General features: G+C 41.1%; 3 protein-coding genes across 12 annotated transcripts; 1 reads left to right on the top strand and 2 right to left on the bottom strand.

The window, feature by feature from the left end:
• Positions 1–10,454: 10,454 nt before the first annotated feature.
• On the top strand, positions 10,455–19,907 carry M6PR (mannose-6-phosphate receptor, cation dependent). Of its 3 annotated transcripts, XM_059402569.1 has the most exons (8): positions 10,628–10,705; positions 12,282–12,331; positions 14,136–14,315; positions 15,398–15,564; positions 16,680–16,789; positions 17,074–17,204; positions 17,742–17,868; positions 18,296–19,907. In XM_059402569.1, the coding sequence occupies exons 3-8, from the start codon at positions 14,137–14,139 to the stop codon at positions 18,416–18,418; spliced, it is 837 nt and encodes a 278-aa protein (XP_059258552.1). In that variant the 5' UTR covers positions 10,628–10,705; positions 12,282–12,331; position 14,136; the 3' UTR covers positions 18,419–19,907. The 3 variants fall into 3 exon arrangements, with proteins under 3 accessions (XP_059258551.1, XP_059258552.1, XP_059258553.1); XM_059402568.1 differs by lacking the exon at positions 12,282–12,331 and having other exon boundaries at positions 10,455–10,705; XM_059402570.1 differs by lacking the exons at positions 10,628–10,705; positions 12,282–12,331; positions 15,398–15,564 and having other exon boundaries at positions 14,228–14,315.
• A 69-nt stretch (positions 19,908–19,976) lies between these two features.
• Positions 19,977–42,326, bottom strand: PHC1 (polyhomeotic homolog 1). Of its 8 annotated transcripts, none has more exons than XM_059402559.1 (15): positions 42,237–42,326; positions 39,118–39,275; positions 37,034–37,144; positions 35,954–36,034; positions 35,233–35,382; positions 34,481–34,636; positions 28,037–28,532; positions 25,777–26,561; positions 24,833–24,980; positions 24,376–24,587; positions 23,677–23,788; positions 22,886–23,012; positions 22,518–22,668; positions 21,815–22,046; positions 19,977–20,979 (listed from the first exon to the last, which is right to left on the bottom strand). In XM_059402559.1, exons 2-15 carry the CDS (start codon positions 39,229–39,231, stop codon positions 20,825–20,827), a joined length of 3,030 nt encoding a protein of 1,009 aa, XP_059258542.1. In that variant the 5' UTR covers positions 39,232–39,275; positions 42,237–42,326; the 3' UTR covers positions 19,977–20,824. The 8 variants fall into 8 exon arrangements, with proteins under 8 accessions (XP_059258542.1, XP_059258544.1, XP_059258546.1 ...); XM_059402561.1 differs by having other exon boundaries at positions 22,886–22,994; XM_059402563.1 differs by having other exon boundaries at positions 34,481–34,612.
• A 19,522-nt stretch (positions 42,327–61,848) lies between these two features.
• On the bottom strand, positions 61,849–102,704 carry A2ML1 (alpha-2-macroglobulin like 1). Its single transcript, XM_059404719.1, has 37 exons — positions 102,640–102,704; positions 101,752–101,935; positions 101,263–101,425; positions 100,616–100,668; positions 94,786–94,806; positions 93,855–94,014; positions 93,295–93,379; positions 92,479–92,605; positions 91,596–91,710; positions 90,939–91,048; positions 89,520–89,687; positions 87,263–87,490; positions 84,853–84,913; positions 84,457–84,602; positions 83,802–83,951; positions 83,074–83,232; positions 81,635–81,739; positions 81,549–81,552; positions 81,109–81,208; positions 80,211–80,439; positions 79,954–80,080; positions 78,481–78,602; positions 77,753–77,804; positions 77,293–77,376; positions 75,498–75,674; positions 75,259–75,340; positions 74,751–74,907; positions 72,450–72,524; positions 72,111–72,273; positions 70,274–70,488; positions 66,847–67,062; positions 66,558–66,682; positions 66,332–66,422; positions 65,968–66,036; positions 64,760–64,862; positions 64,287–64,328; positions 61,849–62,379 (listed from the first exon to the last, which is right to left on the bottom strand). The coding sequence occupies exons 1-36, from the start codon at positions 102,702–102,704 to the stop codon at positions 64,288–64,290; spliced, it is 4,332 nt and encodes a 1,443-aa protein (XP_059260702.1). The 3' UTR covers positions 61,849–62,379; position 64,287.
• Between the last annotated feature and the right edge of the window lie 35,211 nt (positions 102,705–137,915).

Raw genomic sequence — 137,915 nt, 5'->3', positions numbered from 1 at the left:
GTTTGGGTCATGATTGCAGGATCCTGGGATCGAGCCCCGCATCAGGCTCTCTGCTCAACAGGGAGCCTGCTTCCTCTTCTCTCTCTCTCTCTGCCTGCCTACTTGTGATCTCTGTCTGTTAAATAAATAAATAAAATCTTAAAAAAATATTAAAGAAAATTAAAAAACCAAACTCATATTAATAAAGAGAATGGAGGTTGCCAGGGGCTGAGGGGTGAAACAAATTAGATGTAGGTCAAAAGGTATAAACTTCCAGTTATAAGATGAATAAGTGGTAATGTACCACATAGTAATTACAGGTAACAATGCTATATTGTATACTTGAAATTTGCTAAGAGTGACTGTTAAATGTTCTTACCACAAAAAAGAAAGAAAGAAAGAGAGAAAATTATGTGAGGTGTTGGATGTAGTAACTTATGCGGTAATCATTTCACAATATATACATGTATCAAATCATCACACTGTATACCTTAAAATTATACAATGTTATACGTCAATTATATCTCAATAAATCTGGGGTGTGTGGTAAATGATACTACCAGCCAGAATTCTATATCCAGCAAACACATCCACCAAAAATAAAGAGGAAGAAAAAAACACTTTTATTTAAAGAAAACATAGCATTGTCATTAGCAGTCTAGCACCATAAGAAATGCTAAAAGCAGCTCTTCATACTAAAAAGAAATGTCACAAGATGAAAATGTAGACTTATAAGACTGAAGAAGAACAGAAATGATAAGTACATAGGAACATATAAAAGAGATTGTGTTTTTCTTAACTTCCTTAAAAGAAAGAAGAAACAAAGGAAATAAAATACACAAGATGAACTGTAAACAAAGAGCAAAATGACAGACCTAGTGCCAACCATATCAATAACTGAATTCATCATAAATGCACTAAATACATCAAATAAATGGCAGAGATTGGAACGCAAGGGAAAAAAGCAAAAAACTAACAATACGCTGTATATAACACATGCACTGTAGACATAATAACACAAAGAGGTTGAAAGAAAGTATAGAAAAAGATACCTGCAAACAGTAAGCAAAAGGAACCTGAAGTGGTATATAGGTTTCTTAATGTTGCTGTTAACAAATACCACACAGTGGCTTAAAACAATGTACCTTTATTCTTTCACAGTTCTGCATGTCAAAAATTTTAAATGAAAATGTTGGAAGGCTGCTTTCCTCTGGAAGCTTTAGAGAATTCACTTTCTTTATTTGTCCTGCATCTTTCAAAGGGGGGGTATTTTTTTATGTATTCCTTGGGGGGGGAGTGGGAGACAACATGAGTGGGGAGAGGGAAAGAGACAATCTCAGGCAGACTCTGTGCTGAACACAGAGCTTCATGTGGGGCTTGATCTCACACCCCTGAGATCATGACCTGAGCCAAAACCAGGAGTCCAACTGAGCCACCCATGCACCCCAATTTTTCCTGCTTCTATAGGCTGCCTGAATTGTTTGGCTTGCAGCCCCTTCCTCTCATTTCAAAGTGTACCACCCCAATGCCTGTTTCCATCATCATATCTCCTTTTTCTAACTTTTACTCTACTGCTTCACTGCAATTATACTAGATCTACCTGGATAATCCAACATAATCTCCAATGCAAGATTCTTAATTTAATTGTATCTATAGAGTTTCTTTTGCCATGTAAGGAAATGTAATCACAGGTTCCAGGTATTAGACATAGACATCTTTGGAGGTGGGAATGGGGGACATTTTTTAGCCTACCACAAGTGGTTCTATTAATATACAACAAAATTGACAAGTAAAAACAGGTACATTTCATAGTTATATGAATCACAGCATCAAGTATACATAACAACTGCAAATTGAGTATGAACCTAAAAATACAATTTCAAAACATTTGAAGCAAAACCTCACTGAATTAAAAAAGAAATAAGCAAATCCATAATTATAGTTGAAAATTTAAACACCCTTTTCTCAATAACTGATAAAACAACTAGACAAAAAAATCAGTAAAAATTTTTAAACAATACTATAACTATCTTGACTTAGTTGAAGTATATCCAACAAAATGATATCAAATAACCACAGAATATGCGTGTCTTTCAAGTGTAAACGGAATATTTACCAAGTAAATTATGTATACTAATACAAATTTTAATGAATTTCAATATGTTACAATCTTAAAGATGTGTTCTACAGCCAGAGTAGAATCAATAACAAGAAAAAATCTAGAAAGTTCCTAAATACTTAAAATTTTAAAACACACTTATAATCATCAGAGAAATAAAAGTCAAAATACAATGAGGTATGACCTCCTACTTGTTAGAATGACTACTTCTAAAAATAGCCAGGGGCACCTGGGTACTTTGGTTCAAGTCATGATCTCAGAATCCTAGGATCAAGGTCAGAGTCCTGGGATCAAGCTCCCCTGCTCAGTGGGGAATCTGCTTGTCCCTCTTTCTCTGCCTCCCCCTCTTTCAAATAAATAAAATCTTTTTTAAAAATAGCGAAAAAAAAAACCCAGAAACAAAAACCAAGAAATAACAAGTGTTTATTAGAGTATTGGAAAGGATGTGAGGAAAAGGCAACCCTGGGCACTACTGATGGGAATGATATTGGTGTAGCCATTATGGAAAACAGCGTGAAGGCCACCTTAAAAAGTAGAACTACCATATGATCCATAATTCCACTTTTGGGTATGCAGTTGAAGAAAACAAAATCACTACCATTTGTATCTTTTATATCAAAATACATCTGCACTCTCACATTCACTGCAGCATTACTCACAATAGCCAACACATGGAAACAAACTAAGTATCAGCTGATAGATGAATGAATGAAGAAAATGTGGTGTATATACAGAACGAATTATTTAGCCATTTAAAAAAAAGAAGAAAATCCTGTCATTTCTGACTATATGGATGGACCTTGAGGGTACGGTTAAGTGAAATAAGTCAGACAGGGAAAAACAAATACTGTATGATCTCATTTATATGTAGGATTTAAAAAACAAACAAACACTGAACTCTTAGAGAGAAGAGATTGGTGGTTGCCAGCTGTAGGGGGTGAGAGGAGGGTAAAGTTAGTTAAAAGGTACAGACTTCCAATTACAAGATGAGTAAGTCATGGGGATGTAACGTATAGCACGGTGACTATAGTTAATGATACTGTATTATATATTTGAAAGCTGCTAAGAGAGCAGATCTCAGAAGTTCTCACTACAAGAAAAGAACTGGCAACTGGGGTGATGGATGATGACTAAACTTACTGTATTAATCATTCTGAAATGTAAGCATATATCATATCATTACATGTACACTCAAAAATTAAGTTCTGCTTGAATAATTAACATGACTTTTTGTATACCTAAAACACACACACATACACATTCTAAATAATCCATAGGTTAAAGAAATAATAAACAAAATTAGAAATTATTTAAAAAACTAAATAATTACAAAAATTTGTAGACCAAAGCTAAAACAGTAACTTAGTGACTAAAAAAGAAGAAATACCTGAAATAAATAATCTGTTTCTGGTTTAAGAAGATAAAAAAGAAAAACAAATTAAAACCAAAGCAAACAGAATAAAGGTCGGGAATTTTAAATTCTAAACGAATAATATTTAAAAAACTAACCACAACCAACAGAAAAATGAACAAAATTTTACTATTATATAATATATACATTTACATGTTACATAATACATTTAATATAAATTAATAAAATTAACAATAAGCAAATAAAAATTGGGTTATTTGGTAAGATTATTAACTGATAAACTTCTAACAAAATTTACCAAGAAACAAAGAAAGACAAACTATGAATATCAAGAATGAAGCAAGTATATTACTACAGATTTTAAAGACACTACAAGAGTAATAAGGGAATATTCTATCTGTATGCCAAAAAATTTAACAATTTAGATAAAATGGAAAAATTCCTTGAAAACCACCAGGTGTTATATAATACTGATGAATCACTGACCTCTACCTCTAAAAGAAATAATACATTATCTGTTAATTAACTGAATTTTTTTTAAGTCTGTAGAGAATATAAACAGATAACAGATTTTATAGGATAATGTTTCATAATGATAATTAATATTAGCAAATGAAAATGTATTTGATTTTTAATTTTTTGTATTTATAAAGAGTTCAAATAAATTAAATATATAGTAATTCCTAAAAAAAAAGAAAGAAAGAAAGAAAAACACAATTTACCAACTAACACAACAAGAAACAGAAATTTCTGAATGGCTCTACTAAAGAAACTGAATTTCTTAATACAAACCTTCCCATTAAAAAAGCTTCATGCTCAGAGGACTTCAATAGCATGTTCTATCAAGCTTCGAAGAATAAATAACACAATTCCTTCAGAAAATAGAAAATGAAAGTATATACTCCAACTTATTTTAGGCAGCATCATGATTCTGATACCAAAACTGACAAAGAATTACAAGAAAAAAAGATTATGGACACCTGGGTGGCTCAGTCGGTTAAGCCTCTGCCTTTGGATCAGGTCACGATCCCAGAGTCCTAGGGTAGAATCCTGCATTGGGCTCCCTGCTCAGCGGAGAGCCTGCTTCTCCCTCTATCTGCAGCTCCCCTGCTTATGCTCTCTCGTGCTCTTCCTCTCTTTCTCCTTGACAAATATATAAATAAAATCTTCAAAAAAAAAAACAAAACTAGACTCATGAACACTCATGAATATAGACTTCAAAATCTTTGAAAAGATATCAGCAAATGAAATTCAGAAAAATACAAGAGACAATTCATCATGACAAAGTGCAGTTTATCCCAGGAGCAAAGCCAGGATGATGTTTAATTTTATCATTTCTATGCAACACTGTAATGAAAATCCTAGACAGGAACATGAGGAAATATTCTTGGGTGATGAAAATCTACTAAATCTTGATTACAAGGTGGCTACAGTTATGATGCATTGTTAAGATTCATTGAATTATACACCTATGAGTTGTGTACTTCATTATTGATAAATTGTACCTCACCAACAACAAAAAAATGAAACTTCAAACAAATATTGAACTCAAATAGGCTTGCTTTACACATTGGTATGGTTTATCAGTTATAAAGCTACTTCCTGTATTTTCTTGTCTGTAAACAAATGTATAAATATATTGTGTAATGGGAGCAGTTTCTCACTCTTAGAAATATATATAGATTTCCTAACTCTGCCTAGAGGCACTAAAGCAGTGACCCAAAAGTAGCAACAAACACACCTTGTAATCAGATCTTGGTTTTTCAACACCACTCTCCACTAAGAGGAACCAGGCTCCTGTGGAGAAATGACTGATTCTAGGATAATTAAAATACAAGATAAACAGGGAATATCTGTATACCCAAAAGTAAAGAATTTGCTCCAAACGTGATGGGGAGATGTCAAAATGACAAAATGAGGCTCCCACTGGCAGTCGACATCAACCCACACCCTCCAGCAATTTATCTGTTATCTCATCAGTGGGCTGCATGTTCCTGTGGCAGGAACTACACCATCTCTTCACAGGCCTGAATCTCTACCTCGTGGTTGGGGAAGTGAGCACTACTTCAAGCTTCTAAGGTACTTCCTTGCTAACTCTTCTTCAGCCCAGAGGTAGTAGCTGCATTTTGTAGTTACTATTTCTTTTTTTTTTTTTTTTTAAGATTTTATCTATTTATTTGACAGAGAGAGAGATATCACAAGTAGGCAGAGAAGTAGGCAGAGAGAGGGGCAAGCAGGCTCCCCACCGAGCAGAGAGCCCGATGCGGGGCTCCATCACAGGACCCTGAGATCATGACCTGAGCCAAAGGCAGAGGCTTAACCCACTGCGCCACACAGGCGCCCCAGTTGTTATTTCTGTGTAACTTCTTTATAACCTAGAGTCCTTGTTGAGCCCCTCTTACTAATTATTCTTTACTAGAAAACAAGTCTATATTAAATGTTTCCTTAAAATCACTGGTCTGGTATCTGTCTTCTAATTGCATCTTGACTGATAAGAGGACACATCACTTCTTAGTCCTATCAAAAAGCACATACCTAGGGGTGCCTAGATAGCTCAGTGGTTTAAGCCTCTGCGTTCAGCTCAGGTCATGGTCTCAGGGTCCTGGGATCCAGCCCCGCAGCCAGCTCTCAACTCAGCAGGAAGCCTGCTTCCCCCTCTCCTCTCCCTCTGCCTGCCTCTCTGCCTACTTGTGATCTCTCTGTCAAATAAATAAATAAAATCTTTTTAAAAACATTAAAAAAAAAAGAAAGAAAAAGAAAACATATACCTAAATATAATCACGAGGAAAACCCAAAATGAGAGATATTTTACAAATTAAGTGACCTGTACTTTTCAAAATTTCAGTGACAAAGAAAAATAGCAACTAACTGCAATGTGTGACTCCTGCTTGGACTCTGTGGTTGGGGAATGGGAAATAATTACAAAGCATATTTACTGGGATGACTGATGAAATCTAAATATGGGCCATGGATTAGGTAATAATATCCTACCAATGTTATATTCCTAATTGTGATGATTACACTGTAATAAGTTAAGAGAATGTCTTTATTCTTGGGAAAAACACACTAATGTCCTTAACAGTAACGGGCAACTTTCAAATTGTTCAAAATAAACCATTGCGTGAGTGTGTATATATTGTGTGGTGTGGTGTGTGTGTGTGTGTTTACAGGAATGGGAGAGACCAATAAAGCAAATGGGGCGACTTGTAAACAACTGGTAAATCAAGGTGAAGTGAATACAAGAGTTCTTTTTTCTATTCTTGCATCTATTCTAAAAATGTTAAATTATATTAAAGTTGAAAATTACCAAAACCAAAAAATGTATTTAGTCCTTGAAATATGTTAAATGTTTTAAAAGGAAAGCATCAATAAAAATTCAAAACTGAAATCCAATTCAAGACAGCAAACTAAATACATGCATAACAGGATTAAGAATCTACCAACAAATTTCGAAATATCCCTGAGTAGATCAGAAATTGTGAGCAGGCTGGATTTGATAGTAAAACCAGAGCAAAACCTGCAATGCAAAACTCATACAGAAGGAAGCTGTTGAGAGGTTTAAAAAGCCATTCCCAACCTCCCAGCTCAGAGTTAACAAAAAAGTAGACGGGGAAAATTATCAAAGCAACGAATTGATGGAAGAATTCAGGATACAGTAGTATCCCCTAGACACAGTTTCACTTTCTATGGTTTCAGTTATTCAAGGTCAACCACATCCTGGGAGCAGATGATCCTCCTCCTGACTTATCTGTCAATGACAACCTAACCTTAAATCACAATTGTATGTCATTCACCTCACTTCCTTTCATCATGTGAGCGTATCATCTCTCACCATCACAATGAGAAGGATGAGTACAGTACAGTTAGATTTTTTTTTAATTTGACAGATTTTAATTTTAAGTAGGAAAGAGAGGCAGGCAGAGAGAAGGGGGTAAGCAGGCTCCCTACAGAGCAGACAGCCCGATGCAGGGCTGGAATCCAGGACCCTGAGATCATGACCTCAGCCAAAGGCAGAGGTTTAACCCAGTGAGCCACCCAAGCACCCCACAGTTAGATATTTTGACAGACACCACATTCACATATTGTTATAATTGTTCTATTTTATTATTGTTGTCATTAATCTCTTACCATGCCTCACTTACACATCAAGCCTTATCATAGGTTATGTATAAGAAAAAAAATACAGTATATATGGGGCTCAGTACTGTTCCTAGTTTCAGGGATCTTGGAATATATCCTCCATGTACAAAGTGGGAAGCACTAGATCTTTCCAGCATCTTCCCCTCCTCTGCTTATACTAAACAGGAGGCATCCTTAACATATGATTTTAGAACAAAAGTCACAGAACTTTCTAAACAAAGTGAGCAATTGTATGTGGGAGGGGGTGTGGGTGTGGGTGTGGGTAGAGTGTGGAGGGTGTTCTTGTTAATGATAAGGCTAGACAGACACAGAGCAAAAAAGCAAAAACCCTGCTAATTTCAGTTTTGTCCCTGACATAGATAGTTTCCATAATCAGCCCTAAAGGCTGAGAAGCAGGGAAGTAACCCAAGTTATTTGTAAGGGATGGAAAGGGAGGTCTCTCCCTCCTTCTCACTCCTACTACATAAGACAAATTATTCATCCTACTCAACTGTGTTGCTGGACCTTTCACCATTTCCAACATACAACCTACCTTCCCTCAAGCCCAACACGACTGTAGGCAATGACCAGAGGCAAGATTTCTGAAGTTAAAATTTGAATTCACCAACAAAAGAACATTAATGCTAGAATGAAAGCTCATTGTAAAAGAGATTTTTGTCTTTTATTTTCTCCCATTCATCACCCAAAATCTGTAACAGTGTAACTAACTGCTCAGTAACTATATGTTGAATGAATTGAAAAAAAAAAAAATTCAGTAGAAATGCCTTAAATACCTAACTCTAATGGAATTGCTTAAGCAGTAATCCATGCACCTAAATATTATGCAACCATTAAAAAGTTTATTTGTGGGGCGCCTGGGTGGCTCAGTGAGTTAAAGCTTCTGCCTTGGGCTCAGGTCATGATCCCAGGGTCCTGGGACCAGTCCTGCATCGGGCTCTCTGCTCAGCAGGGAGCCTGCCTTCCCCCTCTCTCTGCCTGCCTCTCTGCCTACTTGTGTTCTCAGTCAAATCAATAAAGAAAATCTTTAAAATAATAAAAATTTAAAAATTAAAAGTTTATTTGTAAAGTTAGCGATATAGAGAAAAACTTTGATTACATTAAATGTTTTTAAGAAGGAAATGGATAACACATTCCTGAGAGAAATACATAACCTCTTTGTGGGTTTTGGATTTTTATTTTGTCCTTCTCTGTATTTTCTGATTACAAATTACTCTTATTATTAGAAAGAGATTAACTTTTAAATTTTCTTATATTTTTCTTTTTTTTTAAGATTTTTTTAAAGATTTTATTTATTTATTTGACAGAGATCACAAGCAGGCAGAGAGGCAGGCACAGAGAGCGAAGCAGGGAAGGCACAGAGAAGGGAAGCAGGCTCCCCGCTGAGCAGAGAGCCCGACGTGTGCTCGATCCCAGGACGCCCGGATCATGACCTGAGCCGAAGGCAGAGGCTTTAACCCACTGAGCCACCCAGGAGCCCCTAATTTTTTTATATTTTTCTTGAGAACACATTCAAACCCAACCCAGACATGATAACCACCTTGGCTGAACTGAATGTACCAATCAATAAACAAATGCAGAATCCTAAACAGTGAGCATAAAGTATTGCGTGAGAGCCTCGACTCTGAAGACTACATGCACATATAACTAACTTACGCCTCAATTACGGAACCTGAATACTGACAACGTTAACTTAATAGACGTGGCAACCAGAGTTAAGTTCCTTAGCCACCATCAGCTTCAAAATTGAAAGCTTAGGTTTAAGATTAAATCAATCAATTCCCATTTAAGCACTTAGAACAGTGCCGGCACCACAGAACCATGCACGTATTCGCTTCCATTATGACTGGATTCAAAACCTTGTACTAGCTCTGGTGAGAAGGACGCATCAAAATCCAGTCCCTACCCGCGAAGAGAGGGGGACACACACAAAAGCAACGCAGGAGTCAAAGCAGCATGGAATCCGGTTAAAACCAAGTAGAGGCAACAAGCGGGCACTTAAGAGGAAGGAGTTCTTCATTCCGAAAAGCGTTAAAATCCAGAAAGTCACGGGAGCAAAAGCATCTGAACCGAGTTCCAGGAACGCGCAGGACTTGAGCAAGCGACGAGTTCAGACCGACCTGAGGAAAACCGCGGAGGATCTTGGCAAAGGCACGCAGACTAAAAGAGGATAGTTCTTTCCCCAGGACACCAGGAATGCGGACAGGGTGGGCTGAACAGAATCGGTTACGGAGGGCTCAGCACGCAAAATGCCGCGAAACCTCCGGTGAGCAGAACTGTTTGCCGTGTTTTACGCAGAAGGACCGGGATGACCAGGTTAACAACAGACCCCAAGGTACTCAAGTATAGAAAGGAAATAAAGAACAAAGGTGTCGTTAAGAAAGCCGCGACCCAATCGCTGTCCACTCTCCTCTAGATGCCGATCCTGAAGACAACGCGACTCGGCACAGACCGACGGCGAAACAGCGCCTCTCGCCGGCGGCAAACCGGCACGGGAAACACCGACAGGAAGAGACCCGGGGCGAGAACTACAGCTCCCACTGAAGCCTGGCCGACGGCCTCCTTTCCCAATTTCCGCTTCCGCCGCCCGCCCTCGCGTACCCTCTTCTGGGAGCTGGCCGGCGCGTGACCGCGCGTGACTCCGCGAGCGACTCCGCGAGTAGAGAAGCTCAGGGGCGGGACTCTGGGACCCCATTGGTAGAAACGCGAACCACCCCCCCCAGAAGGTGGAACGCAACTTGAAAATCTCGGAAAGTGGTTGGAGTTGATAGGACAAGGGCGGAGCTTCAGGACCCGGATTCTGACCAATCAGGGCCTGGGATCGGCCGGGAGACCGGGAAGGGGAAAGGGGCGAAATGGTTCTGTGGTCACATGCCGCGGGGTCTAGTGGGAGGAGCAGTTGCCCAGAAGACGCCTGGTGCTTCCTGTTTCCGGTTCCCGGAGTGGAGCACGGCGAGGCGCCTTGGGGAACGCTGGCCTTTGACACGAGTTCTGGGTCCGGGGTCTGTGGCTGGCCCCTCGCTGGCCCTGTCTCCCAGCCCCAGACAGGTATTCAGCCAGGGATTCTGCGCCTTGGCTACTCCCTGTGCCCGTGACAGGTGAGTATGAGGGGCGTGGAGGAGGAGGGGAGCTGGAGAGCGCTCACACCCCGGTGCTCGGAACAGGGGCTGGGGATCGCTAAGTCTCCTTTGGCCGCGGTTCTAGCCAGGATTCCAGCTGAGGAGCCCTAGGGCAGAATGGAGGCGGAGGCGGCGTGAGGGCGGGGAGTTAGAGAGTCCCGAAGGGAGTGAGGGAGAAAGGACCTACCAAGTCCGGAGGAGGATTCGACGTGTATTTGGAAGGCAGAGAAAGGAAGGACCCTGGGTATGGAGTCGCTGGAGGTGTTCCTGGATACCTGTAGAGGGAATTTTTGGCCTGCATTGTGGAGGAAGGTAAAGTGGCATCATATGGAGAGGATACGGCTCTAGGCAGTTGGGAAATCAGGAGACTAGAGGGAATAAGAATTTCTAGAACCCTGGGAGAAGTTCGAAGAGGGTGCGTGTATGGTATGGGATAGCTACTAGAGGGCTTATCTCGTGCTTTCTCTTTCTGGGGAGCTTCCGCCCATGGGACCTAGAGCCGCTTGTCTAGGGCTTCTCAGCGTCGGGCTGCTCTTCTGAAAGGGTAGACTGCTGGAGACAGGAGATGAGGGTGGTTACCTCAGGAATGAGCCAGACAGCCGAAAGTAGAAATTCCACTGAAAAATGGAAAATGCTCATGGCTAGTCTTGACGGGTGGGAAAGAGTGGTACAGATGCCCAGTGATTTGAACTGCTTCCCAATTCCTGGCTTAGTCAGTGGTCATTCCATTGAAGAGAATTGTTTTAGCATTACCAAAATAGATCTGTCCTAGAACAAGAAAATTGAAGGGGATTTTCAAAATCTTAAAGTTCGGCCCTTTATTTCCAAAGTATCTAGACAGACTGTTGCACCTTGAGGATCTAAGTGTAGCACATTAAAAGGGAACTACACAGCCCTTGGATTTCATACGCTCGCTAATAAATTTTTGCACCCCTATATTTATCAGAAAATAGCTTTATGCCATGAATCATCCAAGTTGCCCCACCAACTTCATACATGTTTAATACTTGTGTAACCTAGGGCAAATAATTTAGCCTTTGTAAGCATCAGTTTCCTTATCTGTAAAATGGGAGAAATTATACCTTCTTTTCTTGACTGTGGAGATTACAGACAATCTAGATAAAGCACTTAGAGCATTTGCCACTGAATCAAAGAAGTAGCTCAAAACAGACAAACCTTAGGCAGAAAAGAGAGAAGAGTGTAAGTTGAGTCTCAGCCTAACTTCTTGAACAAATAAGCAAATGAAAGAGAGTTCAGCTCCACAAATGGAGACTGCGGGGTGTTTAACCCTTTATCCTATCCCAATTTTGTTCTAATTTGGGAAAAGAAATCATAAACTATTAACAAATAAGGAACTAACTTTTAGGCCATATAACACAGCCTTCTGTATGAGAATCCCCTCTGGAAAACTAGTCCTGGGAAAAAAAAAAAAAAAAGCTTGACAGTCCAGAACGTTGAAATTTTAAATTAGATCCTGAGAGAATATAAGGAAAATGGCATGTTAAATCAATCTAGTAAAAGGAATCTCTTAATTTTTTTTTTTTTTTTTTTTTAGGAACAATGCTGGTCATGTAATGTGTTGAGCAATGAGTTAATTTAGGGAAGGTAGGAGTTTGAGCTTTGAGTTCTTTATTCTACCTCTTATTCAGTGAACTATGTGAGGAATCACTTCCCCCTGCTTTGTCAAAAAGAAAGCAAGGCTTTGGCTGCCTACCCTGAGTCCCAAAAAATTAATGTGAAAGGGGATACACATGTAGTGGTTAAATGTAGACCATGAGCTCTGGAGCCAGACTTTCTGGGTCACTCCATTGGCTATGTCTCAGTTCTTTCATCTGTAAAATAAGGACAATAATTGTATTTACTGCATAGGGTTTTTGTAAGGATTAATTAGTTAATGCATGTTAAATGCTTTTAAGAGTAAAAGGCAAGTACTCTATTATAAAGTTTCCTATTAGTGCTCTAAATCTGTTTTATGGGGGCATTGGACATTACGACTGGTGATAATTATTCTATGGAAACACTTTACTAATACTACTGTAGTGAGTTGGTTTTGGAAATACACAAAGTCGTTGGAACATCTGGGTGGCTCTGTCAGTTAAGTGTCTGCCTTTGGTTCAGGTCGTGTTCCCAGCATCCTGGGATCAGGCCCCATGTCAGGCTCCCTGCTCGAAGTGGAGTCTGCTTCTCCCTCTGCCCCTCCCCATGCTTCTGCTCTCTCTCTTATCTCAAATAAGTAAATAAAATCGTAAGAGAAAAAAAATACACAAAGTCAGGGAGACAATTTCCCAAGCATTTGTTGCCCTAATGGAGTGTGGAAAACAGAAGGTCAAATGTAAGTTTGTTTAGGGGAGTAGAGAAAATTCAGTCAGGGCAGAGACAATTCAGTCAGGGCTCAGAGTTTCCATTTTCCTATCTTCAAATTTACTAATACCCATTAAACTCTGCCTAGTTTTTTATTCTAGAAATGTACTGGAGTTGATTAACTAACCTGAAAAAGAATTAGAGGACTCTAAAGAGTTAATTAGCCAAAGTCCAGGCTTGTAGTCTGGAAGCATGTTACTACAAGTAAGAAAAGTTTGGAAGAATTAAATATTTGTATGATAACAGTGACACTGTTATGAAATTAACAAGTAGCAGTGGCCTGGAGGATCATTAACTAATGGACATCAGAGTGAAGTCTTTTGCAAGGATAAATGAGTATGTCCTGGGTGAATATGGATTAGAGGAAAAGAAAAATGAGTTTAGGAAATGGAACCATGTGTTTCCATTCCTAGAGCAGTACAAGAAACAGGGGAATTGGAAAGTGACTTAGTGATTGCCAAGAATTGTCACCAGTTCAGAGTGTACAAAGACAACTGCTTACTGGAAGTTTAGAAACTCTTGAGATTTATGATATGTAGAGCCTGAGGTGGATTTTGAAAGACGTCTTCAGTCACTTCAACCTAGTGAATTTTCTTCTTCCTATAATTTAAACGATTGTGCTTTCAGAGATGAGCCATTAACTTAGGTAAATGTCAGCTTTTAGGTGCTGTGCCTTTATTTATCTCTTACCATCTTTCTTACGATGAATATGAACAAAGACTGTTGAAGTTTCTGAATATTGACAGAAGTTAGGAGCCAAAGTACTGGAGTCCCTTTCCTTAAAAAGAAAAATAAACCTAAAGATTAAGAATCCTGTTCTGAGTATTAGAGGAGAGGGAAAAAAATAATGGGTGGAAAGCTAAAAGCCCGAAATAGACCCAAAAAAATAAAACCCAACTTTGTGTTAATAAGGAAAATTGACTAATGTAGAATAAGTGGTGGATGGAAGATAAAACAGTAAAAATTGTACATTCATGTGCTTTCTCTCTCTCTTCCCCCACCCCGATCTTCCCCACTTCGTCAACACCCACACTCCCTCTCCCAAAAGGATGTTCCTCTTCTACAGCTGCTGGAGGACTGGACTGCTCCTGCCACTGCTCCTAGCTGTGGCAGTAAGAGAATCCTGGCAGACAGAAGAAAAAACCTGCGACCTGGTAGGAGAAAAAGGGCGAGAGTCTGAGAAAGAGTTGGCTCTTCTGAAGAGGTTGCAACCACTGTATAACAAAAGGTAGCTGAGAACAGCTTTAAAGGACTTGAGAAAATAACTTTGTTAAAGAATCTTTTCTTCTCGGGGGCCTGGCGGGCTCAGTTGGTGGAGCATATGACTCTTGATCTTGGGGTTGTAAGTTCGAGTCCCACATTGGGTATAGAAATACTTTTTAAAACAAAATCTTAAGAATATATTTTTTTTCCTCCACTTACTGACTTTTAGTATTACTACTCTCTGTGGAGGGAAAACGTGTATAATAACCAACTCTGGGAGATGGTTCTAGTCTGAACTTTAGTAATGTTGGTCTTATTTGGCCATGATATCTTACTTTTTTTAAAAGCAGGCTCCATGCCCAGCGTGGAGCCTAGCGCAGGGCTCAAATCCTAAGCTGAGATTGAGAGCTGGATGCTAACCTACTGAGCCACCCAGGCACCCCTGTTTGGTTTTGCTTGTTGGTTTTTTTGTTTTTTTGGTTTTTTTTATGCTGTAGAGCAAATTCTGAGCCCAGTTTTTAGTAGCAGTGTGCAATTCTCTTATGCAGAAGAGAAAATGCACTGTTTTTAAGACTGGATCCAGGAGACCACCTTGTAGGAATTAAAAAGCATTATTTGGTACTTCCATGTAATAGGACTTTAGAAGTATCAGATAAACATTGAGGCCTGTACACATCAGAAGTGTCAGGAATCTTTGGGTATGTAAATCTAAAGATGATCTTCAAGGAACAAGAAGCCATGGGATACTTCCCATGAATATAGATCCTATTCACTGGGAAATAGCAACTGACACTTCAGCATAGTCTAGAATAGGTATTCTAGAATATCTAGCTATCTTGGATGTTGTGTTTTAAACCATCATCGTCAGCAGTTAGGATTGTCTTCTTTCAACAAATGAACTATTCACTATTACATGGGTATTTCATAATCAACAAATATTATTAACTAGTACATTTAGTTGTGACAGATAAGTAAATTAATCACACTTGGCAGGAGGTGGGGGGCGGGGGCGGTAGGGGTAGGCAGCTTAAAGGAAGAGAGGCTGCTTGTCCTAAAGCTGATAGCCAGTAACTTCTCTTCCTTCTTTCTCCTCACTTCTCCTTACAGCTTTGAGAGCACTGTGGGCCAGGGTCCGGACACATACATCTATATATTCAGGGTCTGCCGGGAAGCTGGCAACCGCACCTCTGGGGCAGGCCTGGTGCAGATCAACAAAAGTAATGGGAAGGAAAGAGTGGTAGGGAGACTCAACGAGACTCACGTCTTCAATGGAAGTAAGACTCTCCCTGTTGGTTAATGGATCCCAGGTCAATCCCTCTGACGATCCTGTATGTGTCAGCCTTTTGCATTCTTTTTAGAGTATTATATGGTACATGTGCTTCAGTTCACCTGAGACTAAACCACAAGATACCTAGTTCCACCGCTCCTCTGGATTCATGGGTCAGGACCTTTATGTTTGTTTTAAAGTTAATGAAAAGCTCATGCATAAAGAATCTAGCTGGGATTCTGTAGCTTAATATGTTTTTCATACCAGGCTTGAAAACACCAACAACTATTTCTCATTGAATTAGTCCAGTTTTGCCAGTTACATTTTCAGAGATTAAACTTTTTTTGCAAACCTGTCTACCAAAACTTCCCCAGCTAACTTGGGCTGTGGTGATTAGGTTTCTCAGAAGTCATAAAATCATATTGCTGGAAAGAACTATGTGAACACCTGTGGTCTAATCCCCTCCCTTAAGCAGATAACGTATTTTCCAGTGCAGATATTTGTTCATATCAATAATATAATGAAAAATAACATCAAGAATTTGGGGGTAAGTAGGGGTTGTAAGACTGGATTTTTGACCCAGCTCGTTTACTTGCCTATGACTTTGAAAAATCATTTCATCTTGTGTTTCTTCATATGTGCAAGATTAGAAACAGAATCTTTACCTTATTCACCTCACATGATTGATAAATCAAAGGATATTTTGCAAAAGAAATTTGAGTGCCATAAGTATTAAAGAAGAAATGGCTCCCGATCTTACACCTTGCATTTATCTGTGGCTAATTTTAAATCTTAAGTTTTCCCCTACCACCTAAGAATTTTATGGAACCTCTTCTTTTGATGTGAGCAGGTGTTCAGAAAATATCAATCAGTATGAAAGCATGGGTCCTAATTGTTTTTGCACTATTAGTTGCCTGTCTTTAATATCTTCATTGTCTTAAGGAAACACAAAGCTGTTACAAAGAAGCAGGTTTTAACTTGGTATTTCTGGTTTACAGAGCTCATACTGATACTGGTTATTTTAATCAAAACCAATTTCATTGAACTCCTCCATTCCTTTCTGCCATCATACCTAGGCCTGCCTTCCTGCCCCAAAGCAACATTTCCGTTGTCCCTCCTCAGGTAATTGGATCATGCTGACCTATAAAGGGGGTGACGAATATGACAGTCACTGTGGCATGGAGCAGCGTCGTGCAGTGGTGATGATCTCCTGCAATCGACACACACTAGCGGTGAGGCATCCCGGGGCACATGAGCCTAGAGAGCAGATGAGAGCACTGACCTGAGGTGGAAAGAATTTCCACAGGGAAAATGATACATCGGGACAGACAAGAGAAAACTAGTTCAGTTTTTCCTTGTGTCACAGACACTTGTGTTCAATCATACATGGAAAATAAATTACTGAATCAGGAGAGAAAGCAAATGTTTTTTAGTTTGTGGGTTTATTTCTTTTTCTAAGTAAGCGTCGAAACAGTTAACCACATTGTTGTGTTCTGTTCTGTCCTTTCATCATCAGGACAATTTTAACCTTGTGTTTGAGGAGCGAGGCAAAGTTCAAGATTGTTTCTACCTCTTTGAGATGGATAGCAGCCTGGCCTGTTCCCCAGAGATCTCTCACCTCAGTGTGGGTTCTATCTTACTAGTCACGTGAGTGCTTTTTCCTTTATCAGTCCAAACCTTCCCTTTTTTTCCCCCTTAAACTCAATTACTTGGTGACACTTAGACACAAATTGTCTGTATATGTGTACACACTATACTATAATTGGAGGGGGAGGATACTTTTAAACTCTGATTATGCAAGTTTTTAAAAATTAGATACAATGTTTCACCTCTAATATTTGCATTTGGAAATGCTTTATGTCCCATTACTGGAAAACTGGACAGTTTTTTTATTATCCCATTAGATTATAAGAACTTTCGGGGAAGTGGAACTCTGTACTTAGCTAATAGTACTTATTCTTGGCTACAAGTCAGAGTCACACATGAAGTCTTATTTTTGTCTGAGCCTTTGCTTTTAGATGTCCTCTAACTGGTTTTCTAAAGAAGGCACCCTTCCCATTTTAGGGGCGTTTTTTCCCCCCATTTTTATAGAATACAGACTAGGAAACCACTAATATAAAGAGTACCTTTTCTTATCAGTTTTACTATTCCTTGGTTTTTAACTAGCGATGTCTTTCTTAATAGGTTTGCATCACTGGTTGCTGTCTATATCATCGGAGGGTTCCTATACCAGCGACTGGTGGTGGGAGCCAAGGGAATGGAGCAGTTTCCCCACTTAGCCTTCTGGCAAGATCTTGGCAACCTGGTAGCAGTAAGTAACAGGACTGGTGGCTGAGTCTGTAGCCTGCCGCCAAGGTTGAGTGACCAACCACCCTGGTTTACCTAGACGGGGGGATTTCCAGGGACATAGGACTTCGGGTGCTAAACACAAAGGAGTCCCAGGCCGTAGTACAAAGTAACAAGTAGCATAGCATCTTAGTCTGGCCTTGGGAAAGGCTTAACTGGAAGAGCAACACTGTTGCTTAAGTTGAAGAATCTGATAAAGCTGTTAAGGGACCTGGATGGGGAGAAAGTAAGACCTAATTAGAATTTTTCTCACATTAGCCCTAAATTCAATTTAGGCTGGCCCTTAGAGCTTCTGGATTTTCTCATTATCCTTGAGCCATAGGTGTATTTTGCCTCACCCTCAAAGTTGGTTATTCCAAATGATCATTTCCTTCCTTTGCTTCTCTCTACAGGATGGTTGTGACTTTGTGTGCCGTTCTAAACCCCGCAATGTGCCTGCTGCGTATCGTGGTGTGGGGGATGATCAGCTGGGCGAGGAGTCAGAAGAAAGGGATGATCATTTATTACCAATGTGATTGCACTTTAAATGCCCAGCTGCTTCTTCAGTCCCCCAAACCAAAGCATACTCAGCCAGATTTCTTAGGCAGTCTCCACTCCAGTCTCTCATCCCATCCTTAACATTGATCTTGCTTTCCAGTTTGCTTTTGATTTGCATTCTCTTCTCACTAGTAGAAATGCCTTCCCTTCGCTCCCCATTTTGTTTTTTGTTTTTTTTTTTTCTAGAGAGGTACAGTTATAGGACAGAGATAAAACAATAGGGCCTGTGCAGAAGAGGCTATCACACTATCTCTTGGTATCAGAAGGTACAAGATAGTTACAATGAGCAAAAAAGTGTGGCAGGCTCCCGGAGTCTTTTTTAAACATATTTTCACAAGTTTTGAGACACTGGATTTCTTTAACTAAAAAAAAGGGGGGCAAAGAAACATTATTTATACAAGGTTTGATTGCTTTCATGCTGTTACTCTGTACTCCATGAGAACCTGGATGTAATTTCTTGCTGCTTGGAACTACTCTATGGTGATTACTTGGTTACATTCCAAGTATTTCTATTTGGTCTGAGCCTGAGGATGTTGCAGGCTTGCTTCTTCCACCTCTGGGATTGGGATGGGGAAAATGTTAATTTCCCACTTAGAGGATTATAAAATACCATCACATCAGTTGTTGGCAGTGGAGTGACCTTATAGCTGGAACTGGACCCTGGCTTGTGGCCTTGTGGTCGTGGACCTTGTAAGGCCAAAATACCTTATCCAGAAGTCTAGTCCGTTAGAAAGGGAAAGTGAATTGGACCTCTTGTGCTATAGGGGTTTCAGAAAAGGAAGTCTGTTTACCCATGGTGGGATCTCCTTGATGGCTTTCTTCTCCCACTCACAGTAAAAGCTTTAGGCAAAGCTTTTCTTCTAAGCTGTTTTCCTCTACCAGTATTTCCATATATGTTGCACTTTCTTCACAGGCATGTCGACTTCCCCCTTCCCTCCCCAGCTAATCTTCTGGAAAGGAATGAAAGCAGAGGTGGGATATCTAGTGCTTTGCCATCCTGTGCTCTGGGTGTGGAATGCTGCTGCACCTGTCCCTTCTGGCTCAGGGAAGTATCTTCTTGCCCCCAGCAGTTTCTGTGGGGAGAGGTTTTGAATCCTGTGATGCTTCCACTTTTTTGTTTAGGCCATGTGCCCAGAAAGAAGCCTGGCCCAATCTTTCCATAGTAGTGAACCTGGGCCATTGAAGAGTAACATGGCTCCACTGGTCACAAGAGGGCGCAATAGGCAGGGGCTTTTAATAGCTTTTAGGGAAGAAAAAAATTATTTCATCTTTGGACTTTTAAATACTATTGGAATGATTTTTTTTTCTTCTTTCTAAACAGGGAAAATAATGTTATAAAAGCATCTTTTTTGTTAACTTGTTTGCATCCCTCCCCCACACTGGTGTTTTAAAAATGCAAAAAGAAAAGAGAAAAACTACATTTTTTTGTATAAAAACACTTAAAAGATTAAAAAAACAAACAAACAAGTTGCCCTAGTCTTTTGTATGAAAGAAGAGGGTAGAGACACTGGAATGGAGTAAGAGACAACAAACCAATTTTTATCCTTTTACAGAGAAGGAAAAAAATATTTAATATTTTTGTTGTATAAGGAATAGCGCCTAAGGTAGGTACTTATACTCCTGACCTCAGCCCCACACACTCCCGTTTTAATAAAGCTATAGGACAGAGCAGAGTTGGAGTTGAAAAGAAAGGCAGGGCAGGAGACACAACAGAGAAACTGAAGGGAGCAGGGGGATGCAAAAAGAATGACAACCATGTGTGTGCCACACACCTTTTAGCCCCTGCAGCAAATCAGAATGACGCCCACCAAGTCTCTGCACCAGCGAGGGAGCCTGCCACAGATGCAGGAGAAAACGTTCAGTACTAAGGGAGCGACGACAAAGAAATCTCTGGGCCCCAGCCACAGTTGGGCAATCCAGAGGGAAGAGAGGGGGTACCAGATGTCGCTATTTGTGTCACACAAGCTAGAGAAACCCTCTCTCCCACTGTTGAGGCACACCTATGTCCCACCCACTGCCTTACCATATGGTACTGTCTACTCCTCTTGGAGAGCTGAGACCCTGGCTAGATCCTCCACTCCAGGATAAGGCTGAGCAGTCCTCGTTCTCTAGACTGCTTTTATAAAGATTGGATTAGGTGAGAAAAGTAAGAACTGTAATGATTTTAAAAAATAAGGTAGAATCAGAGGAAAATGTCACAGCTGCCGCCATGTAGCACCAGCAACCAATTCTTGCACTTCTCTTCCCTGTCTCAGTAATCCCCTCTACAGAAGATTCGGGTAATTGGAACAGCTCTTTCTTCCCTGTAAAGTCTGCTGGTACCAGGTTATAACCTGGACAGTGGAGAGTGTCTGCCTTAGGCTCGTTTGTGCAAGAGAGCCACCTTAGGTCTCCTTGAGGACGTTTATCTTGGCGCAGATCTTGAGGGCAGGGCCCAACTTGATGTTCATGGCACTCATAAGATGCTCCTCTTTAAGTAATAAAAGGGCCTGTCCATCAATCTCCTGGGAACGAAACTCCTCTGCAATCTCTTGGCAGCCTAGAAGGAAATGGTGGGAATATATATGAAAAACTATGTGGTCGTACATACAGAGGACAGGAGGGGGAATTGAAGATGAAATAAAGGGGAATCCAGTAGTGGTTAATCCCAATGTACTCATCCTAAATTCAGGAATATAAAAGTCTGGGGTGGCAAGCTTTGGAAGTAAAATGAAATCTGAGAAACTGGCTATTTAAAAAAGCCAAGAGGAAAGAATAACAAAGTTGTTCAATCACAGAAAAAACCATTCAACTAGCTTGAGGGAGAAAAGGGAAGGAGCTAGATCATATGTTTTCTTTTACACTAGCAAAAAAAAAAAAAAATCAAAGTTCAGAGCCTTTATGACCTCTCTGTTTAAGAGCCCAGGGTTCAGACAAATGGCAAAAAGGGTAGGTTGATTTTCTTTTCTGGAGAGAACCATCCTTTGTCAAGAAGAGATTATAAACAATCCTGCCTAGAAGAGTGTGGGATAACAATGGTCCCTACTTTCCTAATCCCATTAGTGGAAACAGTGTTTTATCCATGACAGGTGTCACAAAAATCACATATAAAAATTACACTTTATCTAAAAATTACTGGTAAATAGAAAAGTGAAAATCAAACACTGCAAGATTGCTGACATAGTAGAGGACAATCAACCCAAAAGGAAATTAAACCAGGGTGTGTGCAAGTTACTTTGTGGAAATATGAAGAATAGAACCTCTGCCATACCATACTTAAGTGCCTACTGCTTAAAAAGTCCATTCTGTTCCCTATCACAAAGGCCCATGTGGGATAACCTAAAGAAAAGTAAACCTGTATGTGATCTGGGTTCTCCTGGATAGGCCCTCAATACCTTGTAGAGAAGCGATAAACTCATACACCTCTTCTACACTCCAACGGCTGGGATTGCTGGACAGGAACACAGGGTTGATGCCATGTAATTCTGGCGTTGGTGGTGCCGTATTGGGGTTCCCCAGGTCACGTTCTCCATGCCCAGTTCGCACAGATAAAGGCCCAGGAGATGTTGGAGAGAGTGCTTCATCATAACTGGAATTATCTGAACCCCGGCTAGAGTCCTCTTGACCCTACAGAGAACAACACAAAGCCATGAGGTCATGAACAGTATCAGGACGTTTCTTCACCCCTTCCCAGCCAACGGGGTTTGGGTTAATACTAGGCACAAAGCAAAAACTAGTATTAGAGTGAAGAAACTGTACTTTGTTTGCAAATGCCCGGAGTCACTAGTCCACCCTCAAGTAACTTCAAGTAACTTCCAAGTATAAACTATCACTTTCTTGATTGACCCCTTCTTCCAACAATCAATCTAGATTTTGTCAAATATAATGTGATATAATGATTAATGTGTACATGACCCAGTAATCACTTGAGAAGAGACAAGGAGTCACGATCTCTTGGAATCTGGACGAATGCTATCAATACAGAACTCAGAGTTCTGGTCTCATACTCTTTTATCAGGGCAAAGGAACTGCCTGGCAGGGAATGAGGAAGGAAGAAGGACCATTTTAAAAGTAGCTGGCCACGCAACGGAAGCTCACCCGGTGGCGCTTGCCCTGGATCTTGGCACGAGCGATGTCTGAGGAGCTGCGGCGGGGTCCCCGCCGACGAACGCGAGCATAGTTGGCTTCTTGGAACTCTTTCATTTTTTTCCTCTTCAGCCGGAACTGGTGACTACAGCTCACATTATACCTACAGGTCAGGGCATATACGGAGTGTCAGCGGTGCTGGAGGAGACCACCGGGCTAGCCATGGCTACGTGGGAGTTGGTATTTTAAGAACTGACTTGGGGAAGAACACGAAAGTGAAGACAGGGAATGTCAGCTATGAGGTCATCCTAGGGAAGGGGCCCACTATTCGATGGAGGAACTGGTGCTGAAGGTAAGGAAGGGGCAGGTGCCCACAGTACCTCTTAGCGCAGGTCATTGAGCAGAACCTCTTGGAGCCGCGAAACTGCTCAGCAGGAGCATACTTCCCGCAGTACTCACACTTCAGGAGGTTCGCCTTCTTATCTAGCTCTGGAAAATAACGCATCCCTGGGGAGCTATTGCTGATCCCGCCACAGCTCAGGCCATCATTAGGCCCACAGCTGGCTAATTACTCTCAGGGTTTGCCCCTCAAGACCTATACAACCTAATTCAGAATCCCTAAAACATAGAGTTCAGAATCCAAAACCATAAAGACACATCCTTCAGGAACATCATGGCCTTCCTGACTTAAACCAGCCCAGTTTCCATCTTCAATGACTAACTTGATCCCAATTTATACTCTCAGGTTGCCAACAAAACTGCATTTTAGAATAGGAGAGAGGAACTAATTACTAACTAGAAAGATGTTGGATCCATCTCCCAACACAAGTTTACAAAAGCAGTGGGAGTAATATAAACAAGAGCCCTTAATATAGATGATAAAACCTAAAATGAGAAATGGAAATTTAGAAATATCCTATTTTACATCATCTTTTGAAAAATACATACTTAGAATAAATAATTCGAGAGGTTCGCTTGATAAAATTACCCTAATTCTATAAGGAACTCCTTTTGTGTGATTCTATACATTTTGATATTTAATACAGTTCCTGCATGTGGCTAGACTTCATATAACTCCCACTTTAAATAATTACTGTTTCACACTGAGTGCTCAAACACCTCTATCTCCCTGAGCCTCCTTCCCCAGATGGGTCTCTAAATAAATACTTACCAGCAGATGGGCTATCCCCTCCCAAGGGGCCCCCTGACTGATTCTCATTCAGCCCTGGCAGGCCAGTCTGTAGTGGCTTCTCAGACTCTTTCAGTAACTGAGAACAACCCACCTGTGCCAGAAAAAGTTTACAGTTAAGTTAGCCTCGTTCCTTTCTGCTTCTCTATAACTTTCCCCAGTATTTCTCACTGCCATGTCTTTGCCTGGTTCTCAGAGTTAATGGCCACGTCTGGTTTAGAGAAACATTTCTCAACATGGCAATCAAGAGGCCCTACCTGGCTCTTTTCAGATGAGCCACTGAAAAACATGTTCCTAACTTGATATCCTAGCTTGTCCTTTTCCTTCCAAAGTTGCAGACACCTGCATTCTAGGCCTAGTTCTGCAACTCCTGATATCTAGAAAAGTCCCTTAACTTCTCTACCACAAATTTCTTCATTATGAGACAGGCTAGTTTGTGTAACTAAACATTATAGCTTCTTCCTTCTCTTCTCCTCTTCCCAACATTTGCATTTGTTGGTCTACACATACTATTTCCTTTCCCCCTTCCCTTCCTCCTCCACAATTAACTACACAAACAATAGAATTGAACCATTCTCCAATAATTAAATAGTTCCGAGATTTGATTTTAGTGAACTTTGGAAAGATAATAATCAGACCAAGTCCCCACTTGAAAGTCCCACCTTATGGCCCTGCCCTCACCGGGAAAGGCTCTGCTCCTTCCTGGATAACGAAGCCTTCAATGATGTGGGTGAGAATCTGGGGCTTCACGATGGCCTGTGGGGGTTTTGAGTCACCCATCTGTCTGGACACCATGGCTAGTGTAGGGGGCGGTGCAGCTGGGGCAGGAGCCAAGGCTACTAGTTCACTGCTTGGAGTACTAGCATTCACACCAGTCACTGGTTCAGCTTTCTCTGGAACAGATTAAGGAACAGATAAAAGGATGACGTAACTGATCCATCTATTAGCCAAGCCAGTCTGATCTTCCACAATAATACATGTTCACCTTTGATCATTCACCCTGGAGTCCCTGTTTTTGGATCTACCCATTGGTCCACCAAGTTCAGGGTCATCTTCTATGGAACCAGATTTAGCTCTGAGCTCACTCAGAACACTTCTCTAATCTCTGCACTCAAATCACACTGCAGAAGTCAGTTACCTCCAAGACTGCTCTTCTCCTCCATGGCCTTTGGACTTTCAGCTACTGGAGATGCCTTGGCAGGAAGCATTGAACCCAACGTGGAGATATCATCTCTCTCCTCCTCAGACTCTGCCTTGCGTTTGACAGCCAATGTCTGGGGTTTGCTCTATATAGTGAAAAACAGGAAAGAAACCAAGATGTATGAATGAAGGATATAAGGAACCTCAGTGACCACCATACTATCAGTGAAAACGTTCTTGGTTCCAGATTACCCAATCTGCATACTTCCCATGGTACACTAGAATTCCCGGTCATTCCCAAGAAGTGTATCTTCTACATCAGGACAAAAGAAAATGTCACATTTAGTCCTGACCTACACCTCAGGATTCTAGTTCATTATGGCTCCACCGAGAACCTCTGTTTTTCTAAAGACCAACTTAAGTGAGTAGGGCTATCTTGACCTAATAGTACAGATCCAAAAACCCAGAATGATTTCAGGAGCAAATCAAGCAGTGTGAAGTACAGATTATTATACACAGTAATGTCTCTCCTACAAAAGGAACAAATAAATACCAGTATCTTAACCTTCCATCAATGCCTCTCTTACAAAAGGACAAACCAATATCTTTTAAGTGTTACAGTTTGTAACAAATAGTTGTTACAGATAAAACAATATGATGATTCACAGAGCAGTTGGTACAATACCATATTCACCCGCCATGCTCACTCACCCACACATATTAATTATCTATTTGTTATGGACTTAATGTTTGTGGTTCCCCTCCCCCACCCAATTCCTAAGTCCTAACCCCAGTATGGCTGTATTTGGAGATGGGGCTTCTAAGGAAGTAATGAAGGTAAAATGATAAGTATAAGTATCTCAACCTTCCGAACTCGTTACTCCCCTCCTAAGTTAAGCTCTATGTCCACTGAGCCCCAAGTCCACTCAAGACCTCACTCACCGGCAGGTGCACAGACTGCATGTAGAAGGCAGCAGGTACCTGGGCCACAACAGGTGAGGAGGTCGTAGCCCCACCCTTTACCACATGCGCTGTCCCCTGCACAGGAGCGAGGCTCATCCCAGACGCCAGCGTGGGAGGGCACTCTTGCAGGGCCCCGGCAGCCTGGGATGAAGGTGGCGAGGAGGCCAAATGGGCCTGACTGGGCTGCACTGTATTGGGCATGCCCCGGGAAGTAGGGACAGCAGCGGCCAGCTGTGCCAACCCCAGAGCCTGTGCCTGGGCCGTCCCAGGCTGCCGGGTGCCCACCACTTGCACAGGGATATGGGGTGGTGGTTGCTGGGTAGCTGACATCTTAGCAGCGCCTAACTGAGGAGGCTTAATAGGTGCTACAGGTGGTTTGGACTGGATGGGGATGGGTGGCTTGGGGGTTGGGTCAGGCGGGAGGGACAAGGGTGAAGACTGAAGCATGGGTTGGACCACCAGGGTCTGGGCTTGCTGCTGGGACTGGGAAGGAGGGACCTGCTGAGTAGGTGGGACCTGCGGTGGCTGAGGGGTAGTGAGTGTGGCAGCTGGCGGCGGGGGCGGCGGCGGCTGCTGCTGCTGCTGCTGCTGCTGCTGGGCCAGCTGGAGGTGTGTGGCTGTGTGGAGGAGCTGGGACTGCCGGTGCTGGAACTGCTGCTGGTGGTGGATGGCGATCTGCTGCTGGATCACCACCTGTTTCTGCTGGAGGTGGATCTGCTGCTGTTGCTGAATCAGGGAGTGGGGCTGGATCTGCGTGTAGGTGGCTACAGCGGGGCGCCCCGAGTGGAACAAAAAAGAGCGGAAAATTATCATCGTTACAAATTGAAAGGGAAATCACCTTTCCAAGGTGTACTTGGCTTTGGGATCACACAGCGAAGGGAAATCGAACCTGGCGGACCCAAGAGATCACTTCATTCACACTCTCGCCTCTGAGTCAGACATAACCCAGTCTCTCTCTGTAGCGAAGCACCTCCAAGGAAGAAGTCCCTTGCCCAATCATTTCACAGTCCTCGGTAATTTCTTGAAGCTATCTAACTTTTATTTTCTTTGCTACACTAAATCCTGATAGTTTGACACAGCAAAGGAGAATGGCTGGCCCATCTCCCTTATGATTAGACTGAGTTCTTCAAGGGTTGAGTCCTTGCTCTATTCATTTTTACATCCCTAGAACCCAGCCCCATGCCTGGCACATGATAAAGACTCAATGGTCACTAAGAGAATTAATGTCCACGAAGGTAAAGATTCAAACATCCTCCCACGAATGCCTGGGTTTTTCAGACTCATCAGTTTGGTCACCACCTACAAGAAGGCATAAGAGTCAACGGCTGCAGGCCCAGCCTTTATGCAGTTTCCTCCACTGCAGGTGAAGCCAAGACACACCATCTTCCAGATCACCCAGAGAGCACATGTAACATGAAAGCACTTTGGAAACAGAGTTCTACGGTATGTAAATACTAGGTGGTAGTCGTACAGCTGGTGATTAACTCTTCATTTTTTTTGTAAGCAAATCATCCAAACAGAGCAACAACCGAAGTGCCAGAAACAAGGCAGGTAAAAATAAACATTACCAAGTGAGGTACGCACTTCTAACTATACAGAACCACATTCTAAAAGCAACTATAAACCATCTGAAGTTATTATTATTTATTCCTTTTTTTATCCTTATCCTTGATCAGATGATCACAGTTAACTATACTAAACCGTTTGCTAGTCCTGAATGCTCTAAGGCACTTAGACCCTCTCCACTCTACCCTGGTCCAACTAATCATCATTAAACAGAGTAAGGAGAGAAGTCATCCCTTGCACTAAATCATAAATTCCATGGGGACAAGGAATCTGTTTTTCAAACATGCATCCCCAAATAATACATTATATGTTAATAAAAATAACTAAAAAAGAAAAAAGATGCATCCCTAACACCTCCTACAACACAGTAGGCAATACCCAGTAAGAACTGGGTAAATGAATGGGTGGGATGGATAAACTGACAGACTCAGGGCCTAAGAAGAAGGGGACAAAGCAATTTGTACAGATTGCTGCCTTGTAGAAACAGAGATCTACTTCTGCTACCTGTCCTACTACTCTCTCCCTGGACTAATCTGATAAAGGCGGATGTGATTTTTTTTTCCTTCCACTACTCCAGGACCCAGAGAAGCAGGATAAATGGCAAAGAAAAGTACTCTGAGGATTTCAAACAAGTTCTGAGAGAATAATGACATTGTGAGAGGTGAGATCTTACCTGAGCTAATAAGGGTCTGGCTGGGAGCAGGTGTAGCTGTCCGTGTCAGGTTCATGCCCACATTCTGCTGACCAGCCCCATCTGCTTCTGCCTTCTTAGCTGCTGCACTTTCTGCTTCTGTCTGGCTTCCCTGACTCACAGTCACTGTTTGGGCGGCAGGCAAGGGCTGCACCACTCCTGTGCCCTTCCTGGGACAGCTCCCACCCCCACCCATTCCTGAGGAAGGCAATGGACCCAAGCCCCCGGGTGCCTGGCCACCACCACCTGGCCCCATGGACCCTGGGATGCTACTCCCACTGCCTGTGCCAGCTTGACTGAGGTTGAGGGACTGGCCTGAGGCCCCAGAGGAAGCCTGAGCCACAGCAAGGGCCTGGCTAGAGGCCTGGGAGAGGCTAGAAACAGGGGAGGCTCCAGGAGGAATGGCCTTCTGAGTAGAGCCTTGCATTTGAGGTCCTTGGGCTGAGGCCTGTTGGTTCCTCACTGCCAAATTCTGCACCTGAAAGATAAGAAGAAAAAGCTATATTGAGAAGAGGGGAACAGGAAGCATGAAGGTCAAAGATGTCTGTGACCGATTCAGAAGCAGTGAAGACAGCTACAGATATTCCCAGCCCCCCTCAAAACTTGTCCCCTTACCTTTACAATTACATACACTGAAGTCCTTCCGGTCACCCGGGGAGGGACTCTTGAATCCTATTTGACTTTTAGTCTCCTTCATTCACTATCAAATCTATCAGCAAGTTCGCTCATTTATTCCTTCGAAATGTCTCAAATTTTCCTTTCTTCTGTTTATTCATTCAACATTGACCAAATACCCTACTATGCTTCCAGTAGTACACTGGATACTGGAAATGCAGGGACGAAAGAATGTCCCTGCTCTTAATGAGTACTTTCTACCAGAAAGGACAGACACGAAAATCACCAATAAACCTGTCATACTATGCAGAGATATACACAAAGTGCCATGGGAGCACAAAGGAGGAAGATAGACTCAGACCAGGGAAAACTTCCTAAAAGTCTTTTGTTTCATCTGAGACTCCATGGGTGAGAGGGAAAGTGAAGTTTGAAGACACAGGTAACAACACTTGGAAGACCTTCGAGTGAAGAAAGAGCAGAGCATTTTTGGAAATTATAAATATTTCATTATGTTTGGGGTGAGTTAGAGGGAGTAGCAAGAAATGAAGCTAGGAAGACAGGCTGAGGCTGGGGAGGTAGAAATGTGTGTTCAAATGAGGAACAGAAAGTCTGTCTTCCCCATTGTTGTATTTCCAGCATCTAGCACAGTGCCTGATAGAGTAAGTATTCCGAAATATGAAGAGAAGACTGATGAGCACTTCAAATGACAGGAAGCCACTGAAGACTATTAATCAGAATAAAGATCATCAACACTACAGCTGTAGTGTACAACACTACAACACTACATTCTTTTAAACACTGCTTACAGGAGTGTAAATCAGTACAACTGCTTTGAAAACGGTTTGGCATCCTATCCTAAAGCTAAACATTCACACACCCTCTGATCCAGGAATTCTACAGGAGCAACTCTTGCTCCTGTAGCAACAGGAGGCATGTGTAGGGAAGTCCACAGCAGCACTATTCAGTTAATGGAAGTCTGGAAGCAACCCAAATGGCCATTATCAGAAGAGAAGATGAATGAACCACAGTATATTCACATGATTCAATACTACAGAGAAATCAAAATTAATAAAATACAACGACATGCAACAATACAGATGGATCTTGACAATAAGCTATTAAGAAAGTATTCCCCCCAAATTACATACAGCACAAAGACCTTCTACACTTAAATACAAATATGTGTGTGTATGTGTGTGTGTGTGTGTGTATAAAATATATAGAACATATGGTATCTGGAATTTACTTCTAAATAATCCACAGTGGAGGGAAATGGTCTGGAGAGAAAGGCTGTGTGTTGATAAATATTGCAGCTGGTTAGCAGGTGTGCAGAGATTCATGTATTTTTCTATTTTTGCATAAGTTTGAAATTTTCCATAATAAGAAGTACTTTTGAAAAACCCATGTAAACACAATAAAACTATAGAAAAAGGGACAGAGGGCAGGATGAACCTAGGAATCAGAATGATTGTTACCATAGGTGGGGCAGGCAGTGGGTGGAGCTGGGGAATGCTTATTACATCATTAAAACATAGTAAGTAAATAACATTGGGCCATGATTGGACCACTGCTGGGAGGTATCATGAACCAAGGATTATGACTTATAAAACCCGGCACACCAGAAGTACCATTTAAAATAACGTTAGGGGGCGCCTGGGTGGCTCAGTGGGTTAAGCCGCTGCCTTCGGCTCAGGTCATGATCTCAGGAGTCCCGCATCGGGCTCTCTGCTCAGCGGGGAGCCTGCTTCTCCCTCTCTCTCTCTCTCTCTGCCTGCCTCTCTGCCTGCTTGTCATCTCTCTCTGTCAAATAAATAAATAAAATCTTTAAAAAAAAAATTTAAAAAAATAAAATAACGTTAGGAACAACATGTATTTTCTTATTGAAAAAACTTATTCTGAAGATAATATGGAAGATGCTTAGAGGTAGACAAGGCTGAAGTCAAGAGACCAATTAGAAAACTAGAAGAATAATGCAGGTGAAAAATACAAGGAACCTGAGTTCAGGCGAGGAGTAAAGAGGTGAGAGCTTTTGAGAGAGCTTTACAGGAATTACCAGGATGGGGTGTTGGGGCACTTAATGTGATACGACATTTATATAGTTTGTTTCCAATCAGCTTTCCATAATGACTACTCAAAACTTTCCTAGTTCCCAATATATCTCAGAACCACTTGCTCTTCCCCCTCTTCCTCATCACCCCTGCAGAAATGATAAAACCATTATGTGAGCAGTTCCATCACCAAATCTATAATCCCCTTCATGAATCCCCACCACCGCCTTTTCCCGGCTCTCCCCTCTATCAGCCCTCCTATCAAATCCTTCTCCACACTCAGGGCCTCAGCTCTCCTTCTTCTCAAGGAGCTTGTGCTATCAATTCCTTCCTGTCTCTTCAACCTCCCCTCTAAGGCACCCTCCAATCACACCTGAAGCCCACTTCCCAACCCCAGCTTCATCCCCCTTTCCTTTGATTGCTAAACTGGTAATAATTGTTTACATTCACTGCATCTATTCTCACTATCCAGCCATTCCTCAGGTGATACTAGTTGGCTGCAATCCCCCAATCCCCAAACTCCACTGAAATGGTTCTCTGTCCATATTGGTAACTCTTTCTTGTCCTCTCTACTACATTTGACAGAGGACTCCCTGCCACTTCTAACGTTCTGCTCCCTTGTTTTCATGACACTACACAATCCAGATTTTCCTGTTTCACTTTCTACTCCCCTCTGCCACTTCATCAGCCTCTACTGACCCTGAGCTGTTATATTTTCCAAGAAGTAGTCCTAACCCTCAGGGTTCCATTTCTCATATCAATCTGTACCTTTCCCTAAGCAATGCCAAATGCTCTCTTGACTTCCATTATCCTGTGTCTACTCTTGAATGTTGATTTCCATGCAGACCTTCTCTCTATTCTCAAGCACCAACTATCTAAAACTGCTGACCTCAGTGACTCACAAGCACATCCAAGACAGCGGTGTACAAAAGTTAACCTCACCATAAGTCCACTTCTCCAACATTCTACCTCTCTAGTCACACTACGCTGTCACCTCACTGCTGTCACATCTCGTCCCTGGCACCTCTCTCAACTGAATCAGCTTTCCTTTTTCAAAGATCTTCTAAGTTTTTTCTCAAATCTATTCATTTCTGTCCATGTCCATTGTTACTGCCTAACCCAAACACCATCTTTCCTCTAAATTGTTGTCCCTAGATTCACACTCATTTATTCACACACACTTCCATTTATTCTCTACAGAGGAGCTAACATAGTCTTTTTTTTTTTTTTTTAAGATTTTACTTATTTATTTGACAGAGAAAGAGACAGTGAGAGAGGGAATGCAAGTAGGGGGAGTGGGAGAGAGGGAAACAGGCTCCCGGCCGAGCTGAGAGCCCCATGCCGGGCTCCATCCCAAAGCCCTGGGATCATGACCTGAGCCGAAAGCAGATACTCAACCCACTGAGCCACTACGCCCCCAACATAGTCTCTAAACAAACAAATGAACAAGCCTCAAACCCCACCATGTGATTTCCAAATTTAAAATCCTCCCATAATGTCCCATCACCCTTCGCATAAAGCCCAAAATCCTAAACACTGTCCCCAGTGCCCTGTAAGATGAAGTCTCTCCTACCTCCCCAGCACCATCTCCATCCTGCTTTGCCAAACTCCAAGCATGTAGGTCTTCTTTCAAGTCCTCAAATATATAAAGCTCCTTCCCTCCTCTTTGGATTCAAGGGGTATTTGGACATTAGGTTTCCATTGGCTTCACCACTCTCTTTCCTTGCCTTCACCAGACACTCAGTTTAAATGTCACCTCCTCGGGGCAGTCTTCTCAACTTTCACCCCAAGCCCAAGGCTGAATTAGGTCTCCTCCTGTGTTTTCAAAGCACTCTGTACTTTCTAATGAAGCAATTGTTAAGCCATTCGGGTGATTTTTGTTTAATGTCTGGCGCTTCAGTGATATGTCATCTCTAACTCATTTATCCTCAACACACTCCAAGGTAGGTATTTAACAACAGCTATTTTATACACGAAGAAACCGACAAAAAGATGTTAAGCCGTCTGCCTAGGTCACACAGGAAGTCATGGACTTGGAATCAGATTCTTATTTTCAAACACTACTCTGTCCCTTCATATATTGACACTCAAGTATCTGATGAGTAAAGAGATGGATGAATCAAAGAACTGGATATGAAACCAGTCTCAACCTCATCCTCTGATCCCGACGCTGTTACCATAGTCTAAAACGAATGTCTGGGGCTCCTGGGTGGTTCAGTGAGTTAAAGCCTCTGCCTTCCGCTCAGGTCATGATCCCAGTGTCCTGGGATCGAGCCCCGAGTCGGACTCTGCTCAGCAGGGAGCCTGCTTCCTCCTCTCTCTGCCTGCCTCTCTGCCTACTTGTGATCTCTGTCTGTCAAATAAACAAAATCTTAAAAAAAAAAGAATGTTTTACCCTAGTAACTAAATGAGCCCCAAGAATCTCTTACTAGGTTCCTTAACTTCTCTTTCTTCTCCAGGCACATGTTCCTAGATGATTCTTTCCAGAGTATTGTCCTTATCCTATTAATCTGCTGTTCAATAGCCAGCCATGACCCCTGCTACCTACAAAGTTATTTGGCTTTCAGACTTCTCCCTGACAATGACCTTTTCTTTTTCTTTTTCTTTTTCTTTTTTTTTTATGTATTTGACAGAGAGAGATCACAAGCAGGCAGAGTGGAGGAAGTAGGCTCCCCACTGAGCAGAGAGGCCGATGTGGGGCTGGATCCCAGGACCTCAGGATCATGACCCAAGCCGAAGGCAGAGGCCTCAACCCACTGAGCCACCCAGGCGCCCCTGACAATGACCTTTTCTAACATCAGGTGTGCTGTCTCCACTTTATCCACTCATCCCCAATTCAGTCACATACAAGTCATGGCTTTACACACACTGTTCTCTCTCCAGTTTTCTTCTAACTCCAAATCAAATCGTAACAATCTTTCAAGAATCTGCTCAAGTATCCCAAAAGTCACTGAGCAGGAATGCAGCCAACTCTTCTCTAAACTCATGTGTCACTCTGAGTTAGGACCATTTACTTTGGACTCCTTTGGGCACTAAGGTCTTTGTACTTCTTTGTTCTCTAAGATCTTTGAAGACTTGACTTGTCTTTCTTTTCAAGCTTCCCAAGTTTCTAGTATATATCTGAGCACATCAGTAGAAAGAGCTCAAACTCACTATTTACTTGCTAACTGATAAACTAAGAGAATGAAAAAAGTTATTATGAGATCTCAATTTGTATTCCATCATAAGAAGCCAAAACTTCAGGCATGAAATCCGTGTCCATGTTTGGGGGTAAGGCACAGAAAGCAACGGTGAGGAACACTTTCCTGGGCACAGAGACCACTGAGAGTCAGCAGCCACAGTGACTCATAAAGAGAAGGACACAAACATCCTTCCTGCAACAGCCCGGTGGGCTTCACATCTACCTAACTGCAGAATTCCCTCAGCCATCCCTTACTCTAAGAGAGCACTGCAAAGAAAGAGAATTAAGACCTCCTGAATAAAACTGAGCCATGGAGGTCTAAAAGAATGTAAGGACATCTGCCCTGGATTGAGAATAAGGCTTCCCAGGTCCACAGGGCTGTTTTCAGTCAACTTCACCTCCCTTCGTAACGCACATAACTCAAAAGTTACAAGGAATTCGAGTGCTATGGAAATGAAGAAAAGGGGAGAAAAAATAAGAACCCTGAGAAGTCGTCATGGGATAGCAGGGTAGGCCCTGGTCTGTGGTGGTTCCCTTCATCCTCCCCAGTGCCCATCCGCAGGTCAAGTGGTTGCCACTGACCTGATCTGCATCTGTATGAACTCCCGGAGATGGAGCAGATGGCACCTCCTGCTGGACCGCAGCCACCGCCCCGTTAGGCATCAGGATGAGTTGGGAGGCTAGAGGCACATTCCGGCCCAGGGTCCGGTTTACCTGCAATAGGTTTCCCAGCTGTGGCTGGCAAGGAGAGGAGGAAGAGGAAGAGCAAAGGAAAGAGAACAAGAGAAGAAGAAAGAAGAAATGGAAGGGAAGGACCACAAGACAAAATAAACAGAAGATACGAAACTGCTAAGCCCTGCCCCTTTCCACACCAACCCAGGAGACCCTTATTCTCCATATGCAATGAATCATCCAGAAGGAAACCTAGAATGTATATAAAACTATAGATTGATATCAAAGAGTCAAACATCAAGGAAGTTGAGACAATGAGGATTTTAGAGCAAGTATTTATGTGTAGTAAGTAGATAGGCTAAGAGATAACACTTAGAATTTGGGTACTAGAGCCACAGGTTTAAAGATTAGATTATATGTGACACTACTTCAGTCAAAAATACTAAGGCAAACACCTTCTCACTTAGGATCTCAATTCAATCTGCAGGCTACCTGTGAATACCAAGCATCACTTCTAGAGATAGGTAAGGCCCAGAAAGTCCATCAGCGTATCTTACCATATTTGGGCAACCATATTTAAATCAAACAGCTTTCACTCAAGTCTTTGCCAGGGGCACAACATTTATGCCTCTGGAACAATGGTGGTTGTGTCTGTGGCTTACCCGTAGATACATCTGGGCCTGGGACTGGTTGAGAGGTGGGGAGGTGGTGTTCCCCAGTAGCACAGATTGGGTCAAAGTGGTAGCACTGGGAGAGCTCACACTCTGCGATCGGCTGATGAGCTGGGCACCTGACGTGGTGGCCAGATTGATCTGTGTGGTACAGAAAGGAACCAAAACTAAGGATTTTGGAAAGGTAAAAAGAAATGCACATCACTGACAAATGCAGAGGGACACAGTCAAGAACAGAATATCTCATTTTCTTCTTTTTTTAAGAACAGACGATCTCATTTTCAGAGTCAGGGGCAAATGAATACCTTCCTGACCATAACTGTCATCCTGACTACTGCAAGGTGGTACCAAAGTAAAGAAACTAGTCCCTAACCACTAACCACTAGCCACCACTGCTAACCACTAACCTAACTACTAACATTACTAGCTGAGAGGGAAAAGGAACAAAATGGAACAGACTTCACGCCTCGTTAAAAGGTCCAGAGATGAGTCGCCTTCCTTTTTCATCCTCTCTTCTTCCCCAGGATTTTCTTTCTCCTTTCTTAGACCTCCTCCCTGAGACTCTGATATAGGCTCAGGTCAGTTGTTTCCCTTGTACTAATATTGTCTACGTAAGAGCGATCTTCTTCATTCACAGCTCAATACACAAGGTTGTTCCACCCAGAGACCCAGGGAAGGAAGCCTCTCAGTGGGGAGACCCAGTACTACTCACTGAGGCCTGGGTGGTAGTAGTCTGCTGCTGGGCAGTGCTGGTGTTTGGGGAGCTGGCCTGCCGACTGGCAGCAATCGTGGCCTGTTAGAGGGGAAAGGAAAACAAAAAAGAGCAGAGACAATGGATGAAAAGACTGAATCTTGGAATCACAGGCACAAAATGTAATAGAGAGTTCAGATAAAAAGCCAGAGGCTGTACTATGGAACAAGGAAAAGCATATTCCCTATCTCCAAAACCCTCACATTACCACATATGCCAGCCTAATAACTCCCACACAACCCTTCTGGGGCAATCAGGTACTCTGCCCCCTCCTCCCACTTTCTTTTAGGTGGAAGAACAACCTTTGATCAGATCATAATCATGAGTCACTCATATGTCTAACCCAGGGCTGTCTAAAACAAATACAATGTGAGCCACATAAGTAATTTTCTAGTATGCATTTTTAAAAAGTGAAAAGAGGTGCAACTGGGTGGCTCAGTCAGTTAAGCGTCTGCCTTTGGCTCAGGTCATGATCCCAGGGTCCCAGGATCAAGTACTGCCCTGGGACTCCCTGCTCAGCGTGGAGCCTGCTTCTCTCCCTCTCCCCTCCCCACCAGCTTGTGCTCGCTCTATCTTGCTCTCTTTCTCAATCTCAAATAAATAAAATTTTAAAAAATAAAAAGTAAAAAAGGGAAAAGAAACAGGAGAAATAAACTTTACTCAAGCCAATGTATCTCATTTCAACATACCTCTGGAACAATGGCGGTTGTGTCTGTGGCTTATGTATGTTGAAATGAAACTATAAACTGAGATAGTTTATATTTTCTTACGCTATGTCTTTGAAATCCAAATTGTACTATTCAGCTCAATATGGACTGGCCACATTTTAAGTGCTCAACAGCTACACGTGACTAATGGCTGCCATACTGGACAGTGCAGTTCTGGAACACAGCCATTCTACCTACTAATTCCTACTGCAACCCCCAAAAGAAAAGACTATGATTCTAGCCTGAGTGGCAGGAGCAGTGGAAACAGTATGCCCTAACCCACCTGTAGTGCCCATCCCCTCCCTCTTGGGCCAGCTAGCTGCTGACCTCTCACCTGCTGGACCGCAGCCAGGCTATGCAGCTGGGCATTGCTGAGCTGCTGCTGGAGCATGAACTGGTGGAAATACTGAGCCGCATTGGGCTGACGCTGCAGTGCCTGCAGAGCCTAAAAGGAAAAGAAAGGATCAACCCACTTAGAATGAATCACTCCTAATTCCTATTCTATGCAAATGACTGTGATAAGGTGAAAGGGACAATTGGGAAAAAGAAAAACAAAGGGAGATGGGGAATGTGGCTAAATCAACATCTGATTTGCCCATTTTTATATTAGAACATGTAAGTTCACATAGTCTTCAAAAAGTGGATAAATAGGGGTGCGTGGGTGGCTCAGTGGGTTTAAAGCCTCTGTCTTCGGCTCAGTTCATGACCCCAGGGTTCTGGGATCGAACCCCGCATAGGGTTCTCTGCTAAGCAGGGAGCCTGCTTCCTCCTCTTTCTCTGCCTGCCTCTCTGCCTATTTGTGATCTCTGCCTGTGAAATAAAGTCTTTTAAAAAAAAAAAAAAGTGGAGAAATAATTAATTCTGTTATTCTCTATTCTTGTATACAAAGAAAAGGAATATAAGCAATGTAACTCACATGAACTCTTAATTCCCAAAATGGAATGGAATTCCCAAAATGACATAGCAAGAAAAAGAACTGGACTAGACAAGTTGAAAATAAACTGGACATCAAATAATATAAAGAGAAGGGGCACCAGGCTGGCTCAGTTGGTAGAATATGCAACTCTTGGTCTCGGGGTTGTGAGTTCTAGCCTCAGACTGGGCATAGAACTTACTTAAAAAAATTAAAAACAGGGCTCCTGGGACGCCTGAGTGGCTCAGTGGGTTAAGCCGCTGCCTTCGGCTCAGGTCATGATCTCAGGGTCCTGGGATCGAGCCCACATCGGGCTCTCTGCTCAGCAGGGAGCTTGCTTCCTCCTCTCTCTCTCTCTCTGCCTGCCTCTCTGCCTACTTGTGATCTCTCTCTGTCAAATAAATAAACTCTTTAAAAAACAAAAACAGGGCTCCTGGATGGCTCAGTCAGTTAAGCATTCAACTCTTGATCTCAGCTCAGGTCTGTGATCTCAGGGTCATGAGCTCAAGCCCAAGGTTGGGCTCCAACATGGAGCCTACTTAAAAATAAATGGATCTCCTAACCCTCACGCACAATTCCCACCCTGCCACACCTCTGCCCCGTCCTCACCCCGCACCGCCCCTTCCCTCGCTCCTGCCTTCCCTTTGTTCGGTCCCCAAAGCTGCCCTTCCCGCCCTAGCCCTGCCCAGGTCCTGCCCTCCCCACACTGCCCCCCTCGCTGTTCTCCCCAGTCGTCGCCTGGTCCTCCCCCTCTCACCTGCCCTCCTCCCTCCTTCCCCGCCTACGCAAATAAAATTTTAAGAAAAAAAAAAAAAATGAATGAAAAAAATAAAGATCATATTCTAGGGACACAATTCTAGGGACACAAAAGACCATGTTCTAGGACACAAAGGTGACAGAGCCCCAAGTGGTTGAAAATGATGAAAAATAGAGTAAATAGTGGCTTGTGAAAGATTTTATCAAGTAATATTTTCAAATAACTGGCATTTTCAAACACATAAATGTTTATAAAGATGATGCTGGTAATGCAGTTTGAGTGTCACCTTTGGGTTATTACTGTATTCTTATTCCATAATAACTAGAACTATTCTTATTTTGTGCGTGGTTATTCTAGCAACCAAGATATTTTGAGTAAGATGCCCCATTCCCAAGATTTTTTAAAGCATGGGATTTACTATTTGTCCAGGATGATTTACAAGAGAGACAAAAGGTTAAAAACCTGACAATCCACGAAAAGAAACGGTTAGTTAAACTCTAGCTATATGAACTGAATGGTATAAAAAAAAAAAAAAAAAAAAACCATGATTTGAAGACTGAATCTCATTCTCTGCTTGCTTGAACTATTGTAAACTCCTAAGATTCTCAGAGTTGGAAGGGACGTTAGTCATCACCTAATTCAACTCTTCCAGTTTGCTGGAAAGGAACAACGAGCGGCTATCTTCCAGCACCAGTGCCCACCTGAAGCCAATATTCACAGATCACAGCCCCTCACTCTTGAGCCTCACCTGCACCGCCTGCCGTTCATACAGTGACATCTGAGCTATCTGGGGCCGAGAGCTGCCCCCAGAGCTGGAGCTCCCATTGGTGGAGTTGGAGTTCTGCTCACTCTCAGTCTCCATGATAGTGGTCCAGGGTCCCAAAAGCTGTTGCTCTGACTCAAGACCTAGATGGAAGTAGCGAAGGATTAAAATTCACACCTGATCTCAAACTAATATTTCCTGTTATTTTTCATGTTATCTAATACTCTTCCTCTCTTCCCTCTGTTATCCATGATTCATTGGGCTTCTTTAACTACCAAATCTGCAATACACACTTATAACCACATGCTTCCTATACCATCTTTTGAAGCTATCCAGTGTCTCAAAAGAAACCTTTACAGATCCCTCATGACTGTCTATTAAATATCAAGTGGCTAGAATGTAAGACCATAATACTAAGGCTACCTTACATTCCCATAGCATTTGTAACAGTTTAAAATAGTCCTGCTTAAAAGTTACTGTTTTCTCATTTTTATCTGCACCTGCAACATCAGTACCAACATCACCTTAACAATGGCTACCACTGAGAAGCCACCAGGTGCCTCCTCTCGCTGGCCTAGGCTCTTCATCTCCATTACCTCTCATAGTGCTTTGAGGTAAATATGATTGTCCCCATCTTATAATTGTAGAAATGAGGTTTTCCGAGATTAAAGAAGTTATCCTAGTAGGTATCAAGTCTTTACATTAATACGTGCTGCTTCCTCAAACAAACAAAAAAAGGCTGTGATTAAGGCAGTATCATTTCTTTTGAGTGTTCACTGTCCTCGTTTTATGGAGAAGGGGCTCAAGATACAGATATGTTAAATGCATCATGGAAAGTCATAAAACTAGAGGTAGAGGGACGCCTGACTGGCTCAGTGGGAAGAGCATGCAAGTCATGATCTTGGGATCATGAGTTCAAGTCCCACACTGGGTGTACAGATTACTTAAATACAACTTTAAAACAAAACAAAACAAAAACTAGGAGGTAGGAGAGCTAGTCTGCAGCCAAAATAGCTGCCTGATTCCAGCTCAGGCTACTAATAAAAACACTGTGGGCACATCACTTTCCCTGCCAGCCCCTCAGTTCCCCCATTTGCAGAAAAGCCTTCACAAATGAATATAATATATCATTTTAACAAATGACTATCAGGCATTAACATATTAAATACACAGCAATGAAAGGCTTCAAGAAAGTAAAACTAAACTTTTCACTTTAGTAATCAGAGTTTACTCTCTGCGGTCTACACTAAAATTTGCCAAAAGACATGAAGACATTGCTAGGAACCAAGCAGAGACAGGAGAAAAGAAGCAAGAAGAAATATGCCTCCAAATAACACTAAATGACAATGAGGGGTTTTGTTCATTCTTTTTTTCCCCTCTTTTGTTGGGCGTAGACACTACCTTCTCTACTCCGGAGGCACAGGGCCACTAGAAATATTAGGTCAGCAAAGCACTGGTTTGGTTTAGGAATGTAAACATCAAACCAGAATTTCTGCTAAGGCCTGTCAACAGTTTTACCACAATGGATTTATCGTAATAATTACATCCAAAATAAAGTAAATAAAATCAAACCGCTTGGCCCTGGAAACAGAGTTGGGGAGATTTCTTATTCAGTTCCCAATATCATCTGATCGCATCATTATCCCCCACGTACTCAACCCATCTCTTCAGTTTTATTTAGATATAGCAAACGTCACTGCAAACATGGAATATAACACAGGAGAAATCATATCAGCTTCAACTCTATAGTTATCTTCTCCCACAGTATCAAAGCACTAAACAGATACAGACCCATGAATCCTCATTATCAGCATGTGAAGAAAAAAAGTGGGTAAGGATTAGAGGCAGCATGGCATAGTTGTATAGATCAATGGACTTAGTTTACTGTACTCAAAGACAGTAAGACAGAAGAGATCCCTTCTTTAGCTAGAGGAGACATTAACTCCTACATTCGTAGGTGAAAATGCTAATACTGTAGGACCCCACATCTCCCCCAAAATGGAAGTCTTTTTTTTTTTTTTTTCCAGATTGTGAAATGAAAATAGAGATGGAAAGATGCTGGCTTAAGTAATAAAATCAGGAGAAACTGACATCAAAACCAGGAGTCCTGGACCCGAGGCACACAGATCTATTCACTTGTGATCAACGTTGGGACTGCACAATTAAATACAGAAAATGAAAACAACAAAAGGTTTGGGAGGTACAGTGCATTTAAATGTTCAGAATTACCTCAGGAGAGAAAGTGTGAGAAGCTGATCCACAGAGGTGCCTACAATCGCTAAACTATTGTCACCCTGAAAGGCAGTATTTGAGTGTGTATGGGCTGGGTTGGGTTCATTGGGTCAGTTTGGGTGGTTAAGGAGCACAGACCTCTGGAAGGCAGCTAGAAAAAGATAGTTAAGTGGACCTGCGACTGGGTTCACTGAGCCAAGAGTTGGAGGAAATAAATTTCCCTAAACCTAAAACTCTGTCTTGTAGAAAGTACGGGACACAGAAGGCGGCAAGAGAAGGGAGTGGGGGCTTGTTGGGGAAGACTGTGCCAAAGAAATGGAAGTGATCTGGAGAATAGGGATAGTAAGCGCCCAGGGGTCCTTGTTGTATACAGAACCTTGATGAAAATGAGGTTCCAAAGAGGAATCAAAGACACCGAGGGGAAGGGGACAGATAGAGTGGAGCCAGGAGTGAACTGACCCAAGTGAGCAGGGAAATGTGCTTACTGATAGCCGGGAGACAAGCAGGAGAGAGACAGACAGAAGTCAAGAATTGGAGACCGAGGGACCAAGCGGACCATAAAAAGCAGGGGATTATCAGACAGCATGCTTGGATGGGAGGACCAAAGTCAGAGAAGGAAAAATGAATGAGAAAATGAGCAGTCAGAAGCAACTAGGGTGACGGACAGACGGCATTCAGCGCAGCGAAATGAACAGCAAGAAGACTTGGACAGACAGTGCCGAAGGACGGCAGAGCGAAGCGCAGAGGTAGGCAGGGAAAGAAACTGGGGGAGGTACCTGGGGCGTTACAGACGGAGGTGGCTGAAGAAACATCCCCGAGCAGCCAAGCCCCCAGAGGTCCTGCCCCTCCCCAACCCGCGGCCGCCCGGGTACCTTCGCGCCTGGCTCTGCACCCAAGTGCTCCCGGGGGGCGTCCACCTCATGTGCCGGGGTCCCCAGTCGCCAGGCTGGGCGGGGGGCTCGCTCGGCCTCCGCGGCGGGCTCCCCTCTCCTCCTCCCCTTCCTGGAGGGGCGGGGGCGCCGAGGGCGGGGTGGGAGGTGCCCGGCGCGGCCGCGGCTCCCCGCCCCTCCCGCGGCTCCGGGTCCGGGCCCGGCCGCGGCTCTGCCAGGCCTCCGGGGCTCGCTCCGGGCCTGTCACTTCCTGCCGGGCCGAGAGGGTGGGGGCTGCGGGCCGGGGGCTGCGGGCCGGGCTGGAGGAGGGGGCTGGCGGGGAGGTGCTTCCGGGGCAGCTGGACCCCTCCCCCGTCCCTCCCCTCCCCTCGGCGCCCTCCTCCCCCTCCTCCCTCCCGCGCGTCCCTCGTTTCCTGCCGGCGCCCGTTGCCATGACGACGCCGCTCCCGGGCCTCTGCGCTCCAGGCCCCGGGGTTGGTTTTTTGTTGGTTTTTTTTTTTCCCCCCCCCGTCTCTCGCTCTCTTTCTCCTCTTTTTTTCCCTTCTTTCTCTCCGAGTTCTGCACGCCGGTTGGAGGGACGAAACTGAGAAAGTGCTGGCCTCTAGTGGGGACCTCGCTCTCACCGAGGAGATGCGAGAAGGGAGGGAAGTGACGTGAAAAGGGGGGGAAAAAAGGAGGTATTTTCTGGAGCTTCTGGGAATAAGGGATAGAAAGAAAGGATCAAAGGGACGATCAAGCAGAGAGGGAGAAAGCGAAGCCACAACCCTAAGAGAAACGACAGACTGGGAAAGGGAATTAAGCCGAGGAAAGGAGAGAATGGGGGGGGGGGGGATGACTGAGGAATTGCAGAGAGAATGCTGTTTGTTTAATCCCTCACCTCAACTCCGAGAAGGCGGGAAAGAAGGCTGCTCAGAAGCTGAACCCATTAGGAGTTGACGTTCATTTAAAAGCAGCCCCGCAATAAGACTTGCTTTGAATAACACATTTAGGTCTGTAGTTTCAGGGATTTTATGTACGTGTGTGTTGTTAGATTTAAATGTGTATGTAAAAGAGAACGACAAAAATAAGGGAAGAGGCATAAAGAGAACAGAACAATGGGGCTGTATTTGGGGATGCTAAACACTGGATGAGGCAGTAGCCTTTGTCATTTTATTTACAATAGCAGTTTGTCAGTTTTTAATTCTCCTAGTCTTGTGAATATTCAGGAAATATTCGCAGAGCACCTAGGATGTGCCGCCTCCTGTTTTGGAAGCTTGGATTACTTCCGTGCACAGAACAAAGATAATTGCCCTCCTTTACCTTTACAGAAGGCTGGGGGACTCCTCCTGGACTAGTAACTGAGGCTGGTGCTTTTCTGGTGTCCTCTTAATCCAGTAACTATTTTTTACGTCGTATTTTTTTCTAAACTCTGTTTTCGTCAGTTATTTTCTCTTCATTCTCTCCTTTAAAAGCCAATGCATGCTTTGTTTTTAGAGGAAAAAAGAGGAGTTCTCTCTTTGTTTATAAATTAGATCCATTTAGATTTGCACCCAGAGAGGTGTGTTTGGACTCCTGGCTCTTAGTTTGTGGTAGCCAGATTTGTGTCAAGAAATCCCTGCCAGGCTTCTAAGAACCAGCCAGACGAGTATGTGAGGAAGAAACCGGAGGGCAGCCAAAGGACTGGAAAAGCCAAAGGCATGAGGTATAGGGAGGTAAAAGGGTATGTTGTCATGATGGTTGACAGGCTTTGGCAGAGGATGAATTGAAAAGATTCTGGCAGAGAACTAGTGGTAAAAACTAGGTAAAGCATTAGTCATTTAATTCAAACTAAGGTTTTTGGCATGTCAAAGAAATTTAAAGCTTTCTTGCGGAAATGTACAGTGGATATTGAGCCTAAGCTAAATCTCCGAGCACCAATGAAAAAGTTGTTGTATCCATAGATAATTTTCAGATGATACAAGGCTCACATTACTCATGTACTTCCATGGGTTCCATGGGAGAATTATTGCTGTTAAGTGTCTAAAGAAGGTCCGTAATATATTCCAAGGATAAGGAATCCAGGTACCAGAGAGTATTTTTCCAAAAGCCCGTGGAAGTTGCATACCTTGGCAACTTCCAGCCATTCCAGCCCCATTGGAAGTGAAGCACTACTACCATATAGAGATGCATTCTGGCTCTAAAGATGTTTTGTATTCCCTGGTCACCAGCCCTACCTCTACCAAAAGTTACACATTTCGATGATATTAGGGGAAAAAGATAGTGATGATGTATAATTTTGTTGAATGATCTCAGTCTAGCCTGGGAATACTCATAGACCATGTCTTATGGATTATGAACCAGTAGTTTAATTTTCTGACCTAAAATCTTGTACCCCATATTTCACAGTAATTCTTTTCAACTTCATTTCCCTCTAAGACAGACCAGTCTTTCAGAGTCATGGGGTCTTAGCAGTTTTCCAAACACAATTTCAGGATGAAAAAGAATGGATCAATAATAAAGTGAAGTATTGGGAAAAACTCCATCCATAGGAAAATCATTCTCGTGGACTAAATCAGCTTGGGAACAGGTACTGAAGAATGTGTCTCCCTCGATGTAAACAGAGCAAAACAATTTGTAATCCCTAGAAAATCCTTGACTGACTTTTCCTTTTTTTTTTTTTTTTTTCCTAATTTTGCTAAGCTTTCTCATTTTCATTTAATGATTCTGCTGGAATTAGTCTTTTCTTTTTCAAACTAAATAGTTCTGAATGGAAAGCTAAATAATTTCTTTACTCTGCATAACACTGAAAGTCATTAGCCTAAATAGGTGAAAAGGAAATGCATTCTATCTGTTTAAGTAGAAGCCCTCCCCTTGCAAGCTCAGCTAAATAAGGAAAGATCAGGATTTGAAAGGAGCTCAGTTGTTCGACAACAACTAAAGCAAATAGAACAGTAGGTTGGCCAATATAATTTTGCATATCAACCTAACATTGAATAACCTTTCCTCAAAACTTCTAAGCCCAGCACTGCACAATAAATTGAGGAAGAGTGGGCCCTTACCCCTCGAGGTGTTAGTACCATTGGAAAGTATCTGTTTACAGGTAACCAAGTAAGTAAACAAGTATGATCATGACTTCTATGCAAAGGTGACCTGGACGAAGTAGGGAAAATAGGAAACCATAACCTTCACTCTAACCATCACCAATTGCAGGTGTGAACCACCATACACGTCACAGTCCCATGCCACCACCAGGCTATATGCCACTTTAAGGTCTAGTCCGGAGGAAATAAGATGAAGATTAAAAGGACTTAGAGACTCTCACAAAAGAAGAACTTTAAAATTATCCAAGCCCCTCAACTTTAATGGAGAAAATTGAAAGCTAAAAGATGAATGTAAAAGAGGGACATTTCGTAATCCTTACTAAAGAAAAGATGTCCAGTAAATATTAGTTAACTGAATTAATTCCCTAGATGTTTGCCGTTCTTTGAATAAACTATATAATTTATTATATAGTTTATATATAATGAATAACTGAATAAAATATGCGGAATTAAAAAATAAAAAATGCCTCCTATTCCTCACCACTAATACCCATGATGGAGTTCTCAGGACACACTACCCTGAAATAAAGCACCTTGTTGTAGATTATTTTTAACTGAAGAGAGTTTGAAAAACAATGGCAGAAACCCGAAAGTCATTCTAAACTCCTGCTTCCCTCTTCCTTCTTCTCTAAAACAGGTCATAAAACCCTCCTGTGAGAGGTGCCCTGGGCAGAAAGGAACATCCTTATCTCTGAAGACAAAGGGACACCAAGACGAGTCTCCCGATTTATAACAATTACCTCATACTCTTTAACTTACGATATTCCCCTACTACTGTTCACTCTTTATCAAACCTAGCATAAAACCACCCTGGTCTATATCTTTGGGTCTTCATTTTCTGATGAAGGCTCCCAAGTCACATCAAAATTATAATAAATAAATTTTGTTGAAATAAATTTGTAGGTCTGAGATGGGGTCACTTCTGCCCAGGATGCTAGGCCAGCAAACTGAAATTTAGATAAATGTCATGTCCCTGTAAATACTTCACTAGGCCAAAAACTCAATATATCCAATCAGCCAATCCCCAAACACTAAGCCAAACCTGAGCTCAATAATTACTTCCTTGTTTTTTATTATTTATTCTATAAAAGTTTCCTGCCTTCTGCCCCATTTTGTAGTTCTCCGAATGGAAACTGTCCACTTGTTAAAGTGTTAAATAAAGTTTGTTTGTGTCTACTACATTGTGTTCTTTAATCATTTTTTTTAAAGATTTTATTTATTTCACAGACAGAGATCACAAGTAGGCAGAGAGGCAGGCAGAGAGACAGAGAAGCAGGCTCCCTGTTGAGCAGAGAGCCCCATACGGGAATCGCCTGGGACCATGACCTGAGCCCAAGGCAGAGGCTTTAACCCACTAAGCCACCCAGGGGCCCATGTTATTTAATCATTTTTTTTTAAAGATTTTATTTATTTATTTGACAGAGATCACAAGTAGGCAGAGAGGCAGGCAGAGAAGGAGAGAAGGAAGCAGGCTCCCCGCTGAGCAGAGAGATACTGTCTCCATCCCAGGACTCTGGGATCATGACCTGAGCCGAAGGCAGAGGCTTTAACCCACTGAGCCACCTAGGTGCCCCTTATTTAATCATTTTTAAACAATTTGTATGCTTTTCTCCGGTTAATCTATTTTTGTCAATTTAACTCTCAGGCTTGGCCAGCGACCCTAAGAGGGTTAAAGGAAAACTTTTTCCATCTACTACATTGACCATACTTCCTTTAGAGTAGAAGTTTAAACTTACCATATTGATTGATTCTTCTCAGTATTCCATCCAGCATGTCCATCAAAAAAAATGGATAGGGGCCTCTGGGTGGCTTCAGCTCAGGTCCTGATCCCAAGGTCCAGGGATCAAGCCCCCCATCATCGGAGGTCCCTGCTTGGGGGAAGCCTGCTTCTCCCTCTCCCAGTCCGCCTGTTTGTGTTCCCTCTCACTGTCAAATAAATAAACTCTTAAAAAAAAAAAAAAAAAGAAAGAAATGGATACACCCCCACATCCTAGAGTAGCAAAAAGTTAACAATAACATAGGATTCAACAGTTTAGACTGTTAGCATCCAATTAGGGCAAATAATGTACCTACTTTGGGCCTTGATTTTTTTTCTGTAAAATAGGAATAACACCCTGTAGTTATTGGAAGTAAATATAACACTTATAAACTATTTCATACAATGTCAGACACACAGTATGATCTTTTATTATTAGCCTATTTCATTAACTCAATATTTTTGTCATCACCAAATTATCTAAATCACTATTTTTTTTTAAAGAATTTTTTGTCTATTCATTAAAGAGAGAGACCCAGCAAGAGCAGGGGTAGGTGGGGAGGGTCAGAGGGAGAGGCACCGACCAGGGCTAGGTCCCGTGATCCCTAGGATCATGACCTGAGCCAAAGGCAGATGCTTAACCAACTGAGCCACCCACATACCCTCCTAAATCTCTATTTTTTATTGAGAGGAAGAAAGAAAGAAAAGAAGGAAGGAGGGAAGAAGAAAAGAGAAGAAAAAAGAGTGTTTCCTTCCCCATGTACAAGATTGACCTCCTTTTGGGGGGAGGCGGAGAGGATGCCTGGCTGGCTCAGTCAGAAGAGCTTATACCTCTTGATCTCAGGGTGGTGAGTTGGGAGTCCCAGGTTAGGTGTAGAGATTACTTTTTAAAAAATTACCTCCTTGGGACTTCCCGTGTGTCTTCTGGTCTACTTTTCTAGGTTTGGGTACAAATCTATGTTGAGACCAAGCATTAGATTTATACCACTTGGGGTTATGTACCCTAGGTCAAGAGAGCTAATCTCCTGGGAAGAAGTCCAAAAGGAAAAAATGATTTAAATATACTTAGAGCTTCTGTTCATGACTTCACATACATTCTTGTGTTCAACCCTCTCAATAACCTTTTTCACTAGCTATTATTAATCCTTAATATACAAATGAAGAAATTAAAGTGTAGGAAGGTTGGGGAAATTGCTCAAAGTTCATGAAAATGGTAAGTAATAGAATTTAAATTCAATTCTGCCTGAGTTCATCACATCTTTCATTCTATGAAAATAGAGTAGTGCAAAAGATCTATTTAAAATGCATAGCACACACATTAACGTTTGCACAAAGATACCCAGCATTTGCCACTGTAAATACGTGCCGTGGAAGGCTCACATTGCCTTTGTTAGCAAGGGACCTAGCTCTGGTCCGCGAAGATACTGGAGAGATGTCTCAGCAAAAAAATAAAGACGAGAATTGTATATATTATTTCCCTAAATTCTCTGTTTTCTCCCTTGATGCTTATAACCTATGGTATGCAGAGAATGGTTCCAAAGATGTCCTCATCTATGAAACCTGTGAATGTATTATGGCATGGAAAAGGGGCATTAAAGTCGCAGATGGAATTAAGGTTGTTAATCGGCTGCCCTAAAAATAGGGAGATTGGGGGCGCCTGGGTGGCTCAGTGGGTTAAGCCTCCCTTCGGCTAGGGTTGTGATCTCAGGTTCCTGGGATCGAGTCCCGCATGGGGCTCTCTGCACAGCAGAGAGCCTCCTTCCCCCTCTCTCTCTGCCTGCCTCTCTGCCTACTTGTGATTTCTGTCTGTGTGTCAAATAAGTAATTAAAATCTTTTTTAAAAAAATTAAAAAAAAATAGGGAGATTGTTCTATATTATCTTAATGAAGCCAAATAGCAAGGATCTTTAAAAGTGTAAGTGGGAGACAGAATAGACAAGTTGAATGTTGCCATATGAGAAGGACTGTCATTGCTGACCTTGAAGATGGAAGGGGACCATGAACTAAGCAATGCAGGAAGCCTCTAGAAGTTGGGGAAAAAAACAAGGAAATGGATTTTCCCCTACAGTCTACAGTAAAGGGCACAGCCCTGTGGTCCCTCAATTTCTACCCAGTGAGATGCATGTCAGACTTCTGACCTATAGAATTGTGAGGTAATAAATTTGTGTTGCTTTAAACACTGAGTTGTAGTAAAAACTGTTAGAGCAGCAATAGAAAACTAATATATAAGCTGACCAATATTTCCAAAAGCAGCAGCAAATTTTAGGCCTTCTCTGCAACCTAAAGTCCATCCAATTGCCAACTTCATGACTCCTTTGTCTGCTACAGCAGGATACAATATATTGTATCAATGCTTTGGCTAATCAATAACTAAGTGCCAGGAATTATTTTGAGTGGCATCTTTTCAGTTCTGTGAAAATGATATTAACATGTAATTTTCAAAAATGTAGAGTCCCAACTCTCCTGCAAATAGAAGATGAAGAGGTGTCAAAGGTTTTCTATAACTTGTTAAGTAATGAAACAACAAATGAGACATTAAAATCAGCTCAAACTTCGAGAAGCTTGGTGCTTACAGTCAATTTTTTCAAAAATATTTTATTTACTTATTTGACAGAGATCACAAGTAGGCAGAGAGGCAGGCAAAGAGAAGAGGTGGAAGCAGACTCTCTGCTGAGCAGAGAACCGGATGCCGGAATATAAAACTGCTTAGCGGCAAAGAAAGGAATAAGAAGATATGTGTATACGTATACACATGCACATATATAATGGAATACTATTTAGCCATCAAAAAGAATGAAAACTTGTCATTTGCAATGACATGGATGGAGTTAGAGTATATTAAGCTAAGTGGACTGTGTCAGTCAGAGAAAGACAAATATCATATGATCTGTGGAATTTAAGGTAGAAAACAGATGAACATATGGCAAGAGGGAAAAGGAAAAAAAGAATAGGGGGAAACAAGCCATAACAGACTCTTTTTTTTTTTTTTTAATTTATTTATTTGTCAGAGAGAGAGAGAGCACAAGCAGGGGGAGCAGCAGGCAGAGGAAGAGGAGAAGGGGCCCTGCAGAGCAAGAAGCCTGGTGTGGGACTTGATCCCAGGATCTTGGGATCATGACCCAAGCCAAAGGCAGACACTTAACTACCTGAGCCACCCAGGTGTCCCATGTCAATGGTTTCTTAGGTTGTAAAGCCTCTAAGGTTGTTGTGCCAAAAGGCGAACTCATGAAGTCTCCCCTGATTTCTATTTTTTATTTGTAAATGACTGCAACATGTTCTCTGTGTCATCATAATATTGCATAATATAATATTGCATAATAAAATAATCAATTGGAGAAGACTGTAAGATAAAGTTACAAGTTCTAGGAGAGAAAATTGAAAATTTTTGAAAGCTTCATTTGAGAGTTAACACAGTCCCATAGAAGTAAGGCACTTTGTAGGAGAAAATAATCAATTTGTATATATTTTAGCTTGTATTATGTTTTCAACACTGTGCTATCCAATGTAAGGGATACAGCAGAACTATAAAACATTATGCCTGTTCTCAAAAAGCTTGTAATATGGTAGTATAGAAAAAAATTACTGATATAAATTGCAGCAGGCAATCAAAACATACAAATTTTTCTTTGCTGAAAATACTAACCGTATCATATATAATCTCTGGACAGTGAATGGAAGAAAAGAAAACTAATATCAGACTAAAGGATTTCACATGTAATGTCCTATTTAATTCTCTCAAGCATTCCTTGAATTAAGGACTATTTTCTCCACTTTTATAAATGAGGTTACCAAAACTAATATGCTAAATGACTTATCCATGGTAACTGATGAGCTAAATAATTAATCCATGGTAATATTAATAAATATTAGAACTCAGACTAAAACTACATCCTTTATTGTTTTTACCATATAGAGGCAACCTTTAAAATCTGTTACAAAGGGAGGTGCCTGGGTGTCTCAGTTGGTTAAGCATCTGCCTTCCACTCAGGTCATGATCCCAGGGTCCTGGGATGAGCCCTGCTTCTTCTTCTGGCTCTTTGCTCAGCAGAAGCCTGCTTCTCCCTCTCTGTCTGCCCTTCTCTCCTTGCTCATGCTTGCTCTCTCTCAAATAAATAGACAAAATCTTAAATAATAATAAAAAGACTTGTCACAAATGTTCCAGATCTTTCTCTTTCTGGGCATATGGTGGGATTGTATTTCCCTGCCCACTGGAAGTCAGGCATGGCTGTGTGACCTGCTCCAGCCAGTGAAATGTGAGCGGATGTGATATGAATAATTTCTGAGCAGAAGCCTCAAGAACTGGTACACCCAATTAACCTTGTTCTCTCTTCCTCTGCCACAAAATGTAACAATATTCAATATGGCAGCTGCTTAATCACTTTGGGCCCTGGAATGAAGACAACATGGAGCACAGGCCCTATCCAACCCTCAAGGGACATGAAAAATGAGGAATAAGTGTTTTTACTTTAAGCACTAAGCTTTAAGTTTGTTTACTTTGGCAACTTATAACCAGTCCTAACTCACTAGAACTGAAAATATGGAGCCATTCTCATTAAATTCCTAAAATATGTGACTTTAGCTTAAGAACTAGTCAGCAGGTGATGAGGAAACTCATTGGAGACTGAAAGTCTGGGACGATATGTTGTTATTTTGTCTGTAATAACTTGAAAGTCAGAAAATATATTTGACCATGTTATAGGTCTAGAAGAAGTTGGAAAATGGAATATTAGTAGCATATTTTGGTTACTACGTTCAACAGAAATTGACAAGGTGCTACAAGAGATGACCACGGCAAAGAACTGGCCAGTTTTCCATCAGGAGTGTAAGGGAAAAGAGAATCCTAAGCTCTGGGTATTTAATGCGATCTGAAGGGGCAACTGTGAGCTAAAACTTTTGAATAATAGAGGTCAATGAGACCTTAGTTTTGTGGCAAAGATCAAATAAAGTTATGGTAGTCCCATTAGTTGTTAAAACCTCAGAATGGATTAATGTATTGCCCAGCAAATTCTTTCAGTTAGAAAAAATGGCTCAGAGTATAGCTCTCCCAAGAAAGCTGCTTAGGTCTAGAGTAGCCTCAGACTGAGAAAGATATAAATCTTGAAAGAATTACTGTTGTGGCTAATGACACATGGAGGTGACAAGAATAAAAGAGATAACAAGCTGACTGAATTAGGAACCTGAATTAGGAAATCTATAAACATCAGAGATGGAAAATGACTCCAAGATGCTTAATCTTCTGTAGAGAGCAAGCAAGGCGTAAACACAGCTCAGTAATCTAGCATCTTCTTCAGCAATGGCCAAGGGAAATAATGGCAAAGGAAGATCTCTCAGAGGGAGGAGCCAGGACCACAGAGAACACAGACTGGTGAGTCCCACCTGGAAAACAGAACTGATTAAGAAAATTTCTGATTGGGGCGCCTGGGTGGCTCAGTGGGTTGGGCCGCTGCCTTTGGCTCTGGTCGTGATCTCAGGGTCCTGGGATCCAGCCCCGCATCGGGCTCTCTGCTCAGCAGGGAGCCTGTTTCCTCCTCTCTCCGCCTGCCTCTCTGTCTACTTGCAAATAAATAAATAAATAAAATCTTAAAAAAAAGAAAAAGAAAATTCCTCATCTCCTGAGTAAGAGACCCTCTGAACATTTGTCTAGAATTTTTCCAGGGTAACAATTTTTCCAGTTTTTTTTTTTTTTTTAAAAAAAAAAGGAGCTCAGGATTCCTTATCTTTCTTTCTTTATTTCTCTTTTTTTTTTAGATTTTTATTTATTTATTTGACAGAGATTACAAGTAGGCAGAGAGGCAGGTAGAGAGAGAAGGTGGGGAAGGAGGCTCACTGCTGGGCAGAGAGCCCAATGTGGGGCTTGATCCCAGAACCCTGAGATCATGACCTGAGCTGAAGGTAGAGGCTTTAACCCACTGAGCCACCCAGGCACCCCTGAACTTGTATTTAATAGGGCCCTCTCCAGCTGCCTTCATATTATGGTGCTATGGAATAATTCTTTCTCTCCCCTGCCATAGAGCCTTGTAACTGTACTTTAAGATAGAAAAGAAGAAATCAGGAATAAGAGAAAATGTGCCCCACTGGTTTTGCCAGAACCATATCTGTTAGATAAACTGTTGAGGGGGAAAAATGTTGGTTCAATACTTCAAACAGCATTAGAATTCAAACAGAATGGAATCATTCAACACAAGAGATGAAAACATGCATACTCTGAAAAAAAGTACATCACATATCACTGAAGAGCAAATGCTAGTGGATAGCTATTATTTAAGGAATATCTCATACCCAGCTTCTGTATTTCTGTAACAACTGTTAGAGGGTAAAAGATGACATTTCTTTCTCTCCTTCTTTTTTTTTTTTTTTTACTTTTTTCCAAAGCTGACATTTCTTACCCGAATACATGTATGACTGAGTAAGCACAGAATATTTTTTTTTAATATTTCTTTTTTTTAAAGATTTTATTTACTTATTTGACACAGAGAGAGATCACAAGTAGGCAGAGAGGCAGGCAGAGAGAGGGAGAAGCAGGCTTCCTGCTGAGCAGAGAGTTCAGTTGTGGGGCTTGATTCCAGGACCCTGAGATCATGACCTGAGCTGAAGGCAGAGGCTTAACCCACTAAGCCACCCAGGTGCCTGCACAGAATATTTCTGAAAAGATATACAAGAAACTGAGAACCCTCTACACCCATACAGTGTGCTGTCTACATTAACTTGACTTTACTATTCTACTGTCCTCACCAACAGGAATTTAGTATCCCAGGAAATTCTTACCCAGAAAATAAAAGTTGCAAATAATGTCGTGTTCAATTCAGGAACATCCAGAAAAACCATCTGAAACTCCTGAGCTTTTCCATAGGCAGTTATCAAATGATTATTCCCTAAGACATTTCAAAACCCTCACCATCACTGTGTCTATAGTCCTAAACCATGATCCTTAACCAATCTTAATCAAACCCCTACACTGAAAGATGCCCCCATTCAAACCAGACCTCCAAATCACACAAATATCTTGACTTAGCCCTCCCCTCCCAAACACTACTAAAGTTTCTCCAAGGCAGGGTGCTTCCTTACCACCGTTTGAATAAACCCAGCTTTGCCTTATCATGGGTGTTAGTATTTTCAGGGAGCTAGTTAGCATTTGTCAAAACTAACAGTCGTTAATCTTGAAGAGCAAACAGAGAAGAGACGAGGAAGGTGGGGTTTTTTGTGCCCTTGAATTTTACAGCAGTATGTTTTATCTATTCCTAAATAAATGATAAAAACAAAAATGAGGTAAAATCCGAACATTTTGTGTACTTCCCTCTCTGGCCAGAAGGTGTCACTTTCTTACGTAGGTCCAAGCTGCCTCTACCCTTTCTCAGTCAGTTACAGGGCAGTAGACCTGAAAGGAACTCCTGGGAAGGAAGAGTTCAGGATCTCTCCTCACAATAATAGCTAATATTTATTGAATGTTTACTAAATGCCAAATAATATTTTTAATGGCTGTAAGGTAAAATTAATATAACTAACCACACATTTTTTTTTTAAAGATTTTATTATTTATTTGACAGAGATCACAAGTAGGCAGAGAGGCAGGCAGAGAGAGAGGGGGAAGCAGGCTCACCGCTGAGCAGAGAGCCTGATGCGGGGCTCTATCCCAGGACCCTGAGATCATGACCTGAGCCGAAGGCAGAGGCTTAACCCTCTGAGCCACCCAGGCGCCCCTAACCACACATATTTAAAGTCTACAACTTTTTATTTATTTTTAAAGACTTTATTCATTGGTGGATGGGGGAACAGAGAGAGCACAAGCAGGGGGAGTGGCAGGCAGAGGGAGAAGCAGGGTCCCTGCTGAGAAGGAGCCCCTTGTGGGGCTCCTTGATCCCAGGAACCCCGAGATCATACATAACCTAAGCCAAAGGCAGATGCTTAACCGACTGAGCCACACAGACACCTGCTGCCTGCATTTCTTTCTGCAGATATGCCATTTCACTTCAGTGCACATGAAAATTTTAACAACCGTGCTGCCTGTGATGACAGGGGTGTCACCTGGGGTGGTGACTGCGCCACCTGCCTGCAGGGATGAGGTTCTCTTCTGCAGCTGGTCAGTTGAGGATCCAGCAACAAAAGCACCATTTAGAGTCTTTTTCTTGGACCTGTTCTGATACCACTGTGTCAAATCAGATCGTCTAGGAAGCAGACTTTGAGATGTAACTTCGCATGCAGGAAATTTATTAAGGAATGATCTCAAGACCAATACCTGTTGTTGATGAAGGGAGAAGCTGGCTGCAATTAATTCCTTCAGTGAATCTCATGAGGAGCTCTGGAGCTGAGATGATTGTGCAGACTGTTCCCAAATTGAGGCAAGAAGGTAGAATATTTATCCCCCACACTGGCCCGTTGTTGATTATGGGCTGTCCCAGGGAAATGGATAATAGCTGAGGGCAATAATCCAGAAGGAACACGGCTGCAAGTTGTCAGCTGTTAATACTCCCAGTACCTGGCGCAAATAAATGCTTCTGAGCTGAAATGGAATAGATGTGGGTGCTGTGCCAGAGTCTCCTACACTGTTATATAGATTGCAAGGTTTTGTACCTAAATAATCTAAAAGATTCTAAGGAAAAATCAAGACAATAAGTAGATTTAGGGGCCTCTGAGTGGCTCAGTCTGAATCCTCTGCCTTCAGCTCAGGTCATGATCCCAGGGTCCTTGGATTAAGCCAGGCATCAGGTTTCCTGCCCAGCAGGAAGCCTGCTACTCCCTCTCCAACTTCCCCTGTTTGTGTTCCCTCTCTCGCTGACTCCCTCTCTGTCAAATAAATAAGTAATCTTTTTTTAAAAAAAAAAGCAGATTTCTAAAGATCACTGGATTCAAGTCCAAATATAAAACAAACAGGAAATTAAATTTAAAGACTACTATCAGGGGTGCCTGGGTGGCTCAATGGGTTAAGCCTCTGCCTTCCACTCAGGTCATGGTCTCAGGTCCTGGTCTCAGGTCCTGAGACTGAGCCTTCATTGGGCTCTCTGCTCAGCAGGGAACCTGCTTCCCTCTCTCTCTCTCTCTCTCTCTCTCTGTTAAATAAATAAATAAATCTTAAAAAAAAAAAAAGACTTATCATTTACAATAGTATAAAAAAAAAACCTATAAATACTTAGGAATAAATCTAACATAATTTGCACAACACCACTACATTGAAAACTATAAAACATTGATAAGAGAAATTAAGAATGACCCTTAAATCAATGGATAAAGCATATTTATAAATCAAAAGATAATACTATAAAGATGTCAGTAATCTGCAAATCTATAGCTTCAAAACAATCCTTCCAAGTTCCCAGCAGGTGTTTTGAGGAAATTAACAAACTGATTTAAATTCATATGGAAATTCAAAGGCCAGGGAATAGCCAAGGCCATCTTTTTTTTTCTTTTTTTTTTAAGATTTTATTTATTTGACAGAGATCACAAGTAGGCAGAGAGGCAGGCCGAGAGAAAGGGAAGCAGGCTCCCTGCTGAGCAGAGAGCCCAATGCAGGGCTCAATTCCAGGACCCTGGGATCATGACCTGAGCCAAAGGCAGAGGCTTTAACCCACTGAGCCACTGAGCCACCCAGGCACCCCTGGCAAAGGCTATCTTGAAGAAGAATCACAAAACTAGAAACTATACTACCATTATAAAGCTATTGTGTGTGTGTGCATGTGTATGTGTATGTCGGTGACATTATTGTGAGAATAAGCAAACTAAACAATGAAAAAAGAATCCAGAAGTAAACTCTCATATGTAAGGTTACCTTGTCTATAGTAAAATAATACACCACAATGTAGTAAGGAAAAGATGGTGTTTCAATAAATGATGCTGAGTCAATTGAGTATCCATAGAGAAAAACAATGTATTTTGTCCCCTACTTCATACCATTTGCGAAAATTAATTCCAAGTGGACTTTATATCAAATGTGAAAGTTAAGAGGCACTTATCATTTACATTTACTTGGTTTTTTCAGTGGTTTGAACATGTGACTCTTGATCTCAAGTCTGTCCCATGTTCAGTGCAGAGATTACTTTTAAAAAATAATAAAATCTCGGGGCGCCTGGGTGGCTCAGTGGGTTGAGCCGCTGCCTTCGGCTCAGGTCATGATCTCAGGGTCCTGGGATCGAGTCCCGCATCGGGCTCTCTGCTCGGCAGGGAGCCTGCTTCCCTCTCTCTCTCTCTCTCTGCCTGCCTCTCCATCTACTTGTGATTTCTCTCTGTCAAATAAATAAATAAAATCTTAAAAAAAATAATAATAATAAAATCTTTTTTTTTAAAGATTTTATTTATTTATTTGACAGAGGGATCACAAGTAGATGGAGAGAGAGGCAGGCAGAGAGAGAGAGGGGGAAGCAGGCTCACTGCTGAGCAGAGAGCCTGATGCAGGACTCCATCCCAGGACCCTGAGATCATGACCTGAGCCAAAGGCAGCGGCTTAACCCACTGCCACCCAGGCACCCCCAAAAATAAAATCTTTTAAAAAATGTGAAAGTTAAAACAAAAATGCTTTTAAGTGAAAACATAAGGAAAACATTTTTCTGACCCTAGCACACACAAAGATTTCTCTTTTTTTCCAAATATTTCTTAAATATAATATAAAAGCACTCACCTGAACTGAATTAAAATTAAGAACTTTTGTTCACCAGAGACTATTGAAAGAGTAAGAAGGCAACCCATTGACTGAAAGAAGACATTTGCAATAAATATAAGGACAATATTGCAATACAATAAGGACTAAAAAAGTCCTTATTTCAAATATATAAAGAATTTCAAATATAGAAAAATAAACAAAAGGCTTGAACAGACACTTTGTAAAAAAAGGATATCCAACTACAAAGGCTAGAATCAGAAAATCAAATTAACAATGATTATTAAGGAGGATGTGGAGAAGGCAGAATGCACATACGCTGCTGGTGGGAATATAAAAGTGTAGCCATTTTTGAAAAGACTCTATCAATTACTCAAATAATTCAACACAGAGTTACCATATGACACGGTAATTCTGTCCTGGGTATACATCCAAAAGAACTGAAAATGTATATGTGCTCAATAACCTGTAAATGAGTGTTTATAATAGTAGTATTCATCATAGCAAAAAGGTAGAAACCACCTAAATATCCATCAACGGACAAATGGATAAACAAAATATGGTAGAGCCACAGATAATATCTGACCATATTACCAGGTCATAGAAGTATTATCTGATTATAAAAAGGAATAAAGTGTTGATTCATACTACAACATGGATAAACCCTGAAAACATTATGCTAAATCAAAGAAGCCAGTCACAGAAGTTCGCATTTGGGGCATCTGGATGGCTCAGTCAGTTAAGCGTCTAACTCTTGATTTTGGCTCAGGTCATGATCTCAGGGTCCTGAGATCAAGCTGCATTAGGCTTCACATTGAGCTTAGAGCCTGCTTAAGATTCTCTCTCTCCCTCACCTTTTGCCCCTCTCCACCTCTCTCTCTCTAAAAAAAGTTCACGTATTTAGGATTATATTCTATAATATGAAAATTTGCAGATATAGACAGTAGATTAGTGGTTGCTTATGGCTGGACAAGAAGGTTAAGGATGATAGCTAAAGGGTATGTGGTTTCTTTTGAAATGAAGGAAATATTCTAAAGTTGACGAGGTGATGGTTGTATATATCTGTAAATATACTAAAAACCATTGGATCAGATACTTCAAATGAGTGAATTATATGGTATGTGAATTATTTCTCACTAAAGATGTCTTTTAGGGGTTACCTGAGTGGGTCAGTCAGTTAAGTGTCCAACTCTTGATTTTTGGCTCAGGTCATAATCTCAGGGCAGTGAAATCAAGCCCTGCATTGGACTCTGCACTTGGCATGGAGTCTGTTTGTCCCTCTCTCTCTCTTCTTCCCCCTTTAGCAGGTGCATGCCCTCTCTCTCTAAAACAAAATATTTTAAGAAAATAAACCTGTTTTTTAAAAATGAGAATATCCAAATAGCCAAGAAACTTTTTTCAAAGTGCTCAACTTTATTAATTATCAGGAAAATACAAATTTAAAAACAATGCAACAACAGTATACATTTACCATAATGGCTAGAATAAACAAGTCAGGAAATACTAAAGTGTTGGCAAAAATGTAAAATAACTGAAATTTTCATACATTGCTTTTGAGAGTGTAAATTTGTTCAAACACTTTGGAAAATAGTTTATCAAAGTAAAACATATGTATACCTTATGACCCTATACACTCCTAGGTATACATCCAATATAAATGCATACGATATGTTTACCAAAAGACCTGTATTAGAATATTCAGAGCAATGCTATTCAAAGTAATAGAAATTGAAACTACCTAATTTCCCAGCAATTGAAGAATAGATAAAGTGAGGTACACTCATACATTGGAAATACTATGTAGCAATGAGCATGAATGATCTGTAACTATTCAAAAGAATATCAAGAATATCTATAAACATACTGTTGAGGGAAATAAGCCAGGAGCAACCATACATATTCTTACAATTTTTTTTTTAACGGTAAACTCTATGGCCAACCATGAGGTTCGAACTTAGGACTCTGAGATCAAGAGTCACATGTTCCACTAACCAAGCCAGCCAGGCATCCCACATTCTTGTTTTATATGTAAAGAGCACAGGCAAATATAATCTGTGCTCTTAGAAGTTAATGTTGTGGTTACCCTGGGGGTTGGCGACCAGAATTGGAGAGTAGGCTTCAAGGATGCTGGTAACATTCTAGATGCTAGTTACATGGGTGGTTTTGATCTGTGAAAATTCATTGAAATACATATTTATAATATGCGTACTTTCTGTTTATTATACTTCAGTAAAAAGTTTAGGAGCATTTGGGTGGCTCAGTCAATTGAGCATTTGACTTAAGCTCAGGTCTTGATCTCAGGATCATGGGATTGAGCCCAGCGTTAGGCCCAGCACTCAGCAAGGAGTCTGCTTATCTCCCTCTCTCTCTGCCCCTCCCCTGCTCTCTCTATCAAATAAGTAAGTAAAATCTCTTTTAAAAAGTTTTTTAGGGCGCCTGGGTGGCTCAGTGGGTTAAGCCGCTGCCTTCGGCTCAGGTCATGATCTCAGGGTCCTGGGATCGAGTCCCGCATCGGGCTCTCTGCTCAGCAGGGAGCCTGCTTCCCTCTCTCTCTCTCTCTCTGCCTGCCTCTCCATCTACTTGTGATTTCTCTCTGTCAAATAAATAAATAAATAATCTTTAAAAAAAAAAGTTTTTAAATAAGTAAACCATTTATTATTTTCATTACCTATCCAATATGTCCAAGAACAGGACAGATCCGTGATGTCATCAGACACCCAAACACCTTTTATCTTTCTGCTCTCTCAGCTTCAGCATATGGCTTTCATCTGCATGATTGCAAAAGGATGCTGTTCCTCCAGGGTTCTTTTTTTTCCCAAATATTTTTATTTACTTATTTGACAGAGAGAGAGACACCGAGAGAGGGAACACGAGCAGGGGGAGGGGGAAGGGGAGAATCGTTAAGACTGAGCCACCCAGGCAACCCAGAATATGCAGTTTCTAACAGAAAATGTGAGCCCAGTTTGGTAAGTCCTCAGTAGGAAGTACATAGTGCTGTAGGAATGGAGAGGAGTTCTTGCGGAAGACTTACTAGAGTAGAAAACACACCTTGCAGGCCATAGCTTACAGGACCAAGGAAAGTCCTCCAGGCAGGGTTGAGGTGGAGATGGAGAGGCTTTGCAAGCAGCATAAAAAGCATGTTTCAGAATTATCAGAGAACATATTAGAAACAGGAAACTAAACGTAGTTTGGTGTTCCTAGAGAAATAAGGGTAAGGTGGGGAGACCAAAGGGACATCGGGAAGCAGATACAGGAAGAACTCTCTGCTTTTCTCCTTCCCCGTTTCTGCCTGAAAGCAAAGCATTAATTTCCTTTTGTGAGAGTGTCTCCACTCCCTTCTCCCATACCAGGAAGAGACCAACCTTTATCACAGGAGATAGAAAGTCAGCATTAATTTTTTTTTAAGATTTTATTTATTGATTTGATAAGAGAGTGAGTGAATGAGATGGAGAGAGAGAAGGAGCAGAGGGAGAGGGAGTAGACTCCCCATGGAGCAGTGAGTCTGATGTGGGACTCAATCCCAGGACCCCAGGATCATGACAGGAGCCTAAGGCTGACACTTAACCAAATGAGCCACCCAGGTGCCCAGTCAGCATTAATTTGTATCTGCACAAGTAAACCTTACTAAAATAGCCTCAATCTTCTATTCCTTTCCCCCTCTATTTATTTACTTTCATGCAATGTCATTGCACCTAGAAGCCCAAATCCCTTTTCCTTTGTTTTGTCATTTCTTCCACAACAGCATCACCCTTTGTAAAACTAATAATATAAGCCCCCAGGCCTAACTGATTCTTGGGGTTTTCACTTTTTTCCTGTGAAGTGACCTGGTGCATACAAATAGATCTTTTTTCCTGCTAATCTGTCTTTTGCCAGTTTAATTCACAGGACCCAGGCACTGAATAGAAGGGGTTAGAAGCAAAGGTTTTCCTCTCTCATGTATTGTACATGTATTGTACAATTTCTCTCTACTTTCTCAAACTAACTTTTAGACACACACACACATACACAAACCCATGAGTGTGCTGGACTACTTGGATGAAATGCAGAAAGGCAGAGATAGGGAATCCTGGTCAGCTAGTCTTCTTTTATCAATCATGTTTTGTCCTGCAGTGCTGGCTGGCTGAACACAGTCAGTCCCTTATTTAGGATTCTCTACTCTGACCCCACCTGAATCCGTAAATATGATTCTCTGACATGTCTGGGTCAAAAGGTCTAATGAAGAAGCCAGAATGTGAGTTTTGGTTAAAGGGAGATCATCATCTTCAAACAGAACCTTTGGTATCCACAGAAATATGCACAGGGCCAAGGACGCAGATTTTCTTTCCAAAGAAAAAAATATTTTTAATCTATTCCCAAAGCCCTAAGTTACATCTTCTCTCAGATTTAACCCTCAGGAAGATGTTTTTATCTTCCGTGGATCACCTCTGTATCCCCTCTGGAGAGTTCCCCTATGTGGCTAAACCACATTTCCTCTCCCAGTGGGCTTTTCCATGTAATTCCTCTTTGTGTGATTATTCCTCCCCATCTCCCGCAGCCCTTCATTCTGGCATCTATGCGTCTACGTAGTAGAAAGTAGCTGAGGTTCAAGCCTGCTCATTTATTACTCACTCTCTAGTCAGTCACAGAAAGCACATTATTTGATTGAATGTATTTTGCTTTAAGAGGCAGAAGAATGCTGTCCAGTAATGTCACAGAGGATTAAATCAGTCTCTTTCCAACTTCTATCCTGGGAGACGGAAAAAAAAAATCATGATACTCAGAAAATCTTCACAAGTATAGAGAAGCTTTTTCTTATCCATTTATTTTTTAATTTTTAAAAATAGGGTTCCCACTGAGCAGGGAGCCCAATGTGTAGCTCGATCCCAGGACCGTGGGATCCTGATCCAAACCAAAGGCAAATGCTTTAACAACTGAGCCACTCAGGCGCCCCTAATTATTTTTTAAAAGTTATTTCTATGCCAATCGTGGGGCTTGAACTCACAGTGCTGACATCAAGAGTCCAATGTTCTACTGACTGAGCCAGCCAGGCTTGTCCTTGTTCTTTCCTATCTAGAAAAAATCTCACAAAAGCATGTTGAAATTATTAATAGTGTTATCTTATGGGAGTAGAATCAGGTAATTTTTACTTTTCCCTTAGTATTTTTATATAACAAAGATGTAGAATGTAAAAGTAATTTTAAAAATTCATCAATTTTAATCAGAAAAAATATTGTTTTTAAAAATCACATAGATGGCTACTTGGGTGGCTCAGTTGGTTAAGCATCTGACTCTTGATTTTGGGTCAGCTCATGATCTCAAGGTCTTGAGATCAAGCTGTGTCATCTGGCTCCATGCTCACTGGGGAGTCTCCTCCTCTCTTTCTCCCTCTACCCCTCCCCCTACTCTTGCTTTCTCTGTCTGTCTCTCTCTCTCTCTAAAATAAATAAATCTTTTTTAAAAATAAAAAAATAAAAATCATCTGGGGCGCCTGGGTGGCTCAGTGGGTTAAGCCTCTGCCTTCGGCTCGGGTCATGATCTCAGGATCCTGGGATCCAGCCCCACATCAGGCTCTCTGCTCAACAGGGAGCCTGCTTCCCTCTCTCTCTGCCTGCCTCTCTGACTACTTGTGATCTCTGTCTGTCAAATAAATAAATAAAACCTTTAAAAAAATAAAAAATAAAATAAAAATCATCACATAGACATCCTCACACAAATTCCACTGTTAACTTTTTCTGGTGTGAACTATGGAGATTATTCTTCTTCCTTTCAGAGTCTGGGACAAAAATGAGGGTGCCAGCCTGGTTCAGTCAGTAGAGCACATGACTCTTGAGTCTTGTGAGTTTGAGCCCTATGTTTGGTACAGAGTTTACTTTAAAAGAAAAAAGTTCAAGACAAAAAAAAAAGAAAAGGAAAGCCTACTTTAGTTCTTTCTTCTTTTTTTTTTTTTTAAGATTTTATTTATTTATTTGACAGACAGAGATCACAAATAGGCAGAGGCAGGCAGAGAGAGAGGTGGAAGCAGGTTCCCCTACCAAGCAGAGAGCCTGATTCGGGGCTCGATCCCAGGACCCTAGGATCGTGACCCAAGCCGAAGGCAGAGGCTTTAACCCACTGAGCCACCCAGGCGCCCCGAAAGCCTACTTTCTATCAAAAATTAACTACCAGGGTACCTGCATGGCTCAGGTTTTTTCTTTTTTTTTTAAGCCTAGTTTAGAGATTTTATTTATTTATTTGACGGACCAATCACAAGAGGCAGAGAGGCAGACAGAGAGAGAGAGGGGGAAGCAGAACCCTGCTGAGTAGAGAACCTGATGCATGGCTCCATCCAGACCTTGGAATCCTGACCTGAGCCGAAGGCAGAGGCTTTAACCCACTGAGCCACCCACACGCCCCTGCATGGCTCAGTTTTAAGTTAAGTGTCTGCCTTCGGCTCAGGTCATAATCCCAGGGTCCTGGGATCGAGCCCCACATCAAGCTCCCTGCCCTCTGCCACTTACCCTGCTTGTGTTCTCTCTCACTGTCCCTCTGTCAAATAAATAAATAAAATCTTTCAAAAAAAAAAAATTTAGCTTCCAAAAGACAGTAACAGTAACTCAGAAGAAGTTCCCCTTAACTTCTGAATAGTATCACCCTACCCTAAAAGCTCACCCTTACCTCATTCACAGGGGTCAGAATACTGAACTGTTGCCCGTTCATCTGTAAAATGAAATGACATGTATCATTATGTTACAGGCCTCATGCATTCAAAGAGAAAATACTTCATGAAAACTACACTTTATCCCTTTTCAGAGGATCCCTATAGGTTATGAGCATATTAAGAATTACAGGAAAGTCCCAAATACTAATACTGTGGTAAATTATTAATCATAGCAAAACATTCAAAATAGTTAGTCCTTAAAGAACAATGGTTTGTATAGTTTCTTTTGGTCTATGGACCATTTCTGATAAAATATCCCAGTGCAGAAGATTTAAAAATAATATATAATTAAATTATAATGTTTTAGAAGATTGAATAATGTAGTTATGTGTCACTTGGATTGGGAAGCTTTATTTGTAAAATAAAGAGCCATGTCATGAAGAATGAGGCAGAAACATGTTGGGAGACACAAGTAGATCTCAGCCCTCACCTGGGAGGTAGTAGTCATAAACTGTGATGGTTGCTGGTTTCAGGTTAGTGACTAACACACTTTGGCTGATGGTGAAGGTATAGGTCTGAGTCTTCTTACTCAGCTGTAGAGAAGAAAGACAAAACATCATATTAAAACTAAAGTGAAAATAACACTCTCTATGTGGAGGTTAAAAGACTCTTATCTTGGGTGCCTGGGTGGCTTAGTCAGCTAAGTGTCTGCTTTCAGTTCAGGTCATGATCCCCAGTCTGGGCTCCCTGCTTCTCCCTTATCTCTCCCCCCAAGCTTGTGCACATAGGCTCTCTGTCTGACAAATAAATAAATAAATTCTTAAAAAAATAAATAAATAAATAAATAAACCACCCTTAAGAAAAGGAAAAAAAAAAAAGACTCTCGTTTCACACAAATTTTCCAAAACCTTTCTACCTGACCCTTCTGCCCCATGCTAGTCTTAAAGATACTGGCTTCTGCTGACTTCCTGACTCTTTCTTCTTAGGAGCTTACAGCTCCCTCGCTCTTCAGTAAATTGGTCCCCTCTGCTCTTGGTCTACTCTAACCTGTGGCTCCTCCACTAAATTAACTGAAGTGGCCAAAGAAACAAACTTTCATTTTATTTCAACAGTTCTATACTCCCTATTGGCTTTATCTCTTCATTGCAGTCTGATCAAATAACGTCTCCTCAGAGAAGCCTTCCCCGACCACTTTCTTATAAAAGGTCACATTCTAGGGTGCCTGGATGGCTCAGTTGGTTAAGCGACTGCCTTCAGCTCAGGTCATGATCCTGGAGTCCTGGGATCAAGTCCCTCATCGGGCTCCCAGCTCCATGGGGAGTCTGCTTCTCCCTCTGACCTTCTCCTCTCGCATGCTCTTTTTCATTGTCTCTCTCTCTCTCTATTCATTTAAATAAATAAAATATTTTAAAAATAAAATAAAATAAAATAGTCACATTCTGGCCACACATTTTTAAATGACATAGATAGTTCATATTCCACATCTGTTAGGCAGTACCTCCCTGGAGGTGATGAACAGGAGTATTTTATAGAATACCAGCATGGAGGCAGAATTCATTTTCTGGCTGTGGACTCATTCTATCTCATTCTTTCCTTTCCCTCCTCCCTGTGCATGTGACACTAGTACATAGAGATTAGAAGGGAAGTTGCAAAGCTGTATAAGCAAGCAAGCTCTTAGGTTCATTTCCGAATACCTACCTCTTCCAAATAAATATGCAGTACGTCGGTTCCAGATTCAACCTTCTTCACCAGAGGCTGTTGGAGAAGCTGAATAAAAAGGGGAAAATAAAACAGACGAAGATCCAGAGCCTTCCTTATGACCTAGGGCAATATCCCAAAGCTCTTTCATGATCAAGGGAATAATAAATACTGTGGGAAGGTAAGAAAAAGGAACAAGACTATTCCAGTTTCCATTTTATATTTCTGATGCACCTTTGTAGTCCACTAAGACAATGCAGTCGTAATTGTAAGTATGTACCGTGACGCCCACTGCACCAGCTTTTTAGGGATAATGTTGGGTCCTCTTGGGGCTAGTTAAATGCAGAAAACAGAACAGACTTACCAACTGATTGGTGCCCTCCATGGGACTGAACCCGGAAAGCATCTTCACTTCTACAATGACCATATTGGAAGAGCTGCGACTGCCCACATAACTAAATGCAGAAAGGAACACATCAGTGTGAAACCGTTATGTTTCCTCTTAGCATACTCTATATCCTCAACACACACACACACACACTCAGTTTCTGTAATCCAGGTGCCCCCACCACCAGCTCAGCTCTTCTCACCTGGTATGCACAGTAAGTGTCAAGGATCGAGAAGTAGCTCGCTCACATCTAGCTTTTCCCATTTCCACACTAAGACTAAAGGTGTCCGCAAATTTAGGAGGGGGAATATGGTATTTCAGCACTGTCTAGTAGGGAGAAATAGAGAACCAAATCAGAGTTGGGAAGAACTTTACACACAGTCCAAACTATTTCCTTTACAAGTAAGATAGAGAAAAGGTTCTACTGGAGGCAAAGTCGTCCTCAGGTTCTCCTTCCCAATGCATGCTTGTTCTCCTGGACCACTGCTTACCTGCACATACACGCAGCCCTGGCCTGAGGCCTCCAAAGTGTACACCCCAGGGACATTGGGCAGATTCTCCTGTTGAAGTACCAACCGGTTGGCAGCCTGAATGTTGAAATCGTGCTGGAAATCCTCAGTGGATGTTACAGCCAGGCTGACCTCCTCAGATGACACATAGGCAGTAGTGGCATATTTGGCAAGAGCTTGGAGAGCAACTACAGTGTCCTTAAGAAAACAACCAAGTATATGCTTATGAACCGAGCCACTGGTATTAAGCTCAAACAACCCTATACCCTACACATCTGGTTGCTGTTCCCCAGCATGGACAAAACCTGCTCTAAGTAACTAAGAACCACAGTCACCAATGCTGCGGAAGCTGACATAGAGATCATACCTTGCCTGTAGAGAAAATTGCCATCAAGCCAGTATTAAACGTCTATAGGTCACTAGGCTAATCTCATATTCATATTCAACCAAGCCTAGCTTCAGAATGAGCTAGGGTTAGAAGCCAGTGGATAACTGTTCAGTATATATTTTGTAGTTTCCTTATTTGGAGAGGAAAGAGCAATGACATGATAGCTCTAAAAACTGTACATTCTTTGAAGTTATTTAGCTGTGCAATGATCTTCTGTGGCACAGCTGGGATCCTTTCTTGCAAGCCCTGTGCCATGTGACAATCTTTTCTTCATCTGGGCATAAGACAGATAAACTGCCACTAAGAGAGCATGACACTGTGTACTTGGGACTTCTCCACTCTGAAAACATGATTTATATACATTACAACAAAAGGAAAGACAAAAAAGAAAGAGACGTTCAGAAAATTGTATTTTACTGATACAAGTATATCTACATGCTTGTGTAGTACCCACAGAATCAAGGTACCTCACTTCTTCCTCTCCCAAATTAAAGAGACATCATACTGTCATATAAAAATGGAAAGATAGGTCGCTGGGGACCTTCCCTAGGGAAGCTGGGAATCAGTAAAACCTGTGCAGTTAACCATAGACAAACAACTTTTTGTCTACTCTCTGTGAACAGGGTCCAAGGAGGTCCTTATTGCTCGAATATGTGAAAACAATTAAAAAAATGAGACCTCATCATTAGCTGAAAAACCCATGTGGGTGATATGTGACTTCTTGTAATAGCTAAGGACTTTATTGAAAAACAATTTTGACATATGTGTCACTGAGTTTTCTAAACATCTTACCCATTGCTTTCTAAAATTGTATATCATAATTATTTAGGGCTCAGCAAGAAGAAGAAAGTCCTTCCTGATCTTTGGCTAAAAATTTCCTTGAAGTAAGGAAGTAGGGTACCATATAATTTCTTACTTATTTTTAATTTTATTTTATTTTTAAGATTTTATTTATTTATTTGAGACAGAGAGAGAGTATACAAGCAGGGGAACAGCAGACAGAGGGAGAGGGAGAAACCGGTTTCCTACGGAGCTGGGAGCCCTATGGGGGGCTCAATCCCAAAACCCTGGGACCATGACCCAAGCTGAAGGCAGATGCTCAACCAACTGAGTAACCCAGGTGCCTCCCACAGAATTTTTTAAAAATTCCACTTAAGTCTTTATCATATTCAAGCTCAGTGCTCTTAACATCTTTACCAAACATTGTATCAATTAAAATCTATTCTGTTTCCAGGTCTAATCTACATGTTATATCCTCAGTGAAACTCCCTAGTTTCAACAAGTCAGAATATAATGTTTACAAAAATAAGAAATATGGTTTTTTTGATTATTTTGTTTTCTCAGTGAATTAGAAATTGATACCATTTGAAGAAAAAATAAATTAATGACTACACTCTTTATGATCATTTAAGATAATTTTTATGACACTATTCAAATTTATCATGCAGTTCTACCCCTTCTTCCCTTACTGCCATCCTACTAATTCAATTTCTCCTTACCCCTAACCTGGGCAAATGAAGTAGTGTCCTTATCGCTTCAAATCCAGTGTCTACCTCCACTAAATCACCCCCTACACCAATAACAGGTCATTCTCTTTGAAACAAGGTAAAAAAAGTTAATAGCTCCTCAGAATTGGGTAAAATCTTGAGTCTGATATGAAAGGGCCCCCTTGGTATAAAACTGCTTTAACATTCTAAACTGAAGTCCCATTATGCTTTAGCTAACCCAGTTTCCCCAGGTCATTCTGGACTTTTGCAAACTGTTGTCTTGCACAAGCCATTTCCCCTTCCTTTCAATAGTTCTGTCTCAAAATCATACATACCCTTTTATTTTACCTATCTATTTTTTTAATCTATTTTTTTTAAGATTATTTATTTATTTATTTGAAAGACAGAGATCACAAGTAAGCAGAAAGGCAGGCAGAGAGGAGGAAGCAGGCTTCCTGCTGAGCAGAGAGCACGATGTGGGGCTTGATCCCAGGACCCTGGGATCATGACCCAAGCCGAAGGCAGAGGCTTTAACCTACTGAGCCACCCAGGCGCCCCTTTAATCTATTTTTTAAGTAGGTTCTTCACCCAATGTGGGGCTTGAACTCACAACCCCAAGGACAAGAGTCACATGATCTACTGACTGAGCCAGCCAGGCATTGCTACATAGCCTTCTAGATCTATCTCAAATGCCATGCCCCTGAAGACCTCTCTTATCCTTCAAGTTTATGGAAGCTCTCTTTCCCTTTTGAAATGTGTTGTTTTGTACCTTTTGTATCTTATGTTATATAACCAAATCCTGCTCTGTAATTATAGAACTTTTCCTAACTTTACTTCTAGTTTTTAAACTTTTAATTTTTTTAAAGATTTTATTTCTTTATTGGACACACAGTGAGAGAGAGAGAGAGAGAGAGAGAGAGAGAGAGAAAGCACAAGCAGGGGGAGCAGGAGAGGGCAAAGTAGCCTGCCCGTTGAGCAGGGAGCCCAATGGGGGGCTTGATCCCTGGGCCCCAGAAGCATCACCGGAGCCAAAGGCAGACATTCAATTGCTGAACCACCCAGGCACCCCCTAGTTCGTAAACTTCTTTAAGAGTAAAGATTATATATCTTATTGGCTTCCCAATACATTCAATAGTAGAAGGAAGTAGAAGGAAGGAACCCATAAAACCTTGCTTTTATGCTTCTAATCCCATAATTGGCTTTTAATCTGTTAATTTATAATTTAGCTATAATTATATATGTCTTATTCACATGTGGTAAAACATTGATCTCATGACGTTTCATATTCTAAAAAGAGAAAGAGCATTAAATGCATATAGTACTATGTATGTGTTCACATGACCCAATGTTATGAATCCTGTATCTTTTTCACATGCTTTTCTCCCTCCCTATAGAATTCTAAGTCCCTTGACCTAGAAGTCAAGGGCAACAGCTTTGGTTTTTTGTTGTTCTTCTTATTGTTGTTGTTTTTTCTTATCTCTACACAGGACCTAATAGTACCTGAAAAGTGGCAGTTGGAGAGCAGGCTATTTACCTGAGTAGAAGAGAAGCCTCCATATGCATTACGTTGCTTGGCCAACCAAGCCACTATGGCAGTGGCCTTGGCGATCTCCTTTTGAGTCAAGCTGGCTTTGCTAAGCTGGGCCAGTAGGACATATGCTGTCAGTTCCACATCTACAGCCTCAGGCTGAGACCAAGGTCTGGCATCCAGGGACAGAGCAGGCTTTGGGCTCCAGTGAATGGACTCTCCTATGGGAAAGCAGCACAATTAGGAAGGTCTTAGAAGGTAATGATTTCTCATATTCAATTTGTAAATGTTGTATCTTAGAGCAGAGCAAGTACCAACCAAAAATGAAACATGAGTTAGAAAAACATATTTCTCAGTATCTTCTGATATATTAGCCATAATGTTTACGTAGGGATGTGTGTACCTAAGTGTGTATGTACAGCCATACATCCTTCCCCAAGATGAAACTAACACTATCAATAAATGCTTCCACCAATTACATGAAAACCACATTTACTAATTTATAAATTCTCATGCTAGTGGAGACAGGCAAGTAGAAACATATAAGAATCTTATGTGTCTGGGGGCAGTTTTTTGGCTTATAGAATTTTAAGTTTAATTTTTTAGGCTTTCTTAAAGATTTTTATTTATTTATTTGAGAGACAGAAATCACAAGTAGGCAGAGAGAGAGGAGAAAGCAGGCTCCCTGCTGAGCAGAGAGCCCGACGTGGGGCTCGATCTCAGGACCCTGGGATCATGACCTGAGCCGAAGGCAGAGGCTTTAACCCACTGAGCCACCCAGGCGCCCCTAGGCTTTCTTTAATCTAATCAAAAGTTTAACATTTTTAAAAAAGATTTATTTATTTATTTTAGAAAGAGAGAGAGAATGTGTGCCCTCATTGGGGATGGGGCAGAGTGAGGAAAGAGAGAATCCCAAGCAGAGTTCCCGTTAAGCACAGAGCCTGACACAGGCTCCATCTCACAACCCTGAGGTCATGACTTGAGCTGAAACCAAGAGTAGGACCACTGGGTTGCCTGGGTGGCTCAGTCAGTTAAGCGTCTGCCTTTGGCTCAGGTCATTCATCCCAGGGTCCTGGGATCAAACCCCACATAGGGCTCCTTGCTCAGCAGGGGGCCTTCTTTTCCCTCTGCCTGCCACTCTGCCTGCTTGTGCTCTCTCTCTCTGACAGATAAATAAATAAAATTAAAAAAAAAAAAAAAGAGTAGGACCCTTAACTTAATGGGTGTGGAGCTTGCTTAACATTCTCTCTCTCTCTCACCTTCTCCCCCTCCCCATGCCTCTCTAAAAAAAAGTCTCAAGTTTAACTCTTACCCAGTCAACCTCAGTGATCTCATACCAAGGAACTGTTAGAGACCTACAAAGGGGTGATTTTACAATGCCCAGGTCTTCTGACTAGCTTCCACTGTCTCTTTCCTCTTCGTGCTAAAAGTATAATAATACCTTTTGGGGTACCTGGGTGGCTCAGTGACTTAAGCCTCTGCCTCCGGCTCAGGTCATGATCTCAGGGTTCTGGGATAGAGCCCCCGAATCGGGCTCTCTGCTCAGCAGGGAGCCTGCTTCCCCCTCTCTCTGCCTGCTGCTCTGCCTACTTGTGATCTCTCTGTCAAATAAATAAATAAATAAATCTTTAAAATAACAAAACAAAACAAAAAAATACCTTTTAAGGACTTCCATGGGCTTTCTCACAACTCTCAACAATGATTTAATGACGTTACAACTCTTCCTAAAAGGAATCTTACATATGATAGAATATATGTGGGACTATGGGGACTGAGAAAAACTACAGGTAACTCAGAACATATTTTCATAATTTCAAAAAAACTCCCAACCCAGTCAACATACCTGAGATGATAGCCTGCTGGTCTAACTTTTCAAGGAGAATGTTTCTGATGTCCATCTCCCCAGCCAGAGAGAATGTATAAGCTAGGAGGGCCTGTGCGTAGAGGCTGGTAGTGGAGGAAACTGAACCTTTGAGGCACTGCAGACCCTGACTCACCCTCGGGTCCTGGAAAGTAAGATGAAGAACCAAACTGATAAGGCATTCCTTGGAAAATGGAAAGCAATGAGAGAATCGTCATATCCTTTTTGAGTTTACAAGGGTGAACAGGGATTAAAAGTAGGTGAATTCCTCTAGAACTAGGCACAATAAGGATATAAAGAGGAGGAGCTAGAGATACTCACATGTGTGGTCATTCCCATCTCCAGCAATGCCGCTGTGATGTACGCAGTCAAGGAAATCTCATCATCAACGCCGCCCTAGAGGGTGACAGGGAGACGGGTCAGGGCAGCCACCAGCACGGCCTATGTGAGAATTGTGTGCAATTTGCAAAAAGGCATCCCCTCCGAATGGGTGGATTACTTAAACAAACAAGCAAACAAACACAGCCCAGAGGATAGGGAGACAATCTCTTATTCTCAGCTTCTTACTCAATCTGAGTCTCCTCAAATGGACATCCTCTCAAGAAGAAAAAGGCCCACCCTCTTCTCCAGGAGAGACTAGGTGACATTTGCCTTGTTTAATGTCTTTCACAGAAAGATATTAGCAAGTTTTTAAAAATAGCTAATTTAAATTGTTACCCTCATTTATTACATAAAGAAAAAAAAAAAACACTTAAAAGGTTAAAGGCTTGCTTGAGATTACACAGCTAATAAGCAGCAGGACTAGGATTTGAACGCAGGGAGTTTAGTTATGGAGTTCCCGCACTACACCACTGACCTTGCTACGCAGGGGATGGGTTTTTATTTTTTTTTTTTTTTTTTTTTTTTTAAAGATTTTTTTATTTTTATTTATTTGTCAGAGAGAGAGTGAGCGAGAGCGAGCATAGGCAGACAGAGTGGAAGGCAGAGTCAGAGGGAGAAGCAGGCTCCCTGCGGAGGGCAAGGAGCCCGATGTGGGACTCGATCCCAGGACGCCGGGATCATGACCTGAGCCGAAGGCAGCTGCTTAACCAACTGAGCCACCCAGGCGTCCTTGGGGGATGGGTTTTTTAAAAGACTGGCCAGGTCTGGTAAGAAAGGAAGAGGAAGGATCTCTGGGATCTTAGGGTCCGGCCCTGGCTTGGGCTCCTCCCACGTGTACTTCACACAGTGCATAAGAGGAGAGAGCCTCAGGGGCACTGATAAAATCCTACATAAGGAAAACCAGTGAATCCTATACAGAGACTTTTTTTTTAATGCCCAAGATTTTTAATCCAGGCCCTGGAACAGCACTGTCAATGATTTCTCAAGCAACATACCCACAGATCTTTCTTCCACTGGGCATATTCTGAATTGAACAAATTCTCTAGACGCATCCACACCTCATCTTGTGTTTAGGAAGGGGCAAGGGCAATGTAGCGAACAGACCAGAGCAGTGCCTCTGGAGGCCAGTGGCTGTGGTTCAAAGGACAGTCCTACCATCCATTAGCATTCACCTTGGGCAATTCACTTAATCTCTGCTCCTTAGTTTCTCTCTCTGTAAAATGGGATTAATAATGGTATACCAGCAGCTAGCTCATTAATTTGTTGTAAACATTAAATAATATCAAATAAACAAAGTGCTTAGAATAGTAAACCTCTTACAAAAAATACTGGGCCGCCTATCAGTCTTCTCCAGAGCAGATGGCCTTGCTGCAGATTTAGGGAAATAGTCAAAAAAACCTCTAGAAAGAACTTTCAGAGAAATTCTAGTCCAGTGGTTCTCACACTTCCACGAATATCAGAACCACTTCAAGGGCTGGTTAACACTGCACGTGTATTTATTTGTATTTTTATATTGTGAATTTTTTCAATGGAGACATAGTAGTTACTAAGTGTATGTTCCTGATTATATAGTTCTTGCTTTATTATCACATAAATCAGTCTTCCTGATTCCAAAAGCAGTACACATACACACAAATACACACATTTGAAAAAGACTGCTCAAGGGCTGGTTAAAAGTACAAAATTGCTGACCCACACTCCCAGAGCTTCCCAGAGTAGGTTCAAGGTAGGACTGGAATTTGCATTTCAAACAAATTCTCAGGTGCTGCTGATGTGGCTGATCTGAGGACCACACCATGGGAGCCACTTGCCAGTACATATTCCCATTCTACAGATAGGGAAGCTGAGTCTCAGACTGGTTGAGTATGGTGACCAAAGTCATCTGGAGCCAGGGCTGAGACCTGAAGAACGCTGCTTCCCGGGCTTATGCTCTTTTGATTCTGCTCAGTCAGAAATGCAAATTCCGGGGCGCCTGGGTGGCTCAGTGGGTTAAAGCCTCTGCCTTCAGCTCAGGTCATGATCCCAGGGTTCTAGGATCAGCAGGGAGCCTGCTTCCTCCTCTCTCTCTCTCTGCCTGCCTCTCTTCCTACTTGTGATCTCTGTCTGTCAAATAAATAAATAAATAAAATCTTAAAAAAAAAAAAAAGAAAAGAAATGCAAATTCCTCCCAGACAGGTAGTGGGCTGAAGGCTGGGCGGGGAAGGGGGTGGGGCGAGGGGGTGGTGGTGTTGTGGTTTGCACCTTCATAGCTGTGTGAATGAGCCTTCCCACATTGGCGTAGCAACCTCTGGGGAGCTGCTTTCCTGCCAGCCAGTTGAGAGCATCCTGGATATTATTGTCATCAATGAAGATGAATTCTTGAGCTTGGCCAAAGCATTTGGTGACAAACGCTGTCAGCCTATATGGGTAAAGAGGAAAGTGTGGCATGAAGGGGGATTTCCTAGCAAGGGTACAATAGTTCGATAGCTTATTTTGGGACAGGGTTCCAGAAGGGGATTAAGGAAGCATAAGACCATAGGAGCCTAGAAAAGGGAGGTACTGATGGGCATCAATGGGGACATGAACTGGGAAGGTACAAGGTCAGGAAGAAGGGTGAGGGGCTTGACCATATGTGAGGCTGAAATAAACAATATTAAAGAGGTAGAGAGGATGGATAGAAAAAGAATAGGGTTAAGAGGAGTGGTAGAGAAATAGTTCCATAGTTCCAGGAATTATGCACTGGGGTACATTGAGAACTGGGCAATATTACCATGTGTTTCCATCTCCATCCTCTTCCCCAAAGGCACTGTATGAGCCATCTCTACGTTTGTACATTAGCTCCTTCTGGTACCCTGGGAAGCCAGGTATGATGTTAAATCACAGAGACAACTTCAAAAAACATGGCTTTCAAGGGTGCGGGGCACTTCAGGGGAAATTCCCCTGTGTCTTATTAAACTAGCATTAAGGTTTAGAGAATGTGTCCAAGAAGAAAAGATCGAACCAACTCACCTAGATTCAAGAAACCCACTGCCCGAGACCTGATTTCCTTTGTCAGCAGCTTTGCCTTCTCCAGATACTGCAAGACATAGATTATAGGAGCAAACAAGACCATGTTCTGCTCCCCACAGCCGCTTGGCATCTGCACCAGATTGTCTAGGTTCTGTAGGGCTGTGCCCATAATGTCTCCTGAAGTCCAAAAGGAGAGAGAAGGTGATGGTAGAGAGAAAAAGGAGCCTTTGTGAGTTACTGTCATTCATTTAACAAACATGTATCAGCAACCATTTAGTTGAGCACCTACACTGTGCCTGGGAGACAATAAGTCAAATACAATCTTTACCTCAAAGGATCATAATCAGAGGGGCAAACAATGACAGAACATTGAGGTAAAATTCCTTACAAACAATTGCAATATAGCACTATAATACTGGGTTCATTCATGGTGCCGGAGTACACAGAGAGGTACACAGGCTACCGAAGGGAGTTCAGGACTTTTAAGAAGGTATGTCAGTGGAGCTGGTGAGTGACCTAACAAAACCCGCCATCCTCAGACTCAATCTCTAAAGTCCTCCACTGCCTATAAATACATTATCCTCCAAAGTGCCACGTTCCCCCCAACCATACACAATCCTGACACTGTTTTCCAGGGATAGCTACTGACTCATTCATATATTTATTTTATAAACCAGTAAGCCTGACATAAGCGGCCCATTAAGATTGGTACTTTCAGCATCAAGTTCAGTTCAAATCTATAAATAGGTACTGAAGGTAAACTATTTGGCAGGAACTATACTAGGACATGGCCCTTACCCTCAAGGCAGTTTGAAAGACAGACATAGACAGTGAGCTATACTACAATAAGATGACTGATAAACAACAAATAAGATTCAAATAGAGTCCAAACAGAGAAATTTTAACCTGGAAGGGATCTCGGTAGGGACTAAGAATAAAGAAATAACCTAACATGTCCAGGGCTCCTACTACCTGCTAGATATTATGATGGAAACTTTATATTTAATTTTGACACCAGTCCTGAGAGGTAGATTATCATCAGTGTCTTTTTTTTTTTTTTTAAAGATTTTATTTATTTGACAGACAGAAATCACAAGTAGGCAGAGAAGCAGGCAGAGAGAGAGAAGGGGAAACAGGCTCCTGCTGAGCAGAGAGCCCTATGTGGGGCTCGACCCCAGGATCCTGAGACCATGACCTGAGCCGAAGGCAGAGACTTAATCCACTGAGCCACCCAGGCGCCCCTATCATCAGTGTCTTGAGGAAGGGGAAAAAAAGGATGAGAATTGTTCACTTATTTATTCAAGGTCACCTGGCTATTAAATGGCACAATCCCGGCCCAGTTTTGTATGATTTACAAGCTCAGTCTTTTCTACTCAGTTCCCCTCCTTGCCCAGAAGAGTGAAGTGTCCCTTCTGTATAAATATGCTTTTATCTTCCCTAACTATACTCAGATACATAAATTCCTCACTTTCTAAGTGGCTGCTATAAACACTGTGTTTCTTCTCCCCTCAATTTATAGACCACCTAGCCTAAATACATATGGAGCTTTGTTGACCTTTAACTTTCTCCTGTCCAGACTCCTTCCTGTTTTTGACTCTCATATACATCTAATCCCATGAGTGCTGTTACCTATACGGTGTATATACCAACTATACAAAATAAGTTCTTCTGTCACATGCCTTCCTTCAGATTGGTCCACATGCCCCAACCCACTCCATGCTTTGGCAAATTTCAGCCCCATTTTTTTGTTTGTTTTTGTTTTGTTTCTTTTGAGCAAGAATCCCTGGCTATTTACCCAGAACCGTAACATAAGCCTTGCTTGAATCAGGAACAACATCTGCAGGGAGCTCCAGCGAGATGGATTCTGAAGCCACTTGTCCTGTGAAAGGCAGAGAAAAGGTGAAAGTAGGGAAAGTGGAAATAGAGCGAGTTCAAAACCCAAACTTTAGAAAAAACTTTCTGTGATCCAGGGTTTTCTGTAGCCAGTGCTTTCTGTGGGTTGGAGACAATTTTTTTTTTTAACCAGTTAATATTGTTCTCTGCTGAAAGTAAATTCCAAAAAAAAAACCCCAAGAATGCATTGCACATTTTTTCTTCTTTACCCTGTCTCTCAGCTAATTGGCCCTATTAGGGACAGCACCCCAGACAGCACCTCTCCTATCCCTTCTTGTCCTATATATTCCTCTCTTGGCCTACAAATAGCTCCTGTTGCTGCCAGGAATTCTCAGTACCAACCCTTCTCTGCATTCACCCACCTTTTGGGCAAAGTAGTGAGCTGTATGTCTTCTCCACAAGGACTCCCTCTGGCTGACATGGAGACATAGTGGGGGAAACAGTGAAGATGAATGTCAGGGCAGATGGCACTGAAGGAACAGCAAACGGGAAGGGAAATGGGGAGAAGAGGCCCTCCCTGTGCCCCCAGGCTTCTCAGAACTGGAGAGGATACACTTTCTCCTTGAAGCTCCCAAGAACTACACTTCAATGCAGGAATGGGCCTATCAATAAAATTCTTTCTGGGCAAGGGCTAGAGCTAAGGACAAGTTTAGGAAACTCCTAAGAGGCAGGATTGACAATGGGGCTCATAGTGGGATAAAAAAGCAGTTAATAATGATATTAGAGATCTTAATAAGAGAAACTAACATTCATTGAGTATACCAAGTACTGTATTAGGCACTTTCACAGAGCATTGGAATGGGTTAAGCAAATAATTAAAGGCAGAAAGGGGCCACAGAATAAGGAAGGTAAGCTGATTGATTGAAGCTGGAGTCCGACAGCTGTGAAGGACTAACTGTATGGCTGGACACATAGAACATTGCTGGGCTGACTGCTACCTCCAAAGCTAGGTCTACAAAAATCTCAAAGAAAGAAAGAAGGAAAGAAGGAAGGAAGAGAAGAAAGAAAGAAAAGAAGGGAGGGAGGGAAGGAGGGAAAAAAAAAAAAAAGAGGAAAGAAGAATGGGGAGGGGAAGGGACAGAAAACTCACCTTGACCAGAACTGGTTTGATGAGTGTGTCACTCTGGCCCTTTGCTGGAACAAACCCCTTTTGCCCCCCACAGAGTTCATTGCTGTCCAGAATCTTAGTAGTGATGGTAAAGTTCACGTGACCTGGAAGAAAGAAGGGGAAAGGAAGGCATTAACCCTATTGCCAGAGGTACCGATGAGGCCTCTTCCCATTTAGACCAGGGCTTCTTAAACTTAACAACATGCGAAGACCTACAGATCTTGTTAGAATACAAACTGATTCAGTTCATCTGGGGTGGAGCCTATATTCACATTTCGAACAAGTTTTTAGGTAACGTCAATAATGCTGGTCCAGTGTGGCAGGCAGCCTGTAAGGACGCCCAGTGATCCCTGCTTCCCAATATCTACATTGTTGTGTAAGCTCCTCTCAGAGTGGGGGCTGGACTAAGCAACTCACTTCTAATTAGGTGGCTAGGGCAGAAGCAATGAGATGCCACTCTGGGACTAGGTTACAAAAAGGGTATAGCTCCTGTGTCAGGCACACTCTTTATCTTGGGCCCCTTGCTCTGCAGGAAGCCAGCTGTCCTGTCCTGAGGCAGCCCAGTAGAAAGACTCATGTGGTAAGATACTGAGGGAGGCCCCTAGCCCACAGCTGAGGCCCAGAACTACAGCCTGTGAGGGACAGAGGCTTTGGGAGGAGCGTGGAAGTGGATCTTCTCCCAGTCGAGTCTCCAGGTAAAGACACAGCCTTGCGGACAGTGTGACTTGTATTTCATGACAGACCTTGAACCAGAGGCACCCTGCTATGCTCTGCACCTGCATTACTGGCCCAAGGAAACTGTGTGATCGGAAATGTTTGTTCTTTTAAGCCTCTAAGTTGTTGGGAGTTTTGTGTTTTTGTTTTGTTTTATTTTTTTAGGATTTTATTTATTTCTTAGAGAGAGAGCATGAGTGGGGCCCCATCCCAGAAGCCCAAGATCTGACCTAAGCCCAAAGCAGACACTTAACTGACCAAGCTACCCAGGTGCCCCAAGCCTCTAAAGTTTTAGGGTGATTTGTTAAGCAGCAGTAGATAACTATTCATCTGAAGACCATACTTTCAGTTGCCAGGGTTTTATCCTAAGAGCAAATGACATCTAAGTGATATTGTGATGATTAAATGAGTCACCACATGTCAAGCAGTTAGAATAGCAGCTGGCCCATAGTAACTATTTGATAAGTAACATTACTATATGTCCCTTGTCCTGGCATAAATATTAAAAGCTCCCCTTTTCACATTCAAAATTATCCCATTTGGATAATTTTTTGGTCATCCATCAAAGAGCATTTTCTTATTTTTTTGTGGCATAGACTTAGGAGGGAAAAAAAATAGAGGCAAATAAAATGAGAAAGAACAAGAGAATAAAGCAAATGCAGGAGAGGAAAGGAGAGAGTTCTCAATCATTGAGCTTTTGCTCTGTGTTTTCCTTGCTCCTCTACTGCTTCCTTCTCTTACCTAACTTGATAGCAGTGATATTCCAGTGATAGCTTTTTGCTTCATCAGCACAGAGACAGCTGGAACCCTGAGAATCTGTCCATGATTGTACCTGGTACTTATCTGATGTGCCCAGGTTAGTCTGAACCTGCAGATGTTTAAGAAATAAAGGGTCTGAATACAGGAAACAACACACAGAGGCTTCAAAAAATATGGGGGTGGAGGCACACCCCACCTCTCTCCCAGGGACATCTGCTTCCTGTACCTCCAACTCTTACCCTGATGCAGTCCTTCAGATAATTGAAGATGGTGGCAGTAAGGCGAAAGGATTCCCCACGAACTACTGAGTAAGGGAGAGTCAGCTCAACAAAGAACGGCTTGAAAGCAGTCAGTCCAACAGTAGGTGAAAGACCAAAGCCTCTGGACTGGGAGGTACAGAAAGTCATGGCCTTCCACTCAGGGATGGTATCGGGAACCGTGACATGGATAGCCTCCTTCCCAGAGTCACTGTGAGAACACGAGAGCCCAGGTGAGGCACACATCAGGAGAGTATTGTGAATTAAGCTATAAATTTACCTACAGAAGTCATTGTTATTGTTGTTGTTGTTGTGAGGGGTGGGGTAAAAAGGCAAGTGAACTGAGGAACGTGCTAATCTCAGAGTGTGAATGTTCAGGTGAGTGATGATGTATGAATATGGGAGAAAGAGGTGGTGTCTGGGGATGTGAATGGGTGAGTGAGAGTAGGGGGTCATGTGTGCAAATACAGCTTAAGCGGTCAGTGCCCTCTGAACCTGTGAGGGGATATCTCACTGGAGTTTTGACTGCCCTTTCTCTGATGGTTAGTGATTTTAAACATCTTTTCATGTGCCATTCTTCTGGCTTGTCAAAATGAGCAGGTAAGCAGTGGGCAGGAACTGATGTCAACATGTGCCTTTCCATCTGTTGGATGTGGACTCCGAATGCCCTGTCTGCACTGTGTAAATGTGGAGACATGTGAGTTCATTTTGAGGGATTGCCTGTGTTTGCCTAAGAATTCAGGAAAAAGGAAAGTTCCCATGTCCCCATTAAACTCTCTTGACTTGAGACTGAGATTCATTAAGAATTATCTGAGTCTGAGTTTACTGCTGAATCCCCACTGTACAGTCTTACTGTACCTACCTTTGAGGCATCACTTACCCGATAGGAAACAGATCCCAGAGCCAAGTCTCTGGGAAGTACTGGCGGACCTGAGAGTCCTGTGACTGAAGTGATGAAGGTGATGATGACCCAAAACTCGCTTCACCAATACCATAATTCACTAAGGAGAGCAAGAATAAGGGAATTGGTGGGAGGGGGTGCTGGTGGTGGACAGAAGACTTCCGTTGTAAGACAAATTGAAGCAGAGGGACTACTACTGAGAAATTTAGTGGGAAACAGAAAACATCCAGTCACAGACAAGGAGAAAGGACCACTGAGGAACTGACTATTCATAAGGCCATCGGGGGGGGGAAGTGACAGATGAGGAGGTTGGACCAGGGGATGAACAGGTAAGGGCTTCAGGTTTCAAAAATTCTCCCCAGGGAGAGAGAGCCGGCTGCCTCATCTATGACCCACAACCCACGGCCACTGTGAGGCACGAGGCTCAGTGCAGGAACAGGAAGCAAAGAGTTAAGTGTTCAGAGTTCCATGATTTAAACATTTCAAGAGAATCCACAAGCCACACAGGTAGCTTACCTTCAGACACTGCAGTGCTATATTTTAGAGACTGATGACTGCAGTCTACTGGCTTCTTAATTTTGGCATTGGACAGTATTTTCAGGCCCATACCCTGAAAGGCACCAAGGAAACCAGAGAGTGAAGTGTCACGGTGGTCACCTCCCTTATTACCAGGGCGACAGCCTAGGAATTCCACCCTCAAAGGACTGAACCAAGACATTCTTTTCCTATTAATTTTGAGACTAGTGGTTACTACCCAATACCCCAATACTCAGCCACCAAGGTTCTGTTTGCTTTTGTCAGCTAATGTGAATATCAATGACAATTTTAAAAAATATATACACATTTATTTTTAAATATATACTTTAAATATACTTTTCAAATATATACTTTAAATGTATACTTTGCAAAATGATCACCACAGTAAGTCTAGTCAATAACCATCACCATACGTAGTTACAAAAAATTTTTTTCTTGGGATGAGAACTTATAAGATCTACTCTTTAGCAACTTACAAATATGCAATATGAGGTCAAGCACACTGTCACCATGCTGTACATTTCATCCCCAGGACTTATTTGTCTTATAACTGGATGTCTGTACCTTTTGATAACCTTCACTCATCTTGCCCACCCCCAACCCCTGCCTTGGGCAACCACCACATTGTTCTGTGTATCCATGAGCTTGGTTTTGCTGTTGTCGTTGTTTTTTAGATTCCATGTGTAAGTGAGGTCGTATAGTATTTGTCTTTCTCTGACTGATTTATTTCACTGAGCGTAACGCCCTTAGGATCCATCCATGTTGTCGCAAATGGCAAGATTTCGTTCTTTTTTTATGGCTGAATAGTATTCCACTTTTGTCATTGCCAAATATGTTTAATGCTTCTTCCAAATATTAGTCACTGGGTCATTATTATTTGCTTTAGACTGAACTTCCCAAGGGTAGGAACCATATTGGCTCAGTCAATCCAACAAAAATACATTGAGTATTATGAAGGACCAGTCATAGAGAGAATACAAAGATGAGCAAGACATGGTTCCTGACTTCAGAGACTTCCTGGTCAGTCTTGGGCCACATTATCCCCAACTTCTACTCATAAAGTACTCAATTTCTACTCATGAAGTACTTTTTATAATAGTGGTAAGAAACCTCTGGTCTATCTTTCCTCATTTTTCCTTCTTGACTGATCCCATGGAAATTAGTTCATTTGGGGGCAAAAAGAGGCTGCACACAGCTTCTCAGTGGCTCTCTTCCAATGCAATCAGGTGACTGGGCCCCCCTTCTTCAAGCACAAGTTCCATGGGAGGTTACCTCACATATCAGGAGTTTCTTCCAAGATTTTATCCTTTCGGTACCCACATGAATCTGTTTTTTTAGGTATGGACTTTCCTTCACCCCCTCCCCAACCACCACTGTTTCTATAACAAAATGGGTAAGAACATTTACCTGAAAAAAATGGAAAAGGTCCATGCCTTCAGAGACCCAAGGCCTCCACATAACTGAGAGGGGCTGAGGAGCATCCCAGGCGCCAGACATTGGACACTCATCATATTCAGCCACCTGATAGGGGTAGTGACCATACGAGAATGAGAACATCCTATAGACCTGAAATAGGAGGGGAAAAGGAAATAAGCTACTGACACGGTGAAATGGGTTGAGAAACTTCACTCAGATTCTGGTGCCACAGTTCACTGCTCTTGTATTATTTCTCTTCATTACTTCAGAATTGTTCCTATATTCATTCCATCATAATCCCTTCCTACTTTTTTTGTTTAGTAGGTGCCAAGCTGGGCTCCAGTGCGGGGCTTGAACTCATGACCCTGAGACTAAGTAAGACCTGAGCTGAGATCAAGAGTCAGACGCTCAAACAACTGAGTCACCCAGGCACTCTATCCCTTTCCTGCTTTCTAAATTCTGATCTCTTCCTCACCTTTTTCAATAATTTGTCACCCTTACCTCCTATTACAAATTTCCTACCTCTATGTGCACATGAACCATACCTTTCTCATACCACCGTTTGACTGTCATTTCCACACCAGCTTTTCTACCACCTTATGGTGACACAGTATTTCCCTCAGACTTTTCTTCCCACCCCCCTGAAGCCCATCTTTTAATTCAGTCAAACCATCTTCTCTGTCAAGTCCCTCTTTCTACCCCATTGGCAGACTACTCACAGAATTGTTGCTCAGCTCTGTCTCTGGCCTAAGCAGTAAGACACTCTCATCCACAGCCCGGACTGCACACAGGGACCCAGGAGCTGCCTGTAGCTGTAGTTCCAAATCTGCTCCTGGAAGCTGCTGGGAAGGTGAGAAGCCAAGGGAAACCTATGGAAGGAAAAAGTGCAACTTGGGGATCAGGTCAGCCTGGAGAGAAGGGGAAACAGTGTAATTTGGATCATCAGCCAATATCTCCTAACTTTAGCATTTAAGCTCAATCCTTCACTTTTATACTGATTTTTTTTTTCTTTTGTAAAGTCTAGTCCTTTCAGAACTTGTGACTTGTGGTACAATTGGAAAAAGTGAGCAGCATAGCACAGAAAAACATAGAAAGTTTAAGAGATCCCCCCCAAAAAAGTTGAAAAAAAAAGTTTAAGAAACAAAAACTAGAAAGAAAGAATTGCTATACAAAATATATAATTTCCTAGCACTCCTTCTTAAAAAGAAGTGGGAGATAGATTTCAACAAAATATACTGAGACATAAATACAACAATGACATCTACTTCAATATAATCTTATTTCCCTACCCCTGCCTGATTTCCAACCCCAGCACATACACTATCTCTCTCTATGCCCAGACCTTTTCTTCACCTTTCTCAACTGCCATTTTACCTGATTGTCAAAACACATCTCTACTGAGAACTGAATTTGGTCAGCTATAATGCCTCCACTGGGAAAAATGGCATAGATCACCAGGGAAGGATCAGGGGCTAGTCTGGAAGTGAAGGTCAGTGAGAGGGAAAAAGAGCCTTTTGTTCCTGAAAAAGAAGAGGGGATACACAGGGATGAGAACACAAACTCGTCTACTGACGACCTCCGACCACATGTCTGCTCTTCTCCTTGGGCCTGCTGCTGGCCTCATGGTGCAAGTTACATCCCATTTTCCTGTTCTCCTATGCTTATCGTTAGTGTTCTACCCTCATTGCTTCTTCTTTTGCTTCTAGTATAACAGCATTTCCTGGAAGCTTAAAGTATCCTTTGGTTTTCAGCAGAAGCATGAACACTCACCTTCCTCCTCAAAGTCCAGGTGTTTCTGCCCCTCCATCTCCAAATGCCCTTTCCCTATTAACTAAAAAAGACCAAAAAAAAAAAAAAAATCAACAGCAGGGAAGTTATGAGAGTTTAGCCTTGACCCTAGCCTAGAGCATCCTTGCACCTCTCCATAAAGAGAGGCTCCTTTCATATCTCCAGAGCCTGGGTCAATACTTCATGCAGCGTCCATCAGTTGGTCAAATGGTGGATAGTGCCAAGAGCCCTGCTGATTCCTCCTCCAGGAGGTTCTGCATGAGAACCACAGGGGTGCATGGAAGGAGACAAAGACCATGAGTTACCTCACTGCCAAACAGAAGAGAAACCATCCTCCACAATGGATAGCTGTCCACCAATTCTTGAAAATCTCCAGGTTTTATTCTCTTATGATCCTTATAGCACAAAGTTACCTAAAATTCATCTTCATCTTCATGACCTTTTTTTAAATTATTCTTAATCCAAAATTCAATGGAAATGAGTGTGCTTTAAACTGACTTGAGCCCTTCTGACATTTGACTCTTTGGAGGAGAAATCCCTTTTGTCTGAGTCTCCCTTCCTATTCATTCCCTTGAAACCAAATTCAGTGAAATTTTCTAAGCAGGGCTGTCATCTCAGACTGCTGTCAAGGGCCCTGTGGCCAGGTCCTGGGCCTCCTGGCTGACACTCAGCCCTTCTACACTGATCAGCTGGCTACTTCTCTGGGGCTCACCACACCCCTGTCCTAAAGGCAGGCAAGTGCCATCACTCTTGACTATTCACTCTGTTGCACCAGGATGATTGTTTCGGCTTGACAAAGACACAGAAATGAATCAATGCAGAGAAAATCCCTCAGAAACTCCAACCCTCCTCTTACCAGAGGATGGTAAGAAAATGGAGACTCTAAGGCATCAAACCCAGGATTTACACAAATCTAATTTCTCACTGTCACCAAGGTGACCATTAAAGCTGCTTATAGTTATACATTTCTTTCAAGCTACAAGTTACAGTTTTGCACAACGAAGCTGCTATCCGTGTTTAATTTTAACCTTTATCATCTATTTTGAAATTTTAACCAATGAAACACAGTATGAAGTTTATTCTGCGTCCCATCCCCTCCTTATCCTCTTCCCCACTCACCCGCCAGCTCCCGTCCAGTCCCGACCAGCAAGGGTTTATCCTTAATTCCTCATTTTATCCTCCAACACAATTTTCCTGTTTAAAATCGCTTTTTTTTTTTTTCCCTCATTTCCTCCCCCAATCCTTTATGCTTACACTGAAATACAATTAGCCGCTAGCCACAAGGGACTGCTGGAGCCTTTGAAAGGTGGCTCTATAAAATACATAACCAGCTGAAATAAAAAATGTGAAATATCTATTAATAATTTTATATGGATTTCATGTTGACATCATCATATGCTGGATACACTGGGTTAAATAGATTTATTTTTTTTTTTTAGTTTATTTACTTATTAAGTGATCTCAACACCCAATGTGGGGCTCAAACTCACGACCTAGAGATGAAGAGCTGCATGTTCCCCTCAATGGAGCCAGCCAGGTGTCCCCCCCCAAAAAAATATATATATATATATATTTTTAAGTTTTATTTATTTATTTGACAGAAAGAGATCACAAGTAGGCAGAGAGGCAGGCAGAGAGAGGGGGGGGGAGCAGGCTCCCTGACGAGGACCCTGAGATCATGACCTGAGCTAAAGGCAGAGGCTTAACCCACTGTGCCACCCAAAAAAATATATTTTGGGGGCCCCAAAAATATATTTTTAAAATTAGTTTTACCTAGGGGTACGTGGCTGGCTCAGTCAATTAAATAGGGGATTCTTTTTTTTTTTTTTAAGATTTTATTTATTTATTTGACAGAGCGAGAGAGCGAGCACAAGCAGGAGGGAGAGGCAGAGGGAGAAGCAGGCTTTCCACTGAGCAGCAAGCCCGATGCAAGACTTGATCCCAGGGCCCTGGGATCATGACCTGAGCTGAAGGCAAATGCTTAACTGACTGAGCCACCCAGGGGTCCCAAAGTGGGGGATTCTTGATTTCAACTCGGGTCAAGATCTTGGGGTACTGGGATGGAGTCCCAGGTCAGAGTCCACACTCAGAAGGGAATCTGCTTGGGATTTTTCTTCTCCCTTTCTCTTTGCCCCTCCCCCAACTGGTGTATGAGCTTTCTCTCTCCCTCTTTCTCTCATAAATAAGTAACATCTTTTTAAATAAATAAAATGAAATAAAATTGTTTTTACCTACTCTTTTAATTTTTTAAATATGGCTTCTAAACATTTTGAAATTACCTCTGGGACTCGCATTAGGTCTCTAGACAGTCTACCCCCTCTCTCTGGCTCACTCTCATCACTTCCTTTCCTCTCCCGGAGCACTTTCACCAGCCCTCATTGCCCTGTCTCACATAGTAGGAGAAGATGACTTCCTGATCAGGGTTTGCGTCTGCAGGATCGATGTAATAATCCACCAGCACTTCCTGGGGCTGGCCACACGCCAAGACTCCATGTAGCCGGTGGATGCCAACAAAGCTCCGAGTTGGGTTGTAGAAGGGCTGCACATGCAGATAGCCATTTCTGTAGTAATGAGGCTTCTGTCCCAGATTATACACCGAATTTTCCATTTGGAATCTTCCCTAAGAAATGAGAGAAAGCAAAAGGCTCTTCACACATTCTCTGACCCAAGCAAGCCCATGGACTAGTTATGGTTTTCACAGATCTCTCAAATCTTCACTGCCTAAGAGCGGCATGTAGATATTTTACTAGAGGTCCAGCCAAGGATCTTTGAGAAATCCACAACAGCAGTACTTCAGTAGGCAGAGGAGTGAAATAAGGGCTGAATTATAGCTGTCAAGTAATAGGCAATTGTGGATGATAAACTTTCAGGGATTTATGTAGGGACTATAGATAAGCATGATCAAGATTACCTAGAAATTAAAGAATATATCCTAGGAATAAGAAAACAAGGCATAAAGGATAACAAGATTAAAAATAAATATTTCTAAGTAGGGTGATTGAGTGATGCCTTGTGTAAAGGACTAAATTAGCCACAACACAAACTGTATGTGTTTGCTTAAGTAGTATAGCTCAGTGATTGCATTAATGGCACAATCCGTCCCTCCCCATGTTCATGTCCTTTACCATGTAATCATTACCCTTCTAGTCTAACTTCAGGCCTACCATGTGACTTGCTGGGAATGGGATGTGAGCATATGCCAGCTTGGAGAAACCCTTTTGGGTCCACTTTTGCTCTTGTATCTCATCGTTGCCATCAGAATATCCCTGGGATAGCTTTCTGGAGCATGAGACACTGGCCTTCATCCCCAAACATGTAAGGAAGTCCACCAAGATCAGCAGAGCTGCGTATCTGACTACCCCAGATGTATGAGCAATAAAGCCTTGTTGTTATAACACTAAAGTTTTGTAGTTGTTTGTTGAGCAGCATTATTTCACAGTTGATTACTGATATGAGTAGTTTTCCTTATAAGTTAGCCAAAATGCAGAGTTTTCTTCTTTGCCATTTTTTATGAGTAATGGCCCAGGGCAGGTGAGAAGAGGGAAATAGGAGGAAAAGAATGACTCTGAACTATTTTTTCCTCCCTACTCTGATTTTATTTAATTTTTTAAAAAAGATTTATTTATTTATTTGTTTGTTTGTTTGTTTATTTGTTTATGTGACAGAGATCACAAGTAGGCAGAGAGGCAGTCAGAGAGAGAGGAAGGGAAGCAGGCTCCCCGCCAAGCAGAGAGCCCAACTCGGGGCTCAATCCCAGGACCCTGAGACCATGACCTGAGCTGAAAGCAGAGGCTTTAACCCACTGAGCCACCCAGGTGCCCCACCACTCTGATTTTAAATATAGGATCAAAATAGAGATGGGGATAAGTTGAAAGATGAATTAGTAGAAATAACTATTTTTAGGGTGCCTGGGTGGCTCAGTGGGTTAAATATAATCCTTAGGCTCTAAGAAGATCTGGATTGTTCTTGGTCTAGAGAAAAGATGACTAAGGATGGGCCTAAATGGATCTAAAAATATACAAGGTTATTGTGTGGAAAAGTTATTTGGAACTTAAAAAAGATAGATGTATTGTTAAGTATCAGAAAGAAGACAGGAGGTTAAGCCTTGTTGTTATAACACTCTGCCTTCAGCTCAGGTCATGATCTCAGGGTCCTGGGATCAAGTCCCACATCAGGCTCTCGGCTTGGAAGGGAGCCTGCTTCCTCCTCTCTCTCTCTCTCTCTCTCTGCTTACTTGTGATCTCTCCCTTGGTCAAATAAATAAACAAAATCTTTAAAAAAATAAAGAAATAACAATTTTTATCTGAAGGGCCATTTATTAGATTGATATTAAAAACAAAACAAAACAAAAAAACCCTTGGGGCACCTGGGTAGCTCAGTTGGTTGGGCATGCTACTCTTGGTTTTGGCTCCGTCATGATCTCAGGGTCCTAGGATTAAGCTCCATGTCATGCTCCATGCTCTGAGTCTGCTTGGGGTTCTCTCTCCCCCTCCCTCTGCCCCTTCCCCCTTCCAAATAAATCTTTTAAAAAACCCAAAATTTTCTCAAGTGGGAAGCAGGACTGATGAGTGATGGAGATGGAATTACAGCAGAGGGAGGAGGGGAGAGAAACAGGAAAAGTTTGACGTTTTCCCTCAGGGAAGCCTTACCTCCAGAGAAATATCTCCCCCACTCCAATTAACTGTATCCAGCTTGAAGGGAGCAAGGCCGTCATTGTCTGTAGTTAGGGTCTGGTTGATGGTTCCATTTGTGCCATAAATCACCAGATATACTGAATGATTCTTGAGAAGGGAGCCATCATGGCCCCTAACTCTTATCTGGGGGATGAAGGTTATTGGGATGTTAGAATTAGGTTTGGAGTAAGTTCAAGTATGTGGTAAATTGAGGTGATAAAAGAAACTCTAAGAACGCATTTCAGGAGGGAGTCCAGAAAACAGGTAAGTGTGATTCAAGCATTGGAAACTAACATCTATGAGGAAATGAGAAACACACAGGAGGAGCTCAGCCTGGAGCAGAAGTAGACTTGCCATGTAGCTAATGAAGCTTTAAGACGCTTCATTTACACGGGCCCCTTCCAAGGCTCTCTGTACATTATATTGCTTTAATTTTTTTTAAACAGAGTCCCCTTCCACTCGTAAATTGTATAATCCTTAGGCTCTAAGAAGATCTGGATTGTCCTTGGTCTAGAGAAAAGATGACTAAGGATGGGCCTAAATGGATCTAAAAATATACAAGGTTATTGTGTGGAAAAGTTATTTGGAACTTAAAAAAAAGATAGATAGATTGTTAAGTATCAGAAAGAAGACAGGAGTGAAGCCTGACTGGCTCAGCTGGGAGAGCATGTACCTCTTGATCTGAAGGTCAAGCCTTCAAGCCCCATGTTGGGTGTAGAGATTACTTAAATAAATAAATGGGGTTTTTTGTTTTTGGTTTTTGGTTTTGCTTTGTGTTTTTTTGTGTTTGTTTTTGTTTTTTTTTTAAGAAAGAAAGAAAACACCAACAAAGGAAATTTTTAAATCTCTGAGGAAACTGCTTAAGGAGCTATCAATGGCTCTCTGTTAAAGAAAGTTAAACATTCATCTTGCTTAGGGGAGGAGCCACAGTAGATGATTTCTCTAGATACCTTGCAGGTCTAAAATTCAAAGATTTGTACATTAGGAGCCCCTGGCATTGGCAAAAGCAATAAAGTCACATTAACATTCAAAGTGCATCTCATGTGAGATTAAGGGCAGCACAGCATAAGGAATTAAGAGTATATACTCTGGATCCAGGCAGCCTCACTCTCTCACTTGAGAGTGCACTTGAGATAGGCCTGATGTTGATCCTAGTTACCACTTACCAGCTGTATAACTTTTGGAAAATCACTTACCCTTGCTGTGCCTCAGTCCCCTTATCTGTAAAATGGGGCCAATAACAGTTTCTACCTCACTGGGTAGTTGTAAAGATTAAATAAGTAAATACCTGTAAAGTACTTAGAACAATGCTAAATTAGCTATTATTACGTCTACAGGAAGAAGGCAACGGTGGATGGTTAAACATTTTTTGTGTAGAGACGAGTTTCAACATACCTTCCCACTGAAGGGGAAATTGGGGTAATAAAAGTCTTTGGTGTCTTCAAAGGTTATTGATCCCACTTCTGAAGAAATGTAAATATCCTGAGTAGTATTGGCTTCTACTCCTGCAGAGGGAAACCAGATGTATGACAATCGAAATACCTGATATCCTCATCTTCATGTTTAACATAAAATCCCTGGGGCACCTGGGTGGCTCAGTGGGTTAAGCCTCTGCCTTCGGCTCAGGTCATGATCTCAGGATCCTGGGATCAAGCCCCACATCGGGCTCTCTGCTCAGTGGGGAGCCTGCTTCCCCTCTCTCTCTGCCTGCCTCTCTGTCTACTTGATCTCTGTCTGTCAAATAAATAAATAAAATCTTAAAAAAAAAAAAAACAACAACACATAAAATCCCTGAAAGGAGAGTGCCACTAGAAGTATGAAGCTGAACATATTTCTGGCCAAAGATCCAAACAAACTCTTCCTCCCCAACCTTTCGGGAAAACAGTAACAGATGACAGACTGGAATCTGGCACTTCCCTTTGACTATGACCTTGGAACAGAGTCATTCCCAAACACTAGTGAGGGTAAGTCTTGAGTCCTCTGAATAAGTTTATCCCTGGAACAGGCCTTCTCCTTCCTCTTTTCTTAATGAACCAAGACTATTCCACTTACCTGTACCTTCCTCCACCACAGTAGCCACAATATTGATGGTGTGGCTGTACATGTAACCAGTGAGGTTGAAAGTGGACATGTCCACAGAAGCAGAGAAGCATCCTGTTTTGTCTGTCTGGTGAAGCAATCAGGGGGCCAAAAAGAGAGGATGAATAACCTAACTTTTACCCCCGTTTCATAACGCACTATCGAAAGAAATTCTTATCTCCATGCTTTGGTTTCTCCACCTTCAAGACAGAAAAACTTCCCTATAACATAGAGTATATACACCAGCAACACACAATCATGAAACAACTCTGAAGTTCCAAGATATGGGAGGGGTGTGGGCGAGAACCAACTGCAGGAAAACTGTACCTCTCAAGGATTTAGGTTAATTTCTTGACTCTAAGGCAGATTCTAAAAAAGACTTCATCTATTTAGAGTAAAGAAGACTGCTTTGTTCTTTGGAACTAGGGCAATAATTGTATGAAATGATTTCTACTTTGGGCTTTTTACTGCTTTTTATTTTTTAACCACTTTTCGATTTTTTTTCTTTTTTCAGTTTTTGTTTTCTTTTTTCAGTTTTTATTTAGGTTTCAGTTAGTTCACATATAGTATAATATTAGTTTCATTAGTAGAATTTTGTGATTTATCACTTATATATGACATCCAGTGCTCATTACATCATGTGCCCTCCTTAATGTCCATCACCCAGTTACCCCATCCCCCCACCTGCCTCCTCTGCATCAACCTTCAGTTTGTTCTCTATAGTTAAGAGCCTCTCTCTTTTTCTCATGTTCATCTGTTTCAATTTTTAAATTCCTTTACCACTTTTTAATACTGATGCTTAGCTATTCATTAGGACACAGGAATAAGGTTCCTTTTCTACATTCCATTTACTCACCTGTCCAGAAAGATTCCTGCACTTGTCAGGTAGCTGTTCCCGTCCTGCCTCTGGAAAATGGTAAGTATATGCCTTTTGACACACAGATACCTGTGCTGTCCCCAGGATGGGCTTTCCGTAGGTGTACCTAACCCAGAAAAGCACGAGAAGTCAGAGTTGGGAGAGTGCACTTGAGATCCAGCCCTCCTCTTCCAAAACACTATTGTCTCTTCTTTCCCCTACTCCAACTTTGTGAAGTACTAACAGTCCTTCCCTAGTCTTGTTCACTTCCCTGCTTCACTCATAGCCTTATGAACCTTCTGAAGGACAGAGATGGTGTTTTCTCTCTCCTTGTTCCTATTTCTTCATGGGACTCAATATTGTTTTCTGCATTAGGTAGACACTGAATCAATAATGCTGACTCAGCAGAGACACAATTAGAAAATGTGTTCTTAGGGGTTCCTGGGTGGCTCAGGTGGTTAAGCATCTGCCTTCAGTTCAGGTCATGATCCCATCACCCTGGGAATAAGCCCCGCATTGGGCTCCCTGCTCTATGGGGAGCCTGCTTTTCCCTCTCCCTCTCCTGCCACCTCCCCTGCTTACGCACACGGTGTGCTCTCTTTCCGTCAAATAAATAAATAAAATCTTAAAAAAGAAAAAAAGAAAGAAGGAAGAAAAGAAAGAAAATGGTTAAGTCATGACTTTGGGACCATCTAAAAATATCTTACATTTTAACCACTGCCTCCATGCCTCCACAACAACTCTCCCCATAACACTCTCTTTGTCAGCTTCTCAATACAGTTTTACTCTTCACCAGATCCAGAGCTTTACTCTTACCTACAACAGATTTTCACTAAGAAGGATTCCTCCATTGTTGATAATTGCCTGGGCTCCACCACATCCACCTTAAACTTAGGCAACACTGGAGAGAGTGGAAATAGATGTGGGAAAGGAAAAGAAAGAAAGAGAATTTGACCATACGGGTAGTAGACAGAGGGGTATAAAAACAGTCATACTTAAATTAATTTAAGGGGGGAGTATTAAAGCAAAATGCTCCCAAAGTTATTAGCTGGTTTAGCTTGGATTCAAAAATAAATTTAGGGGCACCTGGGTGGCTCAGTGGGTTAAAGACTCTGCCTTCAGCTCAGGTCATGATCCCAGGGTCCTGGGATCGAGCCCCACCGTCAGGCTCTCTGCTCAGTGGGGAGCCTGCTTCTCATCCTCTCTCTCTCTGCCTGCCTCTCTGCCTACTTGTGATCCCTGTCTGAAATAAATAAATAAAATCTTTAAAAAAAATTGTTTTAAAAATCCCTCCCCATAGTAGATTTTACTTTACCTTTGCTGATTTGGGGACAAGATTGTGTCCAACACTTTGACCTGCTAATTCTCCCACCTACCATATTCTTCCACACTGAAGGTGCCAAAGGCCGTGCCCCCGGCCACTGCTACTGTATAGGTTCCCAGCGTTGCCTCTGGTGCCAGCTGGAAGGAGAGGTCTACAATGCCTTGCTCAGGAACCACTTCCAGCCACTGTGCGATCCTGTTGCTATTTGGATCCTGTGTTTGTTAGAAAGAAATTCATGACGTACCTGCCTGTTTCTCACTCAGCACTGCAAAAAGCAGGTAAAGACACAAAGTGCAGGGGAAGAATCCCACTCGTCGTTCATGACCAGGAAGAACAGCTATAGTTTCTACTATGATTTTTTTTATTACTAAGCACAATAAATTTTCCTATGGGTCCGACCCCATTTGGGATAAAAAGCATCTTTGTGGATTCAAATAATCAGACTGAGTTCTCAAATGTGTTACTGCCAATTTCAGAACATGGGTTTTAAAATGTCCTTTGCAAAGGGCTTATTCTTGGTAACTATTTAGGGGCAATGCTGAAGGAATTTAGCACAATGTACCTGAAAGATAATCTAACAGAACCATGGAGGGGTTGCTGTGGGCAGTCACCGTTCTAGACCCTTTCCTGCTTAGTACTTCCCACAGTATTCGTGTCCTACTCAACTGCTGAGTATCTATGATGATAGCGATTAGAATAAGAGGAGTACCGAACCAAGGCTGGCCCAGAAAAGTCACAGGAATCAGAGTAGGAGGGCTAGTCACAGCAGAGTGGTGTCCTTCTCTACAGAGGCTCAGGACCGAGGGGGCAGGGGGCACAGGCAAGAGAAAGGCTCAGCTGGGGTGGAGCTGTGGGTGCTCAGTACTGAGGCAGTCTCAGGCTTGGGGCCAAGATCTCAGAGTTGTTTCTGGCTTGAAAGCTTAGCACTAAATTAATTTCCCCTTTCCACAACGGACAGAAAAGAAAAGGAAACTTTGACTTACCTGCAGCTCCACCAGGGAGTACTGAAAAGGAAAATCAGATAATGTGGGTTAAAGCAGGATAAGCAATAAGGATGGGCTGAAAGCAGAAAGTTCACAAGGGCCTCTCTCTTTCTCTGTTGCCCTCTTCTTCCTTCCTAAATGGCTCTTTTGTGCCTTCATCAGGGTAACGATGGAGCAAAAGCTTACTGGCTAGGGGAGGAGAGAGAAGAGATTTCCTCAGAGGGACTGACAGTCCCCATAACATTTGAAGAAATGAAGCTTCAGACCCTTCAGCATCCCTTAGGGCTCTGGGACTGAGCTCTACCACAACATGCCTGAAAACAAAGTCTTAGCATCTGGAGGCTCCCGAATGTTTAAACCTCTTCTTGGGAGCCAACTATCTCCTTGACTCCTCCTCTGCTGTCTGAATCCCTTCTAAAAAATATTTTGTTTAAAAGAGTTCCATGGAGGTGCCTGGGTGGCTCAGTTCGTTAAGCATCTGCATTTGGCCCAGGTCATGATCCCAGGATCCTGGGGATCGAGTCCCGGGTATCAGGCTCCCCCCTGCTGCTCCCCCTGCTTTTGCTCTCTGTCTCTCTCTCTCTCTCTCTGTCAAATAAATAAATAAAATATTATTAAAATATTTAAAAAAATTTTTTTAAAGAGTTCCATCAAAAGACTTCAAGAAAATGGATGCTAAAATTAAAAGGTTAGTGGTGAACAGGTTATTGGGCTAAGTGCTAAAGTGTCACCAAAATTATTTACTAATTAAAAAAAAAAAGGCTGGGACACCTGGCTGGCTCAGTCAGTAGAGCTTGTGACTCTTGATCTCAAGGTTGTGTCTAAGCCCCAAGATGGGCATGGAACTTACATTAAATAAATTAAAAAAATGAGGGACACCTGCATGGCTCAGTCGGTTAAGTGTCTGCCTTTGGCTCAGGTCATGATCTCAGGGTCCTCGGATTGAGCCCCACATTGAGTTCCACATCCAGCTCCCTGCTTGGCGGGGAGTCTGCTTCTTCCTCTTGCTCTGCCCCTCCCCCCAGCTCATGCTCGCTCTCTCTCTTTCTCTCTCTCTCTCAAATTAATATTGAAAAAAATAAAAATTTAAAAATTAAAATAAATTTAAAAATCTGAAGAGAAGTCATATCTTTACAGAAATTACTTACCTTAAGCAAGTAATCAAATTCATTTTCACTAATAATGGGACAACCTGACATTATGTATATCCTTTAGAGTATACTGGAGGTTCATAGCATTGTCTAGTAAACATTTTTGCCAAAAATGTTTAGCTTAAATCTAATTAAGACCTCAGAACAACTTCCAGAAGATGGGGAAACAAGTTAGATTACACAGTAAAGAAATTATCAGACAAATCAAGAATGTTGAATACTCTGTAAGACAACTAGGCTTCCCTAAAAGTCGATGTCATATTCTGGAATGATGACATTCTACAAGTCATTTAGCCCGATCACTTTCTCTCTCTCTCTCTCTCTTTAAAAAAAAAAAAAAGTCAAAAATGAAAAATTAAGATTATTTTAAGTTAAGAGAAATTTAAAAGACAGAAATTTAAAAGACCTTGATCAGATCTTAGTTCGAAAAAACCCTCAAACTCATTTGAAAAAAGCTGATTTAAGACTGGGTATTAAATGATATCAAATGATTATTGTTAATTTTCTTAGGTTTGATAATGATATCATGATTATTTAAGATGGACCTTTTCTTTCTTTTTTTAAAGATTTTAATTTTAAGTAATCTCTACACCCACCAGTGGCTCAAACTCACAACCTCAAGATTAAGAGTCGCACTCTCCACTGACTGAGCCAGCCAGATGCCCCTAGGATCTACTTTTAAAAAGATACATGCTAAAGTGTTCAGGAATAACATGTTATGATATCTGCAACTTATTTTTAAATGATTCAGAAAAAAAAGAAAAAAGATCAATTAAAATGAATATGGCAAAATGAAACATAATGAATGTTATGTTTGAAAATTCTTATAATAAAAAGTTGAGAACAAAATGACTGCTCCAGATAATCTATGAGAAAAATCATCTTTTTATTGTGTTATTTGTATAAGATCTTTTGATTTTTTTTGAAATTGTAATAATTAGAATTGTACAAAATCATAGCCAAGGAAATTGGTAATTAGAATATCTAAAATGTTGGGGGTGCTGGGGTGGTACAGTCAGCTAGGCACTGACTCTTGGTTTTGGCTCAGGTCAGAATCTCAGAGTCATGAGACTGAGTCTCGAATCAGGCTCCACACTCATTGCAGAGTCTGCTTCAGATTCTCCTTCTCCTTTTGCCCCTGCTACTCATGCTCTCTTTCTCTCTCTCTCTCTCTCTCTCTCTCTCTAATAAGTCTTAAAAAAAGAGAGAGAGTATATGTCTAAAGTATTAATATAGTTAAGACTTGATTAGAGGGTGCCTGGGTGGTTCAGTGGGTTAAGCTGGTGCCTTCAGCTCAGGTTATGATCTTGAAGTCCTGGAATCGAGTCCTGCATGGGGTTCTCTGCTCAGCAGGGAGCCTGCTTCCCTCTCTCTCTGCCTGACTCTCTGCCTCCTTGTGATCTCTGACTGTCAAATAAATAAATAAATAAAATCTTAAAAAAAAAAAAGACTTGATTAGAGACTATACACTTACTGAATTCTGGGCATTCCAATTAGTATTATATACACTTAAAAACTAAATGAGATTGAAAGCTGGAATTTAAATACAGGGACCTCAGAGAGCATACAAGAACTGGATCTCACTTGGAAGGAAAAGGGAATGAAATCAAGATGGTGCTTGCCTTTGATTCTTAGACCAAGTACCACGTGATGTTAACCAGTGAAGAAACAGAGATTCATTAAATACAACTATCAGCCCTGATATCCAGCTTAATGGCAATTCTTCAGAACAGCCAAAAAATGAGAGATAAGGATTATAGGAACAGAAAAATTTCCCTTCTTCCCTTCTAGGTTCTTTGGCTGGTTTAATAGTTAAATTGACAAAAGATGGAGTAACAGGAGAAAAAATTTAATTACATACATCTGCACAAAGACAGTGAGACTCATGGGCTGCCAGGCAACTGAGACTCACTTATATGCCATTCTAAGCTAAGGAATGAGATAGGAGCCTGGGGCTTCAGCGGGAAATGGGGCAATTCACAGGAAGATCAGAAGAGCAGATGGTTGGTAATCAAATGTTTGTCCTACCATGCAGATGGATCTTTTAGGTAAAAAAAAGTTGTATCTGGTAACTGGGCCATGCCCCCATTTAAGATCTCTTTTTTTTTTTTTTTTAAGATTTTATTTATTTCGAGAGAGAGAGCAAGAGTGGGGGAAGGGCAGAGGGAGAGAGAGAGGAAGAATCTCAAGCAGACTCCACCCTGAGCATGGAGCCCAAGGCAAGACTTGATTCCAAGACCCTGAGATGTGACCTGAGCCAAAATCAAGAGTCAGACATGCAACAAACTGGGCCACCCAGGCACCTTCCCAACTATATAAATTCTTTTAGTCAGTTAAGGGAGAAGTAAAATAATTTTTCCTGAGCATTTTGGCTCATCATTGCCTTCAGCTCAAAATAATCCACATGGCAAAGGAGCCCATGTTGGGGTAGCACATTCTGCTCCCCTTCAAGATAAAGAGGGAGACAGGATTCTTACAAACCACAGCTACACAGACAACAAGGAGACACAAATGAGACTACTGTGGACTGCTAAAAAGTACAGAAAAAGAACACCTCTCAGATGACAAAGTACTCTTCTCACACAGAGAGTCAAGAATCTGGGAGCACACCAATTACCCAGAAGTAGGCTCCGGAAAAAAACAAGTGTTCAACAATGCTAGGAAAATAGCATTTCCAACCGGATGCAGGCTGAGATTTGTGAATAAATGGTTGTAGAAACCAAACCAGAGAGGCTCAATAAATCTCAAGTATACTTCAGTTGCCTCAGGATAAAATACTGTCCTCTGTAACCTCACAATCTTTGTCCCTCAGTTTCTTAGAAAAAATTCCTTTAGTTTATCTCAGTATTCCAAATTGGAATTTCAAATTTTCAGTGTTTCAGATTGGATCTTGGAGTCGGGGGCTGTGTAAAGAAATGCTGTGGAGAGGAAGGAGTAATTTTACAACAGAAATAGAGAATAAGGATGGAAATCAGAACACCTCTCAGTAATGGGTCTAACCTGTGTGGAGGAAGGAGAGTAACAAGGGGTAGCTAATGAGATCCACCTTCAGGGGGCAGTAGAGCCTAAACTAACACTTGGCTGTGGTGGCCACGCTCTCCACTAGTACTTCCCTCAGCACTGGGATTACCAGTCTACTGGGAAAAAAGTGGGCAATATTAGGGGCTCCTGGGTCTGAGTCGGTTAAGCGTCTGCCTTGGGCTGGGTTCATGATCCCAGGATCCGTTCATGATCCCAGGATCCTGGGATAGGATCCCACATTGGGGTCCCTGCTCAGTGGGGAGCCTGCTTCTCCCTTTCCCACTCCCCCTGCTTGTGTTCCCTCTCTTGCTTTGTCTCTGTCAAATTAATAAATAAAATCCTGGGGGAAAAAAAAAGTAGGCAATATTAAGCTGGATTGATGAAGAAAGGATACAGGTGATAGGAAAGAGCAATAGAAAAGAATTCTAAATTGAGGAAGAAAGTAGTGGTGAAGGAAGCTGCTGATCAATAAGCTGATCCCTTCATTGTGTGTTCAGGGAAAAGAAACAAGCTCTGAGAACATGGAGATGGGAATAAAGAATAATGCTTACCCTATCACTATCTTTAGAAGCTTCGTGACACAGCATGTATCCTGAGCTGTGACTGAAGGAGAGAGAAAACAACAGGCATCTCCGAGAGGCAAGCATTTCAGAAATGTAAAACTGACACGAAGCCTACGTTGAGATCAAACGTATCATAAGGCTTATGATTCTAGGGATTGAACTGTTCAAGGAGCATTCAAATAATCTCCAGATGTTACCACCTTTTAACTTTTGGCATATAATGTAGTCTATTTTTTTTTTAAGATTTTATTTATTTATTTGACAGAGAGATCACAAGTAGGCAGAGAGAGAGTTGGGGGTTGGGAAGCAGGCTCTCTGCTCAGCAGAGAGCCTGATGTGGGGCTCAACCCCAGGACTCTGAGATCATGACCTGAGCCAAAGGCAGAGGCTTAACCCACTGAACCACCCAGGTGCCCTGGCACATAATATAGTCTTAAGAGAATTGCCTACATTATCAAACACCTTGCCTTGTAGTAAAGGATGGTGGGGATGGATATTCTTTTTTTTTTTTTTTTTTTTTTTTTTGTTAAACATCCTCCTGAATTATTTCTAATATCAGAACTGCAAAGCCACATGGTGTCATTCCTGGAGAAAAGGCCTGGAAGTTTTCAAAAACTCTCTTTATTTTTAAGGACTTATTTATTTATTTGACACAGAGAGAGAGAGAGAGGAGCATGTGCTCTAGCACACAAACCGGGGGAGTGGCAGGCAGAGGGAGACGCAGACTCCCCTGCTGAGCAAGGTCCCAGATGCAGGGACTTGAGCCCAGAACCCTGGGATTAAGACCTGAGCCTGAGGCAGATGCTTAACAGACTGAGCCATCCAGGTGTCCCTTTAAAAATCCCTTTAAGATGACAGTGGATATGAGCATCTCTCAGGAATGCTAATCTAACTGATGTTCTCAGCTATCCATGCTGCCTGTTTTTAGAAGATAGGACAAGGAGGGTTTAGACTTGTAATCTGAGACTAGCACAAACATTCTGGATCTCACATGACTTCACCTCATCGCACTCTTTAGAAAGAATCTCCTTTTGCCCACTCTCTCTCAGTCTGCCCTACTCCTCTCCCTTTCCCTCTTCCCAACTAAATTCTCACCTTGTCATTCACTGGGATAAAGCTGCTGTTCAGGGTGACAATGCGGAAGTGCACTAGAACAGAACAGACATCATTGGCAAAGGGGGTTTTCCCCTCTATGAATCTTTTTTCCACCCTTTCTACTTCCCCCACACACTTCGAAGTCAGCAAAATTCCATCAGGTTTTACTTTAAAACAAAACAAAAAACTAAAACTGAGTCTGAGAGAGAGGTCAAAGCCCCACCCAGCCCCTCACTTGGAAACATTAGAATGTAAGGCCCTTCTACCAAAGAAGGCACAAAGTACAAATACCAGGGGCTCAAGCGAAAAGCCCTTGAAAATGTCCTTATAAAATGTTTCTTGATGCTGTCTTATTCACATCAGCAGCTTGCTGTAAGATGCAGAAGCCCAGTTAAAGTTGCCAAATTCCATCCCAGGAAAAATGTGTACTTTTGTTTCAGATACACACACACACTAGCAACTCCACCCACTTACTCCCACTGATGTAACACAGCGTGTCTTCAACACCTGGGACCCCTCCTCCCTGCAAACCTTCCTCCCTCCTGCCTTGTTCCATTGACCTCTCACCCAACCACAAAGGCCCTCTTTCAGAATATGGGCAACGGTTTGTCCTGTCTTTTGTCGAATCCCGTCTGTGTGCCTCTTACCTTCCTGCCCTGGGTTGTAGATAGGTTTGTCAGTTTGTATAAAGACGCCATTCCCCTGCCTCTGAATTAGAACCTTTTTCTTCTCCTCAAAGCTGGTATTATTTCCAGTAGCCGAAACCCAGATTGTAGCCACTTCCTCTGTGCCACCAGCAGGAGGTGGTACCTGAAAAGAGAAGGGAGCTCTGTGGCAGAGTAGGATATTGGGGAAACAGCTGGGGGTAGCAAGGGTAGGGTCATAAAACAAGTTGCCAGGAAGAAGAGAAACCATGTTCAGAGGTTAAGGTCAAAAAGTAAAAGAAGAAATCCAAGGTCAAGGAAATTGTGAATGTGTTACGGCCAAGAGTTCAGTTTAGGTTTAGGGGAGACAGGTTTAAAGACTGTAGCAAAAGTAAAATAACAGAAATCATACTTACAGTTTAGATTGCCTAAATGCCTAGGAAGGAAGCTAAGAAAGGAAGAGAGCAGAGTTGGAGTTAAATCTGTGCTTACCAGAAAGGAGATGCACTGTAAGTGCCTCTTCTTCAATCCAGAGGTTTCTAGCAACTTCTGAGTCTTGTCCTTGGTCTCCAGAGTAATAGTGAATTTTACATCAAGGCACCCAGGGCTCAGATCCAAACAAACTCTCTGGGTAGAGGGGAAGTTAAGCTGGGCTGGTACTGTCACCAGGTAGTTTCTATTAAGGAAGCAAAAGGATTTCAGGGCGTAATGATTCATTCACTCAGTGAAAAATTAAGCCCTTTCCTAAGCACTCAGCATACAGCAGTGAATTTAACAGACTGATCCCCGCCTTTGTGAACCTTATTTTCTATAAGGGACAAACAGGTGAGTAACAAATAAATCAGCCTTAAGCTGTGCACAGCCTTAAACCAACCACAACTAGGAGGCCATCACTGAGAATCTACACCTAGGGTACCAGAAAGGAAATTAATTCTATTAGAGAGAACAGGGTATGAGGAGTCTACTATAAACATTATCTTTTTTAAAAAACATTATCTTTTTTATTTTTTAAAGATTTTATTTATTTATTTGACAGAGAGAGATCCCAAGTAGGCAGAGAGAGAGAGAGGAGGAAGTAGGTTCCCTGCTGAGCACAGAGCCCGATGCAGGACTCGAACCCAGGACCCTGAGATCATGACCCAAGCCAAAGGCAGCAGCTTAACCCACTGAGCCACCCAGGTGCCCTAATGTTATCTTTCTTAAAGCTTCCTTTTGGTGCCTCTGCCTTTCTCTCTGGATAAAGGAGAAATGAAACCAAAGAAGGAACAGATGAGAAGGAAATTAAAATAAATCAGAGATTATCTCTTCTCTTCCGTATTTACATTTGAGAAAAGCAAAGAAGCCACCTGCCCCAAATCAACACTGACACCAAGCACTTACGGGAGATATTTTTCTGCAATGGCTGGTGTTAGGGTCAATATTCCTAGAAGGAGTTGAGCCCACATCCTTGTGGGTGAGATTCCTCAATAGCAGGAACCAGAAGTCTGGGTCCCTGCTATAATATATATATTAACCCCACAGGGTGTGGAGCTTTTGATTAATGCATCAGCCAATCACCTATTGGAGCCCTCAGGCTAAGGTGGTAACCCTGGGTAGGACTTCTATTCACTCCCTCAAATTTATTTCTCCCTGAAACATTCATACTGGCTCAGCCATTCCTTAATACCTATTCTGGGGAAATCTCAGGGCTGAGTATTCACAGTGGTAATGCTCTCAGAACAAATTTTGGACTTCTCCCTTTTTTTCTGGTTTCATTCCAAATTTCCATCCACGTTTGATCTTTGCTCTCTTGTTATTCTATTAAGAAATACTTGGGGGGTGCCTGGGTGGCTCAGTGGGTTAAGCCTCTGCCTTCTGCTCAGGTCATGATCCCAGGGGCCTGGAATCGAGTCCCGCATTGGGCTCTCTGCTCAGCAGGGAGCCTGCCTCTCCTCATCTCTCTCTCTGTCTGTCTCTCTGCCTATTTGTGATCTCTCTCTCTGTCAAATAAATAAATAAAATCTTAAAAAAAAAAAAAAAAGACATACTTGGGAACACAGGTATAGGAATAGTATCAAGATAAAAGCAGTATATCTCTATCTATTGGGGAATTTTAAAAATTAATACTACTCAGTATTCCTGTGATTATGTGGAAATAGGGACATATACACTCCTTATAAAAGTATAAATGGATAACCTTTCTGAAGACAATTTCACACACATCGAAACACTTTCACATTTCTATGAACCAGCAATTCTTATTTTGGAATTTTTTTTTTTTTAAGATTTATTTATTTGACAGAGAGATCACAAGTAGGCAGAGAGACAGGCAGAGAGAGAGCTGGGGGGGTGGGAAGCAGGCTCTCTGCTGAGCAGAGAGACCCATGCAGGACTCAATCCCAGGACCCTGAGATCATGACCTGAGCCAAAGGCAGAGGCTTAACCTGCTGAGTCACCCAGGTGCCCCATTGGAAATGTTTCTTAATGAGCGAAGAGAGCATGCATGTATGCAAAAAATGTATCGACCGTAAGTTTCTTCACTGTATTCTTTATTTTAGCGAGACTTGAACGCTACCTAGGGTATAAATTAGGATACTTTCTGGAGTACAACCCAAATGAACAACCCAATGAATGAACAACCCAAATCAAACCAACTTAGACGAAAAAGAATTTTTTGGTAATGGGTGGATCAGACATGAAGAACCGAAGGAACCAGAGAAACTGGAAATGTTATGGCCTGAAATTAGGCACTGATGCTGTCAGGACTCATTTCTCCCAATCTCTCAGTCCCACTATACACAGGATTTCCTTCAAGTAGTGGAGAAGAGGGAGCTGGGAATCCTTCCAGCCCTATGATCCCAAGATACAGAAGTTTTTCATCTAACTCAGAGAAATTTCTGAAAATGGATTTTGTTCCTCCTTGTCTCATATGCTCAGCTCTGGATTAATCACTGTAGCCAAGATACCACAACAGGTGGACCTGGGTCATTCTTACCATGCAGAGGCCAGCACGATGAAGTACTGTGACTGGCAATCCCAAAATAACACATGGAATTGGACAGGAGGGGGTTTTCTAAAGAAAGGAGTCCATTACTATAGGAAGTGCACTGGAGTAAAGATGCTGGGAAAATCAAATGTTAAGTCTATACAATGCCCAATAATATAAATCTGGTTGAAAATTGCTATATTAATATAAAGCAACAATACACAGCCATTAAAAACAGTATTTTCATGACAAGGGGAATTGTTTGCAACACTAATTGGAGGACACAAAACAATAGGTAGGAAGTTCCACTTCCACTTAGGACATTAAAAAAAAAAAAAAGTTGGAAAGAGCATTTTCCCCTCCCTGATACTCAAAAAAGCTAAATCATAACCTTTTTTGAACCAGAAAGTTGAATGTAAGAGCTGAGCAGAGATTGCCAGTTAACTCACTAGTCTAAAATCCAAGGAGGCACAGCTTCTTCCAAGAAGAGACTTAAGTGTTGAGTTGTTTCCTCTGTGCTGGAACATGGGAGGTACTTGGGCCATCACAGAAGCAACTAAGGACACAGCTAAGATTTTAATGAATCACTAAAGGTCTAGTGTGGTCTAGAATAACAACAAAGAATCTCTGTGTGCCATACGGGAAGCTTGTACTTATTTACGGGTTCTCTTCCATGACCGTTACCAAGGGCTCGTAAGAAAGATTGGATACAGAATGAGACTGAAAAGAGCCTCCCATAGTAGTATAGACATAGAGGACAGTATTATCTATCCCGCAGGAAAGGCCCCAGCTGCCCAAACTCTTTTAAGAAAGCTTAAGATTCTGGAAAAAAGTGGTAAATACTGTTCTCCCAATTGTTGCACAGGTAAAGACCCACTGTTGCCAGGGAAAGGACAGAGTGAAAAAGAGGAAAAAACAAAAAAAAAAAAACCAACCTCACAGGGAGGGAAAAGAAACAGACCTCAGCCAAGAATTCTATACTCATACTTTCAGAGGTTTCCTAAGACTGAAGGAAGGGCGGGAAACACCTACACAAGACGTGCCATAGACACAAAGCAAAGTTTGATTAGGAGTAGAGGCAGGACTTCTAAGAACATCTTATCCTCCAAGGCACAGGCATATAGACTACCTATGACTGAAGATGAAAAGGTCAAGAGAGAACTACCACACCCTCTCACCAGCAGCAACCCAGCCAAAAACATAACAAATAGCAGCAGTCCACCATTGGCAGAGGGGCAAAAATATGGAGAGAGACCACCTCTGTGGTGCCTATAATGTGTATAGGGAACTGAGAGCTGAAAGTGGAAAACAAACATTGAGAAAAGCCTCCAGCATTCCAGACCCGACCCCAAGTACAAGGCATCATAAGAGGAATTTGAAGCTTATGGTACACGGAAAGAGCAAGTCCTAAATCCACCTCATCTTTTAACCAGAATGACTCCATCTACTGAGAAGAGATGTGTCCCTTTCTAGATATAAAGGCTATTTACTTAATCTCCCCTGTTTTGGACAAGGTGTCTGTCATTTAAGCAAAAATTATGTGATGGGGTGCCTGGATGGCTCAGTTATTAGAGCATGCAACTCCTGATCTCAGGATTGTGAGTTTAAGCCCCATGCTGGGTGTAGAGCTTACTTAAAAGAAAAAAATTATATGACTTACAAAAAGAAGATGATGATGACAACAAAGACAACAATGGTGACAACGCCCTGTGAAGATACAAAGCAACCGACAGAGTCAGACTCATAGATGATATTGGAGTGAGATCTATCTGAATGGAACTTTAAAATGACTAGAAGAGGGGCTCCTGGCTGGCCCAGTCAGTAGAGCCTGTGACTCTTGATCTCCGGCCTGTAAGTTTGAGCCCCATGTTGGATGTAGAAAATATTTTGAGAAAAAATCTTTTAAGAAAATAAAAATAAAAAATCAAATGGCTAGAAGTAATAGAAGTAGAAGTAATACTATATATTATAGTCCTTAAGGACTATAATAAAAATGGTGGACAATATCCATAAACTGATGGGAAATTTCAGCAGAAAAATGGAAGTGATAAAGTCAATTAGAAATGCTGAAAATTTAAAAAAAATAAGTTATCAGAGATGAGCAACTCCTTCCTCAGGCTCTTAAGTAAACTTGTCACAGCTGAGAAAATAATTAACCAATATTTACCTTATAAATAAGTCAATAGAAATTATCCAACTGAAGCACAGAGGACAAAAAGGTAGAAAAAAATTTAACCTCATCAAAAAGACAAGAGGTAACAAATGTTAGTTTGTATGTGGAGAAAAGGGAACACTTGTGAATTGTTGATGGGCTTATGAATTGGTGCAGCCACCATGGTAAACAGGATGGAGGATCCTCAAAAACTTAAAAATAGAACTATCATATAATTTCACAATCCACTTTGGGGACTATATTCAAAGGAAATGAAAACATTAACTTGAAAAGGTATCTGCACCCCCATGTTCACAGCAACATTATTTGCAATAGCCAATACATGGAAACTACCTAAGTATCCACTGACGGATGAAAGGATAAAGAAGTTGTGATATATATGTGTGTATATACTGGCACATACACACAGGAATATTATTTAGCCATAAAAAATGAAGAAATCTTACCATTTACAATGTGGATGGAGTTTGAAGGCATTATGCTAAGCAAAATAAGTCAGACGGAGAAAGAAAAATATTCTATGAGTTTACTTATTTATGTGGAATCTAAAATAAAAAAATAGGTGCCTGGGTGGCTCAGTCAGTTAAGTGCTCAACTTGATTTCGGCTCAGGTCATGATCTCAGGGTTGGGAGATCAAGCCCCATATTGGGTTCCATGCTGAGCATGGAGCTTGCTTAAGATTCTCTTTCTCACTCTCCCTCTGCCTCTCACCCCTGTCCCCTATTTGCACACTCACATGCACACTCTCTATATGTCTCTAAAACAAAACAAAACAAAGCTCATAGAAAAAGATATTAGACTTGTGGTTACCAGAGATAGAGGGGAAGGGGAATTGAAGGTTGGTGGTCAAAAGGTATAAACTTCCAGTTATATGATAAATACATAGTAGAGATGTAATGTACATCATGATAACTGTAGCAAACACTGCCGTAGGATTTATAGGAAAGTTATTTTTTAAATTTATTTTATTTTTATTTTAAGAAGGATTCATGCCCAATAGGGAGCTTCAACTCATGACCCTGAAATCAACAGTCAGATTCTTCATCAAATGAGTCAGCCAGGTTCCCCAAATAGGAAAGTTGTTAAAAAGGTAAATCCATGGGGCACCTGGGTGGCTCAGTGGGTTAAGCCTCTGCCTTCGGCTCAGGTCATGATCCCAGCGTCCTGTTATTGAGTCCCGCATTGGGCTCTCTGCTCAGCAGGGAGCCTGCTTCCCCGCCCCACTCTGCCTGCTTCTCTGCCTACTTGTGATCTCTCTCTCTGTCTGTCAAATAAATAAATACAGTCTTAAAAAAAAAAAAGACTTAAAAAAATAAATAAAAAATAAAAAGGTAAATCCTAAAAGTTCTTTCTCATGGCAAGGAGAAATTTTCTTTCTTTTTTCTTTTCTTCTTTTTTTTCTTTCTCTTTTTACTGTATCTATTATAAGAAAATGGATGTTAGCTGAACCTATTCGTGTAATCATTTCACAATATACATAAATGAAAACATCATGCTGTATGCCTTAAACTTATACAGGGATGTATGGCCATTGTTTCTCAATAAAACTAGAAAAGAAATAGAACAATACATCCAAGAGCTGTAGGAGCATATCAAATGGTTTAAAATATATGTCATTGGAATCCTAGAAAGAGAAGAGAGAAAGAACAAGCAGAAGAAATGTTTGAAGAGACAACAGGTGAGAATTTTCCAATCAAACAACAGATCCAAGAATCATAGAGAATTCCAAGCAGGATAAATGCCAAAATAAAATACACCTAGAAGTGTCTGTATGGCTCAGGTGGTTAAGCATCTGGCTTTTATCTCAGCTCAGGTCTTGATCTTAGGGTTGATTTCAAGACTTGATTTCAAGTCCTACATTGGGCTCCACACTGGGTGTAGAGCCTACTTAAAACACACATACACACACAGACCTAATCACATTATTTTCAAACTGCTGAAAATCAGAGAAGAAGAGGAAGTCTTGAAGATGGCCAGGTTGGAGAGGGTGGCAGGGACACATTGTATATAGAAAAATAAAGGTAGGAAGTATACCAAATTTCCCATGAGAAACAATGTTAACCAGAAGACAATGGATTGACGTTTTCCAAATAATGAAGGAAAAACCCCCCAAAAGTCCGCATTCTGTAGCCAACAAAAATATCTTTCAATAATGAAGGGGGAAAAAAGACTTTTTCAGAGAAGCCAAAGCTGAGAGAATGCATTGCCAGATCTGTGCTACAAGCAATATTAAAGGGAGCTTAGGAGGCAGATACGACAGAAGGCGACAAACTATAGCCTGCACTATATAAACTGAGAGCCTGTTAAATCCAGCCTCTCACAGGTTTTGTAAATAAAGTTTTATTGGAGCACAGTAACAGTCATTTGCTTTTGCACTATCCTGGTAGACTTGAGGGATTACAAGAGACCATTTGCCATGCAAAGCCTCATTACTTACTATCTGATCATTTATAGAAAGTTAGCTAACTCCTCTCAGGGTGCCAGACAGAAACTGCACAAATAAATGAGGATTTCTGGAAATGGTATCAAACAAAATAAATACAAAAGACATTCAAGTCCATTTTTAATCACTTTAAAAGATTAAAGACTGCATAAAGCAAAAGAACAGTTCATTCGGAGTTACATCATAGGAATGAGGCATTTTTTTACATGTCAAGACAAAGGGAATGAAAAATGAGGAAAGAAATACTGAGGAACATGCTTTGCATAATCTCTTTGGCACCTTTTTCTTCTCTTCTATTTTGATTTTCTGATGCAATTTTTCTCCTCTTCCCTTTGTAACTTCTTCAGGGCCCACCACTACTCATGTCTATTTCTCTCAGCTTTTCTATAAACCCAATAAAGCCACCTAAATTCTCTTCAGCCATTAATCTTCTTTTATCCTGGCCCTTCAATTCTAGCAGATAAGATTGGTTAACTTTGGGATCCTATTGAATATTTTCCAATTCTGTGGATCTAAAAGAGAAGCTAGAATGGGTCTAGGCAAGGTTCCAGCCATGGGGACTATCTGTGCATCTAGTAATGTATTAGTTACGGAATGAAAAAATAGTATTGCCTGAGCTAGAAAAGGGTGCTTAGTTATATCAAATGTATTTAGCTTGAATTTCTAGGATGTTAACTTCACTGCAAAGGGAGATTTAAAACAGCTACTTGCTGCCATAGCAACCAGAACACACCAGTCTTGCAGAAGAAAGACAATGGTACAAAGAATCTGTATACTGAGTGCCATTGGTTAGCTGTGTGACTCATGACAAGGTATTAACCTCTCTCTGCTTTGGTTTCCTCATCTATAAAATAGGAACAATAATACCACTTATCTTACAAAGTTGGTGTAAGAATCAAATAATGTGATGCATGGAAGTATATAGAAAAGTGCCTGACGCATACTTAGCTTCTTATAAATATTAGCTTTATTTTTTTAAGATTTTACTTATTTATTTGAGAGAGAGAGAGAGAGAGAGAGAGAGAGAATGAGTGGGGGAGGGGCAGAGGGAGAAGCAGACTCCCTGCCAACCAGGGAGCCCAATGCGAGACTTGATCCCGGGACTCTGGGGTCATGACCTGAGCCGAAGGCAGACACTTAACTTACTGAGCCACCCAGGCACCCCAAATGTTAGCTTTAGTATTATTAAAAACAATGGTGGAACAGGCTTTCTCAGAGTTAGCAACTTTCCGGCAATTAGCAATTTGAAGAATGATATAAGCAAGATTTGCAGACTTGCTACACAACAATGTGAATGTGGTTAACAGTCCTGAACTATACACTTAAAATTGATTAAGAGGGTAAATTTTACTTTATGTATTTTTTACCATCATTGAAAATTAAAATAGAGGCAGCTGGCTGGCTCAGTTGGTGGAGCATGTGACTCTTGATCTTGGGGTCATGAGTTTGAGTCCCATGTTGGGCACAGAGCCTACTTAAAAATAAATAAATAAATAAATAAACTATCTTCAAAAATTTTTAAATAATAATAATAAAAGATCTGCAGGTTGTGAAAAAATAATAAAAGTAAATTTGTGTTTCAGTATTTCCTAAATTTAAAAACTTGCAACTTTCATTAAAAAGAGGAAGATCTGGGGGCATCTGGGTGGCTCAGTTGGTTAAGCGACTGTCTTCTTCTCAGGTCATGATCCCAGGGTCCTGGAATAGAGCCCTGGATTTGGCGGGGGAGGGGGGTCCCTGCTCGAGTAGGGAGCTGCTTCTCCCTCTTCCTCTGCTATTCCCCATGTCTGTGCTCTCCTGCTCTCTTTCTGTCAAATAAATAAATAAAATCTTAGAAATAGAGAGAAAGATCTGTAGAGAGATGTTTTTCTTTTGGTTGGCTACACCGAGGGTTTCACATGATCAGCAGAAGGCACAAAGAGACACCGCAAAGCAGACAGGAAAGGACTTCATACATGTAGCTTTTGTCCATGTCATTCCCTTTGCCCAGATTGCCTTTTCTCCTTCTCTACCTGGAGAATCTCTCATCATCCTTCCAAATTTAGCTGACATTTCCATAAGACGTTTCTACCTTACTTCATATTCTTCACTGCTCCAGAGAGAACTTTGTCTTTTTCCTATGTCCCAAAACTTGGGTTCCTAGTGAGTTTGACCACAGCACTAGTCATCTTGTCTTGTCACTCTTTACTTACGTTCCTCTTTCCCAACCTATTCTGTGAGAGGCAGAGCTTATCCTAATCCTTCCTCTAGCCTAGTTACTCAGGATGAATGCATAAATAAGGAGCAAAGGGCAAAGATCATCCCACATCTTATCCATCTCTTAATTATCTCCAAATTCATTTCCTCTGTTCTGACTCTCCACACTCTTTCAATGTTCCCTCTCTGTCTGAAGCTTCTGTTGGGTATGATTTTATGATCAGTGGCACCATTAATTAATTGTTCTTTCTTGTAGCTTACTTTCCACACTAGGAAGAAGGTTTCATCTTTTTTTTTTTTTTTCCTTAAGTAGGCTCCACACCCAAGGTGGGGCTTGAACTCACAACACTGAGATTAAGAGTCACACACTCTATCAAACTGAGGCGGCCAAGCGTCCCAAAGAATCTATCTTTCGTCTCAATTGATTTATTAATAAGAGAGACATGACAAAATGTTTATTGAAATACCTTTTGTTGGGCCCCTGTCCCAGAGTTTTTTACTCCTTGGTCTAAGGTGGGGCCTGAGAATTTGCCTTTTGAACAAGTTCTCAGATGACGCTGATGTTCCTGGGCCAGGGAACATACTTTGAGAATAGCTGCTATAATGCTAGTTACTCAGAAAGACTGCCTGGAGTTTAGAGCAAAGTTCTGATCATAAAGGCTCAGAATGCCGACTCTCCTCTGCACTTCCCACACCAATGTCCAATAGGAAAAGGTCATGAAACTGTCTACCTTTCCCTCATTGTTCTCCTTCTCTTGCAGTCAGTTTTTCCCAGAACTTCTCTGAACTTATCATTAGCGATGTAGTTTGGTGCTCTGCTACCTGGAATCAAGTGAAAATGGTAACTGTATGGGGTAGAAGAAATAAGATGCCAACACTCCTGAGCTCTCTGTGGAATGAATCCACATGAACTCTCCTTTGATGGGAAAGGAGAGTTGTTCAGAAAATATGAGGGGCTGCCTCTGTGTTTTATTTTCTGTAATTTTCTTTAATATATACCCATATAAATAGTAACAGGTAAGTAAAACAGTGAATGTTAAATTTAATCCACACTGTGAAATAGTTAGTTAGCATCTGAAGGCCCAGGATATAAGATTCACATCTACATTCATTTGGAAGCCTCTCTGGTAGGCATAGACTATATAACTCCTGAGGACAGGAACTCTATTTTGCTAACTGTTTTATCTCCACATTTAATATAGTACCTGGCATCCAGGAAGCTTTCAGTCCATCAGTCAACACTGATAAGTGCTGGTGAGATCATGATTAGATTGTCCATAAATATCCATCAGAGTCTTGTTAGAAATATACTAGGAAACTTGCTTCTACAGTTTAAAATAATTCCTATGTGTTTCTCTCATTCCCACAACAAACATACACACACATGTACACAGCAAAGTTCTCTTTTTTTTTCTAATTTTAAAAAAATATTTTATTTACTTATTTATTTCACAGACAGAGATTACAAGTAGGCAGAGAGGCAGGCAGAGAGAGGAGGAAGCAGGTTCCCTGCTGATGTGGGGCTTGATCCCAGGACCCTGGGACCATGACCTGAGCCGAAGGCAGAGGCTTTAACCCACTGAGCCACCCAGGTGCTCTCTTTTTTAGGTACAGAACACTTTGTGGTTGCCTCTGAAGGTTCTGGTTGATACGGATACAAGGGAAAACCAGTATGTCCAATTTCAATTTTAGTCTACATCAAATAAATCTTAAATAATCAATTTTATTATACTCTATATTCATAGTCTACAGAAAGTTAATAAAAAAATGAATACCAATTTGGAGGAACATAAAACATGAAATTTTGAAATACCCTAAATTATATTCCATTTTCTATTATTAATAACTACTTGTATTTATTATTTTTTATTAAAAAATTTTTATTACTTGTCTTTTAATATATGTTTCTATCTTATATTACCCCTTTCCTTTCTATCTGTCTCTCCCTGAAGTGACTATGAAGAGTAAGTGTCAGGTAGCTTTTAACTGGTGATAGCACCAGTCTTGCTATATAGACACTTCAAACACAAACTATCTGAAAAAGAAACTTTTAACAATCCCATTTGAAGGGCACCTGGGTGGCTCAGTGGGTTAAAGCCTCTGCCTTTGGTTCAGGTCATGAACCCAGGGTTCTGGGATCAAGCCCCTCAGCAGGGAGCCTGCTTCCCCCTCTCTTTCTGCCTGCCTCTCTGCGTACTTGTGATGTCTCTGTATGTCCAGTAAATTAAAAAAAAATCTTAAAAAAAATAAATTCCCATTTACAATAGCATTAAGATCAATAAAATACTTAGAGTTGTACATGTGGAAACTATAAGACATTAATGAGAAAAAATGAAGAAGACACAAAGAAGTAGAAAGATATCTCAAGGTTATGGGTGAGAAGAACTAATATTGTTAAAATGTCCATACTATCCAAAATCATTTATAGACTCAATGCAATCCCAATCAAAATTCCAATGTGTTTTTTTCCTCACAGAAATAGAAAAATAAACATTGAAATTCATATGAAACCACAAAAGTCCCCAAATAGCCAAAGCAATTTTGAGAATGAGAAAGCTTACACCAAGCCCTGTTCCCTGCACTCTGAAGAACGCCCTTTCCAGTAACACACTGCCCCCTCAGTCCCAGCATAATGGCCCCCTCCCCTAGAAGACTGGCTCCAACCCTGACAACACCACATCTCCAAACCCAGGAGTTTTGCAAGGCCTCAGTTTCTATGGCAGCAGCAACAGGCCTCACTTCACAAGCAGACTAGAGCACACCTAGTTAAAACAAGCCACATTCTGGCCAGGGACCAAACACTGACCGAAACAGGTAAAGACAGCCTCTGCAGACAACCAGCCTGAAGAATAAAGGAGCCAGGACACATCAGCAAAGCACATGCTGCACATGTTAGAGAGATTTCCAGAAGCACCAGTCCCTGGGGAACAAGGGTATGCTATACTGCAGGGCACTACAGGACCTCTTCTTCATTAAGCCATTACCCTCAAGAACAGGAGACGTAACTGACTTTCTGAGCATACAGAAACAGGCACAGAGACTTAGATAAGATAAGAAAACAGAGAAATTTGTCCCAAATGAGAGACGAGTACAAAGCCATAGCCAGAGATCCCTATCTCAAAAAATTAACTTAAAATGGATTAAGGACTTAAATAAATGTAAGAGCTGAAATGATAAAATTATTAGAAGAAAACGTAAGAAAAAAGCTACTTAATGCTGGTCTTGGCAATGATTTTTTTTTAAAGATTTGTTTATTTTAGGGGCCCCTGGGTGGCTTAGTTGGTGAAGTGTCTGCCTTCAGCTCAGCTCACAATCTCAGGGTCTTAGGATTGAGCCCCACATTGGGCAGGGAGTGGGGGGGGAGGGGGTTCCTGCTCAGTAGAGGGTCTGCTTCTCCCTCTCCCTCTCTAAAATAAATAAATCTTTAAAAAATACTTTATTTATAAAAAGATATTTTACTTATTTATTTGAGAGAGAAGTAGCACAAGCAGGGGGAAAGGGCAGAGGGAGAGGAAGAAAATCTCAAGCAGACTCCCTAATGAACGTGGAGCCTGACACAGGGCTTGATCTCATGACCCTGAGATCATGACCTGGGCCAAAATGAAGAGATGGCTGCTTTAGAGCCACCCAGGCACCCAGCAATGACTTTTGGATATGACACCCAAAGCACAAGCAACAAAAACAAAAATAAGCAAGTACATCACATGAAAAAGTTTCTGCACAGCAAAAGAAATTATCAACAAAATGAAAAAGCAATGTATTGAATGAGAGAAAATATTTGCAAACCATCTATCTGATAAAGAGTTGACATCCAAAATACATAAGGAACTTGTACAACTCGATAGTTTAAAAAAAAAAAAAAAAAGCAAATGGGGTGCCTGGGTAGCTCAGTTGATTAAGCCTTCAGCTCAGGTCATGATCCTAGGATCCTAGGATCAAGCCCTGAATCAGGCTCTTTGCTCAGCAGGGAGCCTGCTTCTCCCTTTCCCTCTGCCTGCTACTCTGCCAGCTTATGCGCTCTCTCTCTCTGTCAAATAACTAAATAAAAGTTAAAATAAAAATAAAAATTTAAAAAGGCAAATAATCCAGTTTTAAATGGGCTAGAAGAGGGGCACCTGGATGGCCAAGTATGTTAAATGTCTGTCTTCAGCTCAGGTCATGATCCTGGAGTCCTGGGATCAAGTCCTGCATCAGGCTCCCTGCTCAGTAGGGACCCTTCTTCTCCCTCTCCTCCCTCTGTTTGTGATCTCTCTCTCTGTCAAATAAATAAATAAAATCTTTTAAAAATAATAAAATGCACAAAGATCTAAAATAGACATTTTTCCAAAGAAGACATACAAAAGACCAACAGGTACCTGAAATTTTGCTCAACATCACTAGTCATCAGAGAAATGCAAATCAAAAGCACAATGATGTATCTCACACCTGCCAAATGGCTACAATCAAAAACACAAGAAATAGTAAGTGTTGGTAAGGATGTAAAGAAAAGGGAAACCTCCCACACTGTTGATAGGAATGTAAATTGGTAGAGCCCTGGTGGAAAGCAGTATGAAGTTCCTCAAAAAGTTAAAAATAGAACTACCATATGGGGCGCCTGGGTGGCTCAGTGGGTTAAGCCGCTGCCTTCAGCTCGGGTCATGATCTCAGGGTCCTGGGATCGAGTCCCGCATCGGGCTCTCTGCTCAGCGGGGAGCCTGCTTCCTCCTCTCTCTCTCTCTGCCTACTTGTGATCTCTCTCTGTCAAATAAATAAATAAAATCTTAAAAAAAAAAAAAAAAGAACTATCATATGATCCAGTAATCCTACTATTGGTTATTTACCCAAAGAAAACAAAGCACTAATTCAAGAAAATATATGCACCTCTATGTTTATTGAAGCATTATTTATAGTAGCTAAGATTCGGAAGCAACCTAAGAATTCACTGATAAACAAGTGAATGGATAAAAAGACGTGGTATGTGTATACGTACACATATACACACATAGCCATAAAGAAAGGATGAGATCTTGCCATTTTCTTTTTCTAAAGATTTTATTTATTTATTTGAGAGAGAGACAGTGAGAGAGAGCATGAGCGAAGAGAAGGTCAGAGAGAGAAGCAGACTCCCCGTGGAGCTGGGAGCCGGATGCGGGACTCGATCCCGGGACTCCAGGATCATGACCTGAGCCGAAGGCAGTTATCCAACCAACTGAGCCACCCAGGCATCCCTTGCCATTTTCAATAAGATGTGACATACACATATCAAATCATCACATTGTATGCCTTACACTAACATAATGTTATTTGTGGATTATATCTCAATAAAGCTGGTGGCAGGGGAGAAATTTCAAGCATGCTTCACTAGTTAAGTATTATATTTACACTACTTTAGTCCAAATAATTTCCTATCCATTATACTTAATGATCTAACTAATAAATATTTTGAGTTATAATCACGAAGCCTTTCAGTGTCAGCTCTAAATTTGAATCAAACTGCTTTTGAAATAAGCTCCAGAGCACGAACTCCCTGAGGCCCCCAAGAATGTGGTTTGCCCGTAATATTGGCAGCCGATAAGAACATGATACAAGCTTGATTTTGGCCGGTCTTGTCTCTCTGTTTCTGTCCCATCTCTCTGTCCCATCACCCTGTTTCTGCTTTCTGTATAGGGAGAATCACCCAATAATACCAGCCCCTCCTCTGTGGGAGGCTAGCTGACCTTCCATTAGTTGCTTACTTCTTTTTACTACCCTTTTAGTCAAATATTTTTATCTCTTCTGATCCATTTTAAAATCTATTTAATGGGGGCATCTGGGTGGCTCAGTTTGTGCTGTCTGCCTTCAGCTCAGGTCATGACCCTGGGGTCCTGGGATCAAGCCCCACATTGGGCTCCCCTCCCTTTTCCCCTCCTCACTGCTTGTGCTTTCTCTCTCTCTCTCTCTCAAATAAATGAATAAATAAAATCTTTATAAAAAAAATCTATCTAGGGAGGCCTGGGTGGCTCAGTTGGTTAAGCAGCTGCCTTGGGCTCAGGTCATGATCCCAGCGACCTGGGATCCAGTCCCACATTGGGCTCCTTGCTCGGCAGGGAGTCAGTCTGCTTCTCCCTCTGCCTCTGCCTGCCATTCTGTCTGCCTGTGTTCGCTCTCTCTCCCTCTGTCTCTCTCTGACAAATAAATAAAAAAATATTTTAAAAAAATCTATCTAATGCAGTTATCAGTTTGATAACCTGCCTGGAATTTGGTGGGGGAAAATGTCTGGGGTTTAATAATTTCCAAAACTGCATAAAATCCCATTGCTGGCACATCACAAACACATACAGAGGAAACAGCCACGTTAATAGTTATTCTGTAAAGACTTAGCCTACTTAGTTTTGTCATGGATATCAGAAGCCTGACTTGAAGGTTTTAGCTTGAATAAACATCATAATATATCACCTAGAAGGGGGGAACTTTATTGTAAATAATAAAGGTGTTTCTGGAATAACAATTATATAAATTATATATTATCCTATTGTTATCATCTTATCCTAACAGTTTGCTACCTTATGCTACATATTATCTCAGGCATAGCTAGGTTAAATATATTTAGTTATATAATGTATATAATAGTTATTCAGGGACACTCATAAATTTCCAATTCATCTATACCAAAAGCTTACTAGTAATAAGCACTCATTAATACAGCTAAGGAAAAAAAATTGTTCTTGTGTGCTTGGAATTCTTCTTTATTTATATTATTCCAGCTTTCTTGATCCCTTTAAAAATATATTTTATGTGGACACCGGTTGGTGTTGGTTAAGCATCTGCCTTTGGCTCAGGTCATGATCTTGTGGTCATGGGATTGAGGCCCAAATCAGGCTCTGCTCAGTGGCGAGTCTCCTTCTCCCTCTGTTATCTCTCTTGCTGTCTTCAAAAAAAAATGAATAAAATCTTAAAAAATATGTGTGTGTGTGTGTGTATAATATCTATCTACCTATCTTATATTTTGTCCATACTATTCTACTCCCTGGTGTTACTTTTTTAAGTCCAGATTATTTCTACTTTTTCACAAATAATCTTTGGTCTTTCACCTGCTAACAGTCTCTTTGAATACTTTGTTCTCCAAAAAGCTACTGGCACACCTTATTCAGTAATCTCTTATAAGATACCTTGACTACTATCCTACACGGTATGGTATTCTCAGAAAACCAGCTTTCTGTTCTCATTCCAGGAGAGGCCAGAAGACAGGGGCCTGTCCATCCCACTCCAGGACTGTGGACTTGAGACTCAACTGCTGGAGAATCAGGAGCTAAGCAGATCAAGTTATAATTTGGGGAAAAGGAAAGGATGATCCAGTTGAAGTTAGGACCACTCCTTGCTTGCCTCTGTGTCCTCCCCACCCTTCTCTACTAATTATAGGTTTCACTATTTCTTCTTCAAATCTATTTGAGTAAACTATACAGCGTATCAAAGTTCAAATATGAATGCATCAGGGCAAAAGAAGTTGCCACCCAACCACACCCAAACCTCTCTGCCTAATTGTGATCTCTCTCTCTCTCTCTCAATCTGTCAAATAAATAAATAAAACCTTTAACAAGAAGAAAGAAAGAAAGAAAGAAAGAAAGCAAGCAAGCTAGCTGCCTACACTTCTAATAATGGGGGAGGGGGATATGGAAAGAATCTCATTCCCCCAAAAATGTCATTATTTGACCTGTCTGCCAATGGGTCCCTGGAAGACTACTGGAAAGTCCTTTCTTTATCCAATCTCACACAAACTTGCCCACTGCTAAATACCTCAGGGAAATAAAGGAGAGCTTTTGTTGAATGTTTTAACATTATAGCTGCCTAAGATGATGGCATAAATAATAGACTAACCAAAATGCTTAAAAAGAAATGCTGAGGAATGAGATATTCATAGGGATGTTGAAAATTTTATGGAATTAGTTCAGAAGTCACTGGACAAAGAACAACTATAAAAAAGGAGTAACAATAATAAATCCAGAGGAGGCAGAAGAATCTGATTTCTAGAGATGCCACATTTTATTATTTTAAATGCTGTTGTCTTTTTTTTTTTTTAAGATTTTATTTATTTATTTGACAGAGAGAGATCACAAGTAGGCAGAGAGGCAGGCAGAGAGAGAGGGAGAAGCAGGCTCCCCGCTGAGCAGAGAGTCCTATGCAGCGCTCGATCTCAGGATGCTGAGATCATGACCTGAGTCGAAGGCAAAGGCTTAACCCACTGAGCCATCCAGGTGCCCTTGAAATGTTCAGTTTTCAACAAAAAATTATTAGAAGCAAAAAAGTTTGACCTATACACAGGGAAAAAAAAAAAAAAAAAACTCAGCAGAAATAATCCCCAAAGTCCCTGAACTTACTAGACAAAGACTTTAAATTAGTTATTTTAATTAGGTTTAAATAACTAAAGAAAACAATGTCTAAAAAAGCAAAAAAGTATGAGAACAATGTTTTACTAAATAGAGACTATTAATAAAGAGACAGCAATTTTATTTTATTATTTATTTATTTAAAAGGATTTATTTATTTATCTATTTATATGAGAGAGAGCACAAGCAGGGAGCAGAGGCAGAGAAGCAGGTTCCCTGCTGAGCAAGGAGCCTCATACAGGATTCCATCTCAGGACTCTAGGACCAGAACCCGAGCTGAAGGCAGACACTTAACCAACTGAGCCAAAAAGGAACCCCAAGAGATAGCCATTTTAAATGGAACCAAATAGAGGGGCACCTGGGTGGCTCAGTCAGTTAAGTTTCTGCCTTCAGCTCAGGTCATGATCTTGGGCTCCTGAGATAGAGCCTTGCATCAGGCTTCCAGCTTAACAGGGGGTCTGTTTCTCCGTCTCGCTCTGCCGCCCTCCCACTTCTGTTCTCTCTCTCTCTCTCTCTCTCGTACCTGCAAATAAATAAATAAATAAATAACATCGTTATTAAAATAAAATGGAATCAAATAGGAATTCTGGGGTTGAAAAATAAAATAACTGAAATGAAAAATTCACTAGAGGGGCTCAACATCAAATTTGAGCAGGCTGTGAGAAAAAAAATAAATCAGTGACTTTTAAAATATGTCAATTGAGATTATCCAGCATTAGGAACAGAAAAAGAATGAAGGAAAATAAACAGAGCCTTAGAGACTTGGAGACCATCAAGCATGACAATATACTCGTAACTGAAGTGGTGAGAGGGAAAGGAGCAGAAAATAGTATTTGAAGAAATAATTGCCAAAAATTCCCCAAATTTGATTAGAAAAACATTAATCTACACAACTAAGTGCAATGAACTCCAAGTTAATAAACTGAAAGAGATCAACACCCAGATGCATACAAACTATGAAAAGAGGAGAGAGTCTTGAAAGTAGTAAGAGAGAACAACTCATCATGAATAAGAAATCTCCCATAAGATTAATAGCTGATTGCTCAGAACACACAGAGATCAGAAGTGCCTGGCAGGCTCAGCCCTAGAGTGAGCAATTCTTGATCTCAGCGTTATAGGCTTGAGCCCCTCGTTGAGTATAAAGATACTTTTAAAAAATCTTTAAAAACAAAAAAGAAATGTTGATCAAAAGGGATAATACATTTAAATTACTGAAAGGAAAAAAAACCTGTCATTCAAGAATTCTAGATCCAGCAAAAACATCTCCCAAAATGGAGAAATTAAGTCATTCATGGATAAACAAAAACTTCAAGATTTCCTTAGTAACAGAAATGCCTTACAAGAAATCCTATAGGGAATCATTCAGGCAGAAGTAAAAGGACTTCAGACAGTAACTTGAATCCTCATTTTTTTTTTTTTTTAATTTATTTGTCAGAGAGAAAGACAGAGAAGGAGCATGCAAAGCGGGAGAGGAGCAGGCAGAAGGAAAAGCAGGAGCTGAGCAAGCAGCCTAATGTGGAACTGGATCCCAAGACCCTGGGATCATAAGCTGAGCAGGCTCTTAGCTCTCCCTTTGTGTGGTTGTTTTTTTGTTGTTGTTGTTTGTTTTTTTTTTTAAGATTTTACTTATTTATTTGACAAGAGATCACAAGTAGGCAGAGAGGCAGGCAGAGAGAGAGGAAGAAGCAGGCTCCCCACTGAGCAGAGAGCAGGATATGGGTGGGGCTCCATCCCAGGACCCTCAGATCATGACCCAAGCCAAAGGCGGAGGCTTTAACTCACTGAGCCACCCAGGCGCCGCCTGGTGTTTGCTTTTTTAAACAAGCTCTACACCCAATATGGGGCTTGAACTCACAATCCCAAGATCAAGAGTCACATGCTCTACCAACTGACCCAGTCAGGCATCCCTTAATGCCTCATGAATAAAATGAAGAGCACCAGTAAGGGAAACTATGTAGATAAGTGTAAAAATAGAGTATAATTGTACTACTTGTTTGTAACGCTTTCCTTCCCTGTCTAATTTAAAAGACAATTGCATAATACAATAATTACAAATATAAGTTTAAAGATACGATTTCTAAGAATAACAGCATGGTAGGGGGCAGGCTACATTAAAAACAGAATTTTAAATACTCTCAAAATTAACTTGGCATTAATCTAAATTAGATTGTTATAACTAAGATACTCATGATAATCCTTAGGGCAACCACTAAGAAAAAAAGTTCTAATTATAAATTTAGCGTTGACCTATTGTCAAATATCAATTAGACGTTTGCATGGAACTTATCTTGAATTTATTCCACTTCTCCAATAAATGAAAAGTTAATAGTAGAGACTTATCTTCAAAAACTTGTCTAACAAATAGGCATAGTAGGATTCTATAAAAATTCCAAGAGCATCCTTCTAAAAATGCCTTCTATATAGCCTCTGGCTTTGTAAAGGTCTTTGGGGGCAGATTTGGCGATTTTTAAATTTTTTTAAACTTTAAATTTTTTTTAATTTTTTTTAAATTTGAAGGTATAAGATTAAAGATTAATATGTTTAAAATCCAAAGAATGTCACCAAGTTCCTAAAAGAGATGCCTATTTCCATTAATGACAAATTCTATATTCACAGAAGTAAAAGGAAGTGGATTGTTGGTGAAACCCATTGTTATTTCAAGCTCCAACCAGTAGGTGGAATGAGAGTACAAGGGACCCATCCAAGGGAAAAAGGGTATTGGAATAGGACAAAGCAATTATTTTAAAAGGCATGAGCAGAAATTGACAGTCACATGAGCACTGACATTAGGAAGCATCCTTTCGGAGAGATTGTTATCTTTGGGCTAGAAGGCTAAAAGGAGGTAACAGAATCTTTGTGAAAGAAGTTTTAAGAAACTATGCTAAAGGCGCGCCTGGGTGGCTCAGTGGGTTGGGCCCTCTGCCTTGGCTCAGGTCCTGGTCCCGGGGTCCTCCGATGGAGCCCCGCATTGAGCTCTCTCAGGAAGGAGACTGCTTCCTCCTCTCTCGGCCTGCCTCTCTGCCTGCTTGTGATCTCTGTCAAATAAAAAAAATCTTTAAAAAGAAAGAAAGAAAAGAAGAGAAACTACGCTAAAATCTCTGTCAAATAAATAAATAAAATCTATAAATAAGTAAATAAATAAACGTCATTTGCTCAGGTTGTTCAAGCATGAACTTAACTCATGACAGAAGGATGACCTAAGTGACTTATTCTGATTCTATTCATTTCACTGATTTTTTTTTTTTTTTTTTTTTTTTTTTTTAAGTAATCTCTACGCTCAATATAGGGCTTGAATTCACAGTCCTGAGATAAAGTGTCACACGCTCCATGGACAGAGGCAGCCAGGTGTCCCTCATTTCATAACTTTTATTCAATCTTTTTATATATCTCCTACATCTCTTAATCCTCGATGATTGGCCGGTCTTTCAAATGCACCCATTCTCCTAAGAAGTAATTGAAGGACAATTTAAGAATTTTAAACTGTCTTCAGAGAAAACCTTTTACTTTTTCTTTTTGTTTTTGTTTTTTAGAAGAAATGGTCACTTTTTTTTCCCCAGATTTTATTTATTTATTTATTTGACAGAGATCACAAGTAGGCAGAGAGGCAGGCAGAGAGAGAGGAGGAAGCAGGCTTCCGGCTATGCAGAGAGCCTGATGCAGGGCTAGATCCCAGCACCTGGGATCATGACCTGAGCCGAAGGCAGAGGCTTTAACCCACTTAGCCACCCAGGTGCCCCTGGTCACTTTTTTTTAAACGATTTTTTTTTAAAACATTTATTTGACAGAGAGAGATCACAATTAGGCAGAGAGGCAGGCAGAGGGTGGGGGGAGCAGCCTCCCCGCTGAGCAGAGAGCCCGATACAGGCCTCTATCCCAGGACCCTGAGATCATGACCCCAGTCAAAGGCAGAGGCCTAACCCACTGAGCCACTCAGGAGCCCCAGAAAACTTTCTAAGTAGAGATTTTGATTAAGTATGTTTGCTTCCCTGCCAGTTGGGGAGCTTTAAGATTGGGCCAAGTTAACTAATGAGGCAACTACAAAATACTACAAACATTCTAGTGGAGTCAAAAAGATAACGAGGACTGTGTCTGGGTGGTTCAGTGTGTTCTGCCTTCAGCTAAGGTCATGATCCCAGAGTCCTAGGATCAGGTCCCATATTGGACTCCCTGCTCAGCTGGGAATCTGCTTCCCCTCTGACCCTCTCTCCTCTCATGCTCTCTCTCACTCTCTCTCAATAAATAAATAAAATATTTTTTAAAAAGATAGAGGAAGTATTATAAATGACGTTATGACAACACATTTGACAACTTAGCTAAATAAAGAAATATTTTGAAGATACAAACTACAAAGCTCTTTCAAGAAAAAATAGATAATGTAATTAGTCCAATATACATTAAAGAAAACAAGTTTGTATTTAAAAACCCTCCCACAAAGAAAAATCTAGGCTCATGTGCATTCCCTAGTGAATTCTACAAATATTTAGAGAAGGATGATAGCAATTCTACACCAGCTTTTCCAGAAAATAGAAGAGGGAATACTTGACAGTATACATGAAGTCCGCTCAGGAAGAAAAATAAATGAACTATTGTTACCTGCAACGTAAGAGAGTATATACTTTCCCTGTTCCCGGTGTAGGAGGAAAACATATAATGTCTTACTGTTAAGTGTGATGTTAGCTGTGAGTTTTTTGTGTAGATGTTCTTTGTCAAGTTGAGAAACTTTGAAACTCTCTTTCTAGCTTGTTTGGAGGGTTTCTGTTTTTATTTTATTTTTTTGCTTTAAAATTTTTTTTTAAAAAGATTTTGTTTATTTGACAGACAGAGATCACAAGTAGGCAGAGAGAGAGAGGAGGAGGCAGGCTTCCGGCTGAGCAGAGAGCCCGTCGACAGGATGATGCGGGGCTCAATCCCAGGACTCTGGGATCATGACCTAAGCCAAAGGCAGAAGCTTTAACCCAATGAGCCACTCAGGTGCCCCATGCTTCTAAAAATTTTAATCAAGAATGGGGTTGGATTTTGCCAAATGCCATTTCTGCACCTAATGATATTATATTTTCATATAATGGATGTGATGGATTATACTAATTGATTTTTGAATTGATTCAACCTTGCCAGATGTCCTTTATCCAGTCAAAGGAGTTTCCTTCTAGTCCTAATTTATTTATCATGTAAGGTACTGGATTTTGTCAAATACTTTTTCTGCAACTCATGTTGAGATATTCATGTGGTTTTGACTTTATTCTATTGATATGATATATTCTTAAATTGATTTCTGGATGGTAAATTAACTTTGCATTTCTAAATTAATCTCACTTGGCCATAGCGTATAATCCTTTTTATACAAAGCTGCATTCATTTTGCTAGTATTTGGTGAGGATTTTTTCATCTATATTCATAAGAGATATTGATCTGTAGTTTTCTTGATTGATCTGTGATGTTTTTGTCAAGTTTTGGTATCATGGTAATACTGACTTCACATACTCAGCTGAGTAATATTCCTTACTCTTTTATTTTTTGGAAGAGTCCATTGAAAAATTGGTGTTAGTTCTTTAAACATTTGGTAGGATTTTTCAATAAGTTCCCTTGCCAAGGTTTTTCTTTGTTAAGAAATTTTTATTACTAGGGGCCCCGGGGTGGCTCAGTCAGTTAGGCGTCTGCTTTCAGCTCAAGTCATGATCTTGGGGTCCTGGGATGAAGCCCCGAGTATGGCTCCCTGCTTGGCAGGAAATCTGCTGGAGCAGGAAGCCCACTTCTCCCTTTCCCCCTGCCCCTCCTCCCTGCTCATGCTCTAGCTCTCTCCTTCTCTCTCAAATGAATAAATAATCTTTAAAATTTTTTTATTACTTAGTCTTTATTTTTATATATCTATTTCAGATTTTCTGTATTACCTTGAGTCAGTTTTGATAGTTTTTATTTTTCTAGAAATTTGTCTTTTTTTCCAGATTATCTAATTTGTTGACATACAGTTGTTCATAGTATCTCTAATAATCTTTTTTAATTCAATCAAGTCAAAAGTAATGTTCCCTATTTCATTCAAATTTTAATAATGAGTATTCTCTCCACTACTCCCACCCCCACCTTGGTCAGTTTGGCTAATGGTCTGTCAATTTTGTTTTTGTTTTTTTTTTAAGATTTTATTTATTTAAGGGGTGCCTGGGTGGCTCAGTGGGTTAAGCCTCTGCCTTCGGCTCAGGTCATGATCTCGGGGTCCTGGGATCAAGCCCCACATCAGGCTCTCTGCTCAGCAGGGAGCCTGCTTCCCCCCTCTCTCTCTGCCTGCTTCTCTGCCTACTTGTGATCTGTCTGTCAAATAAGTAAATAAAATCTTAAAAAAAAAAAAAGATTTTATTGATTGATTTATTTGACAGAGATCACAAGTAGGCAGAGAGAGAGAGGGGAGGAAGCAGGCAGGGAGCCTAATGTGGGGCTCGATCCCAGGACCCCGAGATCATGACCTGAGCCAAAGGCAGAGGCTTTAACCCACTGAGCCACCCAGGCGCCACCAATTTTGTTGTTTATTTTAAAGAACCAACATTGTTCTGTCTTGTTTTAATTTTCTTGATTGTTTTTGTATTCCCTATTTCATTAATTTCTATTCTAGAATTTATTATTTCCTTCCTTTCACTTGTTGGGGATTTACTTTGCTTTTCTTAGTTCTCCAGGTGGAAGTTCAGGTAAATGATTTGCATTTTTTCTTCATTTTTTATGTAGGTACTTACAGTAAACATTTGCTTCTAACCATTGCTTGCATTGTATTCCATAAGTTTTCTGTATATTATCTTTATTTTTATTCACCCCAAATTATCTTCCAGTTTTCTTGTGATTTCTTCTTTGGCCCATTGATTACTTAGATGTTGTTTAATTTCCACATAGCGTATGTTCTAACCTGCAAAATGTTTTGATTGTGTTAGAGAAAAAAGTATGTCTTTTGTTGCTATTGGGTACTGAAGTATTCAACAGATGTCTATCAGGTGTAACTGGTTTATACTGCTGTTCAAGTCTTCTATTTACTTTTTGCTCTTGTGCCTTGTTCTATCCATTATCAAAGGTGGGTATTTTTGCTATCTTCAATTTTGTCCATTTTTTTGTTCCATGCATTTTGGATTTCTGTTATTAAGTGCACATATAATTGTTATTTCTTCTTGGTAGACTAACCTTTGTCATTATGTCCTTTTTTTCCCTCATAACAATTTTTGTCTTAAAATCCATATTATCTGATATTAGTACAGTACTCTAGTTCTCTTTTGGTTACTCTCTCATGGCATATCTTTTACCATCCTTTTAATGTGAACTTACTTTTTCTTTGAAATGACATTTCAAAGAAATGACATTTCATTTCATCCAAAAAATTGGATCACATTTCTTTTTTCTTTTTATATAGCCATATGCCAATTTCTGGTGTTTGAGAATTTAATCTGCTTACATTTAATGTAATAAAGGATAAAGGAGTATATATATGTCTCCCATTTTGCCACTTGTATTTTTTTCGTTCCTCAGTTCTTCCATTACTGCATTCTTTTCCATTAAATGGGTATTTCTATGGCATCGTTTTAATTTCCTTATTGTTTTCTTATTTATTTTCTTAGTGGTTGCTTTGTGGATTAGCATTTTAACTGATCGCACTCTAACTCAGATTAATAAATTTAATTTCTATAGTTTGCAAAAACTGTGTGTGTATATATGTACACATATACATATATACACACATCACACCCATTTTATTTTGTATAATCTTAACTGCCTATCCTCAAGTTTGCTGATTCTTTATTATTCCTCCTCAGAGTTCCTTTAGTGCTTATTTTGTTTCAGATATATTATATTTCAACTCCAGAAATTTTATCTGGATCTTTTGAATACTTTTTACCTTTTGGGGTACCTGTGTGGCTCAGTTGGTTAAACATCTTCCTTTGGCTCATGTTGTGATATCAGTGTTGTGGGATGGAGCCCCATGTGGGGCTCCCTGCTCAGTTAGGAGTTTGCTTCTACCTGTCCCTCTGCAACTCCCCCAAGCTCATGCTCAAGCATGCATGCTCTTTTTCTCAAATAAATAAAATCTTTTTTTTAAAATGTGCTTTTTCTTTTTTCAAGATTTTATTTATTTATTTGACAGAGAGATCACGAGTAGGCCGAGAGGCAGGCGGGAAGGGGGGGGGGGATCAGGCTCCCTGCCAAGCAGAGAGCCCAATGTGGGGCTCCATCCCAGGACCCAGAGATAATGACCTGAGCCGTAGGCAGAGGCTTAACCCACTGAGCTACCTAGGCGCCCCTAAAATCTTTTTAAAAATGCTTTTTTTATTGGGATTCTCAATTTGATGAGACATTCTTCTCAAACATTATTTTAGTTCTTTATAGTTTTCTCTTAATTCTTTGCACATATTTCAAATAGATAGTTTAAAGTCTTGGTCTAGTAAATCATTTGTTCTTCCTCAGGTAGAGTTTCTATAGAATGTTTTCTTTCCTCCTATGTATGGACCATACTTTCTTGTTTCTTTGCATATGTCCTCATTTTTGGTTGAAAATAGGACATTTCCTGGACAACTGGGTGGCTCAGTCTCTTAGATGTCAGTCTTTAGCTCAGGTCATAATCTCAGGGTCCTGGGTTGGAGCCCCACATTGGGTTCCTTGCTCAGCAGGGAGACTGCTTCTTCTTCTACATGCCACCTTCCCTGACTGTGCTCTCACACACTCTCTCTCACAAATAAATAATATTAAAAAAAGAGAGAGAGAGAGAGAAAGAAAAAGGAAATGAGGTATTTCAAACAATATAATTAAGCAACTCTGGAAATCAGATTCTTTCACCTTCCCAGGGTTTGTTGTTGTTGGTACTTGTTGTAGTTACTGTTTTTGTTCAATAACTCTTTCTGGACTGGTTCTATTCAGTCTGTATATGTGTGTGTGTGCGCGCGCCACTGGCACCCCTCCTCAGCTCAATGGTCACCTAATAACTGGAGAGAAATTTCCTACATGCTTAAAAAGAGTAAATCTCTGTCTCTGTTGAGGGGTCTTTATGCATGTTGAAGCACATCTTCTACATTTACCTATGCAGTTTACAACTTTATCTTAGCCTTTATTTCCTGCTTGTGTGTACTCACTAGGCCAGTCAGAAATGAGAGCTTTAGACTTCAGGTCTTTCCTGAGCGCAGTCCCATGTAGGCTCTTAGAACCCAGGAATATGTTGGAGTATTCAAGCCCATCTCATTCATCACCTCATTCATCTCATTCCTCACCTTTTCCCTTTAATGACTTTTGGCTAATCTATTGTTTCCCCCAACTGTGATTGAGGCTTTCTTTTAAGTTTGTTAGGTGTGATGGAGCAGCCTTTACTCTAGAACAATTTTTTCCCACTCCTGAAACAATACCCTTCTTATTTCTCTACTTTTTCTCCCATAATCTACTTAGTTTTTCCACTCTGGCTGGTGGGAATACTAATTATTCTAAACCTCTCGTGAGCCCCAGGAACTGTTGTCACTAGTGATTCCAGGTGGTTCTTTTCCTGTCCTTGGGTAGTTTCTTCATACACATGTGCTGAACAGTACTCATCCAAAAACTCAGGGAGATCCTCTGCAACCTCTGTACTCTGCTCTGGGAATTCTAGGTGTGCTGGCTCTCTAATTCTCAGCTCCATTCCTTCAACTCATTAAGACCACTAGGCCCTGGTTAGATTGTCTTCTCCTGCACTGTGATGAAGAAACTCCCCATGTAGTATGCTGGAAATCATGGGGCTCATCTTGGTTCTTTTCCCTCTCTAAGAATTCATCTTCTACTGATGTCATATATATATATATATATATATATATATATATATATATATATATATTCATATTCCTGTTTTCTAATTGTTTCAGATGACAGGGTAAATTCAGTCTCTGTTAGCCCCATCTTAGCAAGAATTAGAAGTCCTCTTGCCTATCTTTCTACCTATGACTGTTCAGAGTCTATTATCAACAATGTAGCTAAAGTAGGTCTTTATTTTTTTTAAGTCTTTAACAATATAAATTAGATCATATTACTTTTCTGTTAAAAAGTGGGCAGTGCATACTCGGTATTTACCCCAAAGATACAAATTAGTGATCTGAAGGGGCACATGCACCCCAATGTTTATAGCAACAATGTCCACAATAGCCAAACTATGGAAAAAGCCTGGATGTCCATCAACAGGTGAATGGATAAAAAATTGTGAGATATACACACACACACGCATGTGTGCACGTGCGCACACACATATGCACACACACTGGAATATTATGCAGCCATTAAAAAAATGAAATTTTGCCATTTGTAATGATGTGGATGGAACTAGAGGGTATAATGCTAAGCCAAGTAAGTAAGTCAGAGAAAGATAATTATCATATGATTTCACTATGTGGAATCTGAGAAATAAGGCAGAGGATCATGGGGAAAGAAAGGAAAAAATGAAACAAGATGAAACCAGAGAAGGAGACAAACCATAAGAGATTCTTCATATCAGGAAACAAACTGAGGGTTGCTGAAGTGGAGGGGGGTAGGAGGGATGGGGTGGCTGGATGATGGACACTGGGGAGAGTATGTGCTTGGTGAGCTCTGTGAATTGTGTAAGACTGATGATTCACAGACCCATACCTCTGAAATAATACGTTATATTAAAAAAAAAAAAAAGTGTGCAGTACAGGAGCACCTGGGTGGCTCAGGTGGGTAAGTGTCTGCCTTTGGCTCAGGTCATGATCCTGGAGTCCCAGAACGAAGCCCTGCATTGGGCTCCCTGCTCAGCAGGAGTCTGTTTCTCCCTCTGACCCTCCCCCATCTCATGCTCTCTTCTCTCTCAAATAAGTGAATAAAGTCTTTTTAAAAAAATCTAAAAAAATGAATATGTGCAATGTCTTTCAATTTCCCTCAAATTTAAACAATACCTCTCAGTTATCTTAATCCCAGTTTAACTGGGTCCTTCATTACCTACTCTCTCTGTCCATCCATACTGCTGTTCCTCAAACATTCCAGGAACACTTTCAGCTTAATCACATTTATGACTGTTTCCTCTGCTGTACTAAAAAGTAAAGGCAACTTTTTTTCCCCTGTTTTAACCTAAGCAGCTAAAATTGTGCACAGTACATAGTAGACATTTAAACTATTTGTTGAATGAAAGTCGGAGCACTTAGGATATTAGGAAAGTTACAAAAATAGGCAGTCAGCCATAGGAACAAAACAAATACAATTACCAAAAATGTAATAGAGTATCAGAATGAGTCTTGTCAATAACAAAGGTTATTTGATGCCAAGTGTTATTGCTGAACAAGAGATATTTAATGTGTTTTACCAAAGACCAGAATTTAATCTAGATATTGAGCTGAGATGGGAAACTGTGGAAAGAGAATCATTAAGTTTAGCTTGAAATGCCTCAAAAACATAATTTCAAAAAGCAAAAATGTCTAATATTCCTATTAGAATTACACTGAAGACTATGTAATATCACCATCCTTTTTTTTTTAAAAATATATTTTATTTATTTATTTGACAGACAGAGATCACAGGTAGACAGAGAGGTAGGCAGAGGGAGAGGAAGGGAAGCAGGCTCCCTGCTGAGCAGAGAGCCCAACTCGGGACTTGATCCCAGGACCCTGGGATCATGACCCGAGCCAAAAGCAGAGGCTTTAACCCACTGAGCCACCCAGGCACCCCTATCACCATCCTTTTTAAAAAACATCGTCAGAAGAAAAAAAAAGTCAGGATTTTTAATGTTGATAGAGATGTGGTAAAATGAGCATCTTATAAACTAATGACAGAATTGTCTTCCAAAGATTTAGTTTTTTAAAATTATGGCAAAATATACATAAAATTTACCCTTTTAACTATTTTTAAGTTCAGTGGCATTAAGTACATTCACATTGTTGTACAACTATCATCACCAACAAGTCTAATTTCTTCCTTTTCCAGATGAGGGAACTGAAACCCCCTCCCCAAATTAAGTGATTTATGTAGGGCTACTCAGTGACTGCCATAACAAAATATTGTTTCCTGTCTCTCAATTCAATATTCTTTCCATTACATAATGCTATTGCCCTAGATCATTCAATATACTAGACTCCTATGCCTGTGAACCTATAAACTATATTACCCCACCATCAGAAAAGGCAGCATGAATCTGCCAGAGTCTATAGACTATATTTTATAGTATAAAGTATATTTATATAATGTATAATACACATATATAAAAATGTTTAATACACTTATTATTTTGTATAAATATTTTTACTATAAAGATACTTGTGTTAGGTTTCCCTTGCTGTGTAACAAACTATGATAAATTTTTATGGTTTGAAACAGCACATATTTATCTTAGTTTTCATGGGTCAGGAATCTGGACACAAGTCTACTCAGATCTTACCTAAGCTGCCATTTCATCTGAGGCTCAGGTTCCTTTTCCAAGTTTACTGGTTGTTGGTGTTTAGGCTTGACTCTCAGGGGTCACTCACTGCTCCTTGCCATCTGGACCTTTCCATATGGCAGCTTGTCTCTTCAAGGCCAACAAGAGTCTCCACTGCTCCAAATCTGACTTCTCCTGTCCCTGTATTCCAAATCTTCTTTTAATAGGCTCACCTGATTATGTAGGGCCCACTAAAGACCATCATTTTGATTAATAACTTAAAAGTTAATTGATTAGAGGCCTAAATTATAACAGCAAAACATAGCCTAATCACAGGAATAATATCCCAACATACTCAAAGATTCCATTCAAGGAGAGGGAAATATATAGGGCATGTACACTGACAGACTGGAATCTTGGAGGCTGTTTTAGAATTCCGACTACTGCAATACTTGGTGGAAGATATTTCATTCTTCTTTCTTCCTGAGTCTCCAGAGCTATTCCAACTAATTTCCCTTTATCAGATCATCATAAAATAGACCAAAAATGCTTGAAATCTCTACTCTGACAGCAGTGACTAAAAGTTAACAAAAGGTTAGTGTTTTCTGTAACTTGGGTTACTATGTGATCATTAGAAGGTTACTCAATTTCTCCAAATCTATACCTTAACCTTTCAAATATTGTCTCCATTAAGACACTGTTGTCTTTTTTTTTTTTTTTTTTTAAGATTTATTTATTTAGAGAGAGTGCATGAGGAGAGGCAGAAGGGGCAGAGGGAGAGAATCTTAAGCAGACTCCACTGAGTGTGGAGCCCCACGTGGAGCTCAATGTCACAAGGCTGAGATTATGCCCTGAGCTGAAATCAGAAGTCAGATGCTCAATCGACTGAGCCACCCAGGAGTCTTTACATTAATATTCCTCATCCATTTTCATTTCCTTCATCTCTTCTGTGTTTCTGGTAAAGAAAACTGCCCCTTCCCTTTTATTGTTGTGGGAAACTCTGAGGGGCTGACTTAGCTTGTCAACACTTGTTATTAGTTATCCTACCTAGTAAGTTGGTAACACATTGTGCTTTGATTTGGACTTTGCTGATCAGGGAAGTTGAGCATCTTTTTCATGTGCTTATTGGCCATTTGTACAGCTTCTTTGGAGGAAAGTCTATTCAAATCCTTTGTCCATTTTTAAATTTGGTTTTCTCTATTGTTGATTTTTAGGAGTTCTCTATATATTCTGGTTATTATTCTATTAGATAGGTGATTTGCAAACATTCTTACATTTTGTGGGTTGCTTTTTTACTATGGATATTATGCAAATGTTTTCAATTGTTCATAAGTACTCTTTTCTTTTCTCCATACCCCAGCAGAATTTTGGCTAGTGGAAGACAGATTATCCCATATTTGTTATGATTGTTCAGTGCAAAGGGAAGAAATCCTGGGCAAGCCATTTAATAGCAATTATGTATCAAATGCTACTAGGATTACTCCCAAATAAAGAAAAAACTTACCACTGATCTTTTGCAGATTAAAATAAATGGTGTAGAGAGTTTAATTTACCCACAATCTTAGATCTAGTAAGTGGAGCCACTGAGATTTAGAGTCTGTTTTAACTTATTTGCTCACTATGCGCGGTGGTAACTTGTCAAATGATTAGCTTAGGGTTATTAGACACTATTGGGCAAATAGACTTGATCTATCTTACTTCATTGCAAACTCCATGAACTGGGGGCACCTGGGTGCTCTGCCTTTGGCTTGGGTCATGATCCCAGAGTCCTGGGATTGAGCCCCACATCAGCTCCCTGCTCAGTCAAGTGTCTGCTTCTCCTTCTGCCCTTCACCCTGCTTGAGCTCTCTCTTATAGAATATTTTTTTAAAAACTCCATGTACTAGAAAAGCCATATACCCTTAGGGATAATGTATTTATGTAATGAAAAGTCAGGTCTGTTCAACCCAGACTAGGCCCACTATATAATACTTCAGGCTCTTTGGCATAGATGCCTTACATAAAGTGGTCTGGAACTATGCTAATTCCTCTGCTTATAAGATGAATTTATAAAATGTTTATGACTTGCACTAAGAAATATATATTAAATGTTCCTGTCTAATGGCATGTTTTTGCTCAAATGGATTTTCCTGTAGATTTAGAGATGGGAATGTATACAGAAATAAAATTGAGGACTATAAAAAATGTTTTGGAAACATTGAATTGGTTGGCAGCCTTTTTCTTCTTGCATTCATTATGATCCCCTACCTTAATTAGGCCAAATATGGATTTTGAATATATTCCCTGTATGTGTTTAAATACTCAAATTGATTTTATTGAATTGGTAGAAATGACTTTACTATTCCTGCTGGCAGTGTATAGTCCCTAAATGTTAATTAGACTTGGCAATTCTTAAATTCTACCATATCCCTATTATGGTCCAGCTATCCTCCATTAGACATAGTGCCACTCAGATCATTATAAGCCTTCTGGATTATGGAATTAAGCCAGTTTTTGTTTTGACCTCTTTAGCTCAATCGTTATCCTAAGAACATTTGTATGGCAAGATATTCAAAGAAATGTTGTGAAGTTATGGGACACTGTCTGTATCATGAACCCACAGGGTTTAAGAAAAAAAGACATACTTTTAAGGATTTAGAAATTCTGGAAGGATATGCAAGAAAGTATTAAAACAGTGATTCCCTCCAGGGAGTAAGGTCAGGAGGTGGGGGAAGTATACTGGTGAATCTTTCTGGTTTATTTTCTTCTTGAGACCTTTTGTTTACCATGAGTGCTGTGACAGTCGCTGATACTAAGGTTTGCCAGTCAGACATCTCCTAAAACTTGCTGAGAAAAATATAATTGGCTGGCCAGTTTCCAACTGCTCCTCTTTTGGATCCACCTAACATTTAAGGTCACTGTCTTCCTGGCTTACTTCTTGCCAATGACTGCACATAGCAGGGGTATTAGATCTCGGGTACCTAATAAAAAAATTGATCCGTGAATAAAAAAAATTTCTTCTTATCTTGAACAGAAGAGGACCAGAAATAGTTGCATTTACATGGAATGGAAAATATTCACTTAGTTTTGCTCCAGAGATATGTTAACCATTGCATCTTTGATGATATAATTTAAATTATCTGTCATATGGACATTCCACAGAACATCACATCAATAACATCATGCTGATTGGACAAGATAAGCAAAAGTTAGCTTGCCACACTGAACACCTGGTGGAGATACACATTTCAGAGGGTAGGAGATAAACACTATAATAAAGATTTGAGGGTCTGCCATTCTTAGGAAGTTTTTAGAAGACCCAGGGGGTAAAGGGCATGCTGGAACATCCCCTACAAAGTAAAAGCTTGCTACATTTGCATCACCTGCTACAAGGAAGCAAGCGCAATAGCTGATGGCTCTCTCTGGATTCTGGAGATAACACATTCCACCTAGAAATATTCCAACCAACATATTGGAGGATATAAAAGACGTAAGTGTGAGTAGGGCCTGGATCAGGAAAGGGATCTGTAGAAGATTCAGGATGTGATCCAAGTACCCCTGTGAACTGGGCCACATGATCTGCCAGATCTATGGTACTATATGTGTCAGTGGTGGGAAAAAATACAATACAGCTTTCAGGTAAGAGACTCATGGAACTGTAAAGGAGCTGTTCCATCAAAAGTATGTGGAGGCGATCTGTGCAGCATAAGGGGTGGAATGTGGTTGCCACAGAGGTGTCCACTCAGATCTCTTCAAGAAAACCTGATGCAAAGTACATACCTAGAGACATCATACTCCCTGACTTCAAATTGCATTATAAAGCTATAGTAATCAAAATGATGACATCAGCATAAAAACAGACAAATAAATCAATGGAAAAGAATACAGAGCCTAGGGGCGCCTGGGTGGCTCAGTGTCAAGCATCTGCCTTCAGCTCAGGTCATGATCCGAGTCCTGGGATAGAGCCCCACAAGGCTCTCTACTTGGTGGGAAGCCTACTTCTCCCTCTCCCACTCCCTCTGCTTGTGTCTCTGTCTAATAAATAAACAAAATCTTAAAAAAATATTACAGAGCATAGAAATAAATCCAAACATATATGCTCAATTAATTTAAAATGCAGCTAACAATATACAATGGGGAAAGCATACTATAATAAATGGTGCTGGAAAACTGGACAGCCACATGCAAAGAAAATGAAACTGAACCCTTACTGTAAAGTCCATACAAGAATTAACTCAAAAAAAAAAAAAAAAAGAAAGAAAGAAAGGAAGAAAACGTGAGAGTTGAAACCATGAAGCTCCTAGAAGAAAACAGAGGGTAAGCTCCTTGACAGTGCTCTTAGCAATAATTTATTTTGGACTTGACACCAAAAACAAAGGCAAACAAAACCAAAGGGACTACATCAAACTAAAAAGCTTCTACAGACTGAAGGAACCCACAAAAAGACAACCTATGGAATGGCAGAAAATATGTACAAATTATGTATCTGATAAGTGGTTAATAAAAATGGAGAGGACCTGAACAGAAATTTTTCCAAACACAAGCTACAAAAGGCCAAAAGGCACATGAGAAATTGCAACATTGCTAATCATCAGTAAAATGCAAATCAAAACCACAATGAGCTATCACTTCACACCTAGTAGAATGTCTATTATCAAAAAGATGAGAGGACGTCTGGGTGGCTCAGTGGGTTAAGCCTCTGCCTTCGGCTTAGGTCATTATCTCAGGGTCTTGGGATCGAGTCCCTCATCGGGCTCTCTGCTTGGCAGGGAGCCTGCTTCCTCCTCTCCCTCTCTGCCTACTTGTGACCTCTGTCAAATAAATAAATAAAAACTTAAAAAAAAAAAAAAAGATGAGAAATACGCCAAGGATGTGGAGAAAAGGGAAAGCTCATACACTGTGGGTGGGAATGCAAATTGGTACAGCCACCATGAAAAACATTATGGAGGCCCCTCCGAAAATTAAAAATATAACTACTGTATGATCCTCTATCTGCAACTACATGTTCACTACAGCTTTGTAACAGCTATGGGAACAACAAAGTGTCCATCAGTGAATGAATGGATAAAAATAAAGGTGGTATCTCGGGGTACCTGGATGGCTCAGTGGGTTGAGCCTCTGCCTTTGGCTCGGGTCATCTCAGAGTCCTGGGATCGAGCCCCGCATAGGGCTCTCTGCTTGGCAGGCAGCCTGCTTCCCCCCCGCCCCACCCCACCTGCCTCTCTGCCTACTTGTGATCTGTCAAATAAATAATATATTTTTTAAAAATTAAAAAAATGAGGTATCTCAATGCAACTAGATGCAATGGAATATTATTCAGCTATAGAAAAGGAAATCTTGCCATCTGTGACAAATTGGATGGAATTTGGGGCATTATGCTAAGTGAAATAAAAATCTGACAAAGATAAATACTCTAACCATCTATGTGGAATTAAAAAACAAAAACTCATAGGAAAAAAAACCCCACCAGATTTGTGGTTGTTTAGGTGGATTTGCAGAGGGGAGAGGGAGGATAGGTGAAGGTGGACAAAAGGTACAAACCTCCAGTGGTAAGATAAATGAGTTCTGGGATGTCATGTACATAATGCTGTATTGTGAATTTTAAAGTTTCTGAGAAAGATCTTTAAAAATCTCATAAGAAAAAATATTTTTAACTGTGGTGATGGGTGTTAACTAAACTTATCATAGTAATAATTCCGCAATATATACACATAGCAAATCATTGTTAAATACCTTAAATTGATACAATGTTATATTTCAATTATATCTCAATAAAGCTGGGGGGGGGGTGTGACTTGATGTAAGCAGCCTCCAGTTTCAGCTCCTGATCTGTCACAGCATTTGTATGGAGGCTGATTTCTCCTCAGGCTGCTCCTAGCATACTAGCCAGGCCATTTCTGCCCAATGCTGAACGGCCATAATGGGTAATCTGCTCTAACATTCCTCTGTCAGGCTGGCAGAGACTTTCTCAGAACAGTTTAGGTCTGATGCTCATTCCCTTCAATTTTCTTCTGTCATAGGTATCAAATGCTTTCTCCTGGCTACTGTTCCTTCTCCCTTATACCTTTCACTGCCATCTTCTACAGAACACCTCTAGCATATTTGGAAGATCCAAAGTGACACTAGCATGTATGCTTTAAACAATAAACTTTTATTTTATTTTTTTTTTTAAAGATTTTATTTATTTATTTATTTGACAGAGAGAGATCACAAGCAGGCA

Source organism: Mustela nigripes, chromosome 6 (assembly GCF_022355385.1).
Source record: "Mustela nigripes isolate SB6536 chromosome 6, MUSNIG.SB6536, whole genome shotgun sequence".
Lineage (NCBI taxonomy): Eukaryota > Metazoa > Chordata > Mammalia > Carnivora > Mustelidae > Mustela > Mustela nigripes.
Note: the sequence above shows the minus strand (reverse complement) of the source record. Positions and strands in the feature narration are given on the sequence as shown.

Excerpts from the sequence above, each read along its gene's own strand:
- M6PR (XM_059402568.1), top strand. The coding sequence starts at position 10,479 with ATGCCGCGGGGTCTAGTGGGAGGAGCAGTTGCCCAGAAGACGCCTGGT. Across the intron at positions 14,316-15,397 it reads CAACCACTGTATAACAAAAG|CTTTGAGAGCACTGTGGGCC; the intron begins GTAGCTGAGAAC and ends TTCTCCTTACAG. Across the intron at positions 17,205-17,741 it reads GGTTCTATCTTACTAGTCAC|GTTTGCATCACTGGTTGCTG; the intron begins GTGAGTGCTTTT and ends CTTTCTTAATAG.
- PHC1 (XM_059402559.1), bottom strand. The coding sequence starts at position 39,231 with ATGGAGACTGAGAGTGAGCAGAACTCCAACTCCACCAATGGGAGCTCC. Across the intron at positions 36,035-37,033 it reads GCCTGGCTGCGGTCCAGCAG|GCCACGATTGCTGCCAGTCG; the intron begins GTGAGAGGTCAG and ends CCCCTCTAACAG. Across the intron at positions 20,980-21,814 it reads GTTTATCGCTTCTCTACAAG|GCTGCCAAGAGATTGCAGAG; the intron begins GTATTGAGGGCC and ends ATTTCCTTCTAG.
- A2ML1 (XM_059404719.1), bottom strand. The coding sequence starts at position 102,704 with ATGTGGGCTCAACTCCTTCTAGGAATATTGACCCTAACACCAGCCATT. Across the intron at positions 100,669-101,262 it reads CTACAACCCAGGGCAGGAAG|TGCACTTCCGCATTGTCACC; the intron begins GTAAGAGGCACA and ends GTTCTGTTCTAG. Across the intron at positions 80,081-80,210 it reads ATCTGAAGGACTGCATCAGG|GTTCAGACTAACCTGGGCAC; the intron begins GTAAGAGTTGGA and ends AAACATCTGCAG.